The following is a 122,070-nucleotide window of genomic DNA, read 5'->3' as shown; positions in this document are numbered from 1 at the left end:
CCCCTGCACTTCATCCCGGCCCCTCCTCCCCCCTACACTGCATCCCCCTTCCCCCCGCACTTCATCCCATCCCCTTCTCCCACCCACACTGAATCCCCACTGCATCCCCCCATCCCCGCACTGCATCCCCACCCCTCCTCCCCCCTGCTGCATTTCTCGCTGCATCCCCCGCTCCTCCTCCCGCCCACACTGCATCCCTGAGCCCTCCTCCCACCACACTGCATTCCCCGCTGCATCCCCAGCCCCTCCTCCCCCCTTCTGCATCCCCACCCCTCCTCCCACCCCCACTGCATCCTCCGATGCATCCCCCCTCCTGCCCCCACTGCATCTGCCGCTGCATCTCCTGTCCCTCCTCCCGCCACTGCATCCCCACCCCTCCTCCCCCCCACACTGCAGACCCTGGCCCCTCTTCCCACCCACACTGCATCCCCGGCCCCTCCTCCCACCCCTGCTGCATCCCCTGGCCCATCTCCCATGCCCATTCCACCCCCTCTGCATCCCCTGGCCCCTCCCACCTCACTGCATCCCCTGGCCCCTCCTCCCCCTACCTCCCCTGCTGCATCCCCTGGCCCAACCTCCCACCCCCATGCACCTCCCCCATCACATCCCCTGGCCCAATCTTCCACCCCCACACATCTCCCCACCTGCTATCCCTCACACCTCTCCTGTTCAGTCCCCTGGCCCCACCTGCTACCCCCACACACCTGTCATCCCTTGACCCCACCTGCCAGCCCCTCATGCCTCCCCCGGTGCATCCCTTAACTCCAAATGCCACTCCCAAATACCTCCCCCAGTGCATTCCCTGACCCCACCTGCCATCCCCACACACCTCCCCAGCTGCACTATCTGGCCCCAGGTGCCACCCCCATGCACCTCCCCCAGTGCATTCCCTGACCCCACCTGCCACCCCCTCACACCTCCCCAGCTGCACCATCTGGCCCCAGGTGCCACCCCCATGCACCTCACCCAGTGCGTTCCCTGACAGCCTGCCAGGGTCGAGCTGGAGCTGTGCACCTGGGTGGTGAGCCGGGCCGTAGGGGTTTGAACTGGGGATGTGTGGGGCGGGGGTTGAGCCAGGGCCCAGGGAGTGGGATTTTGAGTTGCACTTAACTCGCGGTAGTGCGAGTTAGGGTTAGGGTTAGGGGGGATGCAGAGTGGATGCAGTGCAGGGGGGAACAGGGGAGGGGATGCAGTGCAGGGGGGATGCGGTAGTGCGAGTTATGCGTAAGCGGGCATCGCGCATTTCCAGGGTTTCCTGTACTTGGGCTTTATCTAACTCCACCCCCAAGAATAGCCGCACTTTTCCTCAAGTAACTTTCTGGGGCACTCTCCCCAGCTCTGGTCCAACCAAGTGAAGAACTGTCGTCGTGTGTCAAGGGGGCAGGAGCTTGCAGTGCCTCCCAGCCGCAGAGAGGTTGCGCACGAATTCGATTTTTTCTCCAGTTGTGACCGAGTTTGCAGAGGAGAAGGCGAGAGACGCATTGCTACAGGGAGGCGCTCTGCCCACGGTGAAAGTTACACTTCAACGCGCGCACTGCTGGAGTAATGACTTCATTGTTAAACGCTGCGCGTGTCCGTTTCGTATTCCCTGCTGGTTTTCGCCTGAGCCTGGGGATGAGAAGTTGGCTATGCTGGGAGTGTGGGGCTGGCTGGGGCCTCTAAGTGCCAAGGCCCAGGCCACAGTCATCCTCTGAGAGGGCCTGTTCTGCACTTCTCAGAAGTCAGAGCAGCATCTGGCCTTTCCCTGCACCGTGCTGCAGCTGGGCTAGTGGCTGCAGACTTCCCTGCTGAATGGCCTTCAGTTATGCTGCCAGTGTGTGTTCTAAAGCCAGAGGGGGCCACTGGTCACCCGCTCTTGGATTCTGCATCACACAGGCCAGAAGACCTCGGCCAGGGATTCCCCAGCTGAGCTCAGAACGTCCAGCCGGGCTAGACAGCATCTCTGGCGTGACAGTTAGCATGGGCCCTTCTGGCTGTGAGTCTGGGACTCTTGACTTAGATGTGGCAAGTGATGGACAATGTGCCATGTTCTTGAGTAAGCTGCAGCAATGGTTAAATCCCGCACCCCTCCCCCCCGGGAAAAACGTCCAGCTGATTTCTGTTCTGGAATTGTCTGGCTGGACCTTGCAGCCCAGGAATCTCATGCTGCTCTTTTTCCTGCTAGATTAAATTTTCCTTCTGTGTTTCTAGCTTCTCCAGGTCTGTCTGGATTATCTCTCTGCCCTCATTGGCTTTGCTGCAAGTCCCAAATGAGCATTATTTGTGCATTTAATTACCATGCTGATCACCCGCTGCATCCGGCAGAGCCCAGCCGGCCTGCTACAACCCATCCTGCTGCATAAATCTTGTGGAGATTGAGCTTGACTCTGTCGTACTAGTTTGGCTGCAAAAGGCTGCTTCCATTTACGTGGTAATGAAAATTTGGCGGAGGTGCTGGAGCCGGGCAGTGGGAGCTGATAAGAGTCACCTTGGGGGACACACTGGCTGCTGGCTGGGGGTTCTGCGAGGGGCCCCTCAGAACGGGCAGGGAGTGGGGGAAGTGGGGCTGTTGCTGGTCTGAGGGTCCCAGGGTCTGAGAGGGAAAGCGGGGAGGCAAGTCCTTGAGTGCTGGGGGAGGGACCAGCTGTGGTGCTGCTGTCTCAGCTCCTTGGCTCCCCAGTGTCCTGTCTTGCCCTGTCCTGCAATGGCTCCGGCCTCGTTCTCGTGTGGGAGGTGACTCCAGAGTGCACTTTCTGCGGGCGACAGAAGGTCTCCAAAATGAGGGGGTGGGGGCGGGGGAGAGAACGGTGCCCCCCAGGCCCAGGCCATGCTACTCCTTCTCGCAAGACCCCCTCCTCCCCAAGCCCTCACCCCCACTCAGCCACTCCTCCCACAGCCCTGCTCCCCTGCCCCTCTCCCCCGGCCCCCTGCGTTCCTGGACCCGGCACTCCTCTGGCCTATTGCCAGGAAGGGGAGCTGAGGCAGAACCTCTTGTCCTGCCCGGGGCATAACCAGGCATTGCAGCCCTGTACTCTAAACGCCTCAGCCCCCGGGCACGTGCAGCGTAGTCCTGGCAAGGAGCTGCGCAGGCTGACTGTTGGCATTATTGGCAGCCCTGGCGCTTGTCCCCTGCTCTGCCACCCACTGCCTGTGTCACCCCAGCAAGCCACTTTCCCCTTGGCTGCGGTTCTGTGGGGCGGGGGCTGTGGCGCTCAGTGAAATGAGGAGGGGGGCGTGCTCGGGGAGGGGAGCCCAGGTATGCTGGGGGAGGCTGGGTGTGCCGGGGGCCATGTTCCCTCCAATCTGGTACAGCTACATGCGGAATAACATTTCTGCGCATGCGGATGTGCAGCGCCAGCAGAAACACAAACCTGGCTGCGGGTGCTGGTCATCACCTGGGATCTCTCCTGGGCGGCTGCACCAGCACCCAGCTTCCAGGGAGCCCAGCTGGGGGCAGGCTGTGGGAGGGTGGCAGGGGGTTGTGACCCAGGCGTTTGGCACTGACCCATCCTGAAGGGGAGCTCATCTCCCAGCTGCTGCCACGGAGGGGCTCAGCAGCACGAAAGGTGCCTAGCAGGGCACCCGTCTCTCAGCCCTGGGCTCTCGTGGTGGCAGGGACAGGGACAGGGACAGGCGCTGCGAGGAGTTGGGGGACCGTGGTGGGATCGTCTGCGTACGCCTATCCCCCTGCCCCCCAAGTCCCGGTTTGAGCTGAACTCTCTCTGGGGCGGCCTGGAAGCTGGTCCCGTCTCACACTGGCACTAGGGCAGAGGCCCAGAGGCGCCAGGGCAGGCTGCAGCCACAGAGTTCCTCCAGCAGAGCAAAGGGGGAACGGCCACCAGGCCACGCGGCAAGGAGAGAAAACGCCCAAGCCCACGGCGCAGCACTGTGGTGCCTCCTGGACGTTGGCACCTGGTGTGCCCACCCCAGAGCTGTGTCAGCCACATCCCGCTGTACTGACCCCGCACTCCAGACCCCGGCCCGGCAGCTCCCTGACTGGCCCACGACCAAGGCCAAGGTCCCCTGGGAGGGCAACCCCAGCGCCTCCTTGCTCGTGCCTGGGGCTGGGAGGCCCCCAGAGCAACGCCGCAGCGGGCCGGACTCGGTACCTGGGAGCAGGCACGGCACGTGTGAGAGGTGGTGGTGCTGCACAGCCTCGCGGTCCCATCACACCCTCCCCCCACAGCCCGGGCTGGCGGCGCGGCAGACCTGCCAGGGGAGTGACTCCAGCTCCGATGTCCTCCCGGCCCTGGCGCAGCTCGTGGCTGCCGGCGCCTAAGCACCTGCACAACAGTGCAGCCAACAGTGTGGCTGCCCCTGCCCGTCACACGGGGACGTGGCGTCCTGGGGCCTGGCCCCCATCGACCCGCCCAGCGGGCTGCCCCCGCCCGTCACACGGGGACGTGGCATCCTGGGGCCTGGCCCCCATCGACCCGCCCAGCGGGCTGCCCCCGCCCGTCACACGGGGACGTGGCGTCCTGGGGCCTGGCCCCCATCGACCCGCCCAGCGGGCTGCCCCCGCCCGTCACACGGGGACGTGGCGTCCTGGGGCCTGGCCCCCATCGACCCGCCCAGCGGGCCGCCATTGGCTGGGTGTGGAGTGGAGATTTGCACAGCTGGCTCCAGGAGTCAGAGCAGCAGGGAAGCAGGCCAGGTCTGCTGTCCCCGGACAAGCACTTGGCCCCCAGGCTGGCTCCCCTTCTGGGCCTGTCTCCTGCTCCCCATGGGCAGCCTTCCCCATGCAGCACTCCCAGCCTGGCACTGGGCAGGGAAGGGTACCAGAAATCTCTGCCCTGTCTGCTTTGGGGAGCACTGGTGTGTTTGGCTCCTGCCCCCTGTTCCCCCCAGAGCAGAGCCCCCAGCTCCTTGCCCCTGCCTGGCAGCTCAGTGCATTTCAGCAGCGCTGATCCCGCTTTCCAGCTCACTGAGGCCGTGTCTACACGTGCACGCTACTTCGGAGTAGCGGCGCCAACTTCAAAATAGCGCCCGTCATGGCTACACGTGTTGGGCGCTATTTCGAAGTTGAAATCGACGTTAGGCGGCGAGACGTCGAAGTTGCTAACCCCATGAGGGGATGGGAATAGCGCCCTACTTCGAAGTTGAACGTCGAAGTAGGGAACGTGTAGCTGATCCGCGTCCCACAACATCGAAATAGCGGGGTCCTCCATGGCGGCCATCAGCTGAGGGGTTGAGAGACGCTGTCTCTCCAGCCCCTGTGGGGCTCTATGGTCACCGTGTGCAGCAGCCCTTAGCCCAGGGCTTCTGGCTGCTGCTGCGGCAGCTGGAGATCCATGCTGCATGCACAGGGTCTGCAACCAGTTGTCAGCTCTATGGATCTTGTGCTGTTTAGTGCAACTGTGTCTGGGAGGGGCCTTTTAAGGGAGCGGCTTGCTGTTGAGTCCGCCCTGTGACCTTGTCTGCAGCTGTGCCTGGCACCCTTATTTCGATGTGTGCTACTTTGGCGTGTAGACGTTCCCTCGCAGTGCCTATTTCGATGTGGTGCTGCTCAACATCGAAGTTGAACGTCGACAGCACCAGCCCTGGAGGACGTGTAGACGTTATTCATCAAAATAGACTATTTCGATGTAGCGTGCACGTGTAGACGTAGCCTGAGGGAGCCGGGTGGGCCTGGACCCAGCCTGGGCCCCACTCTCTGTGGCCCCCCTGCAAACGGCCCCGTTCGTCGTTACTCAGTTTGCTGCCTGACAGCACCTTTCCACCTCCCACTCCACTCTGCACTCACTTGGGTCTTGCCATTCGCACAACCCCAGGCGGGGCGCCCCGAGTCCCTTGGGTGCTGCCACCAGCTCGCCTGGCCTGGCGCTCTGCCAGCAAGTCCGGCCAGGCTTGTGCGACACCTTCACCGTGCTCTGGGACCAGGCTCCTAGTTCTTTCCTCTGGTGCTGAGCTCAGCTCCCTTTCGGGGGCGGAGCAGGGGCTCCCAGCTGGGCATGGAGCTGCCCTGGAAGTGGCTGAGCCCTGGGTAGAAGGTTTCCTACCGAACCCGATCAGCACCGGAGCAAGACACGGCTGCAGGTACTGGACTGATTTTACCAGCCTGGGGGACCAGGGGCAGCTACGTAACAGCACACGCCCACGCCACTCAGCTGCTTTGCACAGCAGGTGAAAATACCACACACAGACGGGTACTACTGGCCCCATCTGGGCTGGCGCCCCGACTCCTGCTGTGAGCATCCAGAAACACCCTCACCCAAAGGCAGTGCACCCAGCTGCCTGGGCTGGGAGACAGCTGTGGTCTGCATCGTTCCCCCAGCTTGGCAGTGACAGCTGCTGCTTGTCTGGGGGCTGACACCAAACCAGCCACCTCCCAGGGGTCAGGCGGGGGGAAGTAGCTTACATGTCTTACTGATGCTGTCTGCTGTGCCCCATGGCGGGGGGGGGGGGGAGGCTGGTACTACAGTACCTGCAGTGGGGGACTCAGGGCAGGGGCTGTGGGGGGTGTGTGTGCAGGAGTCAGGGTGGGGGTGGGGGGAGGCCCAGGGCGGGTGTGTCTAGGAGGTGCGCGGGGGGGCACAGGGCTGGGGTAGGCCCAGTCACAGCCAGGTTCCCTTCCCTGGCTGGTGGAAGGCTCTCTGCCCCACTGCTACTGTTTGCTGCCCAGGGAGCTGTGGGGTGCTGTGGGGCCCAGGGGAGAACCCCTGGCCTGTCCCCACCTTTCCTGCCCTCTTCCCAGGGCCGTGGCAGCTGCGCATGTCTTGGGGGCTGTGGCAGCCGCACGTCTGTGGCAGCCGCGTGTGTCAGGGAGCCGTGGCAGCCACGCGTGTCTCGGGGCCGTGGCAGCCACAGCCGCGTGTGTCTCGGGGGCCGTGGCAGCCGCACGTGCCTCAGGGTCATGGCAGCTGCGCGTGTTTCGGGGGCCGTGACAGCCGTGCGTCTCTGGGGCCGTGGCAGCCACACATGTCTCGGGGTCGTGGCAGCCGCGCGTGTCTCGGGGGCCGTGGCAACCACGCGTGTCTCGGGGCCATGGCAGCCGCGTGTATCTTGGGGGCTATGGCAGCTGCACATGTCTGTGGCAACCGCGTGTGTCTCGGGGTCATGGCAGCTGCGCGTGTTTCAGGGGCCGTGACAGCCTCGCGTGTCTCTGGGGCTGTGGCGGCCACGCATATCTCGGGGCTGTGGCAGCCGCACGTGTCTCGGGGGCTGTGGCAGCTGCACATGTCTGTGGCAGCCGCGCGTGTTTCGGGGACCGTGACAGCCGCGCATGTCTCCGGGGCCGTGGCAGCCGCGCTTGTCTCGGGGCCTGTGGCAGCAGCGCGTGTCTGGGGGCCTGTGGCAGCAGCGCGTGTCTCTGGGGCCATGGCAGCCGCACGTGTCTCGGGGGCCGTGGCAGCTGCGCGTCTCGGGGTCATGGCAGCTGCGCGTGTTTCGGGGGCTGTGGCAGCCGCGCGTGTCTCGGGGCCGTGGCAGCCGTGCGTGTCTCGGGGACCGTGGCAGCCGTGCGTGTCTGGGGGCCGTGGCAGCCGTGTGTGTCTCTGGGGCCGTGGCAGCCACACGTGTCTCGGGGCCGTGGTAGCCGCACGTCTCTGGGGCTGCCCATGCACTGCCCGGTGTCTCGTTCACCCGCCTGCCTCCCCGGGGCCTGCAGCTGGCGACGTGCAGGGCCGCTGACACTGGCCTGCTGCTGTGAGCACCCCGCAGCTGGCAGCCAAGTGCCCGGCCGGCTCTCCGCAGTGTGCCACAGAGACGCAGGTTGCGGCTGTGGCACTGGCACTCTGGTGCCGTGCTAATGAGCTGGGCGGTGCCCGAATTGCTCCATGAGCTCAGCTCTCAGGGAGCTCCCGTGACACCAGGCCCTGTCTGGTCTGTCCCCACAGGAGGAGGAAGCGCAGAGCGGGGGCCCAGCCTCTTCCTTCCACTCAGCCCCCCCCAGCAGCCGTTGCTGAGTGCTCCCAGGCTGGGCCATTCACCACTGCAAAGGGCAGGAGTGTGGCGGGCAGGGCACAGGGCGCAGAGCCGCTGGGCTGCACCCCAGGCAGACAGGTACTTTAAGCCTGGGATCTGGGGGTGGTGCAACCGCTGGGGCTGGCGGGCCGAGGGTGGGTGACTGGCAGCCAGCCTGGGTGGGGAGGCAGAGCCAGGGGCTGCATCTCTGGCCCTGCATCGCAGCCCCTCTTAGGGGGAAGAACAGCTAAACTCGGGGGTGAGTGACAGCAGGGGGTGGGGCAAAGGCCATTGTCCATGAGTTTATGGTGAGTCTCGCCATACTGCAGTGTTTGTAAAAGCCCCAGCTCCTGGAGTCCTGTGATCCGGGCTGCTGTGCGTACCCCCGTGCAGGGCGCACGGCGAGGCCCTGGGGCAGCGTGTGGGCAGGACACCACCTGGGTTGTGGGGGGTTGGCCTCCCCGGCCTATGATACCTGCGGCTCAGGCATGTGATCGTGTGAAGGGTGATCGGCGCTCTGGCCGGGTCCTGAAAAAATGGAGGGTGGAGCTGAGCAATGTCAGGTCTGGCAGTGGCGGGGGCCGAGGGGGCAAACGGCCAGGGCTCCAGCCGCCACCGCTGCCACAGTAGCAACAGCAGTGGAGGCTGGTGCCCGGCCCCTGTGAAACAGCACAGAAGCAGGGGGAGGGCCCAGTCCTGCTAGGGGAGGTGCTGAGGGCAGACTGCCTTCAGCCCCGCCCCTTCTGCCTGAGTCTCCGCCCCTTGGGGGCATGGAGTGAAGCTCCTGCACAGTGGCCCTTAGCCCCACTGTACCAGTGCTGCCCCCTTGCCTGGCACTGCAGTCAGGACCTGGGCTGGGGAGCTCGCCCCACTCCTTCTGGTGCTGAGAAGTGGGGCTGGGTGCAGGGCTCGCCCCGCTCCTTCCGGTGCTGAGAAGTGGGGCTGGGTGCAGGGCTCGCCCTGATCATTCCGGTGCTGAGAAGTGGGGCTGGGTGCAGGGCTCGCCCTGCTCTGCCTGCCTGGTGCTCCAGGGGGAAGTGGGGCTGAGTACAGGGGAGCGTGAGGCAGGCCCAGGGCTGGGGCAGGAGCGGAGCTGAGCCTGAGGGGTTGCTTGGCCACAGCCAGCCAGGCCCAGGGGTGGCCACACCCAGGCCTGGCAGCATTCACGGCCGCGTCTCTGGAGCTCGGGTGGGAGGCTTGAGGAGGAGGAAGGCAAAGAGGGAGCGGGAGGGGTTTGCTCTCCCCCCTCCCAGAGCACAGCCTCGCCTGCTTTCAGCCGGCACTCCACCACCTTATCTCCACGCGATGGCAACTGCAGCCCAGGCTTGGCAGGCCAGCGCTGCCAACAGGCCACATGGAGTCTGGGGGAGCCAATGGTCCCTAAGATAACAGATCCCCTCCACTGCATTGCGCAGAGCTCCGCAGGGCGAAACACGGAGCAGGGGGCCGAGGTGAGAGGTGGGGCTGGAAACTGGGAAGTGGCAAAGCAAAGACAGAGCCCTGCGGTGCAGGGAGGGCGGCTGGCTCTGTAGTCTAGCTCGGTGTCCTGGTGCAGCCCTCTCCAGGCCGGTCTGCAGGGTTAACGAGAAGTCGGCCTTTTCCAGCCGGGGGTGGCCCGGTACCAGGGTTAGGATCCGGTTTGTTTCTAGTGCACATGAAACACTTTGTCCTATGGGCCTCACCTCGGCTGGCTCCAGGTTTCTCCTCGTCCCCTCGTTTCCGAGCAATTTTCTGCAAGGCCTAAGTGTTGGGTTTACAGTCATTGCTTCCCCGTGGCCCAGCCGTTACTGCTCGGACTTTCCAGCTGCCATCACTTCCCCTCTAAGCCGGAACAGCCACGTTTGTGACCCAGATGCCTTTCTTCGCCTGTGGGACTGTGGCTATTGGGTCGCTAGCCCAGGGTTTTAACCATTCCCAATTGTCATTCACCGTTTCTGTTAAGTTCTCTCCCAGCTGATTTGGCTTGGAGTTGTTTTCACTCTTATGAATCTGGCCCAGGCTGAGTGTATGGACATCACTAGTGCTGAACCAGGCCTGCACATTCTTCTGTTTGCACATTAGAAATGTGGTCGACTCACGGTCATTGACACCTGACCTACCCTCCTGGTTGGGTCTCCGGCGAGCACCTCTCTATCTCGCAGGGCTGGGTCTGCCACAGGCTGCCCCCGCGTGGGCAGAGCACATCCTGACTCAGGAGCTTGTCATCTGCAATGTTTCCCGGGATCTGGTGGGCCTGACAGCATGAGCGGAGCTGTGCAGCATCGCCAGTAGACAGGTGTCCCCAGGATCATGCAGCGCCCCCCACAAGCGCTGGGGGGGAGGGGGTGCAGTCCCGCTGCTCTGGGTGTGGTTTGCTGGGCTGTAGCGCACACGGGGTCCCTTTCCAAAGCCTGTGGCTGGAGTCTTTGCCTGGAGCTGGCCTCACTCTGCTGCCTCTAGGCAGCTAAAATCTGACAATGGCCGTTTTCTCCCCCTGGCCTGAGACAGCCACTGGGAGTTTTGGGGCCACGGCCAGTTCCACATTGAGAAAACCCCACAAGGAGACAGATCTGGGCCAGCCCGGTCCCCAGCAGGCCGCGTGCAACCCACCTGCCTCCGGGGCGTGACGCACTCTTCTAGTGCCTCACCCGCCCACTTTGAGAGACCGCGGAGCCCACTGTGCAGCCCGAGCTGGCGTTTAGCCCGGGTGCTGGGCTCCAGCACTAAGTTCAAGGACGCAGGTTCAGTCCTGCCTGCAGGAGAGGCAGCTGAGGGGGAAGTGACTGTGCTGCTGGCTGGCCTGTGCCTTTGCTGTGGTTTTAAAAGCAGGTCCTAACCCAGAGAAAAGCGGAGCTGCTTCTCTTGGGGCGGAGACCAGGTGTGGTGGCTGCAGCCCTGCTCTCCGGGAGGCTGTCCCTGGTGGGACGGGGCGTGTCTCACAGAAGCTGTAAAAACAGCGTGGAGTCCTGTAGCACCCTGGGGACTAAGGGATGCATTCGGGCATAAACTCTAGGGAAAGGCACTTCAGCCGATGGACTGCAGGGAACTACAAAGACAGGTGTGTACGTAAGAAAATTCCCGCAAAAGAAAGCAGTTGTGCTCCATTGCACATGAGGGTGATCAGGCCGGGGGTTGGCTGTTCAGTGTAGCTGGTGGGAGATGGGAACTTCCAGCCAGGGGAAGTTGCCTCTGGAGAGCGCTCACCAGTTACGATCGTTATTGAGCCCTAATTGCTTCTCAATATGCAAATGAGCTCCAATTCAGCTGTTTCCCTTTGTGCTGGAGTTGAAGGTTTCCCGGAGCGGGACGGCTGCTTTTAGCCCTGTGCAGAACGACCAGGGAGGTGAAAGTCTTCCACCGCTGGTGTCTGGTCACGTGGGTCAGGCGCCCGGCCAGCGCCCCGTGTCAGCTCAGCGGTGTGCTGTTGTGCTTAGGCCCCGTGAGGGTGTGGCTGGTGCCGAGCTGGCGATGGGTTTGTTGCAGGGCCAGGCTCATGGGTGAGTGCTTCGTGCTGTGTTGTGAGGCTGCAGGGGAGTAGCTGGCCCAGGCGGGGGTCTGTGCGCAGGCAAGGGCTGGCCTGTTGCCCAAGGAGTGTGAGAGTGAGCCGGGTCTCAAGGAGAGGGCGTGGGTGCGCAGTGATGCACCGGAAGGGTTCCACCCGGGGGCTGACAAGTGGCGTTCTGTTATTTTCCTGGTTGGGCCTCTCCTGAAGCAGGTGTCTCCCGGGTATGCGCCTGGCTCTGCGTCTGACCAAGCGGGTCTTTGCCCATGAACGCTTCTGCTCCCACATAGCTGTTAGTCTATAAGGTGCCACGGGACTTCTGGTCGTTCTTGAAGATACAGACTGACACAGCTACACCCCCCACACTTGTCTGGCTCTGTCAGTCTCCAACAGCACCCCTAGCTCTCCCCAGGCTCTCCGCCCTCGGGGGCAGCCGTGGGGCTGTCGGGTGCTAGCTCTCCCCAGTCTCTCCACCCTTGGGGGCAGCCGTGGGGCTGTCGGGGGCTGGATCCCCTCAGGCTTACATGACCTGTAAGTAGCAATTTGTCCGAATCAGCTCAGAAGAACCGAGTGTCTGTGCAGGGCCCAAATCCCCACTTAATCTCGGCTCTGCTCAGGGAATCTGAGAAGTGTGGGGCTGGAAGGGACCTCTAGAGCGCCACACGTGCAGTCCCCTGCACTGAGACAGGTCAAGTAACCCTAGACCGGCCCCACCAGCCGTCTATTCAGCCCTTTATCACACTCCTCCAGGGGCAGAACGCCACAGTCCCCAAATCACCTGGGCTGCAGCTTAGCTGTCCTTAGTGTGAGACAGGGTTTCTTCATGTCTAATCTAAGACTTTCTGGCTACAAACCACGCTCACTGTTTCTTCTCCTGCCCTCATGGACATGGGGCTCAATGAGTCGCCTCCGTCCCTGTGGCCATTGCTTCTCTAGAGGAAGCACGCCCAGTTCGTTCCTCCTTTTCACGTGGATCCTGTTCTCCGGCCCTCGGGAGCACAGGAGTGGGGCAGGGCACGCCTCCTGTACCACTGTGGAGCTGGGGACGATTGTATGAGAGTACACCAGGAAATCCCTTTGTCCTGGAATGCCTCTGCTCCAGGGATCCCCGTGAGCTGCCAGGGTTGTGTCCTGTCTCTGCCGGGTCAGAGACAACCTGGGGGGAAGGTTTCTTCCTTCTGGGAGAAAACACCTCCTGCGGGCTGGGGCACGGGTTACTGGAAGGGCACCAATGATGGGACAAAGCAGCAGGTGAGCCCAGCAGGAGTATGTGCAGGAGGGAACTGAGGAAAGGCTGCTGATCCCTCAGGACTCTCTGGGGAGGCGTGCTAGGGAGGGACACTGTGTTTTGGGTGCTCAGGTGGCACAGGAAGTGCAAAGGGTGCGTGTGAACTGCTGGCTTCCCGGAGGCCCTGGGCAGTGAAATGGAAGCTGGGCCCTTTCTGAGCGATGCTGGAACAGGGGCCAGTGTAAGCATCAGGGAGTCTGATGGGCCAGCAGCACAGTGGGGTGGGGGCTGGACACTCAGAGCCGGGTGCCAGAAGGACGGTCTGGGCCCCGAGAGGGACCCTGCGTTTGGGGCAGTGGCTGGACTCTCATGGGGCTCCAGGAGCGTGAATAACCCTAGGGAGCCAGAGTACAGGGGCCTGGATTCTCCTCCAGTGGGCCTGGATCATGGCCAGTAAGAGGGTTTGCTGGGGTCTGGGACAGCTGGCGAAGCTGCGGGACCCCAAATGCATCGGGCGTCATTGGCAATAAGTGACCCAGAGTGGTAGAAAGAGGCTTGGCTGCGGCCCATGCCAGAGATCTGCCCCCAGGAGCATCGTGGAGCAGCGCAGGGGGACAGGGCCACGTGGCTGCTGTGGGACACTAAACGAGGCCAGCCAGGACCCAGGCTCTAGACCCCTGGAGTCCCCAAGAGCGTTGGAGGATTGTGGAGACAGCAGCAGCTTTCACCTGGGACTGCCGCAGCGGGAGGTGGAGCTAAGCTGGATTTACAGCAGCTCAGCCGGGGTTGGCCTGGCCCTGCCCTTGGGTGCTCTGGACTCAGCCTTTGCTTCTCTCTGCTCAGCTATGGGCACCCCGAGGCTCCAGCCAGCTAATTAACCCTAATGCATTTGAAGCAGCTGACCGGTGTCCCTGCCAGTGCCACAGAGGTGCCCTGCTCCCCCCGGGGCCCAGTGCCCTGGGCTCCGTCTCCACCTGTGGGGAGGAGACAGGTGGGCTGGAGCCTCAGGTTTGGAGGTGCCGAGGCTGTGTGGCATACCTGGCACAATGTGGGGCACTCCCAGAACTTCAGCACCCTCCAGGCACTGGTACATTAACACTGGGGCCTGGGCCAATTCGGGGAGCACCGGAATGGCGGCCCCGACTCCTGCTCCTCCTTTTCACCCCTGGCTAGGCCAGAAGCCTGAGTCAGGCTGTGGTAGGCTGACCATATCCCCCCTCCCCCAGAGCCCCTCTCTTCCCCCCACCCACATGCAGAACCAGCCCAAGCCCGTCTCCCAAGCCCCCTGTACAGCGGTGTCCCAGGCCCCTCTTCCCCCCCACAGGGCAGGGTCTCCCCCTTTGTGGCACAAAATGAAATGAAAGCTGAAGAAGCGCTCACTGGCAGGTTTCTGTGCATTTGAATGTGCATTGCGAGGCCCTAGTGTGCAAGACCTGAAAATCTGCATCCTAACCGCAGCAGACTGCAAAGGGAGCCATCTGGCCCCGAGTTTGTTCTCAAGTCCGACACTTGGCACTTAGGTCTCAACAGAGATGGCAGTTGCCTTACACATGACCAAGACGGCTTCCCCCCGTCGGTGTTCACATGCTCTCAGGCAAGACACTACCAGACACTCGCAGTAAGTAATTTTCTCCCCCCGCATCCCTCTGTTCTACACAGCTGAGTTGTCAGTTTTCACTTCCCGGTTTTCTATCCCTCTGTTATAAGGTTGTGGTGTCAGTTCGCTCTCATCAGCATTTCCAGACCTGAACACGTGTGTCTGCCCCACGGACACTCATCACCTGATAAATTGTTTTGTTTGCGACAGGACTGCTGGTTTGCTTGGTGAAGATACAGACTAACACGGCACCTCTCTGGGACTGGTGTTCAGTTCTCCTTCCTCCCTCCCCACACCAGAGTGCTCCCTCACCCCAGCTACCTATTAGAAATGCAACCATGGTGACACATTCAGTGCCAGATGGGTCCCTGCAGAATTCTGCACCAGGGAACGTGCACAGAATTCTCGTCCCACCCTGTAGAAGATACGTCCAGGGCAGAGTTGCTGCTGTCACACCATTCTCCCACCGGGGGCCACCCTGTGAAGGGCAAAGCTGCCACATGTCACAGCACCCGGCCTGTGGGTCAGGTGAGGAGTCATTCGCGCTTGTGGGGACAGACAGCGTGGGGCATTGGGACTGCTGAGGGGTCTTAGAGTGTGGGCCAGAAAATCTAGTGGGCCAGAGAGACTGGAGTGAGATCTGAATGGGAATGAGGGTGCAGGGGCACATGGAGTTGGGGAGGGAGCGGGTGAGTGGGGGTGCAGGGTGTGATGGGGTTCAGGGGTCGCCCTGCACTGCACCCCATCCGCTGGCAGGAGAGACTCTCACTCAGCAGGTACAACAGAAGGTTTATTAGGCAACAGGTGCCCAGTTTCTCACAGAAGCGACAGTACAGCAGCCAGAGACAGTCCTTCCAACCTGTCCTGGGGAGAAGACCCCGAGGGGTGCCCCTCTGGGGTGTACCTTCCCCCTCCTCCGGCTGGCTGCCTTCCAGCTCTCCCTTTTCCTCGCCTCTAACTGCCGCCCCCGATTCAAAAACCCAGCTCAGCTCCTCCCTCCTCTTTGTTCAGGCAGAGGTGTCACCTGCCAGTTGTAGCCCCAGGGTCATCCTTAGCCACTGGGAGCTGCTGCTTGCCTCAGACATCCAGCCTGACTCACACATGCACTCCCCCCACTCCATCACATCTCTCCCCCCTTCCAGACCGAACTGAGCGGGGTCACTTAGCCAGTGACCTGGGGAAGTTCGGGGCCCTCCCTGCGTGACAGGGCATCGGCTATGGTGGTGTTGTTCCCCTTCACATGGACCACCTCCATGTCGTAGTCCTGCAGGAGCAGACTCCACCGCAGGAGCTTGGCGTTGGCCCCTTTCATGTGATGCAGCCAGGTCAGGGGTGAGTGATCGGTGTACATGGTGAAACGCCGTCCAAACAGGTACGGCTGCAGCTTCCCCAGCGCCCACACCATGGCCAGACATTCCTTCTCTATGGCCGCATAGTTCTGCTCCCGGGGCAGCAGCTTCTTACTCAGGTACACGATGGGGTGTTTCTCCCCTTTGTCATTCACTTGCATTAGCACCGCCCCCAGCCCCACGTCTGAGGCATCGGTGAACACCAGGAAGGGCTTGTTGAAGTCTGGATTTGCCAGCACTGGGGCCCTGACCAGAGCCTCCTTCAGCGCGCAGAGGGCCTCTTGGCACTGCTCGGTCCAGACCACCTTGTCTGGCTTTCCCTTTTTACACAGCTTCGTGAGGGGGGCTGCGATGGAGCTAAAGTGGGGCACAAACCTCCGGTAGTACCCCGCCATCCCAATGAAGGCCTGGACCTGTTTCTTAGTCTGGGGTGTTGGCCAATCTCTGACAGCCTCCACTTTAGCTGGCTCTGGCTTTAAGCAGCCGCTGCCCACCTTGTGGCCCAGGTAGGTCACCTCAGCCATTCCCACCTTGCACTTCCCTGCCTTGATAGTCAGACCGGCCTTCTGGAGTCGGTCCAGCACCTGCTTGACTTGGGACACATGGTCCTCCCACATCTGGCTGAAGATGCAAACGTCATCCATGTAAGCCAGGGCAAAGCTCTCCATCCCTTTCAGTAGCTGGTCCACCAGACGCTGGAAGGTAGCGGGTGCCCTCTTGAGGCCAAAGGGCAGGACCAGGAACTCATAGAGCCCCACAGGAGTGATGAAAGCCGACTTGAGCCGGGCATCTTGGTCTAATGGCACTTGCCAGTACCCCTTGGTGAGGTCTATGGTGGTGAGGTAACGGGCTCCCCCCAGCTTGTCTAAAAGGTCATCAGGCCTGGGCATGGGGTAGGCGTCCAATACAGTGATGGCGTTAAGCTTGCGATAGTCCACACAAAACCGAACAGACCCATCTTTTTTAGGGACTAACACCACGGGAGAGGCCCAGGGGCTGGACGACGGTTGGATCACCCCCAGAGCCAGCATGTCTTCAACCTCCCGCTCTATGTCCTGAGCCGTCCTCCCTGTGGCTCTGAATGGCACACACTTGATAGGGGCGTGGGTGCCTGTCTCTATTCGGTGGACAGCCAGGTCAGTGCGTCCGGGTCTGTCCGAGAACAGCTGTTGATGCGAATGCAGCACCTTCTTGATCTCCGTCTGCTGGGCAGGGGTCAGCTGGTCTGAGAGGGGAATAGACTCCAGCAAGGAGCCGGCTCCAGTCCTTGTGAGTAAATCCACCAAGGGATCATCCCCCTGCCCCTCCCAGGCTGCGTCTACACGTGCACGCTACTTCGAAGTAGCGGCAGTAACTTCGAAATAGCGCCCGTCACGTCTACACGTGTTGGGCGCTATTTCGAAGTTGAAATCGACGTTAGGTGGCGAGACGTCGAAGTCGCTAACCCCATGAGCGGATGGGAATAGCGCCCTACTTCGACGTTCAACATCGAAGTAGGGACGTGTAGACGATCCGCGTCCCGCAACATCGAAATAGCGGGGTCCTCCATGGCGGCCATCAGCTGGGGGGTTGAGAGATACTCTCTCTCCAGCCCTTGCGGGGCTCTGTGGTCACCGTGGGCAGCAGCCCTTAGCCCAGGGCTTCTGGCTGCTGCTGCTGCAGCTGGGGGTCCGTGCTGCATATACAGGGTCTGCAACTAGTTGTTGGCTCTGTGTTTCTTGCACAGTTTAATGAAAGTGTGTCTGGGAGGGGCCCTTTAAGGGAGCGACTTGCTTTTGAGTCTGCTCCGTGACCCTGTCTGCAGCTGTGCCTGGCTCCCTTATTTCAATGTGTGCTACTTTGGCGTGTAGACGTTCCCTCGCTGTGCCTATTTCGATGTTGGGCTGAGCAACGTCGAAGTTGAACATCGACGTTGCCAGCCCTGGAGGACGTGTAGACGTTATTCATCGAAATAGCCTATTTCGATGTCGCAACATCGAAATAAGCTATTTCGAAGTTGGGTGCACGTGTAGACGTAGCCCCAGTGTCTGCACACGGCCAGCACCAAGTTCTGTCTGTCCCAGTAAGGTTTCATCATGTTCACATGATAGACCCGGTGGCTGTGGGCCCGGTTCGACAGTTCCACCACATAATTCACGTCATTTAGCTGTTTGACAACCTTGAAGGGCCCATCCCAGGCCGCTTGCAGCTTGTTCCGCCGCACAGGTACAAGGACCATCACTTGATCCCTGGTGGCATAGGCTCGGGCCCTGGCGTTACGGTCATACCAGACCTTTTGCTTCCTTTGGGCCATGGAGAGGTTCTCCCTGGCCAGGCCCATGAGCTCGGTGAGTTTTTCCCGGAAGGTCAGTACATACTGTACCACTGACTCCCCTTCAGGAGAGGCCGTCCCCTCCCACTCTTCTCTGAGCAAGTCCAAGGGTCCCTGTACCCTCCTTCCATACAGCAGCTCAAACGGGGAGAACCCCGTGGATTCCTGGGGCACCTCCCTGTATGCAAACAGCAGGTGGGGTAAGTACTTGTCCCAGTCATGGGGGTATTGATTCATGAAGGTTCTCAGCATCTGCTTCAGAGTCCCATTGAACCTCTCCACCAGCCCATTGGTCTGCGGGTGGTAGGCTGTGGCCCAGGTGTGCCGGACCCCACACTTGTCCCACAAGCTTTGCAGTAGGGCCGACATGAAGTTGGACCCCTGATCTGTGAGGACCTCCTTGGGGAACCCCACTCTGCTGAAAATGGACAGCAGTGCATCTGCCACGGTGTCAGCGTCGATAGAGGTCAAGGCCACTGCTTCTGGGTATCGCGTGGCGAAATCTGCCACTACCAAAATATATTTCTTCCCCGAACGCGTTGCCTTGCTGAAGGGGCCCACTATGTCTATAGCCACTTTCTGGAAAGGCTCCTCTATGATGGGCAGTGGCCTCAGGGCAGCTTTCCCCTTGTCCCAGCTCTTCCCCACCCTCTGGCAGGGATCGCAGGACAGGCAATACAGACGGACAGCTGCAAAGATCCCTGGCCAGAAAAAGTTCTGTAACAACCTTCTCCTGGTGCGGTGGATCCCCTGGTGTCCTGCGAGCGGGACATCATGGGCTAGGTACAGCAGCCTGCGCCGGTACTTTTGGGGAACCACCAGTTGCCTCTGGACCTTCCATGGCTCCGCTTTGCGTCTGGGAGCCCATTCCCAGTACAGGAATCCCTTTTCCCACAGGAATCTCTCCCTGAAGCCCTGCCCCAGCTGTGGAGCTGGGCTGAGACTGGCCAGTTCCCTCAGCTTCTGCAAGGAGGGGTCTCTCTGCTGCTCTGCCTGGAATTCTTCCGCTCGGGCAGGAGCGGATGCTACTCCCCCATCCCTGCCTGGCTCCAGCACCCCTGGCCTGTGAGATCTGGTTTTTTGGGGCCCCCTTTCTCTCAGGGTTGGCCCCTGTGGCTCCTGTGACTTTGGCTGGGCCTGTACCCCTGAATCTGGGGAGCGCACCCCTCGTTTTCTTTGGCTACGGGTCAGGACCAGGGCACGAGGGCGTTCACCTTGCCAGCTCTCCAGCTCAGCCCCCATCAGTACATCCGCCGGCAAATGGCTGTGCACGCCCACTTCCTTGGGGCCTTCCTTCTTCCCCCATTTCAGGTGCACCCTCACCATGGGCACCTTGAAAGGGGTCCCATCAATTCCTGTTATCGTCAGGTGGGAATCGGGTATCACGCAGCCCGGTGCCACCACCCCGGGTCGGGCCAGCGTCACGTCAGCGCCTGTGTCCCAGAACCCCGTGACCTTTTTCCCGTCTACTTCGAGGTGTTTGAGACACTTGCTCCACAGAGGCATTGCCGCCCCCACTCTGTAAACTGACCTCTGAGCATTTGGTCCCCCTGAGGAGCTGGTCTGTGGGGCGGACTCGGCCCAATCCGAGTGCCCATTGTCAGCACCACCCGCCTTGGCCGCCAGCCCTTCTGGCTTCTGGGACCCCACCCATTTGACTCCATGACCCCCCGGCCTGCTCAACCTGTCCGGGAGCCTGGGGCACTGGGCTGCTCTATGCCCCTTTCGCCCACAGCGATAACAGCCTGGGTCTTGTTGTGTCCCTCGGGCCGGCTGCTCTGTCCAGGCTCTGCTTGGCTCTCTTGGGGGTGGGTGGCTGGCCCCTCTTTCCTGGGCTTGCCCAAGAGGTGGTCCCCTCTGTCGTACAGTTAGGGACCAGTCTCTCTGAGACTCTTGGTTTCTCCAGGACTCCCTCTCCCTCCGGGACTCCCTCTCTCTCCGAGACTCCCTCACTTTGTGGGGCTCACTTTCAAACCTGGCCCGGCTGTTTGTGAAGTCATCCGCCAGTTTCCCTGCATCGTGTGAGTCCCTCGGCTTCTGGTCCACGAGCCACACCCTCAGGTCAGGTGCGCACATCTCGTAGAATCGCTCCACGACCGCCAGCTCGATCAGGTCCTCTACGGACTGGACTCCCATTCCGAACGCCCACTTCTGGTAGTATTGCCTCAGGCGGGCGGTTGTGTTTACATGGTGAGGTGGCGAGGTAGTGGGCTCCCCCAAGCCTGTCCAGGAAGTCATCAGGCCTGGGCATGGGATAGGCATCTGACATGGTGACAGTATGGAGTATGCGACAGTCCACACAAAACCGGATAGACACATCCTCTTTGGAGACCAGCACCACGGGAAAGGCCTGGGTCACCCCCAGGGCCAGCATGTCTTGGATCTCCCTTTCTATGTCCTGCGCTGTCTTCCCTGTGAATGGCACATGCTCGACAGGCGCGTGGGTGCCTGTCTCTCTGCAGTGGACAGCCAAGTCAGTGAGTCCAGGTCAGTCAGAGAACAGCCGTTGGTGTGAACACAGCACCTGCCTGATCTCTGTCTGCTGGGTGGGGGTCAGCTGGTCAGAGTGGGGAATAGGCTCCAGCAAGGAGCTGGCTCCAGCCCCTTTGAGCAGATCCACCAAGGGATCATCCCCCTGCCCCTGCCAGTGCCTGCACACGGCCAGCACCAAGTTCTCTCCATCCCAGTACAGCTTCATCATGTTGACATGATACACCCAGCGGCTGTGAGCCCGGTTCGACAGTTCCATGACATAGGTCACCTCATTTAGTTGTTTGATGACCTTGAAGGGGCCATCCCAGGCTGCTTGCAGCTTGTTCCACCACAAGAGTATGAGACCCAGCACTTGGTCCCCAGTGGTGTAGGTTCGGGCCAGGGCATGCAGTCATACCATAAGAACATAAGAACATAAGAATGGCCATACTGGGTCAGACCAAAGGTCCATCCAGCCCAGCATCCCATCTGCCGACGGTGGCCAATGCCAGGTGCCCCAGAGAAGGAGAACAGAAGACAATGATCAAGTGATTTATCTCCTGCCATCCATCTCCTGCCCTTGTTGTGAAGGCTAGGGCACCATACTTTATCCCTGGCTAATAGCCATTTATGGATCTAACCTGCAAAAATTTATCAAGCTCTTTTTTAAACCCTAATAGAGTCCTGGCCTTCACAGCCTCCTCGGGCAAGGAGTTCCACAGGTTGACTGTGCGCTGTGTGAAGAAAAATTTCCTTTTATTAGTTTTGAACCTACTACCCATCAATTTCATTTGGTGTCCCCTAGTTCTTGTATTATGGGAAAAGGTAAATAATTTTTCTATATTCACTTTCTCCACACCATTCATGATTTTATATACCCCATCCCGACCCCCTGAGTCCAAGTGGCATAGTGACAGCTAGGTTCTTTCATGTGGTTCTTTGGTCATCCTGCCAGTCTTCCCGAGCACCAACTCTGCTGTTGGAAAGAGTCCACCACCACGTGGAGGGAAGTGGAGCAGGAGGTGTGTTTAGTCCTTTTGTTGATGGTTTTTCAGCCCAGATGTGGGGAGTTTCCAGCTGTAAGATCCACCCAAAGCCCATCTGGTATGGATGGGTCTTCTCTTTCAGGTGGGCCATCACAGTTTCTGTGAAAGAGCAGCTCCTCACACTTATTAACATCTCTTGCCTGTCGGTGATCCCTGATGTCCCACCAGCTTCCAACACAACCCCTCATCACAACATGGAACGCAGATATCAGATGTGAGATTAACACAGGTGGCAGCTCCCAAGAACAATAAAATCTAAACACTTCTCATACTGGCTTTGTTACTATTACCCCGCAAGCAAGCCAGGCTGATGCCAGCTGCGTAACGGTCGGTGTGAAGCTGGGACATGGGGACCTTGGTGTGAGCTGGCCCTGTCTGTCAGTGTCACAGGTGTTATTAACAGAGTCTCATAGGCACATTGGTATGTCAGGGCTGACAGTAACTCTGAGAAGCCATCAGGTCCAGCTCCTGTGCTGAGATAGGGCTGAATAAACTTTGAGCAGCCCTGGCAGGTGATGGTGTGTTGGCTGCTTCTCTTAGCAGGGTCTGAGAACATACACTAGCAATCAGCACTTTGGGGAAACTAAAACACTGAAGACTTGCTAGTGCGCCTGCCTTTGTGTGGGGAGATGCTGGAAGCCAGGGGGTTACTGCTTGGGCCAAAGAATGCCTGGGGTAAACCGAAGTGCTGGGGGGGTGAGTGGGGTAGCTCAGTGGTTGGTGCCTTGGCCATCTAAACCCACGGTTGTGAGCTTGGTTCTTGAAGAGGCCATTTAAGGGTCTGGGGCAAATTGATTGGCAAGAAAAGCAGGTTGGGTTGTTGGAAGCTCCTGCTGTGAGTGCAGGGAACTGGCCTTGATGCCCTTTCAAGGTCTCTTTCTGCCCTGTGGGGTAGGTGTATGTCCTACCAGTGCTTCAAATATCTTGGCGCATCCGGAGGCTGTCAGAGAGCTGTGCTAACGCCGAGTGTGTCCTAGGCAATGCTCAGAACCCTTTTCTGTTTACTGAGTGATTGATTTACACAGTAATTTTTATTGAAATAGCTGAATTACCAAGTAAAAGCAACGCTAAGTGATTCACTGACATCCCACTTAATCACCAGGAGCTCCTGAAGGAACAGACAACATGATTTGCTACTTCATTAGGAAATGATAAAGACGTATAATTAGTAAAATTAACAAATTGGAGACATTATTCATGCTTGGGCCATGTCTGCACGTACAGTAGCGTGGTGGTACCATGCAGCCGTGCCATGGGGGAGAGCTCTCTTGGAAAAAAAATGCCTCCTCTGGGAGCAGCAGCATCTGGGGGAGAAGGCACATGGGGGCTTATGTAGCTGTGATTTCTGTCACTCACCAGGTGGAGGGGGAGTGTTCATAGCCCCGAGTGCCACAGGTTTGGCCAGCATAGGCAAGGCCTTAGATCTACACGGCTGGGTGCCAAAGAGCAGGTACCAGGCACTGCCATCCTCTCCTCTGAGGGCAGACGTTCTCCCACCAGCACTGCACTGTCTATGCTGGTGCCTAGGGCAGTGGAGTGGGGTGGCTCAGGGTACGGATGACTCTCTATGAGGTTGTTACTCTGAAGGGCCAAGCGTTCCTTGCTAAGCTCTCAAAAGATGCCCCTCGTCTACGTGAGCCGCTTCACATCGTTATCGGCAATTTTTCCATCATTTTCAGTCTCACTTTTATTCCAGATGTGAGGCGGTGGTGAAAGCTGCTGGCTTCTAGCAAGGCACAGCCCCTGACAGGGTAGAAGGCAGTGGGTCAGGAGTGTGGCGCAGAGGTGGTGTCTGAAGACCTGATCCCTACAGGGATTTCCAACAAACAAGGCCAGGCTGCACGTCCTCCTGCTTAATGACACCCTGCCCTGTCATTACGGAGACCAGAGGTCCCGCTTTTAAAGGGACAGCCCCTTATTTAAACCATTGGCAGGTGGCCTGACTTTTATTTCTTAAAGGCAAATTGTCCTGCAGTTTCCATCAGGTGGTGGCAGGGTGAAGATGAAGCACATGAGCCTGGCCGCTCCTCCTGCTGGTCTGTCAGCACAGCTGGCTCTCCGCTGGCAAGGCCTCAGCCACCAGCCTGTCTCCAGCTGGCGTTGCCTGAGTGCAGGAGTGTCACGAACACATGCCTATAAAGGGTTAAACCCAGAGCCAGTGGGGTCTCTGTTGGCAAGCAGCCAAGTGAGCCAATGGGAAGAGAGTTACCTGCTGAGGGGTCTTTCTTTTGTGTGGCTGGAGGAGAGAGATGTCCTAAGCCTAAGCAGGAAATATTCAGGCCACAACATGACCTGGGCATACAGACACGTAAGTGGAAAGGAGCTGTTTAGTCAGGTGCCATCAGGTTATTGTTTAGTTTGGGGTCGGTGCGGGGCTGGTGGCTGTACCCCCAGGGCACCGTAACTTCCCAAGTGAATCCAAGGAAATAATTCGCTGTGCTTTTATCTACTGCTTTTCTCCTAAGTTGCTCTGTAACCCCTGACGACCAAGGATGCTTTAGCACTTTCTTTGTATCCTTCATCTTTTGGTTTGTTAATAAATCGCTTTTTTCAAGGCAATGGTTTTTCTTGTCGTACAGGAGGGTCTGCGTCTGTGGGTGCCTACGACTGAAAAGTCAGCTATCCGCTCGCTGCTTCATTTCTGCCTCTTTGGTTTCAAGCTCTCCCATCCCCCAGGGGTCTGTCTCAGGTTTCAAGGGGGCTTTTTCACATGGGTGCTTACATCCACCTCCCGGGGTTGAGGAATCTGTGACTTTGGGAAGCTTTTAAGCAGAAGCCTATAGAGGCGAGGGGTTTTTAAGGTCTCTTGTGGGCCCCACCATCTGTGCTTGCAGTGTCAGAGGGGGGCTCAGCCTGGCCAAGGTGGTGGCTGGTTATGTGTCATCTCTGATACCCCCATCAACAATCTGCATGTTCCCCCTTTCACTGTCCTGTCCCTGCTTTGCCCCTTCACCTTGTCCCTTCATTTCTCCACAGCCCCACTGCCCTGCCAAATGCCCTCCCACCAGCAGGGCACATCCCCATCCCAGCCCTGTGCAGAGAACCAGTCCCCAGTCCAGCCACTCAGTTCTCTCATAGCCTGGCCAGCAGGCTCCTTCCTTCCCCGCTGCCTCTGGCTGGGCTGGCACCAGGGAAAGCTCAATACCCTACAGCCCAGGGCACTGGCCATGAGGAGCCAAGCCCTGCACGTGGCAAAGCCCCACGCAACACTGGCATGGGGCAGCCTCCTCACCCCATAGCTGAGCTCTGGAGTTGGGAGTGGGGGAGGGGGAAGCTGTTTCAGCCAGATGGGAACTTGGAGGGTGGGCGAGAAGAGATCAGCTCTGCAACGACGGGCCAGATCATCCCTTCACCTCCTGCACCTCCTCTGTGTCTGGAAGCAGCTCCTGTCTCTGCCCTGCCACACAGCTGCTGCTGGCCACCTTCTGGAGTGAACCACAGCAGAAATCAGGGCAGAGGGGGCACATGATCCCCCCACACTTATTGCCTCAGGGTGACACAGCACCAGGTTGCAAGAGAGGTGAGTGCATTGGGACATCCCAGCTAGGCATGCAGGGAGTGGCGTGCCAGGCAGGGAGGGGAGGGTCAGTCACCCCCTGTGTGTGAGAGTTGCATGGGAGTGTGTGTGTGTGTGTGTCACCTCAGTGTATGTGTGTCGTCCTTCCCTGTGCGAATCACACAGCCTTAAAGGAGCTAAATAAAAAGCATCCAGGGAGGCAGGATTTCTTTTTAACGGGGCTCAGAGAACTTGATGTTACTCTGAAAGTTTTCGCTGCACAGTTCTGGCTGGTGGCCACTGATCTTGCCTGAATACGAGTCATTTTACCCATGTTGCACATTCAGCATAGTGAAATCCACTCACCCTACCTGTCACCTGTGAGCGAGACGCTGACTTTGGGTTGAAGAGTCACTGCCGTGCTATGCCAGCTGGTTCCCATGGCTCTGCCAGTCACAGGCTGGTCTGTGCTGCCCGTTTTGGTTGGCTTAACAACGTGGGCCAGGGCTGCAAACCCTTGTCTGTCCAGGGCAATGTCGTTAAGTCAGTCTAAGCCCTGGTGTTGATGCATCTAGGCAGATGGGGACCTATCCGCCCCTACTTGGCGTTCCTCTGTCACTGGAAGAACCCCTTGGGGCTCTGCAGCACCTACGCTAGTCCTGCGGCTGTGTGGCTGTAGCATTTCTAGTAGAAGTGGGCCAGGTGTGCACAACGTGCGTCCTTTGGTACAACTAAGACGCTCAGGGGTGTGAACAATTCAGGTGGGTGAGTGTCAGAGCCAGTCCAAGCTTCACCCCCTGCGCAGACAGCGCCACTTCAGTGCCAGGGCTGCTCCGCCAATGTAGTGACAGATGGAGTAACTACATCACCAGGCGAGTTCTCTCCCGCCACCTTGGGGTGTCTACAGCAAAGTACTGCAGTGGCACTGCTGCTCTGGCTGCCCATGGCCTCAGGCTTGCTCTGCCTCGGCCATTTCACAGTCCGGGACTTACCAATCTCCTTCCCTGTTGGCGGGCTCGTGGCATGAGCTAGCACGGCCTGCAGAGGGCTGGGCTGGCTCATTTCTTCTTGAGTGCATTAGCTCGCCTTTCTGCAGCTTTGGTTTTAGGAGTTGGTTGGGGTTGGTCCTGCTTTGGGCAGGGGCTGGACTCGACGACCTCCTGAGGTCCCTTCCAGCCGTGGGACTCTGAGTGTATGGTTTGGCTTTGGTAGCATGTCTCCAGAGCCATGTGTGTTATTTCTCTGGCCTTGCTTGTGCTCTCAACACCTCCCAATTTAGCACAAACTATGAATTTCATTAACATGCTGTTTACCTGCTTTTCCACATCATTTATGTAGATGTTAAATAAGACTGAACAGAACACTGGTCCCTCTGGAGCCCTCCCACTACCTCTCGACACGGCCATTCATCAGAGCTCTTTGTTTGCGTGCCTTCAGATGGCTTTTCAATCCATATCCTCTTTGCAGAACCAAATTGAATTATTTTTGTGAGTAAGATTTCATGCAATACTGTTTCCCATGATTTGCTGTAATCCGAATAGATTACCTCTCCTGCCTTCCCTCCATTGATTTTTTTTTCAGCTCTGTGCAATCAAATGCATTTGACAGGTTGTGTTCTTTACTGCTGCCTGGTTGGTTCAGGCTGCCTGACACCTCTCATGAGAAGACCCTGTTTTTCACTGCTTTGAACGTCCCCAGATTGTAACCCTCAAAGCTGAAATTTTCCACGCCCAGCGTAAGCCTTTGGCAGATTATTTCTGAAAAGTTTCAGCTCAAGTAATTTAGCTGTTTCCAAACATGAGGTTGGGGACAGAGCATATTGCTCTGCCCATGAGGAAGAAAATCTTACAATTCTTTTTTGAGAAGATCTGCATCTCCATGTGCTGGAGAAAGAACTTGAAATTCAACAGGAGAGGTCTGCCAGGGCTTCCTTGATTCTGGTGTTTCCTAAACCTTGACTACTTGACTTTGCAGACATAAGGCTCTTTTCACACAGGTTTTGTGGGTGTCAGAGATCCTCATGCTGCCTCCTGCAGGGCACAGAGCAGTCCCAACGAATGGAGAGTCTGATGTTTATGGTTCCATCACCTGAAAGAGTTTTAGTGATCTGACTTTGTTGTACTCAATGTCCCACTATTTTATGAGGGATAGAAATTTATCTTGACCTATGAGGAGAGGCTGAGGGATTTGGGCTTTTTTAGTCTGCAGACAAGAAGGCTGAGGGGCGATTTAATATCAGCCTTCAACTTCCTGAAGGGGGCTCGCAAGAAGATGGTGACAGGCCTGTCTCAGTAGTACTGGATGGAAGAACAAGGAGCAGTGATCTCAGCTGCAGTGTGGGAGATCTAGGTTGGATATTAGGAAGTACTATTTCTCCAGGAGGGTGATGAAGCACTGGAATGCGTTGCCTAGAGAGGTGGTGGAATCTCCATCCCTAGCGGTTTTTAAGTCCTGGTTTGACGAAGTCCTGGCTGGGCTGATTTAGTTGGGTTTGGTTCTGCTTTAGGCAGGGGACTGAACTCGATGACCTCTGGAGGTCCCCCCAGCCTTAGGGTTCCGTGATCCCATGATCTTAAATGGTAGTGGTTAATAGCATCGCCCTGTTTTCTCTTCCTGCAGGGCATCTTTATTTCTGCTTCTTTCCAGGCTTCCAACACATCACTGATTCTGCAAGACTTCTCAGAAACCAGTCAGCAAATCCACAAATTAATTGTTTAATTCCCATAATTGGCTCCCTTCAGAGTACTGGAGCCTGTGGCTAACAACCTGGCCTAGGATTCATGTCCTGGCTGTGGGCAAAAACACTTTGCCTGTTTTCCCTCTGACTTGTGTCTGCTCAGCCTGGGAGCTCTGTGGGGCAGGGACTGAGCCTCTGCTGTGTTCATTGCAATGTGGCCTTGACCTAAGTCAAGCTCTCCAGGTGCCGCTAGCAATGCAATGTGTGCCCATTGCCTTTGGATGAGTCACACATGCGCCAGTGTTCCCTGCCCTTCGTTAGCAGCTGCGCTGATGAGGTCTCTGCCACTTCTGACCTTTCCAGACTTCCATGAGCTCCGCCCAGGCTGGGGTGCTAAATGCAGCAGGGTGGATGTTACAGGATAGTCACACGAGGCTGAGCTCAGTGGTTAGCCCGAGCCACCCCCCACCCTGTCCCACCGCGTGGAGGTAGCATGTGTCCATGGGCAGCGGGTGTAAGAGACCAAGGAATGCTGAGCTTCCCCAGACAGCCAGGCCTGGCCTGCCTGCGCTCCGACCCAAGGCCTGACGCCCACATCCTGCTCCTCCTCCCACCCTTGCGACAGGGGATTTGGGGGTTGGGCCTGCCAGCAGGCTGGGGCAGCCAGTGGTCCAGGAACTGGGGGTGCTGCAGTGAGTGGGCCAGGGCTGGGCCACCTGACACAATGGGGCTCGGCCAGTCTGGCAGGCAGGACACAGGCCAGCTGGGACCCAGGGTTGCTGGGGAATGCAGGCCGGGCCCAGTGCAGCTTGCCGTGGATGTTTCCAACTGCAGTGTGGGGCTTGGGACTCCTCTGTGGAAGGGGTGAGGGTAGGGCCGGGGGGAGGAGTGGGGCTAGGAGCCAGCCGCCCCAAAGAGGAGTTTCCATATGGCCCATCTGTGTGTCTTGCTGTCCCGGCTGGGATGGGCGCTCCCAGCTGCAGTGTAGACACACTCGGAGTCTCCAGAGCTCTGCCTCATCCGCCCCCACGTACGCCCCACACCTTCCGGAGCTGGGCGGGAGGCTGAGCACTCATCCCTCCCCCACCTACGCCTCACACCATCCAGAGCTGGGCAAGAGGCCGAGCGCTCATCCCACCCCCACCTACGCCCCACACCGTCCAGAGCTGGGCGGGAGGCCAAGCGCTCCTCCCACCCCCACCTACGCCCCACACCGTCCAGAGCTGGGCGGGCGGCCAAGCGTTCCTCCCACCCCCACCTACGCCCCACACTGTCCAGAGCTGGGCGGGAGGCCAAGCGCTCCTCCCACCCCCACCTACGCCCCACACTGTCCAGAGCTGGGCGGGAGGCCAAGCGCTCCTCCCACCCCACCTACGCCCCACACTGTCCAGAGCTGGGCGGGAGGCCAAGCGCTCCTCCCTCCCCCACCTACGCCCCACACTGTCCAGAGCTGGGCAAGAGGCCGAGTGCTCCTCCCACCCCCACCTACGCCCCACACCGTCCAGAGCTGGGCAAGAGGCCGAGTGCTCATCCCTCCCCCACCTACGCCCCACACCGTCCAGAGTTGGGCGGGAGGCCGAGCAGTGGCTATGCTGCAGCCTGGCTGCGCTGTCGCTGTCCGGCTCACGGGTGTGAGAAAACACCCCTAGGAGAGCAGCAAGTCACACCACGGCAAAGTGCCAGTGCAAACAGGCTCCCCCTCGGGGGCATTGGGAGAGCTCCGTCCTGGGGCCGCGGCTGTGCTGCAAGCTGGAGCGTGGGGACAAAGAAAGTGACCAGAAGACCCCACTGTCAGGCACCTGGGGCGGTGAGATTCCTCCACACGGGCAGTGCCTGGGCTCCCTTATGAGACATACCTGGCAGGGCGCAGGGTCACCCCAGATTTGCATTACAATAGTTTTAAGAACGTTATTTTTTAAGAAAAAGTGTGGTGTGCCTGGGTTGTGATTTCCAGCCTGGTCTGATGCTAACAAAGCCGGGAACCTGGCTGCTGGATGGGAAACTGGGGTCCCTGTGGCTGCTCAGCTCCCCGTTTCCTTTGGGGATGGCGCAAAGCCCCTGAGGTGACTATCCCCCAGGCCAGGCAGAAGGGTGAAAAGGCTCCCTGCTGATGGAGGAGGGCAGGTGTAAAAGAACAGCCAGAGCAGCAGCAGAACTGGTCCTCTTGCATGGGGAAGACGTTGACCCTTGCAGCTGAAATACCATAAGGGTCCATTTGCTAACAGATCCCCTGGGCCGTGTCTCCTTGGCTCGGAGTCATCAAGCTGTGAGGCCAACTGGCTGGTACCCCAGATCTGAAATGTGGTTCTTAGGGTGGTGGGTGCAAGGGCAGTGTCAAGGTTGTTGAGGCAACTTCAGACAACTAACAGAAGTTTCCAGATCACAGGCCCTGGTTTCTCATAGGGGACTTCAATCACCCGACCTTCTCCCGAGAGAGCAATCCAGCAGGACAACGACACGCCAGGCAGTCTTTGGATGATGGGGACAACTGCTGGGTGCAGGTGCTGGAGGAACCAACCAGGAGCCATGCTCCTCTTGAACCTGCTGCTCACACACAGGGGCCGTGTCTACACATGCACGCTACTTCGAAGTAGCGGCGCCAGCTTCGAAATAGTGCCCGTCACGGCTACACGTGTTGGGCGCTATTTCGAAGTTGAAATCGACGTTAGGCGGCGAGACGTCGAAGTCGCTAACCTCATGAGGAGATAGCAATAGCGCCCTACTTCGACGTTCAACGTCGAAGGAGGGAACGTGTAGACAATCCGCGTCCCGCAACATCGAAATAGCGGGGTCCTCCATGGCGGCCATTAGCTGGGGGGTTGAGAGACGCTCTCTCTCCAGCCCTTGCGGGGCTCTATGGTCACCGTGTGCAGCAGCCCATAGTCCAGGGCTTCTGGCTGCTGCTGCTGCTGCAGCTGGGGATCCATGCTGCACGCACAGGGTCTGCAACCAGTTGTCGGCTCTGTGTATCTTGCGCTGTTTAGTGAAAGTGGGTCTGGGAGGGGCCCTCTAAGGGAACGACTTGCTGTTGAGTCCGCCCTGTGACCCTGTCTGCAGCTGTGCCTGGCACCCTTATTTCGATGTGTGCTACTTTGGCATGTAGACGTTCACTCGCAGGGCCTATTTCGATGTGGTGCTGCGCAACGTCGATGTTGAACATCGACGTTGCCAGCCCTGGAGGACGTGTAGACGTTATTCATCGAAATAGCCTATTTCGATGTCGCCACATTGAAATAGGCTACTTCGATGTAGGGTTCACGTGTAGACGTAGCCAGGGTGGAATTGGTTGGGGAAGTAGATGTGGGCAGCAACCTGGGCAGCAATGTCCAAGAGATGGTCGAGTTCAGCATCCCGACCAAAGGAAGACAGGAGAGCAGCAGAGTACAGACCCTGGACTTTAGAAATGCAGGTTCAGACCCCCTCAGGGAACTGATGGGCGGGAACCTGTGGGAGGCTAACACGAGGGTGAAAGGAGTCCAGGAGGTCTGGCTGTATTTTAAAGAAGCCTTATTGAGGGCACTGAAACACACCAGCCCAGTATGCAGAAAGACTAGCGACCAGCTCGGCTAGACAGAGAAATCTTCGGTGAGCAGAAACACAAAAAGGAAGCTAACAGGAAGGGGGGAGCTGGACAGATGCCTAGGGAGCAGGAAGAATACCTGACTCCAGCATGCAGGAGCATAATCAGAAAGGTCAAAGTGCAATGGGAGTTGTCCTGTCAAGGGATGTGTAAGGATTCCTACAGGTGCATTAGCACCAAGAAGGCCGGGGGCGGCGATGCCCCTTCCTGAAAGGGGGACGTGACCTAGAGACGGATGAGGTGGGAAAAGCTGAAGTATTCCAGGGGTTTTTTGCCCTGTTCCTTGCAGACCTGGTCAGCTCCCAGAGTGCTGCACTGGGCAGCCCAGTGGGGGCAGGAGGGGACCAGCCCTCCATAGTGGAACTGCCCTGTTCCAATGCAGCCCAGCCCCCGGAGGGGTAGGAGAGCAGGGGAAGGTGGTGTCCTGCTCTGCCAAACAACTGGTGTGCGCCAGGGTTGGTCTGTGGGTAGGGCTCGGAAGAGTCCCGCCAGCTGCCCCGCACCTGCATGAATACAGCACTGGGCACCACCCAGCCCGATCACTGTCCCAAGGGCCGGGTCAGTGCCACTCCTGGGACACAGGTGAGCGTCTCCAAGGGTAGGGCAGGGAACCCGGCCCTGCATTTGCCCCTGGTGTTCTCGGGGTGCGCTCTGCCCTGTGCATTCCCCAGCCGACAGGGCTGGGGCGCTGCGAGTGGTGCGATCACGCTCACACTGAGGCCGTGGGTACAGGCGCTCCTGCGGGGGCGGCTGCTGTTGGAAGGGCGCAAGGGCAGAGCCCCTGAGGCAGAAGAGAGAAGGTGTTAGCATTATCTGAGGGGCAGCGCCTCTCCCTTAGCCTCCCGCCACACAGAGCAGGTACCGTCTGCGCCTGTACTGCGGTTAGCAGTGTGATCCATCAGTGCCCTGGGACATGGGGATGGGTGGGCACCCTTAGCCTCTCCCCTCCTGCTCCCTTCTGAAACCTGCCCCACTCCTCCAGGAGGGAGGGGAGCAGCTCTCCCCGTATCTCCTGTGTGCTCAGGGTGGCTTCTCTGCCTCTCTTTCGTCAGCTGGCCCCTGTGCCCAGAAGAGTGGGAGGGGACACCCTGCAGCCCCCCGAAGGGGCAGACGGGGGGGCTGGGAGCCGGCTGGCGTGGGGCAGAGTTCACTGCTGCACAGATGTGGGGTGGGGTTGCAAGGGCAGCACTGAGCGTCACCCCAGGGGGATGGGCCAGGAATTCAGGGAACAACGACTGGCACAAGACCCCACAAGTGCGTCCTACCCCAGGGCCCATCTCCTCAGTTCACTGGCTGACAGAAGGGTCTGCTCCCTCGCGCTTGGGGAGGCCCCAGCTGCCCCCCGCCCAGGGCAATAGGGCTGCCCAGCTGCACCAGCCATAGGCAGAGGTCCTGCTGCCCCACAGAGCCCAGGCTCCCTGGCCCTGGCTAGCTCAGCACCAAGCCCCTAGAAAAGCTTAGAGGTCGGGGAAGGACTCAGCCCAGGATGGTGGTGGGGGGCAGGCCCTGGATTGCACTGTCTAGTGAGTCCCCCCAGCCCTCAGCTTTCCAGCCAGCCTCCTGCACGGGGAGGAGGGAGAGGAGGGTGGAGCCTGTCATTTTACCAGCTCCAAGAGCTGTCACCAGCAGTCTGTGGGAGAGAGGGCGAGTGGCTGGAGCTGGGCAGGGCAGGGCAGGGGAGCCAAGGCCCGGGCCCAGCCGGAGCAAGGGGCAGGAGGGAGCTGGGTGAGCAGCCGGAGCCAGGGCTGGGAGGTGGGCACCAGGGCTCCACTGCAGCCGAGCACAGAGGAAGGAACAGGTAGAAGATTCCCGGGGTAATAAGGGAGCAGGTGGGGGGCAGTGGCGGGTGAAGCAGGACCCCCGGGCCGGGCAGATCTGGTACGCGGGGCGGGTGCAGGGAGCTGGAGCCGTCACTGAGGCTTGGTGCCCCGCTCACCTCGCTGGAGCCCCTAAGAGAAGGCGCCAAGGACAGCGCTGCCCGGCAGAGGCAGGGCTGTGAGCGAGGAGCTGCTCCGAGTCCCCCCTGCTCTCCACGGACTCCGCAGGCCAGGGAGAAGCAGCACCAGAGATGCAGGGGAAACGGCAGCCCCATGAGGTCCAGCAGCTGCTGCTCCTGCTGGCAGCCATCCTGCTCACACAGGTAAGTGCAGTGCCACCATCTCCCTCGGCCCACACGCAGAGGCCAGCGCCATGGCCGAGGGTTCTGCCCGCCGGGCGCACAGCAGGGCAGGGCAGATACAGACAGGAGGCCCACGCTCCAGCTGGCAGGTGGAGCCGCGTTACCTGCCCATTCTCAGCACTGTGCGGCACTGGCACAGGGCAGCCCTGGCAGTGGGCAGACGTCGTCTCTGACTTGGCTGGCGACAGATGGCATGGGGCCTGGGTGAGGCGTGGTGTCCCCCGCCCAGGCCTGGGGCTGTGCTGTCTGTATCCTGGGGGGTCCCGTGGGGATTTAAAGTGCCGGGGGCTCCAGGGCTGGAGCAGCTGCCCCCCGGCTCCCTGCATGGTGGCCCTGGTGTCGGGGGACTGCAGCGTGGGGGAGGGGCGCCACTGCCAAGCAACACAGTGCTGAGGCCAGAGCTGTGAGGTGTCCAACCCCCACATGGCAGCGACACTCCCAGGGCCAGGACCAGCCAGACTGGCGCTGGGTTGGCTCCCACTGCTGTGTCTGCCAGTGCTCAGGGCTTGACTAGTGCCAGGCAGAGCCCTGGCACCCTCTGGGCCTGGCAGCTCAGCGCCCCTGCACCTGTCTGGGCCTGGCAGCTCAGTGCCCCGGCACCCTCTGGGCCTGGCAGCTCAGTGCCCCGGCACCCTCTGGGCCTGGCAGCTCAGAGCCGTGGCAGCTCTGGACTTGCCATGTTATTTACGGGAGTAAGAAAAGTGCTTGAGCCCCTGTGCCACTTTGTATCAGAGGTCACTGTGTTAGTCTGTAGCTTGGAGAACAGCAAGAAGTCTTGTGGCGCCTTATAGACTAACAGCTATTTTGGAGCACAAGCTTTCGTGGGCAAAGACCCGCTTCCTCAGATGCATGAGTGGGGGGTGATGTCAGAGGGGTATTTAAAGAGTGGGGTCCCAGTAAGAGGGGGGCCAGAGCTGACAAGGTCTATTCAGTCAGGGTGCAAATGGCCCAGTATCAACAGTACTTATCAAAAGAGGAAAAACCAAGTCAGCTCAGACAGGGGGATGCGAGCCATTGTCAGAGTCTGGAGACTGCTAGTTCCGCTGCCCCAGGGCTTCTGCAGGCCGTTCTTCCCCAGAGCAGTGTGTAGAAGTGGCTGGGCAAGGCCAGCAGGACTTGCCCCAGGGTCCCCAGAGGGATGGGAGAGGTCTGTAGGCCTGGCTCTGATCCAGCTGCTGACCTGTGGCCTCCCTGGGCGCTTTGGAGCACGCTGCATGCGGCTGGCGGGGCTCTAATATACCGGCTCGGCAGCGGGTTGGAGCTGGATGCACAGAGACATTTGCTGTTGCGCCCTGCAGTGTGTGCAGGTTTCTCGTTGTGGGACAAAGCCTCCCCCCCGCCTGCCAGGGAGCTGAGGAGCCAGGCGTGGGGCTGCCAGGGCCAGGCACGCCCAGGGCTCAGAGCAGCACCTGCCCCTTTGTGCGAGGCTGGGGCAGTGGAGCGGAACTGGCAGGATGGGAACAAGCCTGCGCTGAGGTCTCGGCCAGGGCTGCTGGCCACATCCCAGTGAGCATGGCAGCCGCTGGCCCCAGGGCCCATGGGCGCAGGTGGCAGGAGGGAGCTGGCAGCAGCAGCAGCAGACTCGATGAGGCTCAACCATAGTCTGTGCTACCATGGCTGGTTCTGCCCTCTCTGGGGCAGACCCTCTGTGCCCACTGCCTACCCCCACCCTCCCCAGGGACTTGCGGACTCAGAGCTGAGGACCGCTGGACCCCTAGCTCCCGTTGATCCCTCTCCTGGCAGTACTGGGGCATCTTCCGCGACACTTACCCTCGCACTGCCCCACCCTGGGCCGGCAAGCCTCTCGTCCCCACTGCAGGGGCATGGGCTGAGGCCCAGGGACACCGAAGCTCCCAGCACCCTGGGACGTTTGGTACCTAAACACCTTTGGCAGTGGCCCGGAGGGAACTGGCACCAGTCAGCCCCAGCCAGCAGCAAAATCCTGACTTCTGTCCTCTCTGTCCCTGCCTGGCCCCAGGGAGAGGCCCCTGAGCCGCCACTGCCCCGATGCCCCTCCCTGCACTACAGCCCTGCCTGGCGCAGGAGGTGGGCTCACTGGAGGCAGCTGCAGAAAGGGCTTCACACCAGCCCAGTGCTGCCTACAAATCCCCTTCAGGATGGCGCAGCACTGGCCCAGCACAGCCATAAGCAGCATGAGCACAGAGTGGGAACGCCAGGAACACCGCCTCCCTCTGCCCCACTGGCACAGGCTGTACACAGGGCACTGGGTGCTACCATTCCAGAGCCCGCCAGGGCAGGGCACAGGGCACTGGGCACTACCATTCCAGAGCCCGCCAGGGCAGGGCACAGGGCACTGGGTGCTACCATTCCAGAGCCCGCCAGGGCAGGATGCAGGGCACTGGGTGCTACCATTGCAGAGCCCCCCCAGGGCAGGATGCAGGGCACTGGGTGCTACCATTCCAGAGCCCACCAGGGCAGGACGCAGGGCACTGGGCGCTACCATTCCAGAGCCCACCAGGGCAGGATGCAGGGCACTGGGTGCTACCATTCCAGAGCCTGCCAGGGCAGGGCACAGGGCACTGGGTGCTACCATTCCAGAGCCCCCCCCCAGGTCAGGACGCAGGGCACTGGGCGCTACCATTCCAGAGCCCACCAGGGCAGGACGCAGGGCACTGGGTGCTACCATTCCAGAGCCCGCCAGGGCAGGACGCAGGGCACTGGGTGCTACCATTGCAGAGCCCCCCCAGGGCAGGACGCAGGGCACTGGGTGCTCCCATTGCAGAGCCTCCCAGCGCAGTGCTCAGGGCACTGGGTGCTCCCATTCCAGAGCCACCCCATGGCAAGGCAGGGCAGGGCAGGGCAGGGGAGGGCAGGGTACTGGGTGCTACCATTCCAGAGCCCCCCCCTCCAGGGCAGGGCAGGGCACTGGGCGCTACCATTCCAGAGCCCGCCAGGGCAGGGCACAGGGCACTGGGCGCTACCATTCCAGAGCCCACCAGGGCAGGGCACAGGGCACTGGGTGCTACCATTCCAGAGCCCGCCAGGGCAGGGCACAGGGCACTGGGCGCTACCATTCCAGAGCCCACCCCAGGTCAGGATGCAGGGCACTGGGCGCTACCATTCCAGAGCCCGCCAGGGCAGGGCACAGGGCACTGGGCGCTACCATTCCAGAGCCCACCAGGGCAGGGCACAGGGCACTGGGTGCTACCATTCCAGAGCCCGCCAGGGCAGGGCACAGGGCACTGGGCGCTACCATTCCAGAGCCCACCAGGGCAGGATGCAGGGCACTGGGCGCTACCATTCCAGAGCCCACCAGGGCAGGATGCAGGGCACTGGGTGCTACCATTCCAGAGCCTGCCAGGGCAGGGCACAGGGCACTGGGTGCTACCATTCCAGAGCCCACCCCAGGTCAGGATGCAGGGCACTGGGCGCTACCATTCCAGAGCCCGCCAGGGCAGGGCACAGGGCACTGGGCGCTACCATTCCAGAGCCCACCAGGGCAGGGCACAGGGCACTGGGTGCTACCATTCCAGAGCCCGCCAGGGCAGGGCACAGGGCACTGGGCGCTACCATTCCAGAGCCCACCAGGGCAGGATGCAGGGCACTGGGCGCTACCATTCCAGAGCCCACCAGGGCAGGATGCAGGGCACTGGGTGCTACCATTCCAGAGCCTGCCAGGGCAGGGCACAGGGCACTGGGTGCTACCATTCCAGAGCCCACCCCAGGTCAGGATGCAGGGCACTGGGCGCTACCATTCCAGAGCCCACCAGGGCAGGATGCAGGGCACTGGGTGCTCCCATTGCAGAGCCTCCCAGTGTAGCGCTCAGGGCACTGGGTGCTACCATTCCAGAGCCACCCCATGGCAGGGCATGGCAGGGCAGGGGAGGGCAGGGTACTGGGTGCTACCATTGCAGACCCCCCCCCCATGGCAGGGCACAGGGCACTGGGTGCTACCATTGCAGAGCCTCCCAGCGCAGCGCTCAGGGCACTGGGTGCTACCATTCCAGAGCCAACCCATGGAAGGGCATGGCAGGGCAGGGGAGGGCAGGGTACTGGGTGCTACCATTGCAGACCCCCCCCCCATGGCAGGGCACAGGGCACTGGGTGCTACCATTGCAGAGCCTCCCAGCGCAGCGCTCAGGGCACTGGGTGCTACCATTCCAGAGCCAACCCATGGAAGGGCATGGCAGGGCAGGGGAGGGCAGGGTACTGGGTGCTACCATTGCAGACCTCCCCCCTCATGGCAGGGCACAGGGCACTGGGTGCTACCATTGCAGAGCCACCCCATGGCAGGGCACAGGGCACTGGGTGCTACCATAGCAGAGCCCTCTATGGCAGGGCGCAGGGCACTGGGTGTTACCATTCGAAAGCCCTCCAGGCCAGGGCACGCAGGCTGCAGTGAAGGGCCAGACCAGCTCTCCGCAATCAGCGTGGGTTGGGCTCCTCCAGCCTGGGATAGACTTCCTGCAGCCAGCACATGCTTCACTCTGCCCATGGTCCCTCTGCCCCCACACCTGAGTCCTGCTTGGCCTACGGCCCCATAGGGCTGCTCGGGGGTGCTGGGAAGTGCACCTTAGGGTGACAGGGCTGCTCTGCCTCTCACCCCACCTGCTCCCAGGCCCCTGCATAGGCAGCTGTCAGCAGCCAGGCGGGGGGAACAGTTCTGTGCATCCATCAGGGCCCTGGGAAGCAGCATGTCACTCACCTTGAGATGCCCTAATGGTGCTGGGGCTCACGTCAGAACCCGATGGGGCAGTATGAACCTGGCACCTTGGCCTCCTCCCAGTCGCCCTGAGAGCTGGGTCCCCTGCATGGCAGTGCCCTAGCTGCCACTTTCGGGACAGGCCTCGCCTTCTCCCTGAAAAGCTGAGCCCTCTGGAGCCCACCCAGGCAGTGCTACCGGGCAGGGCTGCTATCTCAGGGCCAGGCCTGGAGAGGGGAGCTGACCGGGCGCAGCCCTGGGAATCTGTTACAGGGGCCAACGTGAGGGGCAGGAAGGGCCCTTCCCAGCTGTGCCTGGTCGTTCCTCACACTCACCCTGACTCCCGCTGTGTCCTCAGCCTGGAGCCCCATGGGGAAGGCAGGATCATGGGCTGGGAGCACAGGCAGGTGGTGTGTTCAACCCAGTGGCCCCCGGGCAGCCAGGGACACCCCACCGAGCTCCCACAATTGCCCGGTGTTTCACCTGCAGGTTCATGGCCCCTGGGGCAGTGATGCTGCCTGTGTGGTGCTGACAGGCTCCAGGGACATAGAGGGACGGGCACTGCCTGGCAGGGGCCAGAGTGGAATGGGGAGCCTGCTGTTGCCGGTGGAGCCAGGGCTGTGGTGGGCTCCGGGTGCAGAGAAGACTCTCTTGCGTGCCCGCTGTGCCACCTCAGCGCAGGTGGGGCTGGAGGCACGTTGTGCTTCACCGCTGCTCTGCACCCAGCACCCCGCTGTGCCAGAGCAAGGCCGAAGGCGAGGCCTGGGCAGGGGAGGCTGCCGCTGGGATTCAGCGTCCCGCCCATCGCACTTTGCTCAGGGCCAGGGCTGTAGGCCCAAGCTCACTCTTCGGTGCCCAAGAGCAGCCTCTGAGCTCGGAGACGCCCCCACTGCAGTGCTGTGAGGCGACCTCAGCCTGAACCCGACGGTCTCAGACTCCACCCTCGCCCAGCTGGAGTTACTTTAACAGGACGTAAACCCCAACTTTCATAGCCACCGTGCCTCTGCCTCCAGGCCTCACGCTGCCACCAGCCCCACCCTCACCCTGCTGTCTCGGTAACAGCTGCGTGGCTGGAGGGGTGGCACGCGGCTATGAGCGGCTGGCACTGACAGCCGGGATCACCCCTCTTAGGAAGCTGGCAGATTTGCCCGCTGTGCATCGGGGGAAGAGGCTTCAGCCCCAGTGCCCCACTCTCGCTGTCGGGAAGAGGAGCCCACCATGGGCAGCATGTTTGCACCAGCCCTGAGAAGCGAGAGCACGTGTAACTGCCCTCAGACACGCTGGACCCTGCGACTTCTGGAGCTTTGTGCAGGCGCCTCTTCGGCTTGAGCTAAAGGCAGCTGGGTCTCCACTCAGGCTGCAGAGGACGCTTGTTCTTCCTCTGTGAAGTGGTCTGGGTACCACTCCATGGGACAGTGAACCACCCCTGGGTTACACATGCAGCTGCCATGTGTTCGGGCAGCCGGGCAGAATGCCCAGAGCACCAGCCCAGACCTGCCAGACAGCCCTATTGCATTGGCAAATGCCGGTTTGTCTCCAGCCCCTCAGCCCCAGAATTAGAGACAGAAAGGGGGCTGGTTAGAGACCCCAGAAGGGGCACACCCAGCAGCTGCTGCTTCCTGGAAAGGACAGCTGGGGGCAATTGATTGCAGAAGGAGAGAACTCTTCCTAAGCATAGAATCATAGAATCTGAGGGCTGGAAGGGACCTCAGGAGGTCATCGAGTCCAGCATGAACTCTGGGTGCTTGCTGCTGCCCAGGTGGAGTAACCCCAGCCGGGTCTGTGCGGGCATAGGCCAGTAAACACCAGAGACAGATGGAAGGAGACAAATCGCCTGACCATTATCTTCGGTTCACCTCCTCTGGGGCACCTGGCATTGGCCACTGTCGGCAGACAGGATACTGGGCTGGATGGACCTTTGGTCTGACCCAGTATGGCCGTTCTTATGTTCTTAAGAACCTAAATCTCCCTTGCTGCATATTGAGCCCATTATGTCTTGTCCTACATTCAGTGGACGGGGAGAACAATTGGTCACATCCTCTTTCTAACAGCCCTACTGGCTCCGAGATTGCTGCAGTTAGTTCCTGAAGTACCCTAAGATGAATGCCATCAGGTCATTCTAACTAATCTTTTACCCGTTCTGTCTCTGTCTCAGCTTGCACCCCACCCTTGGTTATCTATCTCTCCGTCTGTCCCCATATGCCTCTCTCTCTGTCTCTCTCTCTTGCTCAGATATTTCTATTATTACTATTAGCATGGTATCTGGGTGCCTCATCTCTGCACCATATTGACCCTCAGTTTGAGACCCAGAACAGCTAATCTGGTCACCCAGCTTGAGACACCTAACAACTGATTTCCTAAGCGCTGACCCTGGCCTCTCCCTCCGCTGTCAGGGGGAGCTGCGGCTGCTTCAGCGCGTCTGACACATGGAGCCTGGGATGTCTCCAGTTGGGTGTGCAGAATTCTTGGGCCCTTTCCAGACATCAGCTCACTCTCCTCACCTCAGTTCTCCAGCAGTAAACCCAGATGGGGAAAACATCGTGTTGATAAAGATGGTGTGTGATGCACACACCGAAGGGAGCTGAATGGGCATTTCCTAACTTCTGAACACCTGACTTTGCAGCCGGCCTACAGCATCTGTGTGTTGTTTTGGGAGGCTTAGGGATCTGGGAGGTTGTGTAACCGTCCACCTTCATTAAAGGTTGATAGCCTTCTGCCCTGGAAAAGCTGTGCCAGCAAGGGACTTGCCTGGAATGAGCCTGTCTTTGAGTTCTCCCCCAGTGGCCTGGCTGTCCTGTGCGTTTAGCACTTGTCCAGATGACAGAGCCTGAAACTTGACCTCCGGGGCCTGAACCACAGAGACCCCTTTGCCCTCAGTAGTCCTGGAATAAGAGAAAGTTTGGTCTTCCTATAGCCACCCATTGTCTCCTCTTCAAACTTGTTAACCTGGATGAACAGGGCCAAAACTGGGAAATCTGTTGCAGGGATTGCACCTGTCCTGGCTGACAGAGACATGCCCTGCTAGGTGTTTTCTCCTTTTGTATATTCTGCTCACATACTCTCCTGGTGTGGGGGTCTGGCAGCACAGACCCTCTGGATGGCGCCAGGGCTCTCAGAGGAGCCTTTGGAAGCACAGCACGCAGAGAGGCTTGTAAGTAGTGATGCCCTGTTCACTAACACTGAACACCAGGCAAAAATCATAATGCAAAGGAAACATGACAAAGCTGAAGCAAAGGTCTGAGGTAAAGAGGATGAAATTCAGTAAGGAAGACACAAAGTACTCTGCCTAGGGGGGGACAAACCCAATGGGAAATGGCTGCCTAGGAGGGACCACTGCTGAAAGGGTCCAGAAGTCAGAGTGAGCCACAAGCTAAATGTCATGCAACCGTGTGGCACTGTCACAAGAACAGCAAACATGACTCTGGGAGGCATTAACAGGAGTGTGGTGAGCAACGCACAGGAAGTCGTTCTTCCGCTCTGCTCAGCGCTCATTAGGCCTCAACTGGAGTGTTGGGTCCAGTTCCGGGCCCCACATCTCAGGAAAGATGTGGAGAAATTGGAGACGGTCCAGAGACAGGCAACAAAAATGATTAAAGGTCTAGAGAACATGAGCTGTGAGGGAAGATTGAAAGAACTGGGTTTGCTGAGTCTGGAAAAAGAGACGACTGAGGGGGACATGATAACAGCTTTCAGGTACCTAAAAGTTTGTTACAAGGACAGAGAAGAATTTTTCTCCTTAGCCTCTGATGATAGGACAGGAAGTGATGAGCTTTAATTGCAGCAAGGCTGAACATTAGGAAAAACTTCCTGTCAGGATGGTTAAGCCCCTGCAATAAATTGCTTGGGGAGGTTGTGGAATCTCCATCATCGGAGATTTCTAAGAGCAGGTTCGATAAACACCTGCCAGGAATGGCCTAAGTGGTGCTTGGTCCTGCCTTGAGTGCAGGAGCCTGAACCTGATGACCTCTTGAGTTTCCATCTAGTTCTAGTGTTCTGTGATTCAATGAAAGCCAAGAATAAAATGTAGCCACATCGCCACTACTGCCTGGGACTGGGACGAGTGGAAATATTGCACACAGGAATATGTTGCCCTTGAGCAAAAGGTCTAGGTGTTCAAAGGCTAGTGCATTGGCCTTCTAAGCCCAGGGCTGTGCGCTCACTCATTAAGGGGCCCTTTTGAGGGGCTGTGACTTTAAAAAAAAATCTGTCAGGGCTGGTGCTAGGTCCTGCTGTGATGGCCAGGGACGGGACTTGGTGGCCTCTCTCGGTCCCTTCTGGCTCCAGGAGGCACGTTTTGTTTGAATGAAGCCCTTTAATGCCCCATGTTCTGAGGTCTGTGCATTTCCTCTCCCAGGTGCAGGCGACGCACCCGGAGTGCTCCCTCATTCTGCATTTCCAGGAACAGCAGGACGGGTGTCTGGAAGCAATCAGGAGGGAAAACCAGAGCAGTCAGTCTGCAGAGCCTTCCCGCTGGGCAGGTGAGCGTGTTTCAGCATCACCGGTCGTTCCTGATGCCTCCCGGAGAGGGGCCTCGTCACCAGGGGAGATGGGAGGGACTTGACTCCAATTCTTAACAAACACTTTCAAGAAAGAAAGCCTCAGTTAAAGGTTCACCAACACTGGTCCATGGCTGTGGGTCAAGACGGGAGTGTTTGCAGTATAGGATGCAGACCCCAAAGAGACCTCAGGCAAAGCAGGGTGGACCAGGCTTGGCGTTTCAGATATTTTAAGGATAAAAAAACCAACAACCCCTAAGGATTTTGTAATGCTGATTTTTTAACTCTTTAAATCCCTTTTCCTCCCTATAAGGACTCAAACAGGGCCACACACCTAGTTAAAAAAAGCAAGGTACTTTGCAGGTCGCTTGTGAAGACAGAGCTGGAGGTGCAAAGGGGACAGGGCTGGAGATTCAGCTGGGTTAAAGTGGTCGTATTTTTTGAACCAATCCCTTGCCACAACTCCTGCCAGCTGACTGGGCAGTCAGGGAGCGGCTCCTTTTTCTCTCTCTAGCAAGATGCTTGGAAGATCCCTCAGAGGCTCCAGGGTGCTGCGATGTTCTCAGACCCTCGCTGTCTTGGCAGTCTTTGCCTGGAATGCCTGGCCCTGGCTCCACTGTGACCCGCAGGGCATGGGCAGACAGCCAGACACGGGCACCCCACAATGCTTCAGAAGCTGAACAGTTCCTTGATCCGGGGGTGTTCTCATTAAGTCCAGCAAAGCCTTTTGGAGGGACAGCGCTGGGAGCAAAGCCGCTCGCTGGGACCTCGCTCCTCGCCTAAAGAAGGCGCTGGTTGCCTCGTGGATGTGAGTGCAGGCATTTATGCTCCTGTTTTTAAGCAGACGTTGCAAACAAGGGAGTGGGGTATCGGAGGCAGAAGAGCATCTGTCCGTGCACTGCAGGCAGAGCAGGGTGCACAGACAGGAGCCCTTTAACCTCGGGTCCCAGCTCCCCTCCGTGCTCAGGAACAAGATCTGGTGCATTTCCAGTCCTTTCCCACCAGTCTTTCCTTGCCCTTCAGCAGAGCTGCTCCCGCTTCCTTGGCTTGGGGCACTGGTCTCTGTGGCATTGTTGCAGGGTGGCACTAACCCCATGGCTGCGGTATCTGACCACCTGCTGGGCATGCCTGGTGTGAAGTGACTAGTCTCTGCCCCGTGGGGTGTCGCCTGTCCAGGTGGGCAGCAGGGTGGGGTGGGGTGGAGTGGGCTCCTCTGGTAGGGGGGTTTGTCGATTCTGTCCAGTGTGTGTCCCGGTCAGTGAGGCGTGCCGGTGTTCAGAGCAGGAGTGGCGGAGGTTTGCGATGGTCCTTAGCTCCTCTCGGGGTTCCTTCCACAGGCGGGGGTTGGCCACAGAGAGCTCATGAGTTTCCCCCTTGGGACAGAAAGTCCCATAGGGCCAAAGAAGTGGAGCTGTCAAGCATTGGCCTCATCCCAGAGCTTTCAGTTCCCATGGATATGCTGGGCCCAGGCCTGGAGCACTCTGAAGATGGGGCCTGAGGCCTTGACTTGACTTGCCATGCTATGGGGAGCCAGTGTAGGGTGCATAGGATGGGGCTAGCCCATGGGGCTGAGGAGGCGCACTGCAGGGGGTTGTGCTTGCTCGGGGATGGCGCGGGAACCAACATGGAGAACGTATATTTGGGAGGAGGCCGGCCAAGGGGAACGTTGGACTGTGAACAAGCCGCTGTGGGCAGGAAGCTGACAGTCTGCCCTGCTACTGATACACCAACAGCTGCTGCTGAGCTCAGGGCCCGGTCGTGGCAAGTGCTGCACAGGGGAGATGCAGGCCCTGTCCCGGTGAGCTCACAGTCTGAACACAGAGCACGAGGAGAGCAGAGGCAAAGCAGCTTGCACCAGGTCCCCAGCAGCAAAGCCAGGCTGAGAAGGCAGCGTGCTGCAGTGCTGCCACAAGCAAGAGCTCACGTGGCCTCCGGCGAAGAGCATGAATTCAGCCCCAGGACTGCACAGGTTGCAGGACGCCTCAGGCACAGGTGTGGCCAGTGGGCAGAGCTGGGGTTGATCCCTGCCCTATGAAAGAGAAATTCCCAAAGCAACTTCATGGGCTTCCCCAGAGCCTTCAGGAAGCTCCTCTAGCAGCAGCTGGAGGAAAGAGCCACATTCCTCAGGGTCAGCAGCAGCTCCGGCCTTTTCCCTGCGGGTTCCCACACGGCAGAGTCGCTGTCCCCCAGACCAAGCCTCATTTGGCTGAGATTTCCCCCAGCTTCCCCTGGCATCTGTGGGGTGGCTGCGCTCCTCTGGGGACTGCCCTCAGGCAGGGACAGTCACATGGACGTCAGCCCTGTGATGGCCACACAGAAGAGGGACAGTCCACGAGTGGTTCGGCACATCAGAACACGGCCGCTGAGTCCAAACCAGCCCGGCACAGGCCCGGAGTGAGGCAAGTAAAAGGTCTAATGGAAATGCAGCCTCCCGACTCCCTCTGCAGCGGGCAAGACTCCACAAGAGGATCCACTGTTTAGGCAGGTTTGCTCCTGACCCGCCAGCCAGGTGCGGCCCGAGAAGGAGCTCAGGGAGCTGGGCCCTGCAGCACAGCTGATGGCAGGGAGGGAGCAGAGGACACTGATTTCCAGCTCAGACCACGCACCAGGCTCGGGGGCCAACCGCAGCTACGCCGCCTTGCCTCATGTGCAGCGTGGCTGGTGGCCTGGGAGCCTGTGCTGCTGCCAGAGGCCCTGGCACCTTGGTGATTTCTGACTCCTGCTCACTTGAGGGACCCTTGGGGCATGAATGGGCCCATCCTTCCTCGAGTCTGCGTCCCTGAACGACACACAGCCTTGCTTGCACGTGTGCGTGAGCATGAGCTCACCTGCTTGCACACACAGAAAGACAGGAACATGTGCGCGTGCGCGCGCGCGCACACACACACACACATCAGGTTGTCTCAGTTCGTTCTTCTCACCCTGCCATCACTCACAGGACAAGCACCAGGTTGCTTAAAGCAACAGCCCTGCCAGCTGGGGGGAAGTGGCCCACTGCCCTCCCTTTGGCTCTCCCCTCCCAGCTGTGCGGGCGCTGGTGGTGCAGGGGGTGGCACAGCTCCGTGAGGGGGTCGGGTATGCCTGTGAGGGCGGCACACACCTCTGTGGCTGGGCTGAGCAGATTCCTGGGCTGTGCTAGAGCTGCCCCTGCTCTGGGTCCTGCTCACCCCTCCCTTTTCCCAAGGGGCTCTGTTCTCTGCACACAGCACCCAGCAACGTGACCACTGCCAGCTGGGGAATCTTTGCCAAGCCGCCAGGCTGCCTCCTCTGGGCTGCTGAACACAGTGCTTTAAATGGGGACAGATCCCTGGGTTCTCTCACCCCCGCCATGGCACAGCAACCAGCCCCCGCTCCCGCCCAGGAAGGGGTTGGGGGTAGCACATTGCAGGGGCAAGCCTGGCTCTGCCAGCCGCGGCAAGCTGCAGACCTCAGTGTGCAGCCCATCAGGCACTTCTGATGTTATTTAAAATTTCCCAGGAATTTGTCAGCATTTATTGCAATTAACCACAGGAGAAGGGTGGTGCAAACAATTAACTGAGCAGTTTTCTGGATAATTAGCAGCCACGCTTCGCCTTTTAAAAAAGCTTTAAAAACCCCTGTATGTTCTGAAATATAAAGACAGGTCCGTGTTTTTGACCCAAATTAGCATGAAAATCAGTTCACTGATTTGTACTTGCTTAAGGGTGGATACCAAGCCGTGTTCTCTGCAGAGCCCAGAGGTGGCAGGCGTGGGTTGACAGCCGCATGCGTGCCAGCAGCAAGAACGCAATGCTGCTGAAGGCTGGGAGGAATGTGTCTCCCAGAGATCATTTGCATGAGAATGCAAGGGTGTGCATGTGTGATACCTTTCAGGCAAAGCCTAATGGGTAGCAAGTAAGCCATGAGATTTAGTCTATTGTAAACATGTAGTTGTAAAATTACAATTTAAGCTGACAATTAGTGCAGGGGTTGTGAGATCTCACCAATGCTCTGGGTTGTTGTGGGGGACAGGGCAGTCGCCATAGCTGTGTAAGACATTGATTACAGAGGGCTCCCCGGTTTAAAGTATTGTAAAGAAATGGAAGAGGAGTACAGATTAGTGTAGGTTGCTGAGTGTCTTGGCTGTGTTTATTCTTTGGCTGTATAGTTATAACCTTGACTACCTCTCCCAGGCTGTGTGTACACGTGCCCCAAACTTCAAAATGGCCATGCAAATGGCCATTTTGAAGTTTACTAATGAAGCACTGAAATGCATATTCAGCACTTCATTAGCATGTGGGCGGCAGCAGCGCTTTGAAATTGACGTGGCTGGCTGCTGCACGTCTTGTCCAGATGGGGCTCCTTTTTGAAAGGATGCCGCCTACTTCGAAGTCCCCTTCTTCCCATGAGCTGATGGGAATAAGGGGACTTCGAAGTAGGCAGTGTCCTTTCAAAAAGGAGACCCGTCCGGATGAGACGCGCGGCAGCCAGCCACGTCAATTTTGAAGCGCCGCTGCTGCCCGCATGCTAATGAAGCGCTGAATATGCATTTCCGCGCTTCATTAGTAAACTTCAAAATGGCCATTTGTGTGGCTATTTTGAAGTCTGGGGCACGTGTAGACATGGCCCTGAAGTCACAGGGTTCTGCCTCAAGGTGATCCCAAGCAGTGGGGTTGGGAGCGGTGGTGGACAACAGCAGCCGGTGGGCAGCGTGTAGGAGGAATGGTGGACGATGGCAGCTGGTGGCAGCAAGGGGAGGCTGCAGACAAGTGGACAGCTGGTACTGCCCTGGTGATGTACCTGTGGGCTCTGGGTTCGGGACTGCACCATGGGAGGTACACCCTGTAACTGTGTGTGGGGTAAAGGGCCAAGAGCCCCAGCAAGAGACTTGGTTCTACGGCATATGGGGATGGTATCTTGGTAAAGGGGTTTGTCTCTTCTTTGCTGAGATATACTGCATCTGTCACTGTAACCTTGGGGTAGGTTATGGTCATTAAACAAGCCATTTCTATCTCAGACTCTGGTCTTGCAAGGGGGGGAGAACAGCCTTACAGGCACTCAGCACGGGGGTGAAATTGTCCCAGGCCACTGGGTGGGGGCTCGAGCCGGTTGGTTGTATCCTTGACAGTAGTTGAACCTGGCCCTTTTGGCAGGCATCTGGCATTACTAGAAGGGTTACATAAGTGGGGGCTTGTCTGGGATTTCTTTTGCTGGGTAGTACCCCTCGTAGTAGTAGCAGGCATCCTTCAGTCTGCATAGACTATGGATCGTGCCCTTTATAGTTTCAATTGAGGACTTCATTTACAGCATCTACTGTGACTATGAAGACCCACACGAGAGTGACAGTCCTTGCTGCATCTCTTGCAGATGTAGTGGGTGTCTGGTGAGTCCTTATTGTGCTTTCTGTGCGCTCGCTTCTCCTCTGCTAGCTGTCTGATCTTCAACTCGCCCTTCTGAAGGCCCTTGTGTAACTCCTGCCTCCATCTGCTGCAGTCGTCTGCTAGTTCTTCCCAGTTGTCCAGCTCGATGTCTACCTCTCTGAGGTCTCTCTTGCAGACATCTTTGTAACGCAACTGGGGGTGTCCGGGAGGTCTTTTGCCAGAGGCTAGCTCACCATATAGGATGTCTTTTGGAATCCTTCCATCGTTCATCCTGTGGACGTGGCCAAGCCAGAGGAGTCGATGCTGCCTGAGGAGGGTGTGCATGGTTGGGATTCCAGCTTGCTCGAGGACGGCAGTGTTGGTCACTCTGTCCTTCCATGATATTCCAAGGATGCGCCTGAGGCAGCGCAAGTGGAAGACGTTCAGCCTCTTTTCCTGGCGGGCATACAGGGTCCAAGTCTCGCTGCCATAAAGGAGGGTGCTGAGGATGCAGGCTCTGTAGACTTGCATTTTGGTGTGAGTGTACAGCTTGTTGTTATTCCACACTCTCTTGCTGAGTCTGGACAGAGTTGTGGCTGCTTTTCCGAGCCTCCTATTTAGCTCAGTGTCCAACGACAGGGTGTCAGTGATGGTGGACCCGAGGTAAACGAACTCGTGGACAACCTCTAACGTATAGTTGTCAATGCTGATTGATGGGGGAGTTCCCTGCCAGAGCCTCAGTACCCCTCGCAAGCACACATATATATATACCATTGTAAGAAGCAGTTCTGTTGTTGCAGGATAAGTTAGAGTTTATACCATGGCTGGCCGTACGCTAGAAGACTGGTGTAAGGAGTTGAGTATTGATCCTAGAAACTGTCTGTTAGTTTTAGGGATACCTGAGGGTATGGAAGATGGCCCAATTGAGGCCCTTCTAACAAAAGCCATTGATTCTCTAACGGGGTGTCCCATACGGGGGCATAGACCTCAAGTAGACGACAAAGCATTTGTGGTGCTATGTGAATTGCCAGTAGCTGTGGACTCTTTGCAGATCCCTAGTGAGATAAAGATTCCCACTGGCACCTTGAAAGTTGTGATCGCCAAGGCCTTTGCAACAGGCCCCGCGTCACATGCCAGATCTGAGGAGAAGATGACAGCCTTCTTGGCACAGGAAGGAAAGACTATGGCAGACGTGTCGAGTCTACTGAGTGCTGAACCATTGGCAGCTGGCCCTTCTATGGATGTATGGGCCAAAGCTTGGGGACAAGCATTGGAGAAGGTCCTGCGACCTCATCATAAGTCTCATTCATACCGTAAGGTTACGCTTATTTTCTTCCCCAATACCAGGGGAAGAAGTGTTTGAACCCTGGTTAGAACATACCACTGAAATGCTCCAAGAGTGGGCAGTACCTGAAGCCAAGAAGAGAAGGCGACTGATAGAGAGTCTCCGGGGTCCCGCGCTGGATGTCATTCGCACGGTGAAGCTGGGTAATCTGGAGGCTAGTGCAAATGACTGCTTAGAAGCTCTCAATCATGCTTTTGGGAGGACTGAAGATTCGGAGGAAGCTTATTGCAAATTCCTGAGTACCAAACAACAGAGGGGTGAAAAGTTGTCAACAGAGGTTGGAGAAACTACTGCAGAGAGTTGTCTTGCATGGAGCCATCACAGCGGAGCAAATGGATCGAACTCGAGTGTCCCAAATTGTGAGGGGAGCACAATACCAGCACCCAATCCTATTCCACCTTCGGTTAAGGGAACGACTGGTGGCCCCACCCAGCTATTCGCGATTGATTAGAGAGATCCCAGAAGAGGAAGAAAGGCAGGCCACCAGTGACAGCGGGGGCACTCAACCAGCCAATCATGGCAGTATGGCCCCCCCTGCAACCCCCCAAAACATTGAAGGTGAACAGTGGAGAGGAGCTCACCCAGAAGGTGCAAGACCTGATGATGCAGGTGGACGAACTGAGGGGTGCTGTAGGTTCAGCCTGCGCACCAGGGAGTGGTGAACAGCTAGCAGCAGTGGTCCATAAGACTGGGCTCAGGACCGCTACTTCTGCAGGCCGTCCAAGTATAGGATCCTCCTTCTGCTACAAATGTGGTCAGGAAGGACACACTGCAGCAAGATGTCAAACTAAGGAAAATCCAACACTTGTGTACCAAAAGCTGAGGGTCACCTGGGAAAAGGCTACAGGGTTTGGGAAAGGAGCTGCCCACACCCTTGGGAATTGAAGGCTCCCCTAGAAGAGACAAACCCCTTTACCAAGATACCATCCTCATATACAGTAGAACTAAGTCTCTTGCTGGGGCTCTTGGCCCTTTACCCCACACACAGTTACAGGGTGTACCTCCCATTGTGCAGTCCCAAACCTAGAGCCCACAGGTACATCACCAGGGCAGTACTAGCTATCCACTTGTCTGCAGCCTCCCCTTGCTGCCAGCAGCCACTGTCCACCACCACTCCTACCAGCTGCTGCTCCCAACCCCACTGCTTAGAATCACCCTAGCCGTGTCTACACGTGCACGCTACTTCGAAGTAGCGGCACTAACTTCGAAATAGCGCCCGTCACGGCTACACGTGTTGGGCGCTATTTCGATGTTAACATCGACGTTAGGCAGCGAGACGTCGAAGTCGCTAATCCCATGAGGGGATGGTAAGAGCGCTCTACTTCGACGTTCAACGTCGAAGTAGGGAACGTGTAGTTGTTGCGCGTCCCGCAACATTGAAATTGCGGGGTGCTCCATGGCGGCCATCAGCTGAGGGGTTGAGAGACGCTGTCTCTCCAGCCCCTGCGGGGCTCTATGGTCACCATGTGCAGCAGCCCTTAGCCCAGGGTTTCTGGCTGCTGCTGCTGCAGCTGGGGATCCATGCTGCACGCACAGGGTCTGCAACCAGTTGTCGGCTCTGTGGATCTTGTGCTGTTTAGTGCAAGTGTGTCTGGGAGGGGCCCTTTAAGGGAGCGGCTTGCTGTTGAGTCCGCCTGTGACCCTGTCTGCAGCTGTGCCTGGCACCCTTATTTCGCTGTGTGCTACTTTGGCGTGTAGACGTACCCTCGCAGCGCCTATTTCGATGTGGTGCTGCGCAACATCGATGTTCAACATCAACGTTGCCAGCCCTGGAGGACATGTAGGCTACGTCTACACGTGCCCCAAACTTCGAAATGGCCATGCAAATGGCCATTTCGAAGTTTACTAATGAAGCGCTGGAATGCATATTCAGCGCTTCATTAGCATGCGGGCGGCAGCCGTGCTTCGAAATTGACGCTCCTTGCCGCCGCGCGGCGCGTCCAGACAGGGCTCGTTTTCGAAAGGACGCCGCCTACTTCAAAGTCCCCTTATTGCCATGAGCTCATCTGCAAGTGTCTGGGAAAGTATCTCCCAGAGGTCATCTGCATAAGAATGCAAAGGGCTGCAGGTGTAATACTGAGGCTGGGAGGAATGTGTCTCCCAGAGATTATTTGCATGAGAATGCAAAGGTGTGCATGTGTGATACCTTTCAAGCAAAGCCTAATGGGTAGCAAGTAAGCCATAAGATTTGGTCTATTGTAAACATGTAGCTGTAAAATCACAATTTAAGCTGACACTTAGTGTGGGAGTTGTGAGATCTCACCAATACTCTGGGTTGTTGTGGGGGACAGGGCAGTCACCATAGCTGGCATAAGACATTGATTACACAGGGCTTCCTGGTTTAAAGCATTGTAAAGAAACAGAAGAGTAATACTAGTTAATCAAGTTTGCTGAGTGTTTTGACCCTGTTTGTTCTTTGGCCATCTAATTCTAAAACTGGCTTGAACAAGTTTTCCTATTTGTTGACAGATAGATCGGGACACTACGGTGTTTGTGAAACTGCACACTAGACACATCAAGAGTTGAAATCACAGAGTAGCTACTGAGGTGTGATAAAGCTGAAATCACAGGGTTCTGACTCAGGGGCTATGTCTACACTTGAAGCCTACTTCAAAATAACCTATTTCCAGGTAGAGACATTGAAATAGGCTATTTCGATGAATAACGTCTACGGCTGTGTCTACAAGTGCCCCAAACTTCGAAATGGCCATGCAAATGGCCATTTCGAAGTTTACTAATGAAGTGCTGAAATGCATATTCAGTGCTTCATTAGCATGCGGGCTGCAGCCGCGCTTCGAAATTGACGTGCCTTGCCGCCGCGTGGCACGTCCAGACGGGGCTCCTTTTCGAAAGCGCCCCGCCTATTTCGAAGTCCCCTTATTCCCATCAGCTCATGGGAATAAGGGGACTTCGAAGTAGGTGGCTTCCTTTCGAAAAGGAGCCCCGTCTGGACGCGCCACGCGGCGGCAAGGCACGTCAATTCGAAGCGCGGCTGCCGCCCGCATGCTAATGAAGCACTGAATATGCATTTCAGCACTTCATTAGTAAACTTCAAAATGGCCATTTGCATGGCCATTTCGAAGTTTGGGGCACTTGTAGACATGGCCATAGAGTGTGTGAGACTCGGCCAGAGGGCTGGATCACCAAAGACCCACCAGAAATGCCTGGACTTGGATGAACATAAGAGGGGCCCCATTGACAATGGTATCTGGTATTCTAGTACAGGAAGGAGCTGGGCAGCCCTCAGTGGGGAAAGAACAGGTTAAGATTTATTTAGAGAAGCTAGACACACACAAAGCCACGGGTACAGACCGTCTTTCCTTTCTTAAACATGGGCACGACATTTGCCTTTTTCCAGTCATCCAGGACCTCTCTCAGTCTCCGTACGTTTTCAAAGATAATGGCCAAAGGCTCTGCAATGACATCTGCCAATTCCTTCAGCACCCTTGGATGCATTGAATCCGGACCCATGGATTTGTGTGTGTCTAGCTTTTCTAAATAGCCCTTAACCTGTTCTTTCCCCACTGAGGGCTGCCCATCGCCTTCCCATACTGCATTACCTAGTGCCATAGTCAGGGAGCTGACCTTGGCCATGAAGACTGAGGCAAAAAAAAGCATTCAGTATTTCAGCCATTCCCACATTATCTGTCACCAGGTTACCTCCCTCATCCGGTAACAGCCCCACCCTCCCTGATAACCTTTGTATTGTTAAAATACCTGTAGAAGCCCTTCTTGTTACCCTTCACGTTCCTTGCTAGCTGTAGTGCCAATTGTGCTTTTGCTTTCTTGATTACCCCCGCCCTGGCATTCTCCAGCTGTATATTCATACTCCTCCTTAGTCATCTGTCCAAGTTTCCACTTCTTATACACATCCTTTTTGAGTTTAAGCTCGCCAAGGATCTCCCTGGTAAGCCCAGCTGGTTGCCTTCCATATTTGCTTTTCTTACTGCACACTAGGATGGGTTGTTCCTGTGCCTTCAGTAAGACTTCTTTAAAATACTGCCAGTTCCCCTGAATGCCATTCCCCTTCATATGAGCTTCCCAGGGTATCCTGCCCATCAGTTCTCTCAGGAAGTTGAAGTCTGGTCTTCTGAAATCAAGGGTCTGTATTTTACTACTCACCTTTTTTCCTGTTGTCAGGATCCGGAAACGTAGTTATGTAACCCTTCTGTTAATGCCAGATGCCTGCCGGAAGGGCCGGGTTCAACTCTTGTGGGGTTTTCCTGTCAAGGATACAACCAGCTGGCTCGAGCCCCCACCCAGTGGCGTGGGACAATTTCACCCCCGTGCTGGGTGCCTGTAAGGTGGTTCTCCCCCCCCTTTTCAAGCCCAGAGTCTGAGATAGAAATGGCTTGTTTAATGACCATAACCTACCCCAAGGTTACAGCGACAGATGCAGTATATCTAAGCAAAGAAGAGACAAACCCCCTTCACCCAGATACCATCCCCATATGCAGTAGAACCCAGTCTCTTGCTGGGGCTCTTGGCCCTTTACCCCACACACAGTTACAGGATGTACCTTCTGCGGTGCAGTCCCAAACCCAAAGCCCGTAGATACATCAGCAGGGCAGTACTAGCTGTCCACTTGTCTGCTGCCTCCCCTTGCTACCACCAGCTGTTCACCACCACTCACTGTCATCACTCCCAACCCCACTGCTTGGGATCACCCTAAGGCAAAACCCTGTGATTTCAGCTCTGTCTGGCCTGAGCTGTCACTCTCTGATGTCCGCTCCTGGCATCTCTCATATGGGGTTTCACAAACATCCTAGTATCCAGCTCTACCTTTCAACAGGTGGGGAGAGTTAGTTAAGTCAGGCTTATAGCTACATGGCCAAGGCATAGGCAAGGCCATGGCACTCAGCGAGCTGGCTCAACCAGTGCCCCTCCCCTTTTTTCTCACAATGCTTTAAACCAGGGAGCCCTGTGCAATCAATGTCTTATGCAGCTAAGGCAACTGCCCTGTCCCCCACAACAACCCAGAGCATTGGTGAGATCTCACAACTCCCGCATTAAGTGTCAGCTTAAATTGTGATTTTACAACTACATGTTTACAATAGACCAAATCTCATGGCTTACTTGCTACCCATTAGGCTTTGCCTGAAAAGGTATCACACATGCCGCCCTTTGCATTCTTATGCAAATGATCTCTGGGAGACACACTCCCCCCAGCCTTCAGCAGCATTGCGTTCTCCTTCTGCCACATTCCCTACATCCTCCCCCCCGCTGAGAATTTGACGTCCCGGCAAAACACTGTTTCGATTATAACATCCACATGAATTCCCCTCTAATGGCCTGAGAAAGCTTACTATGGCTTCTACAAGTCTGTGTGCCAGATGTGTTACATCCTCCCCAACTACTCCAGGTGCCTCATAAGTTAGTCAGTTTATGGGCTTTATGGCTCTATTTTGCCTATTGAGGATGGGGATAACAGGGGTCTTGCTGTCAGACAATCCTTGACTAGTGAAGGCTACAAGCCTATGTTTGCTGTCCACATCTTGGTATGACACTGCCCCTAACCCTTCCAAACTGGTATCTGGATGCAAGATAAAGGGTTTGTTTGGGTCAACAAACACTAGGACTGGAGCATGAGTTAGGCAGTTAATGATCTTTTGAAAAGTTTTCTCACATCTCTCATCCCACTGCAATCCAAAAGGTTCTAGAGGACCATGGCGCTTTTGCCCTGGAAGTCTTGAGGGCTCCCTCTTAGCCTTGCTCTTGTTGAGCGGGTATCGGCGAGTGAGATCATTCAAAGGCTTGATAATGGACGCATAATGTTCCACAAATCTACAGTAATATCCACTAAATCCAAGAAAGGTTTTAAGCTCTCGGTAATTGTTAGGACGTGGCCATGTGACAAGTGCCTCTATTTTGTCTGGATCAGTACTCACACCTTCCTGGGACACAATGTGACCCACATACTTCACCGATGTTCTACAAAACTGGCATTTGTCAATAGAAAGTTTCAACCCATAGTCCTCCACCCGGTCAAGGCCCTTAAGAAGTCTTTCTTCATGTTCCTCCAATGTTCTTCCGAATACGATCAGGTCATCCAAGTAAACCAAGACTTGCAATAGGTTCATGTCTCCCACAACTTTCTCAATAAGATGCTGGAATGTGGCTGGTGCCCCGGAAATCCCTCGCGGCATGCATTCAAACTGGTAGAACCCTAATGGGCAGATGAAGGCTGTCTCCTCTTTATATTCTGCCCCCAGAGGAATCTGATAGTATCCACTTCGAAGGTCTAAAACTGAGAACCACTGGCTTCCTAGCAGGCAGTCTAAGGCATCTTGGATCCGAGGCATAGTGTACTGGTCAGTCACCGTACGGCTGTTTAGGGGGCGGTAATCAATACACATCCAGATTTTTCCATTCTTTTTACGGACCACAACAATGGGTGAAGCATATGGGCTGCGGGACTCTGTAATGATGCCATTCTCTGCCAGCTCTTGAAGATGCCATCGCACATCTTCCATCTCAGAAAGGGCGATCTTCCTAGATCTCTCCCGGAAGGGTCGAGAATCATGCAGCCTGATGTTATGTTCAACCCCTTTTGCACATCCCACATCCCACTCATGCAGTGATAATACCTTTGTTCTCTTGCAAAGCTTTTCCCTTAACCGCGTCTTCCATTCCTCAGACAGTGGTGAATCTCCAAAGTCAAATTTTTCTGGATCTATCGTTGGGGCCGGAGTACCACACTGGGGCTTTACCACTGCATCAGGCTCAAAAAGGTTTGCTGTCTTTTGGCCTCGCTTTATAACAATATCACGACTCGTCTCATTAGCGATTAGTATAGTCACCTCTTCCTGTGCTTCAGCAGGTAAGGCTATAACCCCACTGGGAACCAACACTCCTTCAGGAAGGCCTCCGTCAGCTGGTTGCTCTACCATAGCTAGAGTCCCTCCGCTGCTCTTTAGCCAGGTACTCCTAGTGAGCACCTCTTGCTCTGTCCTTGCAGGCACTACTATGGGAGTTGTGCCCGCATACCTCAGGGCACCCATTGGTAGTTCAGGCAACTCCTGTTTAGAATCCTCAATTTTCTTGTAGGCTTCAGCACAAAGTGCATGAATCATCAGGGTGCTCAGGTATTGGTCCCCGGCCCGTCGTCTGCAGTATTCTGCCAGTACTTTAAAGAGACTGGAGTTGGTCCCTGTTAGCACCGACACATCAGTGATCCCCTTGGGGTCGGGGCATATTAAGGCAACTGTGTCCACCTCTTCTCTTACCCCCGCCACTTCTTCTGGGAACTCTAGGTGCACTATGATATATCCCGCATAGGGGTATTCATTCATGCTGAGTCCACACAGGCCGAGACCCGTCAGTGGCTGGATAGGTAGGTGCCCAAGCCTTTGTTGATAGAATGACTGGAATATGATCGTCACTTGAGATCCTGTATCAAGTACGGCTCTACATTCCACCCCTTCTACCTTCACATTGACTTCTGCTCTGGGCCCTGTTAGTCCTTGTGGGAAGGCCGTGGGTCTGTCTCTTCTAAGGGAGCCTTCAATTCCAGAGGGTGTGTGTGGTTCCTTTCCCCAAACCCTGGAGCCATTTCCTGACTTTTCCCAGGTGACCCTCAGCTTTTGGTACACCAGTGTAGGATTTTCTCTATTTCGACATCTTGCTGCAGTGTGTCCTTCCTGACCACATTTGTAGCAGAAGAATGATCCTATACTTGGCTGACCTGTAGAAGTAGTGGTCCTGAGCCCAGTCGTATGGACCACTGCTGCTAGCTGTTCACCACTCTCTGGTGACCGGGCTGGACCTACAGTGCCCCTCAGTTCGTCCACCTGCACCATCAGGTCTTGCACCTTCTGGGTGAGCTCCTCTCCACTGTTCACCATCAAGGTTGTGGGGGGTTGCGAGAGGGCCGTACTGCCATGTTTGGACGGTTGTGCCCCAACTCTCACTGGTGGCCTGCCTTTCTTCCTCTTCTCGGATCTCTCTAATCAATCGCGAATAGCTGGGTGTGGCCACCAGTCGTTCCCTTAACCGAAGGTAGAATAGGATTGGGTGCTGGTATTGCGCTTCCCTCACAATGTGGGACACTCGAGTTCGATCCATTTGTTCCGCTGTGATGGCTCCATGCAAGACAACTCTCTGCAGTAGTTTCTCCAACCTCTGAACATAGGTTGACAACTTTTCACCCTTCTGTTGTCTGGTACTCAGGAACTTGCAATAAACTTCCTCCGAATCTTCAATCCTCCCAAAAGCATGAGTGAGAGCTTCTAAGCAGTCATTTGCACTAGCCTCCGGATCACCCAGCTTCACCGTGCGAATGACATCCAGCGCGGGACCCCGGAGACTCTCTATCAGTCGCCTTCTCTTCTCAGCTTCAGGTACTGCCCACTCTCGGAGCATTTCAGTGGTATGTTCTAACCAGGGTTCAAACGCTTCTTCCCCGGGTATTGGGACTGCACCACCAGAAAATAAGCATAACTTACGGTATGAACTAGACTCATGATGAGGTCGCAGGACCTTCTCTAATGTTTGTCCCAAAGCTTTGGCCCATACATCCATAGAAGGGCCAGGGGCCAATGGTTCAGCACTCAGTAGACTCGACACGTCTGCCATAGTCTTTCCTTCCTGTGCCAAGAAGGCTGTCATCTTCTCCTCAAATACTGCATGTGAGGCAGGGCCTGTTGCAAAGGCCTTGGCGATCACAACTTTCAAGGTGCCAGTGGGAATCTTTATCTCACTTGGGATCTGCAAAGAGTCCACAGCTACCGCCAATTCACATAGCATCACAAATGCTTTGTCGTCTACTTGAGGTCTACGCCCCTGTATGCGACACTTCGTTAGAGACTCAATGGCTTTTGTTAGAAGGGCCTCAATTGGGCCATCTTCCATACCCTCAGGTATCCCTAAAACTAATAGACAATTTCAAGGATCGATACTCAACTCCTCACACCAGTCTTCTAGCATACAGCCAGCCATGGTATAAACTCTAACTTATCCTGCAACAACAGAACTGCTTCTTACAATGTTATATATATATATGTGTGTGCTTGCGAGGGGTACTACCCAGCAAAAGACATCCCTGACAAGCCCCCACTTACGTAACCCTTCTGTTAATGCCAGATGCCTGCCAGAAGGGCTGGGTTCAACTCTTGTGGGATTTTCCTGTCAAGGATACAACCAACCGGCTCGAGCCCCCACCCAGTGGCCTGGGACAATTTCACCCCCATGCTGGGTGCCTGTAAGGCGGTTCTCCCCCTGCCTCGCAAGCACAGAGTCTGAGATAGAAATGGCTTGTTTAATGACCATAACTTACCCCAAGGTTACAGCGACAGATGCAGTATATCTAAGCAAAGAAGAGACAAACCCCCTTCACCCAGATACCATCCCCATATGCAGTAGAACCCGGTCTCTTGCTGGGAGCTCTTGGCCCTTTACCCCACACACAGTTACAGGATGTACCTTCTGGGCTGCGTCTACACGTGTCCCAAACTTCGAAATGGCCACGCAAATGGCCATTTCGAAGTTTACTAATGAAGCGCTGAAATGCATATTCAGCGCTTCATTAGCATGCGGGCGGCAGCGGCGCTTCGAAATTGACGTGGCTCGCCGCGCGCTGGTGCGTCCAGACGGGGCTCCTTTTCGAAAGGCCCCCGCCTACTTCGAAGTCCCCTTATTCCCATGAGCTCATGGGAATAAGGGGACTTCGAAGTAGGCGGCTTCCTTTTCTCCCCTGCCTGTCCTTCCTGAACACTTTATACCCTTCCATTACCGTGCTCCAGTTATGGGAGTCATCCCACCAAATCTCTGTTATTCCAACCACCTCATACTTCTTTGTCTGTGCCCGAGCCTCTAATTCCTCCTGTTTGTTTCCCAGGCTTCTTGTATTTGTGTACAAACACCTTAGATAAGAAGCTGATTGGCCCACTTTCTCCTTTGGAGCGAGTGGTCCTCCTTTGTTGTACCTTCTTCCTTCCCCACTTACCTCAGCGTTTGTGCCACCGTCCCCTGACTAACCTAGTTTAACGTCTTCTTCGCTTGGTTTGTAAGCCACCTCTCCCATCCTCCAGCAGGGGCCTGTCCTGGCTTCTGCCATGGTGCAGTGGCCTGGGCTGCCTGGCCCTGAGCCTGGGGTGGCCTGTCCCCCACCTTTCTGCAGCCCTGGCGCTGCCACGGTGGGGAGACATGCTCTTACCCCACTCCCACAGCCCAGGTGCCGCACAGTGTGAGAGCTGGAGAAGCCCTCTCTCCTCGCAGTAGACCTGGAGCACTTTCCTTCCCTCCCGAACCTGGCTCCACCCCATGGCCTGGAGCACCAGCCAGACCCTTAGATCCCAATTCCCTGCCCATGCCTAAGCCTCCCCCGACACTGCCAGCTCCTCGCTCCCCTGCTACATGAAGCTTGTTATGTGCACTGTTGTGCAGGCGATGGGTCACAGATCACCTCCGCATCAGCGCACATAACAAAATTACTTCTGTTCAGGGGTGGGAAAAATGAGGGGACACTGGTCAGCCTGCGCTTAGAAAGACGACATCCTGCTAACCCAGCGAGATCTCCTTCCCAGAGGGAAAGGTCACTGGGTTGGTGGCTGAGGGAATGCAGTGGACATAATCTATCTGGACTTCAGCCAGGCTTTAGATCCTGTTCCACATGACAGTCTGAGAAATCAGCTGGAGAACTACAAGTTTGGCAGAACTACCATGAAGTGGCTCCATAACTGGTTAAACAACTTCAACCCAAAAGTAGCTATTAATGGAGTGAAGTCACGCTGGAAGGAGGTCTCAAGTGGGGTTCCACAGAGATCTGTTCTGGGACCAGGCTTAAACATCTTCATTAAAGCCTTGGATGTAGGTGTAGAGAGCAGAAGGATCTAATCTGCAGACGGGGCAGAGCTGGCGGGGACGGCCAGCACCTTGGAGGACAGAGCTAAAATTCAAAGGATCTTGAAAAACTGGAGAATTGGGCTATAGACAACAAAATCAAACTCAACAAAGACACATGAAAGGTGCTACGTTTACAGAAGAAACTACCCACACAAATACAGAATGGGGGTAAGTGGCTTGGCAGCAGTCTGCTGAGAAGGGGCTGGGAGTTTGGCTGTCTCAAGCATCAACATGAGTCCACAGAGTGATGTGGTTGCCAAAAAAGGCAAGTGCAATTATTTGGCGGGGTGGGAAGGGGAGGGATTTGCATTAACAGAGGCACAGCCTGTAAGTCATGGGAGGTGACCATCCCACTCTGCTCAGCACTGGTCAGCTCTCAGCTGGAGAGCTGTGTTTAATTTGGGTCACAAATGTGCCGAAGTGATGTAGAGAAACTGGAAATATGCAACATATGGTTAGGTCGTTATACACAGGTCATTTAGACCTGTGTATAACAGGGTGTGTAATGGGGGCTATGTCGAGCGACCTAGGGGATGACGGAGCCCCCTTGCCGTCAACTGAGTCGCGTCCATTGTCATGGCGTGTGCATGTACCAATGTAAACTGTTGCGTCGTATTGGAGACTCATGAGGGGGTTGGACTCAGCTTCCTGGCTGCAAAGGCAGCTGTTTCCACTCCAGAGCCGACGTCTGCAGGAATGCATGCGGCAGTGGAAGGCGTGGGTGCCTCAGTTCTGGTAGTCCTGCCTCTGCCACTGAGTGGCGCTGTGGCATTGGGACAGTCCCTTAAGACTCTGTGTTGCCATTGGTGCAGTAGGGGACAATACTTGCCTATTGCGCTGGGTGGGCTAACTGGCTGATTACCTGATGTCTGTCAGTGGCTGCGTGACCCCAACAGTGTCAGACCTTAAGAAGAGAAACTCCTGCTCGCTTCAGCAGAGTTGACCCATTGGCCTCAGGGGTTTTGTCTGCTTACCTGCAGATTTAAGAGCTCTCCTCGGATGGGTGACCGAGGCCCTCCGCTGCACACCCCCTGCCCTGCGTGCAGCCGAATCCCATGGTGGGGCAGGCAGTGGCGCAGCTGAGGAAGGTGCCGTAGGGCTCAAACCTTTACAGAGGAGCTTGCTGCAGAGCTGCTGTTCTCCTCTCCCAGAGCATCTGCACCTCGGCGTCGAGAGATGGGCAGCGCTGCGTCTGCCGCTGCCTTGCCGGGTTTATTTCTAACGCTCGGGTCTGGGGCAAACGGTCTCCTTTCCTGACGGGCAGCGAGTCAGTCTGGGATGCGGGAGAAGGCAGTTGTGGGTGGGGGAGGGTGGCAGCTGAGGAGGAGACCCCCCTCTCTTGGGGGTGACTTGCCTGACCCCATCAAATGATGGCTGCTGCTGTCCAGAGAGCACATGGCGCCCGATGCTAATGTTGTCCTTGGTTCCTAGGCTGCCTGACGGAGTGGGACGGTGTCAGCTGCTGGCCGGCGGCGCCAATGGGCCAGTCCCGAGCTGTGCCCTGTCCAGAGATCCTTCAGATATTCAAGAAATCGGCAGGTGCGGTGCTGAGCCCCACAGCCTCTAGCAAAGGGGCTGGTCCCCCTTGCAGCCACCGTGCTGGGGGCTCTGTGCTCAGTGGGCCTTGCCGGGGGGCGGAGACGACAGCTGGGGTGACCCGTCTTCAGCAAAGAGTAAATGTGCCCGAGGCTGCCCTTTATAGGACTCTGCAGCGAATGGTGGGGGGGGGGGGGCGGGGCGGGAGGAATAATATTTGTTCGCTTTGGCTGTTCCCGTTTCAGACAGAACAAAGCCTTTTGTTCAGGCCCAGCCCAAACTGGTTCTAGCAGAGGCTGTACCTGCAGCCTGTGGGGAGAGTGGGGACTTCCCCAGGAATCACCCCCCACTCCTTCCACAGCAGAGACACAGCCTGTGCGCCCCTCCTGCATCCCTCACCCAGTCAGGTGCCACCTCCCCTCTGCGCTCAGGCTAACGCAGGGTCCGCAGAGGGCGTTGCGGACAGAGTCACCCCTTGGAGGCAATTCATGGGCTCTTGGGGGAGCTGGACACTCGCAGTGGCCGATGGACAGGCTGAAGCTGGGGCGGGCCTAGCAGTGCCAGCCCAGCTCCCTGCCCCATCCGCGCAGCTCTCTCCGGTTCCACCCCTCCTTATAGGGGCGCGGCCGAAGGAGGTCACCAGACACCGCTGTCACAGAGCGAGCTGGGGCGGGGAGCTCTGATGTACAGGTCACCAGACAGCAAAGCTCCTGGGCTTCCCCCAGCCCGCAGGGATGCCCACCCCACCTGACACATGCAGCGTGGCTCTCTGGTGTACTGGGCGTGCCCCTCAGAGCACGTACCTGGGGCAGCATTAGTGCCTAGGGTTCCATTCCTCGGGCACGGCGGCGAAGCAGAAAGGCTCATCTCAGCCTCCTCGAACAGCGCCCCGACATGGTGGTGTCCCCTCGGGGCGGGGCAGAGGGCTGGGGTGTGGGCATGGAAACAGGGACAAGGCCCTTTTCAGAGCTCCACTTTGCCCTGCAGCTTTGATACGCCGGAACTGCACAGAGTCTGGCTGGAGCAGGCACAGCCCCCCCTACCACCAGGCCTGCCAGCTGGAGGGCAGCAATACGGAGCCAGAAGCCAAGGCAAGAGAGGCGGGGGTGCTGGGGCGTGGGGCGGGGCCTGTTGGAGGGGGTGCAGGCTCCCAGCGGTGCTTACCACGGCTCTAGGAAGCAGTCATCATGCCCTGCAGCTCCTAGCTGGGTGCCTGCTTTGGCCAGGGAAGCTCCAGACATTGCCCCCTGCAGCTGGCATTGCTCTTAGTTCCCAGCCAATGGGAGCTGTGGAGCTGGCCCTCTGGGTGGAGCAACAGTGTAGACCCCCCGCCTCCCAGTCCCTGGCTGAACCATATGCCTAGGGGCTGCTGGGACTGGGTGACACCTCCAGGAGCAGTGCGGCGCCAGGAGAGGCAGGGAGCCCACCTTAGCACCCACAGGACTTTAATGGCCTGGGCAGCAGAGCCGACTCGTACCCCAGTGTCCCTTTTTGCCCAGGTGTTTGGGTGCAAAACCACAAGCCTAAGTGGGCCCAGGCCTCTGGGGCTGGGGTAGGTTGCCAGGGGCTCTTTGGGGCAGGCTGGTCGCCCGCAGCCCTGGTGGATGATGGCATGAGTGCAGCAGGGCCCCCAGTGTGTCAGCAGCACCCCCAGAGAGTCAGTGGTGCACCCAGCTGCATGCACCACTGCCTGGTGAGCTGCCAGCTCAGCTGTGCCTCTCTCCTCCAGGGGACCTACTTTGCCACTGTGAAGGCGCTCTATACCTGTGGCTACTCCGCCTCCCTGGCTGCACTGCTCCTGGCCATCGGCATCTTCTCCTGCTTCAGGTGGGTCTGTGTCCCCCAGAGCACCAGTGCTGCCGGTGGGGTGCAGGAGGCAGTTGTGCCCCCAGCCGCCTGCCAGATCCCACCCAGGTCCCGCTTGCTCATGGCCTTTGGGTTCCAGGTTTGCCGTGAAGAGAGACTGACACCGGCAAGAGCAGGGTCCTTAGCAGGTAGATTTGGGCTCCGGAGGAGAACGTGGGAGGTGCAGGAGATCTGTTTGGACAGGAGACCTCCAATGCTGTGAGCTAATGCTCAGAGGCTGTCGGAGTGCGCAAGATCAGCCCTTCCCCTCCACCCAAAATCTGAGCTCACAGGCTGCCAGGGGCCAGATCCTCCACTGACCTACACTTGGAGGTGTCACTCAGCACCACGTGAAGGTCAGGCAACCTGCAGCATTAGGATCTGGCAGAGGAGCAGCCAGTGCAACCTCACATACAAGTCACGTATGCCCTAGTTAACCCATAACCACCAGGAGCACAGCCAGGCTGGGGCAGGCTGGGCTATGGATCTGGAACTGGGAACGTCTGTTTCTATGGAGACGTGCATGGCTCCTGTTGCTGCCTCCTGGGGAGCCGGCTGAGGTTACCCTGACAGTGCCATGTGCCCATCCCTCAGATCATGTCAGAGATGAAAGACATTCCTGGTTTTCTCACTTCTAGCTGGAGAAGTGAAGCCCATCTGCAAAGTGGCCTCCAGGGGAACAGGTGTGACCCGTACTCTGCAACCTTTATGAGCAATGTTTGACTGAGCCAGCCCCCTGCCTCCCACCCCCCCCGGCCAGCAGCTGTTGTAGCTGTGGGCTAACAGGCTTGCAACCTGCTCCCTGTTGGGACCTTGCCTGGCTGTAGTTATCCTCTCGCTATACAGGCTGAGAGCTCAAGCCCCATGAGACCAAAACTGAAAATTAACACAGCAATTTTTTCCGCTCCCCACTTAGTTATGCCGTGGAATCATTCATAGAATCATAGAAGAGAAGGGCTGGAAGGGACCTCGAGAGGCCATCGAGTCCAGCCCCCTGCCCTCACGGCAGGACCAAGCACTTTCTAGTCCATCCCTGAAAGCCACCTATCGAACCTCTTCTGAAATATCTCCAGTGATGGAGATTCTACCACCTCCCTTGGCAATTCGTTCCAGTGTTTGATCACCCTGACAGTTAGGAACTTTTTCCTAATGTCCAACCTGAACCTCCCCTGTTGCAATTTAAGTCCATTGCCTCTTGTTCTATCCTCGGAGGCCAGGAAGAACAAGTTCCCTCCCTCTGCCTTATGACGCCCTTTTAGATACCTGAAAACTGCTATCATGTCCCCCCTCAGCCTTCTCTTTTCCAAACTAAACAAGCCCAATTCTCTCAGCCTTTCTTCATAGGTCATGTTCTCTAGACCTTTGATCATTCTCGTTGCTCTCCTCTGGACCCTCTCCAATTTCTCCACATCCTTCCTGAACTGCGGTGCCCAGAACTGGACACAATACTCCAGCTGAGGCCTAACCAGCGCAGAGTAGAGCGGGAGAATGACTTCTCGTGTCTTGTTCACAACACACCTGTTAATGCATCCTAGAATCATGTTTGCCTTTTTCGCAACAGCATCACACTGTTGATTCATATTTAGCTTGTGGTCCACTATAACCCCTAGATCCCTTTCTGCTGTACTCATTCCTAGGCAGTCCTTTCCCATTCTGTATGTGTGACACTGATTGTTCCTTCCTAAGTGGAGCACTTTGCATTTGTCCTTATTAAACTTCATCCTGTTTACCTCAGCCCATTTCTCCAGTTTATCCAGATCCTTTTGAATTATGACCCTATCCTCCAAAGAAGTTGCAACCCCTCCCAGCTTGGTATCATCTGCAAACTTAATAAGTGTACTTTCTATGTCAATATCTAAATCGTTAATGAAGATATTGAACAGAACTGGTCCTAAAACAGACCCCTGCGGAACCCCACTAGTTATACTTTTCCAGCAGGATTGAAAACCATTAATAACTACTCTCTGGGTCCAGATACCCAGCCAGTTGTTCACCCACCTTATAGTAGCCCCATCTAAGTTGTGTTTGCATAGTTTATTGATAAGTACATTATGTGAAACCGTGTCAAATGCTTTACTGAAGTCTAGATATACCACATCCACCGCTTCTCCCTTATCCACAAGGCTCATTGTTCTATCAAAGAAAGCTATTAGATTGGTTTGACATGATCTGTTTTTAACAAAACCATGCTGGCTGTTCCCTATCACCTTACCACCTTCCAAATGCTTGCAGATCATTTCTTTAATTACCTGCTCCATTATCTTTCCTGGCACAGAAGTTAAGCTGACTGGCCTGTAGTTTCCCGGGTTATTCTTGTTCTGCTTTTTATAAATGGGTACTATATTTGCCCTTTTCCAGTCTTCTGGAATCTGTCCCGTCTCCCATGATTTTCCAAAAATGATTGCTAAAGGCTCAGATACCTCTTCTATCAGCTCCTTGAGGATTCTAGGATGCATTTCATCAGGCCCTGGTGATTTGCAGACATCTAATTTTTCTAAGTAAATTTTAATTTGTTCTTTTCTTATTTCAACTTCTAAACCTACCCCTTTTTCACTAGCATTCTCTATGTCAGGCATTCCTTCAGACTTCTCAGTGAAGACCGAAACAAAGAAATCATTAAACATCTCTGCCACTTCCAAATTCCCTGTTACTGTTTCTCCCTCCTCACTGACCAATGGCCCTACCCTCTCCTTGGTCTTTCTCTTTCTCTTTCTCTTGGTATTTGTAAAAAGCCTTCTTGTTTCGCTTTATGCTTGTAGCTAGTTTGAGCTCATTTTGTGCCTTAGCCTTTCTAATCTTGCTCCTGCACGCTCGTGTTGTTTGCCTATATTCGTCCTTTGTAATTTGTCCTAGTTTCCATTTCTTATACGATTCCTTTTTATTTTGAGATCATGCAAGATCTCCTGGTTGAGCCAAGGCAGTCTTTTGCCATGTTTTCTATCTTTCCTGCGCAGCGGGATAGCTTGCTTTTGGGCCCTTAATAATGTCCCTTTGAAAAACTGCCAACTCTCCTCAGCAGTTTTTCCCCTCAGTTTAGCTTCCCATGGGACCTTACCTACCAGCTGTCTGAGTTTACCAAAATCTGCCTTCCTGAAATCCATTATCTCTATTGTACTCTTTTCCCTTCTACCCTTCCTGAGAATTGTGAACTCTATGATTTCATGATCACTTTCACCCAAGATGCCTTCCACTTTCAAATTCTCAATAATTTCCTCCCTATTTGTTAAAATTAAATCTAGAACAGCTCCCCCCCGGTAGCTTTTTCAACCTTTTGGAATAAAAAGTTGTCTGCAATGCAATCCAAGAATTAATTGGAAGTCTGTCCCCTGCTGTATTAGTTTTCCAACATATACCTGGATAGTTGAAGTCCCCCATCACCACCAAATTCTGGGCCCTGGATGATTTTGTTAGCTGTTTAAAGAAAGCCTCATCCACCTCTTCCACCTGGCTAGGGGGCCTGTAGTAGACTCCTAGTAGGACCTCATCCTTGTTTTTTACTCCTCTGAATCTAACCCAGATACTTTCAACCCGTCCATCTCCTACGTCCATCTCCACCTCTGTCCAAGTGTGTACATTTTTAATATACAAGGCAACACCTCCTCCCTTCTTTCCCTGTCTGTCCTTCCTAAGCAGGCTGTACCCTTCAATACCAACATTCCAATCATGAGTATTATCCCACCAAGTTTCTGTGATGCCAACGATATCATAGTTGTATTCATTTATTAGTACTTCCAATTCTGCTTGTTTATTTCCCATACTTCTTGCATTTGTATATAGGCATCTCAGACATTGATTTGGTCTTGCCTCCCAGTTTTGCCCTGGCCCTCTTTTTACTCTCCCAGTGTAGCCCATACTCTCTCCCATTTCAAGTTCATCTCCCAGGTATCCATGCTCGCCACTTACCTGCAGGCTTTGCTCCCCTGCCCCCGTCAAACCTAGTTTAAAGCCCTCCTCACTAGGTTAGCCAGCCTGTGTCCGAGTATGGTCTTCCCCCTCCTTGAAAGGTGAACGCCATCTCTGCCAAGCAGTCCTTCCCGGAAAAGGATCCCGTGGTCAAAGAAACCAAAGCCTTCCTGGCGACACCATCTACTCAACCAAGCCTTCACCTCTAGGTTGCAGCTAACACATATCGTAGATGATTAGGCTTGGAAGAAACCTCAGCAAGCCCTCTAGTTCCACCCTGATAGCTTCATGGTTTGAGCATTCGCCTGCTAAACCCGGAGCTGTGAGTGCAATCCTTGAGGGGGCATTTAGGGAGCTGGGGCAAATACGTTAAAAAACAGATAGTTATGCCGTTCGGGGATGGTGATCAGTCCTGCTGTGAGTGCGGGGGACTGGACTCGATGACCTCTGAAGGTCCCTTCCAGATCTACAGTAAAGGTGTATCTCTCTGCTCATAGCAACTAAACCATCCCCTCCAGGGCTTCTTCAAGCCTGGCTTTGAAAAGCTTCTAGGGATGGAGATTCCACACCCCCCAGGTAACACAGTCCAGTGCTTCACCACCTTCTGAGGGAAGAAATATTTCTCCTAATATCCAACCTCCACCTCCCCCCGGTAAGTTGAAACCACTGCTCTTTGTACCCTGTGCCACCACTGCAAAGAGCCTCTCCAGCCTCTTTAGAGCCCCTTCAGGCAGTTGAAGGCTGCTGTCAAATCCCCCCGACTCTTCTCTGGTCTAAATAAGCCCAGATCCCTCAGCCTCGCCTCAGAGGCCCTGTGCTTCAGCCCCCTCATCATTTTTGTTGCCCCCCCACTGGACTGTCTCCAATGTGTGCACATCTTGCAGCCCAATATGCCATTAACCTCTTGTCCACTGTAATCCCCAGGCTTTTTCTGCACAACTGTCTCTTAGCCTGTAACAGAGCCTGGGATTCTCCCATAACCAAGTGCAGGACTCTGCAGTGGTCGTCAGTGAGCCCTGGGGGGGTAAGGGTAGCCCGGTGGGTTGAGCAGTGGCCTGCTACCTGGAGGGTTGTAAGATCAGCCCTTGAGGGCACCATCTGGGGTCAATAAATAAGAATCAGCCAGGGCTGGTGATACCTCCTGGTGCGAGTGCTGGGGACTGGACTTGATGACCTCTGAATGTTCCTCCCAGCTCCATGAGTTTGGTATTTCTCCATATACTCATTTAGTTCTTTATAATCCTCCAATCTGTACAGGTCAGTCTGGGCCTCTCCCTCCCCTGCAGTGCATGAGCCTCTTCCCCTCCCCCAGCGCAGTGGAACTTGCTGACAGTGCAATCCACTGCATTGTGTAGCTCATTAATGGAGGTGTTAAATAAAATCGACCCCAGGTCTCTCCGCTTGATACCAGCTGCCATGTGGACACCCAGCCATGGACTCAATGGTAGCGATCAGTGATCTAGCCAGCCTTCCATTCACCTTGCAGTGCATTTGCCCAAGCCATGCTTCGTTAGCTGGCTTGCAAGGACACTGTGGGAGGCCGTACCGAAAGCTTTTCTAAAGTCACCACATATCAGACCCACTGCATCCCCACTAGTCACACAGCTGCTTAGCTCATCACAGAAGACAAGGACGTGCCCTGGCGCATCCTGCCCTCCATGTATCTCGGGATGCATTCCGTGAGGATCAGCTCCGTGATTTTTTGCAGGGACTGAGTCTGGCTGGTCCGTAGCTCCCTGGTCCGGCTCCTTCCCTTTTTTAGAGATGGGCACTACATTTGCCTTTCTGAATCATTCAGGACCTCCCTGGATTACCCCAATGTGATCTGAGCTGGTTGCCTCAGGTATTCCCCGGGAAAGAAGCTAAGGGAGGAGAAAGTTGAGTGATTTCCGACAAACTGCTGTGGGGCCAGGAGGGACAATTTGTAAGGTGGGTGTGGCAGGCTGAATCAGAGCAGGTGTCCATCTAGGCCAGGGTCCCGCCCAGTTTTCCCTCTCATCTCTCCCACCCATTTCTGGAATAATTTTTTCCACACATAGCAAGTCAAGTGCAGATGTGCACCCCCGGTAGAAACAAAACCTGGCAGTGGGCACTCGGCTAACCAGCTGAGGGGCTTTTGAGTCTCTCCTGAGCAGCTGCCCAAGCAAGGTGAGAACCTGCCCCTAGAGAAACTCTCTGCTCACCCCTGCAAAGGAGCAGCGGGTCTCGACTCAGGGTCTGCAGGTTTCTGAGGGAGCACCCGCCATGCCCATGTGTCCAAGGACCAATTGTTTGGGCTGGGGAGGAAACTTTGCCCTAGGCTGGATTGGCAGAGAGCCTGAGGATGTTTCACCTGCCTCTGCTGCACAGGGAGTGACAGCGTGACAGAAAGTGTTGTTTTGATGGTACCTTATGGAAGTGATGGATAAGATCTAGTTACATTAAGGGGTGTCAACATATGACAGTTAGGGAAGGCCCCTTGAGATTTAACCCAGTGTAAATGGTGGGTTCTCTGTAACTTGGTCTCTGCATGGTGCTGTGAGGGCTGCCGTAACTCAGCCCGAGGGTGGGGGGTCGGTCGCAGGAGTGGGTGGTGACGTAAGGGAGGATGCACTTGGCAGGTCAGGAACCCAAGGGACCCTCACCCTAGGCCATGCTCAGTGTGCCAGAGGGACAGGCTGTAGCGAGACGTCATTACCAGTGCAGTGTCTGGAGGTCTGTTCTGCTCCCTGCGGTGTTGATAACCTTTGGCTGCATGCGCATTTGCCCTCTCTGAATGCCAGTGCTGGGTCTGATCACTCAGCTCACACCGCAGGCTTCTGAGGGCCCCCAGTAATGACAAGTGAGGGACGAAGGAACTGGAACCAGCGCATGGGCGCCAACATCCTGATGAGTCTCCAGCCTGACTCGCCAGTTTACATTAATACATGTGTACGCGGTGACAGTGGAGGTGACTCAGCTGGCAGCATGGAGGCTGTGCCATGCTCTAGGCCCCTCGGCCTGCCTCAGCTGAGTGATGCTTTTAAACCCAGATACAAACAACTTACTTGTACGTCACGTATCACAGGGGCCTCCCCTAATTGTAATATGTTGACAACCCTTAATGTAACTAGATCCTATCCAAGGTACCATCAAAACAACCCTGTCCATCAGGCTGCCATCCTGGCCCTGCACTGAACCTGGCTGGAATGTACCTGGTACTAAGCTGTTGTCTATGGGGAGGGTCCTGGTACCATACAACATGTCCAACCCAGGGCTTGGTGTGTTCAGGATCTGCTTCTGATCAGCCCGGCCTCTGCCAAGCCCCTGTGAGCAAGGCTTGAGTTTTGCTCACCCTTTAAATTTCAGTCAGCATGTTTGCCCTGTGTTGTGCAGGCTTGAGGTGCCTTCAGCATTTACTGGTCAGGCCTTTAGCTTCGCTTCATGTTAACAAAGCACTGACTGTTGCTCAGGCCTTTAGGCCTTATTGTCAGGCCCTCTCATTACTACATAGGCCATTCCTGACTAGCCCAGGTCCGATAGTGGAGCCTGGGTGGCTCCAGGAAGTGTGTGCAATGAGCAGTTCCCCAGAAGGCTGCTGGTACAACTTTGCTTCCTTGGGCTGCTTTGGCTCTTGCTTTGGCTTTTTCCCTCCTGGCTGGGACACCTGGTTTCTAACTCAGCCTTGTCTCCTGCTTCTGGCTCCTGACCTTGGCCTGACTCTCAGCTCCTGCCTTGGCCTTGGGTTCTGAGTCTGCCTCTTGGTTCCTGACCCCAGGTTGGCCCACCACTCCGATACCCGAAATGGGGCTCTGTCTCGAGTGGCTGAGCTGACAGCCTGCCGCCCAGCTCTGACATCCCCTCAGCTAGAGGCTGCCCAGGGCTCTGGGGAAGGAAAGTTTGTGTCCCTTCCAAGCTCTGAGATGTTCTGTCCTTGGGAAAATCTGAGGGAAGTCGTGTCTTACTAATCTATTAGAGTTCTTTGAAGGGGTTAACAAACATGCAGACGGGGGGATCCAGTGGACATAATATACTTAGATTTCCAGAAAGCCTTTGACAAGGTCCCTCACCAAAGGCTGTTATGTAAATTAGGTGGTCATGGGATAGGAGGAAAGATCCTTTCATGGATCGGAAACTGGTTAAAAGACAGGAAACAAAGGGTTGGGATAAATGGTAAATTTTCACAATGGAGGGGGGTAACTAGTGGTGTTCCCCAAGGGTCAGTCCTGGGACCAATCCTGTTCAACTTATCCATCAATGATCTAGAGAAAGGGGTAGGCAGTGAGGTGGCAAAGTTTGCAGATGATACCAAGCTGTTCAGGATAGTCAAAACCAAAGTAGATTGTGAAGAACTTCAAAAAGATCTCAGCAAACTGAGTGATTGGGCAGCAAAATGGCAAATGAAATTTAATGTGGGTAAGTGTAAGGTAATGCACATTGGGAAAAATAACCCCAATTATACATACAATGTGATGGGGGCAAATTTAGGTACAACAGATCAGGAAAGGGATCTTGGAATTATAGTGGATAGTTCTCTGAAAACGTCCACGCAAGTGTGCAGCGGCAGTTAGTAAAGCAAATAGGATGTTAGGAATTATTAAAAAAGGGATAGAAAATAAGACGAAGAATATCATACTTCCCCTATATAAAACTATGGTACGCCCACATCTTGAGTACTGCGTGCAGATGTGATCTCCTCAGCTCAAAAAAGATATACTGGCTTTAGAAAAAGTTCAGAAAAGGGCAATTAAAATGATTAAGGGTTTGGAAAGGGTCCCATATGGGGAGAGGCTAGAGAGACTGGGACTTTTCAGTCTAGAAAAGAGGAGACTGAGGGGTGATATGATAGAGGTATATAAAATCATGAATGGTGTGGAGAAAGTGAATACAGAAAAGTTATTTACTTGTTCCCATAATATAAGAACTAGAGGACACCAAATGAAATTAATGGGTAGTAGGTTCAAAATTAATAACAGAAAATTTTTCCTCACACAGCGCACAGTCAACCTGTGGAACTCCTCGCCAGAGGAGGCTGTGAAGGCCAGCACTCTAACAGAGTTTAGAAAAGAGCTTGATAAATTTTTGGAGGTTAGGTCCATAAATGGCTATTAGCCAAGGGTAAAGTATGGTGCCCCTGGCCTTTAGTCAAAGGCTGGAGACAGATGGCAGGAGACAAATCGCTTGATCATTGTCTTCGGTTCACCTCCTCTGGGGCACCTGGCATTGGCCACTGTCGGCAGACAGGATACTGGGCTGGATGGACCTTTGGTCTGACCCAGTATGGCCGTTCTTATGTTCTTATGTTCTTGCTGACAGAGTGCTGAGAGTCCTCCCTGTCTCCGACTGGCCCCCACCTTTCCCAAACTCTGCATTCCACAGGCACAGGAGAACAAGGGCAGTGAGGGGAGATGGAGCTTGGCCACCAGACACACAGCCAAGAGGGAACATCAAGCCAAGCAGCCCCAGGCAGGGTGACAGTGCCAGGACCCAGGGCGTGGCACTCGAAGCTATTGAGCTGCCGTGGGCACCACTCCAGGGGACCATAGCTTGGGTCCGCTGCAGCGACGTGCCACCGTCAGCTGAGCCTGGCCTGGGAAGGGCAGGGAACAGAGCTCTGTGTGGAGCGAGGAGCTGACGGGGCCTAATGCAGCTCCGAGGTTGTTTCTGGTGCCCCAGGCTCAGCAATGAGCATGTCCTCTGCCAGCGTGGGATACCATTCCACCCCGCGGCTGGGAGCTGCCCTCCACAGTCCCCCTTTGCAGACTCTGGAGCTGCTGTCACTTGCCCAAGGTCTGTGGCTTCCCATCGAATGCACAATGGCCCAGCCACGTATGGGTTTGCTTAGGCTGGCCACAGCTGGTGACAGGACATGGGGGGGCAATGCTCGGAGCGGGTTCGGAGACGACTCTGCCTGGAGGCCTGGCTGGGTCTTGCTCAGGGGCAAACTGAGCTGCCAGATCTGAGGTCAGGAGCCGTTATCTCCGAGGGTGCTGGGGCAGAGTACAGGGACATGGGGTAAGGTGGGGAGGAGAAACCGTCTGCAGAGATTATCAGGGTATCTCTCCTCCAGTCCATTCCCAGGCCCCTGTGGGTGCTGCACAACTGCTCAGTCACGAGGACGGAAATGCTTCAGCCCAGCTAACGTCATTGGGCTCAGGACAGGTGGGGCGGGGTGAAAGGTAGCAGCTGGTGCTGTGCAGGGCATCACATGGGTGATAGGTCCCTTCTGGCCTTAAAATCTGGGCAGTAATGGCCCTCTGTGGCATATCCACCTCGATCACGTCGCTTGGCAAACTCATAGCTGGTGCAGCTGTGCTGAATTTGGCCCTGAGGTGTGAAGGCCGCGGCAAGCCTGTATGCAGCCGTGTGCGTTTGCCACTAAGAATGCAGAGCCCTCACCCCACCCCACACACCTCAGCTCCCTGGGATTTCTTCCTCTCTACAGAAAGCTTCACTGCACCCGGAATTCTATCCACATCCACTTCTTCGCCTCCTTCGTTCTGCGGGGGGTCGCCGTGTTCATCAAAGACTCCGTGCTCTTCGCGGATGAGTCCATCAATCACTGCACCATGTCAACGGTGAGATGGGGCTCAGCAGATGGGGTAGGGGCTGCTGGGGCCAAGGCCCATGTGAACCTTTCCCACTTTCCCTCACTAGGTGAATTGCAAGGCTGCCATTGCCTTCTTCCAGTACTCAGTTCTGGCCAACTTCTACTGGCTTCTTGTGGAGGGGATGTACCTGCAAACTCTCCTGCTGCTCACCTTCACCTCTGACAAGAGGTACTTCTGGTGGTACACCCTCATCGGCTGGGGTGAGTAGAGTGAACGCTAGTGAACAACCCTGAACCCAGGATGTCCATGTGGAGCATCATTAGAGAGGGACCAGACGTTCTAGATGTCCTCCCAGAGCAGCCCATGGGCTGACAAATGTCCACCAAAACAGAGTGGAACCCTTTTGGCATGAAACTTTTCTTCCGTGGCATGAAATGAAGCTCAGGCAAAGCTGCAGTGGTGACAGTTGGTCCCAGCAGGTTCTATAACAGGATGGTTTTGCAATGGGAAAATTTTTCTGTTGTAAAAACTTCAAGTCCCACTACTGACCCAGCATGACAAAGAGCCTGGGTGGCTGCTGGACATCAAGGGCTTGTGCAGGGCAGGGCCCCAGTGGGGAACAGGAGAGAGAAAATACTGGCAGATTTCTCAGCTGCCAACCATCTGTAGAACTCTGCATACTTCACCAAGGAAGATCAGACCTGCTGGATGGGCTTGTGTGGGAATGGATGGGGCAGGGAAGACATGGGACAGATGATATGTGGGGCGGTAGGAGGAGGCATAGATGCGGCGAGGGGGACCGATAGATGGCTCCCATGTTCACCAACCTGAGCAGAGGCGTATGTAGTTGCTAGCAGAAGATGTGGCTGTTGGGATCAGATCCAGGAGGTGCCTGTGGAGCAGAGCTAGATTCAAGAAGAAGTTGCTTGACAAGTCTGTGGGAAAACACTCCACCCCCAAGTTCCAGCTTCCTGCTGCAACCACTGGACCATGAGTCCTTTCACATATCACTGCCAGGCCTTGTGAACCTCTTCCACCAGCTCCCAGTGGCTGCTGCAGCTGTCAGAAGGTGGCCTGCACCTCCATGTTGTCCCACTTGTCCAAGCACCATCCTGCATCCCCCATACCCAGAGGGGTGAGCCTTGAGCATCTGCTTCCCTGGCAGCCTTGGGAGTGGCTCGCCCAGGTCTGCAGTGGGCAAAGGGGGTTGGAAGACCCTCTTGCCCGGTGGAGATGTCAGTGCTGTAGATTTACCAGGGTGGGTTTCCCTGCTGCGGGGAGGGGGTAGCATGGAGTGCCCTGCTCTGTCACAGGAGAACAACTGGCCTCTGTACTTGCAGGTGTCCCTATGCTCATTGTGAGCCTGTGGATCTTCACCCGTCTACAATACGACAACCATGGGTAAGAATAACACAGGCCCTGCCCTTTGTGCATCATTAGCTCAGGCGTCCCGAGTGAGCTCAGGGCCCATGGGGCAAGACTGGCATGGATGAGCGGCAGAGTCTGAAGGTCTAGAGCTCAGCTTTTACGTGCTCCGGGGGGAGGCGCTGCACAGCTACAAGCCGATTTCCGTTGTCCAAGGCAAAGTCCCTAGGAGCCCCAGCTGATCCAGCTGTTCAGCCTGGGCATGTCCACACGGCATCTGGGAGGGAGCCTCCTGGTCCCGGTCCTGGAGCCAGGGTCAGTCCAAGCATGCTAGAAATAGCTGTGTCGGCCTTGCTCGGATGTGGCCTGGCTGGAGCTCAGGCACCAGCACCTTCTCCCACCCCCAGCCCAGCTTCTGAGCTGTTGGCAGTGAGTCCTGCTAGTGAGAGGCTGGGGACCCTGATGGGAGACTCACTCCCAGCTGCAGTGTAGACACACCATTGGAGCCAGTGAGGTTTTATTAGCTGATTTCAGTGGGGCCAGCATTTCCCCCAGCCCTGCCTCCCAAAGCAAGCGTGGACCCTGGGGCTGCCCACAGTGAGTAGCAGAACGAGGGAGGGGAGAGGCTTTAGTGTAATCTATGTCCTATGCTGGTGGTGTCCCCAGGCTCCAGCCAGGATGAGGCCCCATCGCTCCAGGCACAGTACAAACACGCGCAGGAGGGGCAGCGTCCCAGGGGCAAAGAGACGAGAGTTTGGGGTCAGAACATGGGAACTTACTGGGTCAAATTCTTGTCACTCTCAAGCCCCTTTATGCCACACCAGCCTCGTGAGAACCAAGGGAAGTGCCGGAGCAGCATGAAGGGGCTAATGCCGGCCTGCCCCGCTGGGTGCTTGTGGCTGCCCATGCTTTGAGGGGAAGGACTAATCGGGGTCGCGCTAGAGCAAGGCTGGTCAGTTTCCCACATGGACAAGGCCTGAGCAGCACTGGGAACAGACTGGTGCAGAGGGAACCTCTGCTGGAGGGGTGAAAACCTGGCACTGTGAACTTGGCTCTGGGTGGGAAGTTTAGCTAGATGGCCACGCCCCTCCTGGCCCTGGCTGCACCCATTTCAGGCCCTTCCCTCTGCACTGCTTTGCAGCCACTCCTCTGGGTGTGCATCACCTGGCTGGACTTGTATATTGGGTCTGGAAACCATTTTGTATGCCCAGTGTGGCTATTGGCCCCAAATATCGTGCTGAGGGGTGCCAGGGGAGGTGTCAAATGAAAGTTGATGATGGCCTGAGTCTGTGTATTCCACTTTTGTGTCTGTATCATGTATGAATAGTGACAGCGAGGGAGCCGTGTTAGTCTGTATCCTATCAAAACAAACCAGCAGTCATGTAGCACTTTAAAGACTAACAAATTAATTTATTAGCTGAGGAGCTTTCGTGGGACAGACCCACTTCTCCAGACCAGAGCCAGACCAGAACAGACTCAATATATAAAGCACAGAGGTCCAAAAATTGTTATCAAGGTTGGCAAATCGGAAGAGCAGAGGGGCGGCAGGAGCGGGGTGTATGGGGGCAAGCTAAGAGTTAGATCAAACAAAGTATGTAAAAGAGTCCTTATAATGGGCCAGGTAATTGCTGTTCCAGTTCAAACCATGTGTTAATATGTGGAATTTGAGTATAAATGACAGTTTTGAGCATTCCCTTTGTAAACAGTTGTTAAAGTTCCTTTTCAGTAAAACACAGACTTTCAGGTCATTAACAGAATGGCCCACTCCATTGAAGTGCTGGCTGACAGGCTTGTGAGTCAGGAGTTTTTTGATGTTTGTTTTGTGTCCATTCATTCTTTGTCGAAGTGTTTGCAGTCTGTCCTATACATACAGGGTGTGGGTATTGCTGGCACGTGATGGCATATGTGGTGTTGTTAGAAACAATTTGGATAAACTAAATATTTCCCTTTTCCAAGGGATTAATTACCCGAGGCAGCAGGAACAGAGAGAGTTTTTACTTCAATTGCAAGAGAAGGGTGTCCGCATGGGCACACCCCCAGCATGAGCCACATACATATTTATTCCCTGACCCGACCGCAGAAGCCCTCCTCCTAGGCCCCCATTGGTTAGGGTCCTTGGAGCTTACAGCCTATCCTTTTTGCCTTTTTAACCCCGTGCCGCTCCGCCCCTAGTTACATCTCCCCTTCCCCTTATTACATCTCCCCTTCCCCTTATTTATGGTCTGCCTTTTATGGTTATAAAGCTGTCAGTTGCATTAGCGCAATCTTGAGGTTAGTTCTCCCAGACAGGGTCTTTTTCCATCATCAAGTTAAACTGATTCTGACCTTTCAAAGACTTGATTTTACAGTTTTTAGTTTCCCACTTCTCTTTCTCACTTCCTTGTTCTGAATTAAAACTTTTCATTTCCCTCAGTGTTAGTTGAGGAACAGGAGAATGTGCCCATGATTCTGTGAATAGCATGTTAGGTCCAGTGATGGTACCTCCAGAACAGATATGTGGACAAAGATACGTGGACTGACTGCAAACATTCTTCCACAAAGAATGAATGGAGACACAAAACAGACATAAAAAGCTCTTAACTCACAAGCCTGTCAGCCAGCACTTTAATGGAGTGGGCCATTCTGTTAATGACATGAAAGTCTGTGCTTTACTGAAAAGGAACTTTACCAACTGTTTACAAAGGGAATGCTCAAAACTGTCATTTATATTCAAATTCGACACATTAACACGTGGTTTGAACCAGGACAGCAATTACTTGGCCCATTATAAGGACTCTTTTACATACTTTGTTTTATCTAACTCTTAACTTCCTCGCCCACCACCCCGCTCCGGCCGCCCCTCTGCTCTTCTAATTTGCCAACCTTGATAACAATTTTTCTGATTTGTCAACCCTGATAATTTTTAGACCTCTGTGCTTTATATATTGAGTCTGTTCTGGTATGGCTATGAGCTGAAGAAGCGGGTCTGTCCCACAAAAGCTCATCACCAAATAAATTATTTTGTTAGTCCTTAAAGTGTTACATGACTGCTTTTTTGTTTTGTATCATGTATGTAGGTAAAGGTATAGATGCTTAGCTCTGCAGCTGTGAGAAATGTTTCAGTGCTGAGGTTCACAAGGGGACGTGAGGCTCCACCCCAGCCTGGACAATAGACCAGGCAAAGGCCCAGACAGCCAACACCCATTTTGTGGTGGGGTGTGTGTGAGAGAGAGTCAGGCTGGATGTGTGTGTGTGTGACAAGTGAAGCAGCTCCCAGTGGCTAAGGATGACCCCCTGGGGCTGTAACCTAGGCTGGCAGGTAACACCTCTGACCTGAGCAAAGAACAGGGAGGAGCCATGCTGGGTTTTGAATTGGAGGTGGCAGTTGGAAGCAGGGGGGAGAGAGGAAAGGCAGCCAGCCTGTGCTGAGGGGAGGCTAGACACCAGATGGGGCACCCCTCGGGCTCCTCCCCCCAGGATGGGTTGGAATGACTGTCTCTCCCGGCTGTACTGACACCTCTGTGCTGAGCTGTGCCTCTGTAGACTAATAAACTACTTGTTCTACCTGCTGGGTGAGAGTAACTCCTGCCTGTGGATGGGGTGCAGAGCTTGGGGACCTCAGAACCCCAAGACAGTGGGGTTTTCCGACCGGGACTGCAACGAATGGAACCTCAGCACAGTGACCCACCTGGTCAGGTGGTGAGCCGAGGCCTATGGAGAAGAATGGAATTTTCTCTCCACCTATAAGAAGCTATAAGATGGGCCCTGGCAGGTGTTTCCTTTGTTCTTCAGTTGTCACGAGTTAAGCCCGTCTGGACTAGGGGCCCATCCCTGAGCGGGATCATGTGGATTTAGCAGTGCTCATCTTGGATCTTTCTTCTCGTGGTTTCCACGGATCCGTGTCCCAGCATGTGGACCCCAGCAGGCCAGATCTACAATGCTCTACTGAATGAATCTGTGACCTGAAATGAACTTTCAGAGATTCTCAAGATTCAGCAAATGACATCGCTGGCTGTGTCAGTAGTTATGATCGGTGAATGTAAAGTATTGCTTTAACAATTCTTCTCTCTAACCCTGTTCTCTCTTTGGTATGAATGAACCCTTAGATATTAGATCTAAGGATCTGGCTTTTGCCTGGTTGTTTGGGTAAGAGCCAACTATATATTGCCTAGGGTCTGGGGCTGGGCCATTTGGGGTCTGGAAGAATCTGTGTGGTGTTTGGTGAAACAGGTTTAATAAGCTGTCACCTGAAGTTGGGGGTTGTTGGTCTGGGCTTGAACAGCAATGCTGATAGTTGTGCTGAAGTCCACAGGCTACTCTGCCAGCTCCAAGTCATGGTACAGAAGGTTTTAAAAATAGGAGAGAGTCCAAAGGTGCTCCCTTGTTGAAAGTTTCTTTTAAAAATTTTGTGAACGGTAACAGCCTGACACCCGTTTCACTATAGTGCAATCCAGACAATGTTAAACCAATATTATAACAGACATGCCACCCAGAGTTAAGATCATCTTTTTGGAGCTCAATGCTACATACAGGAGAACCATTCAACCTTTAGGGCATTTTACTTTACATTTTGCATCCTTTGACCATTTTTGCTGCATACCATCCTGAGGTATAAACCAATTTCAAAGTAAACCAGCTATGACAATTTACACTACAAATTGAGCTAGAATCCACTGTTGGACAAGAGAGTGGATTTTTTTCAGAGGGTTTTAATTCAATACAAACATCTGTCTGTGCTCAATTGTCAAGCTGCATGCATGAGAAACTGGCCAGCCCAAACAGTGTAATAATCATTAGCAAATGGAACTTGAGTTCTAAGTGCTAGGGGACACCAAATGAAATTGATGGGTAGTAGGTTCAAAACTAATAAAAGGAAATTTTTCTTCACACAGCGCACAGTCAACCTGTGGAACTCCTTGCCGGAGGAGGCTGTGAAGGCCAGGACTCTATTAGGGTTTAAAAAAGAGCTCGATAAATTTTTGCAGGTTAGGTCCATAAATGGCTATTAGCCAGGGGTAAAGTATGGTGCCCTAGCCTTCAGTACAAGGGCAGGAGATGGATGGCAGGAGATAAATCACTTGATCATTGTCTTCTGTTCTCCTTCTCTGGGGCGCCTGGCATTGGCCACTGTCGGCAGGCGGGATACTGGGCTGGACGGACCTTTGGTCTGACCCAGTATGGCCATTCTTATGTTCTTATGGGCTGGTGGAGCAGCTGAGAAGTTTGTGGGTTTGCTTGTGTGCCTTCTGGCTGGTCCGTGGGGCTGGCAGAGGTGCTGTAAAGTCTGGTTGGATTTGCCTTAGTAAGAAGGAAATCCCAGCCAGGGTCTGTGAGTAGCCCAGATTTTAAGCAAAGGTACCTGGACTGATTTCTCTAGCTGTGTCCAGAACCCCGTCCACAGTGGCGTAGTCGTGTTTGGGTCCACAGAACCTGGTCAATTAAGCTTGGGATCAGGACCCTACGCTGTTCTAAATCTGAGTTTTGGGTGTTGAGAGAGTTTTGGTTAACATGCAGTTGCAAGGGATTTGCAATGGTATGAGGGGCTGATAAATTTGCAACGGTACGAGGGGCTGGAAAGAGAAGCCCTGGAAGAGACGTGCTGGGAAAGAAATATCTCTTTTGGCAAAGAAGCTACAGTTGGGAGCTTGGTTCTTTGCTGCGTGTCTGCTACCAGGCAGAAGCAGTGAAGACAAAGACTGCTGAAAATAGGGCCAAGTGGAAAAGGGGCTAGTCCAAGTGAGTGCAGCCCTTACCTGGTGCTTTGAACCCTGCAGAGGTGACCACAATAGAGGGAGAACGGCTTTTGGATTATCTGCAGAAATTATCAGACCTACATATAAAGGACATGCAGGAGAGCTAAGATCGGAGGATGCAAGAGGCCAAAAGAAAAGCCCAACTGGCATGGGATGTAAGAGAGCAAAAGGTCAAAGCAGAGAGGACAATGCATGCCAGAGTTAGGAAGGAGATGGAAGCTGAGCTTTGAGCCCTGGAATCACGGTCAAAATCATCACGGGAGAAGCAAGAGCAGCAGTGCCCTGGAACTCCAGTGTGTAACTCTTCTGGTACGGACTCTAAGTGTAAGACATTGGGCATGTCTGAGAATGAGTATCTGTGTAGCTCTTCTGTGTCTGTGTTGCCTGTATGTAACAGGGCGAGTGGTAAAGGGGATGTGGGTAGCTCTGAGAAATGCTCTCTCACTAACCTGCATTGCAATAGCCAAGGGGAAAGTGTCTCTGGCTGTGGGTCTGAAGAAGTTAGCTGCTTGTCTGGGCAGCAAAGCAGTGCATCTCTCACTGCAATCCCTGAATGTGAGTCTAAATCCTTAGAAGGGAGCTTGGAATTAGGTCAGAGACAGGAGAGGTGCACGGAGCAGGAGGTTTCTGTGAAGCAGGTTGAAGTTAAGGATCAGGTTAAAATCCTACCGAAGAAGAAAGGTAAGTTTTGTGTTAGGAAAGAAGCTCAGGCTGGTGTGTTGAATCCAGCAGAGAGCGCGGATAAGCCTAACCCGCTGTCTGCTAGGAGCAAGCTATTGTCTGTGAATAGCTTCACAAGGTGTATGCTAGAGAAAGGTGATTTGTTTAAAGAAGAACAGAGTGATCAGCCATTGCCTGTGCAGAGAAGCAGTTTGTCTGCTAAGGGCGAGGACAGGCCTGGGAAAAGCTCTTCCAGGCCTGGCAGAAAAAAGGGTGCCTATGTGTCTGTGCAGGGAAGCAGCTTATCCACTGGGAGTGGCAAGTGTCTGGGAAAGAAGCTGCCTTACCTTATAGGTGTGTGTCTGAAATCAGCCAGGGGGGCGGGGACAAAGGAGGGAGTGTCTCTGCTTGTCTGTCTGTGGTGAACAGCGGCAGCATGCCTGGGGAAATGGAGCCTTTGTGTGTGTGCATTTGGAAAAGGTACTTGTGAGTGATCCAGTCCTGTGTCTGAGCAGGATGCCCCCCAGCCTGTGGTGGCTGGAGAGGGAACCACAAAAGAGCATTGCAGGTGTAATTTTGAATCCAGCCCTGGGTGCGGGAGCAGAGGGAATGGTTCTGGTTGTCTGTTTGCATTGGGCAGTGGCATCCCTGAAAAGGGAGCTTGTTCTTTGTGTGCAAAGGGTGCTTCTGCTCCTAGGGAGGTGAATCCTTTGTCTGAGCCTGGGGGAGCTTGAGAGGGTGCTAAGATCCCAGAGTTTGATCTGAGTACAGCTGAAGCCCAGGTGGGAAGTGGGCCTAGTTTTGTGTCTCCTAGGGAGGATGATGCTTTTACTTGGTCCTGTCCAGTTAGCATCACTGGGGAATCCCAGAGACCAGACACTTCTGTTGCTTGTTCTTTGCCTGATGCTGAGGTGTTACTGAGAGGGGGCGAGAGGACTCTGTCTGACCAGAGTCATCCTCTAGCCAGGACACAGGGGCTACGTCTACACGTGAACGCTACATCGAAGTAGCTTATTTCGATGTAGCGACATCGAAGTAGGCTATTTCGATGAATAACGTCTATACGTCCTCCAGGGCTGGTGCTGTCGACGTTCAACGTCGACGTTGGGCAGCACCACATCGAAGTAGGCGCAGCGAGGGAATGTCTACACGCCAAAGTAGCACACATCGAAATAAGGGTGCCAGGAACAGCTGCAGACAGGGTCACAGGGCGGACTAGCGCTTCCGGGGCAACAGCTAGCCACTCCCTTAAAGGGCCCCTCCCAGACACACGCAGCCTGCACAGCACGCGGTCTGCAGAGCCATAGGCACACACACCTCAAGCGACACAGTCATGGACCCCCAGCAGCAGCAGCAGCAGCCAGCGGTCCACCCAGCCGCCCCTGCAGAAGCAGCGCTCGCCCTGCTCCATGCCATGCAGGAGGCAGCTGATCACCTCCTTGCCACAGAGGAGGAGCTGCCCGCAGGGCAGGAGGATGCAACCCCCAACCCTGCAGCCCCCCGACCCCCCCACCGCACACGCCGCCGGCTGTGGAGCTACCCCACGAGCAGTGACTGGTGGGAGCGGCTGGTGCTCGGAGAGTGGGATGATGACCGCTGGCTCCAGAACTTTCGCATGAGCCGGCAGACATTTCTGGAGCTCTGCCAGTGGCTCACCCCCGCACTGAGGCACAGGACACCGCCATGCGGCGTGCCCTCAGTGTCGAGAAACGGGTCAGCATTGCTGTCTGGAAGCTGGCCACTCCAGACAGCTACCAATCCGTGGGCCAGCAGTTTGGCGTCAGCAAGGCCACCATCGGGGCTGTCCTCATGGAGGTAAGGGACCCACGGGGGGAGCGGGAGGCAGCCCTGGCAGGGGAGGGGAGTGGGGCCCTGGCAGGGGAGGGCCACACACACCCTGCACACCCCTCATTGGTGCTCTCCCATGTGCTTCCCCTGCAGGTCATGCGTGCCATCAACTCCCTGCTCCTCCACAGGCTCATGAGGCTTGGGGACCCAGATGCCGCCATCGCGGGGTTTGCCACCCTGGGCTTCCCCAGTTGCTTCGGGGCTCTGGATGGGACCCACATCCCCATCCATGCCCTGGAACACAGTGGAGGACGCTACATAAACAGGAAGGGCTACCACTCAGTGGTCCTCCAGGCCTTGGTGGACAGCCGGGGCCGTTTTCTGGACTTATATGTGGGCTGGCCTGGCAGCACCCATGACGCCCGGGTATTCTGGAACTCGGGCCTGTGCCACCGGCTGGAGGCGGGGACCTACATCCCCCAGCGGGAGATCCCTGTGGGGGACACCACCATGCCCCTCTGCGTCATCGCAGACGCGGCGTACCCCCTCCGGCCCTGGCTCATGCACCCGTACACGGGCCATCTCTCTGCCAGCCAGGAGCGCTTCAACCTGCACCTGAACCACGCGCGCCAGGTGGTGGAGCGCACATTTGGGCACCTCAAAGGGTGCTGGAGGTGCCTCCTCACCCACCTGGATGCAGGCCCCACCAACATCCCCCAGATTGTGGGTGCGTGCAGCGCCCTTCACAACCTCGTTGAGAGCAAGGGGGAGGCCTTGTTTCAGGGCTGGGCTGTGGAGGCAGGCAGGGCCGATGTGCAGCCACCCGCTGCCCCCAGTCGCCAGGTGGGCTCCGAAGAGACCCGGGTCCGGGAGGCCCTGCAGGCCCATTTCGATGAGGCCGCAGGGTGAACACTGGCAGGCCCCCCACTGCCCCCCCATCCTCCACAACACTCCCTGCCCCTACGCCCATACCACAGAGCACCCAAGAGCACCCCCCCCCACCATTCTTGAAAATAAAAACAGACATTTGTTTGTAAAACCAGATCTATGTTGAACTCTCCTTATTAATATCTTAACTAACTATTTACAGGCCGAATAAATATTGCATATATCTATCTATCTATCTATCTATCTTATAAGTCTGATAAGATGAAAGAAAAAAAGGGGAAGACAAGGAAGGGGAGAACTATGTACATGGGGGGCCAGGTATCAGCATCATAACAACAACATAACAACAGGGGTCTAATAGAAACTATTTACGAACGAACATAAAACTGAGGGGAATATATACAAAGGGGGAGCGGGGGCCACGTCCTGGGCCCCACACCCCCTAATGTCCAGCGCTGGGGGTGGGCAGCCGCGATCCGTGCCTCGGCCTCAGCCCTGGCCGGGGCTGGCTGGGGGCCGGGCGGACTGGGAGATAAGGCCGGTGGGTGTCAGCTGGCCCCAGGTTCCCCTTGTCGGAAAGGCCCTCGGTGGTGGGTGGTGGTGCGACGGCAGATGGAGCAGCGGATGGCGCAGCAGATGGAGCAGCGGGTGGAGCAGGCAGGGCGGGCACAGCGGCGGCCGGCGCGGCATGGGGGGGCCAGGTAGTCCGCGATATGCTCGAACGTATGCATGAAGGCCCCCCGTGCCTCCTGGCACCAGGCCAGCGCCCGCTCTTGCAGTTGAAGGCGCTGCTCCTCCACCCGCAGAGGCTGCTTGGTGACCTCCAGCTGCCGACGGTGGATGGCCAGCAGCTGGGGGTCCGTCGCTGTCCAGAGTGGGGCTGGCTCCACTGTCGTCCCCGCCCTGGGGCTGGTCGGTGCTCCGCCGAGGGGCTGGCCTGGAGTGATGGCCCCGGTGGGCTCTCCGGGACCACTGACACCTCGCCGGCGCTCTCCGGTCCTTCCGATGGTGCAGCTGCGGAACGCAGGGGGGAAGAAGAGTGGAGACAGCTGTTAGTGTGGGCCCCGAGCCGTGGCCCTTGTCCCCCCACCCCTCTGCTGCAGGTTCCCCATCCCCATCCCCGGGAGATGCTGCTGCTGCTGCTGATGGGTATCCCACCCCCTCCCCCTGGGGGAACCGAGGTTTCACTCCCCCCATCCCCAGGGATGGGGCATGGCACTGTTGTGCTGGGGGGGGGGCAGGGGCTGATGCACTCCTGTGAGGGACATGCCACTGCTGTCCTTAGGGCCATGGTCATCTGGGCATGTGGAGGGCCCTGGTCATATCTGTTACCCCCGCCCCTCAACCCCGGGGGTGCGCACCGGGGGGGTACGTACCTGATGGTCCCCTCCCACGGTTGGGGGACACCCGGTGGGCGGACGCCCTGCTGGAGCTCCTTGAGGGCAAGATAATCCTCAGCCCCCCGTCACTGGAGGAGGACTCCCCCTCCTCCTCCTCCTCCGGTGCCCCAGGGGTGGGCTTCTGGGGGAGCCCCCGGGGTGCAGGGCTTGCCTCCAGGACGGACTCCGCCTCCAGGGCCTGCTGGGGCTCCTCGGCCAATGTATCAAGTGTGGCCGGAGGGGAGGAGGTGTTCCGGGGGCCCAGGATGGCCCTGAGCTCCCTGTAAAAGGGGCAAGTGACGGGGGCGGCCCCAGGTCGGCCGGCCACATCCCGGGCCTGGGCGTAACCCTGCCACAGCTCCTTCACTTTACTGCGGACATGATCCGGCGTGCGGGCAGGGTGACCCCGGGCAGCCAGGCCCTCGGCCAGCTGAGCGAATGCATCCGCGTTCCGCCTCTTGCTCCCCATTACCTGGAGCACCTCCTCCTCGCTCCAGAGCCCCAGCAGGTCCCGAAGCTCGGCCTCCGTCCAGGAGGGGCCCCGCTGCTGCTTCCCAGCCTGGCTGCTGGTCTGGGAGCCCTGGCTCCCCTTGGGGGGGTGCCCTGTGGGCGCTTTGGGGGCTGGGGGGAGGCCATCGCAGCTGGTGGGGGTGTCTGTGGGTGCGGAGGAGCGTGCAGGCTGGCCGCGTGGCAATGCTGCTGCCTGCACGCTCTCTCAGCTTCCTGCACAGGAAGGCAGGGGGCGGGGAGCTTTAAGGGGGCCGCTGCACACGGCGACCATCGAGCTCAGGGGCTGGAGAGAGCGTCTCTCACCCCTCAGCTGATGGCCGCCATGGCGGACCCCGCTATTTCGATGTTGCGGGACGCGCAACGACTACACGTTCCCTACTTTGACGTTGAACGTCGAAGTAGGGCGCTATTCCCATCTCCTGATGGGGGTAGCGACTTCGACGTCCTGCCGCCTAACATCGATGTCAACTTCGAAATAGCGCCCGCCACGTGTAGCTGTGACGGGCGCTATTTCGAAGTTGGCTCGGCTACTTCGAAGTAGCCAGCACGTGTAGACGCGGCCAGGAAGAGCAGACTGGCAATGGAGTTACGCTGCCTGATGAAAATAAAGAAGCTGGTGGCAGAAGGGAGAAAAGTGATCCTAATTTTTTGTCTAGTGGTACTAGCTGTCTGCCTGGAAGGGGATTGTGTGGGAATCTGCCCGATGGGCTAGAAATGATCCTGGAAGTAGGTGAAATACCAGAGTTGTTCGTTGCTCAAGGGAGCAGTTCCCCTGTGGAGCCAGAGAAGGGTGAGTTGTTGTTTGAGGGAGCTCTTGAAGAAGAGAATTCCCCTGAAAGTTTTCCTGAGGAGTTTGTGGGGACTGCAGAAAATGGGAGTGAGGTGAAGAAGAGTGATCAGGAAAGGTGCTTGTCTGTAGGAGCCAGAGCAGCCCTTTGTCTGGGGAGAAGTTTGTTTCAGTTCCTGATGGCTAGGACCTGCCTGAGTGTGAAACTACTGGCTGTGCTCTGCAAGGGTCTGACATGGGCAGTGTGAAGGTTTCTCAGGAGATAGGTGGTCCAGGGAAAATGAAATCAGTGGGGGAATTTGAGCAGCCCTGTAAAGACCAAGTGACTGCGTGTGACCAGCTTCCTGGGAATGCAGTGGTGTTCCAGATTGTTGTTGTGAATGAGCAGAATGGGTCTCAGGTTCAGAGAGGAGATTATATGACTGAGAATGTGGAGCAGGACAATTGTGCAGTTAATTTCTTTAAAAGACAGGAGTGGGCAAGTAATGTCTGATCTCTGTACACGGTGGACACTTGTATTCTTGTAATGGACTCCTCTTTTGATTCCAAGTGGGAACAGAAGTGGGAGGTGGTAAAACAAAGGAGCTATGGGCCAGAAAGGGTTAGAAAGAAACTGTTTTGGGTGGATGCTTTGTCTCAGACTCACGGAGCAGCTTCAGGGAAACTGCTGGAGGTCTGTGAAAAGGCAGAATTCCAGACTGATTTGAAGAGAAAGGTCTCCCTAGCTGTAGCCATTGTTAGAGGGGCTGGCACACCCAGACAGCAAGGAAATTCAGAGTTCTACCCCACGGGGCAAGGGAGAAGATTAGAACTTGATGGTGCAAAGAAAAGCATTAGCCATTTAACCCCAAAAGGCCAGATTCTCAAGGATGTTACACAAAAGTTGTGTTTTAACAAGAGACAATGTAAATATACAAATGCCATGAATTTGTTCTTGCTACTGATGTTAGCTGTTGTAACTGGTGTATTGCTGTTACCAAAAGTTGTAAAATTGTACAATGTGTGTAATGTTTGGAAAGAATCATGCAACATGTTAACATGGATGTATATAAAGCATGAACTGTATGTAAAAGAACTTTGTAATTCTGGCATGTTGCTGTTGTTGCCTGTAACAAGACTTGTAACTTCTCGCATGAGAAGGAGCATTCCAAATTTACTGTATGGTATGGCAAGGGAAACTGAGGCACTCAGCTATTTTGCTTGTGTGGCGAAATGCCAAGGATCATACACTGTGGAAAACTTTGTATGTACGTTTATTGGATTGTGACTACGTTCCAAATATTGGCCAGAGCCTGCTTGGATGAATTTGCTCTTTGGTGCAACTCTGGGCATGAGCACATGGGATGTGGGGTGGCCTGTCTGCAGGAGCAGATCCCATCTGCTATTGTTCTAAGTGAGCGTAGTTTTGAATTTGGAGCAGGATATGATGAGCCTGTGACTCCACTGGTGAAGCTTGTGTTGGACAAGCAAGGTTTCCCAAGCCATTCAAAAACCTTTGGCACTTCTAATGTTGGGTTTGAACTGTGGTGGCCCAGAGCCAAGCATGGGAAGGCCCTGCGAAGCATTCAGTGATGTTACTGGCATCCCCTCCTGCATCAATTTTGCCTTGAGGGTGTCATGTGGCTGGACCTTTTTATTGGGTCTGGAAAACATTTTATATGCCCAGTGTGACTATTGGCCCCAAATATTGTGCTAGGGGTGCCCTGTGAAGTGTCACATGAAAGCTGATGATGCCTGACTCTATGTCTGCTACTCGTGTGTCTGTAGCTGATACGTATGTAAAGTTACAGATGTTTAGCTCTGCAGCTATGTGAGAAATGTCTCAGTGCTGAGGTTCACAAAGGGAGGTGGGGCTCCACCCCAGCCCGGCCAATAGACTGAGCGAAGGCCCAGGTGGCTAATACCCATTTTGTGATGGTGGGCTTTCCTACTGGGACTGCAACAAATGGAACCTCAGCACAGTGACCCACCTGGTCAGGTGGTAAACCAAGACGAATGGGAAGAATGGAATTTTCCCTCTGCATATGAAAAGGTATAAGAGGGGCCCTGGCAGGTACTTTCTTTGTTCTACAATCCTCAGAGTTAAGCCTGTCTGGACTAGGGGCCCATCCCTGAGCAGGATCATGTGGATTTAGCAGTGTTCATCTTGGATCTTTCTTCTCGTGGTTTCCAAGTGTCCATGTCCCAGCATGGGGACCCCAGCAGCCGGATCTACAATGTTCTAACGAATGAATCTATGTCACCTGAAATGAACTTTCAGAGATTCTCAAGATTCAGCAAATGACATTGCTGGTTGCGTCAGAGGTTATGACTGAAGCGTGTAAAGTGTCGCTTTAACAATTATTCTTTCTAACCCTGTTCTTCCTTTTGTATTAATGAACCCTTAGGTATTAGATCTAAGGATCTGGCTTTTGTGTGGTTTGGTGGTAAGATCCAAGTATATATTGACCGGGGCTGGGGCTGGGCCCTTTGGGGTCTGGAAGAATCTGTGTGGTGTTTGGTGAAACAGATGTAATAACCTCTCACCTAAAGTTTGGGTTTGCTGGTCTGGGCTGGTAGAGCAGCTGGGAAGTCTGTGGGTTTGCTTGTGTGGCTTCTGGCTGGCCTGTGGGGCTGGCAGAGGTGCTGTAGAGGCTGGTAGATTTGCCTTAGTAAGTGGCCTGGATTTTACTCAACAGTACCTGGATTGATTTCTTGAGATGTGCCCAGAACCCCGTCCTGTCACAGTGTATTCCCCCAAACATTCCCAGCTCTCCTAGGCCAGGCTGGGGGGACCTCCCCAAGTCTCGGCAGTGCCAGGAGGAGTGGAGCCTCCCCCCCCCGAATCAGAAGTGTGGCTAAAAGTGGTGAGGGGGGTTAAAAAGATGCTAGTGTGTGCGCTGCTCTGAGTTTGAGCTCCCTCCCCCTCCCTCTGCTGCCCCACCCTGCGACCCACAGGGAGCGTGTGCCAGGCTGCTGTGGCTGCCACTGCGGGAGCTCTCGCTGTAGGACCCAATGCAGATCCCAGTGTCCAGACGCTATGTGTACAGGTGCGCACGCACACACACACGCATGCGCACGCACACACATGTGCACGCGCATGCACACACACGCGCACATGTGCGCGCACACAGTAAGATATCACTTGTGTCACAGAGTGGCCACTATGAGTCTGTAAACTCTTCAGAGCAGAGCCTTAGGCTGAGAGTCATCCGACTCCTCCAGGGGCTACCAAGCAGCCATGAGTGGCCTCAGCGGCTACCTGTGGCTGAGATAGGCTGGATTCGGGCTGGTGACTGACAAGTGAAAGGCGACCTGCCAACCTTAAACAAATCCTCCCCAGCCACTATAGACCACACCACAGTAACTCTGAGCCTGGAACCAATCCCAGCAACAAATCCCACTGCCAACTCTGCTCACGTATCTACACCAGCGATATCATCACAGGACCTAACACCAACCACACCATCAGGTGTTGACATCTCCCCATCACCTGACTCCCCACTCAGTCAGGTGTTGACTGAGAATGGGCCATATCTCCCCCCCATCTGACCTGATTTTTCCTCTCTTCGTACATACTACTGATAAAGGGCCCTTTCCACCTTGTGAGCTCTGGCCCTCCCTCTGCTGGGACCCTCCTCTTTAAATACCCCTCTGAACACCGCCCCCCCCGACTCATGCAGCTGGTGAAACAGGTCTTTGCCCACGAAAGTTTATGCTCCAAAATATCTGTTAGTCTGTCAGGTGCCGCAGGACTTCTTGTTGTAAGTGAAAGGCAGTAGCTCGCTAGCCACACCCCCAGCTTGCAGGTCTGCACCAGTGTCAGTGTTATGGAGCTGCTCCACAAAGGCCCAAGGAGTCAGTAATGCCTCTGCATGTCCCCTGCTCTCTCCTAGGTGCTGGGATGACTATGCCAGTCTGTACTGGTGGGTGATCAAGGCTCCCATCCTCTTTGCCATCTTTGTGAGTATGCCGCGGGGTGTTCTCCTTTGTGAACATGCAGGACACAGGGCCAGTGGCATGAGAGGGGACAGCAGTATTCCTGGGAGGGTGTCCAAGCCACCTGTGGGGAGACAGAGAGGCACCTGGCTTGCAGTTCAGGAATACCATTGGGGGGCAGGTTCCAGTCCCAGGCTGAGACAAACCCTCTCTTCTCTTCACTAGATGAACTTCCTCATATTCCTGAACGTGATCCGAATGCTAGTGCAGAAGATCCGATCCCCCGACGTCGGCAAAAACTACAAGCAGCAGTACATGTAAGTAAAGCATTAGCACTCCTGGCCCCTGTCGGCTGCTTCCCCCGGCTGGGAAAATCCACTTGGCTCAGTGACCTGGGCACAGGAAACATTATCCCTTCCCTGCATAGCACTTTGGCCTGGCTTGGCTGGCTGTTCCCCAGGCTTAAGGTTTCACTAGGCCAGTGGCTGTTATAGGGTGTGTTAGATATGGAATTTGGGTGCCGTACAGCACTTTCCAAGAGCCAAAGCCAGACACTCAGCATGTATCAGTAGTGACTGCAATGGGGCTACAGCAATTTCTGTCTCGGTCCTCAGTCATTTTCGAACCCAAACAGAAAACACCACGTGGTGTTGGTGATGCCTGAAGAGGGAGGCTTTGTGATGGGGTCTGTGCTCATCCACTCATAAATCAGGCACTTTACCAGGGCCCCTGACAGACCCTCACATGCACCTGTCAGAACAGAGACCTGGAGCCATAAGGTTTAAAAATAAAACCTGCCCTGATGCCACATGAAAGTTGGACAGTTACATCATCACACACCATAGGCTCGCCGTACTGGAAGAGAATTTGAGAAGTCAGATAGTCCAGTCCCTTGCACTCACGGCGGGACCAAGAACCATCTAAACCGTCCCTGACAGGTAAGTTTGTCTAAAGCAGTCTTAAAAATCTCCAGTGGCAGAGATCCTACAGCCTCCTCAGGCAATTTATTTCAGTCCTTAATCACCCTGACAGTTAGGAAGGTTTTCCTAATGTCCAACCTAAGCCTCCCTTGCTGCAATTTAAGCCCATTGTTTCTTGTCCTATCATCAGAAGGTAAGAAGAATAATCATTTTTCTCCCTCCTTGTCACAACTTTTTAGGTATTTGAAAGCTATCACATCCCCTCTCAGTCGTCTCTTTTTCCAGACTAAACAAACCCAGGTCTTTCAGTCTTCCCTCGTAGCTCTTGTTCTCTAGACCTTTAATACTTTTTGTTGGTCTTCTCTGGGCCTTTTCCAGTTTGTCCACATCTTTCCTCAAATGAGGTGCTCAGAACTGGACACAATACACCAGCTGGGGCATTACGGCACTTCTCATGTCTTGTGTTGTACATGGGGTTGTCACAGTGGTAGGTCTTACCAGGTTATGCCTGCCCCCAGGATACGTTTCCAGCTGAGCTGTCTTACCTTAGCACTACCGGTGAGGTACGTAGTCAAAAGCACTGCCAGTTCTCGATTCTCTAACCGCCTGCACCAAACACAAACCTCTCCCTGTGCGGGCTGGCTCGACAGCCTCACCTGTTGGTGCTTCAAGTCCTGAGCCCACGGTCAGGTCCACACCAATATCACCAGATGCCCACTGTAATCCACCCAGAGCATGAAGGCCTCCTCGATGGCTGGATGTTTAGTTAAGGCCAGTCCTCAGTTATGGGGCAAAATAATCCCCGGGGGTTAGCCAGGAACTGGAGGGATCTACCCTCATTCCCTACTTTAATGTTTGTTCTATTAAGGGGACCTTCTTATTAAAGAGGGAGGAATATGTTGTGTATTGGATTGTCCTAGGGATAGATCTGATTGTTGTCATAGTGACTGAGCAGATCACTGCGGGGTAGCCCAGCTGGTTTTTGTTGGTTCTGGCTTCTTGCGTGGGATGGAGTAAACAGAAAAGCAGCTCTCTGTCTTCAAACAACCTCTTCCTAAACTCAATGACTCCAAACAATATCACATCTTGCTAACATCAGTCTGGCTAACACATCCCAGAATGATGTTTGGTTTTTTTGCAGCAGCGTTCCACTTCACTCATATTTAGCATGTGGTCCACTCTGACCCCTAGGTCCCTTGCAGTATTTCTTCCTAACCAGTCATTTCCCATTTTGTCAGTATGCACCTGACTGTTCCTTCCCCAGTGGAGTATTTTACATTTGTCCTTGTTGAATTCAATCCTATCTTCTTCAGACCATTTCTCCAGTTTGTCCAGATCATTTTGAATTTTAATCCTATCCTTCAAAGCACTAGTAACTCCTCCCAGCTTGATGTCATCCACAAACTTTATAGGTGCTCTCTCTATGCCATTATCTCAGTCACTGATGAAGAACCAGACCCAGAACTGATGCCTGTGGGACTCCATTTGATAATGCGCTCCCATATTGACTGTGAACCACTAATAACTACTTTATGGAAAAATTTTCCAACCAGTTACACAGCCACCTGATGGCTGCTCCATCTCGGTTGTATTGTCCTAGTTAGCTTTCCTCACATAGCCTCTTGAGAAGCAATCAAAATATCTTACTAGAGTCCAGATATACCACATCTACTGCCCCTCCTCAAGGCCTGTAACCCTGTTAAAGAAAGTGATTGGGTTGGTTTGACATGACTTGCTGACTATTACTTACCACCTCATTATTTTCCAGATGTTTGCAAATTGATTGGTCTGTTATTTGCCCCATTATTTTTCCAGATACAGAACTTAAGCTGACTGGTCTGTAATTTCCTGACTTGTCCTTATTTTTCTTTTTATATATTGACCCAATTTTTTCCCCTTTCTAGTCTTCTGGAGTCTCTTCTGTTTCATCTCTAATGGCTCTGATATCTCCCCTGTCAGCTCCCTGAGTATTCCAGGGTGCATTTAATCAGGTCCTGGTGACTTAGAATCATAGAATCACAGAGCTGGAAGGGACCTCAAGAGGTCATCAAATCCAGCCCCCTGCCCCAAGCAGGATCAACCCCTGGTGAAGTAGTTTTTCCTAATATCCAGCCTACTCCTCTCCTTCTGTAACTTCAGACCATTGCTCTTTATTCTGCCATCATTGAGAACAGTTTCTCTGCATTCATTTTAGAGCTCCCCTTCAGGAAATTGAAGGCTGCTTTTAAATCACCCCTCAGTCTTCCCTTCTGCAAACTTGTGTGGCTGAGTCAGTTTCGTTCCTGGGCCCAGCCGCTTGTTCTGTAGGTAATCTGGGTACTGCGGTGTGGGCCCCATGTGCCCTGGCCACAGCGTGGATTCTGTCCCTCAGCTGAAGGGGCTGGGGTAGGCTGGCCTGCTTGGGCTGGGTAAGCCGTTCTCCCCAGCCCCTGGCTGACCTCGGTGGTCACTTGTTGGGGAGGGGAGACCAGCCACTCCCTGTGGGGACTCTTCACTTCCCCACTATCTCTGGCAATACTGGTGCTCTCCTCTTGCTCTCTCACTCCCACTGTCTCTGCTGTTGTCTCCTGACCCCGCTCCAATGCTCTCTTGGGCTCCGGCTCCAGCAGGGGAGGCTTTTTGAACAGTCATGGGGCAGCCTCCAGTGAGCTCAGCTGCCCCTTCTTGGGGATGCTGCAGCTCAGCTGCTCCTCCTGCCCGGAAGGGTCCTTCTGCTAGTTTGCCAGGCTATCTCCTCCCGTTCAGTGTGGCCTCTCTCCCCTCTGGCCTGACCCTGTCACACTCGTCTCAGTAACTTCTCAGTAACTTTTACCTTGTTCTTTGGCTACGGTAGCGTCTGCCCCACCTCACTTTCACTGGCACTAACCGTGTTAGACACCCTGTCACTGCTCACTTCTGTAGCGAAAAGGGAAACTTCTGCATTCCCCCGTCTTTGGTCATTGTTGTTCCCCGTTGCTGAGTAAGGGGCCTCCTCAGCCCTTCGGCTTGCTCTTGCCTTGAAGAGCACAGCTATGCTGCCACTGTTTGTTGAGAAAACAAAGGTCGATGCCCAAAAGTTGACAAAACAGAAATGGCCAGAGGGTGTTCACACTTACTCCTGTTGACAGACCGTGTCTACACTGGGGGCGCCAGTCAGCGTGTGAGCAATGCATTGTGGGTACGTATCCCACAGTCCAGTGTGGTGGGAAGGTGGAGCAGATCCCTGTACATCTTGGGATTCCCTTTGAGCTCTCCCACAGCTGGGGGGAGCGGCACCATGAGTAGCTCTGGGAGCTCTGTGCTGAGGGATGTCAAAGCAGCACAGCAGCCTGTCGCCCTCCCCCTGCAGCACCTGCTGCCTGCCCCAGTGTGCCCAGTGCGGGGCAGGACAGGAACAGTCCCACGATTTGCTCTTTGCGTGTTCCTGAAAGAGGTCAGCTCACTCAGCTGCCCGTGCGCCCCAGAGCTCTGCACGGGGAGGAGCGTGCCCCTGCAGGGCAGCAGGGATCACAACACCGTAGAATCGTAGTCCATCCATAGTCCATAGACATCGAGTCCAGCCCCCTGCCTAAAGCAGGATCAACCCCAACTAAATCATCCCAGCCAGCACTTTGTCAAGCCGGGAGAATCCACCGCCTCTCTAGGCAACGCATCCCAGTGCTTCACCACCCTCCTGGGGCAAGAGTTTTTCCTAATACCCAACCTCCCCCTCCCCCTCTGTAGCTTCAGACCATTGCTCCTTGTTCTGCCGTCTGTCACCACTGAGAGCAGCCTCTCTCCATGCTCTGTAGAGCTCCCCTTCAGGAACTTGAAGGCTGCTATCGAATCACCTCTCAGTCTTCTCTTCTGCAAACTAAATAAGCCCAAATCCCTCAGCCTCTCCTCATGGTTCCTCCCCCTAATCATTTTCGTTGCCCTCCACTGAACCCGCTCCAGTGCGTCCACATCCTTTCTATACTGGGGGGCTCCGAACTGGCCAAATAAAGGCATCAGGGCAGGCGTGGTGGGCAGCCGGCTCTGTCACCAACAGACAGTGAAGTCTACCCTGGCTTTTAGTGGACAACAACGGGAGGGGACAAGAAAACCTCCTGAGAGGCGGTGGGGATGGAAACTTTTTGTCCTCAAGCCTGGGCGATGTTCCAGGCACAAGCTGCCCTGGAGCACGGGCGCTCTCGTGGCTGTGTCGCCGAACGGCAGGGTTTGGAGACAGAACGTGGTCATGCAGACACACCCTAAGGTCTGTAAGCAGGGCGGAGGGCAAGGAGTTTGAATGCACACCCACCAACGGGCCACCCCACTCTTTCTCTGCTCCACCCCCAACCTGCCTGGCTGGGGACTGCTGGGGTGGGGGGTGGCAGCTGCAGGGGGATAGCCTCCCTCCCTCCCCTGCCCCCCCACTGAGCGGGGGGTGGGGACTTAGAGCCAGGCAGGCTTCGAACGACCTGCTTCCCAGCATCGAACGCACATCCCCGCCCTCAGCGCATGGCGTAGTGCCGCGTGCCCTAGGCCGCCGAGCCCCACTGGGCAGCTGGAGGCCTCTCAGCCACCCGCAGAGATGTAGGGCTCAGCAGGCTGGGAGGTGGAGGTGGAGCTCCCTGTGGTGAGTGTGGGGGTGGGGGACACGGGGGAGCAATCCCCTGCCACGGCTGCCACTGGCTGTCACCTGGCCCCAGCCCCAGGTACTCCTCCTCCTCCCAGGCTGAGGGGGTGGGACCTTCAGGCTGAGCTGTGCTGGGTTGGGAGGATCTTCAGGCCTAGTGGAGGGGTGCCAGGGGTGGGGCCAGCTGGAGAGGAAGGGTGGGGGGAGAAGGCAGGGCCCCTGTGGGGGCGGTGTGGTCCATATTTACAAAAAAAGCAGCCCCCACCTGCTCCGAAATTCCTGCCTTCAGGCCTGCATCTGAAGAATGTTTCCTTGCTACCTTTGATGTCTCTAGCTAGTTTGATCTCAGCTGTGTGCATCAGGACATGCAAACAGGATGCTACAATAATGACATTCACTGGGTCCCACTGCACAGCCTGCATCGTTTGAGATGCCTTTTAACGCAAAGAGTAAGAGCAAATAGTACAAAACTCTGCCATGCAACTGGGCTTCAGTCACTGCCGGAATGTTGCACTTTGCAATTCCTGACTTAGATGATTCTTTTCACCAGTGCTGCTGCATTTGTAAGACATATAAAAGCCTGTGATTTGTCGGCCTGGCAAATATGAGCACACAGAAAAGAGCCTGCGCTGCTTGGCTGGTGTTGCTTTCAGGCACTGAAGCCGTGGAAACTAGGAAGTTCCTTGAGCTGACCAACATGTGCTGGGGGGAGGGGAAGGATAGCTCAGTGGTTTGAGCAGTGGCTTGCTAATCTCAGGCCTCTGAGCTCAGCCCTTGAGGGGGCCATTTAGGGGTCTAGGGCAAATAGAAGGGGCGGGGGGGGACTTGGTCCTGCCAAGAAGGCAGTGGACTGGACTCAATGACTTCCCGAGGTGCCTTCCAGCTCTATGAGATGTGTGGCTCCATGTAGTACTTAGAGGTGGGTTTGCCTGTCAGGGAAGGGCTGGGAGGGCCTGATCTGGAGTCTTTATGTGTACAAGTAAAACATGAAGCGAGATGACAGACATGAGCAATGGTTGAAGGCCCATGTGGCACCTGGAGCCACAACATTCTCTACATTCAGTCCCATACTTAGCAGTTGGAAGCTGTCCTCTTGCTAAATCAAACGCAGCTGCCAGATTGCCAGACAAGGAAGGCTCCTGCCCAGTACTGCAAGTGGCTTATGGCCAGGCCAGAAGTCATGCTCCAGATCTCTGCCAAACTATAGACTATTGGGGTGGTCCATTTCCCCCTCGCTGTCTGCCCCACAGGCCCCCCCCCGGACCCTCTGCATCCCTGACAAACCCTGTCAAACCCATTTACAAACTGCAGAACCCCCAGGCACTCAGCAAAGCTCATGCACAGCCCGAGGGCAGATCCTACTCTCCTTCCTTCGGCCCTGACCCTGCTGTCTGTCTGGGTCTGTCTACACAGCCTCCTGGAGAGAGCGACTTGGCCCGGGCAACATGCTTGGTAGTAGGATTCATACTAGACTCTGACAATAGCTGTGGGGACAACACTTTGAGGCTGTGGCGTGGGCTGGGGCTTGGGCACTGGTGCTTAGGGAGAGGGACAGGTAAGTGGTTCCAGTGTTTAATTACCATCTGTTACAAAAACTACATTGTCCTCCAAGCCTGAAACTGTCTATCGTCAGCTTCCAGCCCCTGGAGTTGTCTCCAGCTTTGTGTCCTAGATTAAAGAACGTTCAACTTTCCAAAACTTTCACTTATTGGTCATCATCGAGGCTACGTCTACACGTGCCCCAAACTTCGAAATGGCCACACAAATGGCCATTTCGAAGTTTACTAATGAAGCGCTGAAATGCATATTCAGCGCTTCATCAGCTTGCGGGCTGCTGCGGCACTTCGAAATTGACGCGCCTCGCCGCTGCGCGGCGCGTCCAGATGGGGCTCCTTTTCGAAAGGATCCCACCTACTTCGAAGTCGCCTTATTCCCATGAGCTGATGGGAATAAGGGGACTTCGAAGTAGGCGGGGTCCTTTCGAAAAGGAGCCCTGTCTGGACGCGCCATGCGGTGGCGAGGAGTGTCAATTTCGAAGTGCCGCAGCCACCCGCATGCTGATGAAGCGCTGAATATGCATTTCAGCGCTTCATTAGTAAACTTCGAAATGGCCATTTGTGTGGCCATTTCGAAGTTTGGGGCACGTGTAGACACAGCCCAAGTCACCCCTGCACCTCTCCTGGAGAAACAAACCCACCTGAGCTGCTTCAGCCTTTTCCAGACCTGGGGTCATCCCCACAGCTGTAGGGTGAACCCAAGGGGCCAACTCCTTCTCAGGCCTGGGCCCAAAAGCCAAGCCGACCTGTGAGAGAACTGTGGGCTTTCCATACAGAGTGTGAAGTCTGCCATAACCTTAGCGCATGACCTACTAAAGTCCTTCAGACAGTGAGTGAGCACCCACTGATGCCATGTCAGCAGTGGTTGCTGTTTGAAATGCCAAATTCTTTTTCTCTCTGCTGCTATTATTCTGATATTGATCATTTGCAGACTCCATCCCCCTGTGGTCCCAGGTCAAGCCCAGGCCTCAGAAGCCAGCATCCAGACCTGACCCGAGCAGGTTCTGCTAGGCTCGCAGGCACTGACTGCAGAACTGGAGCAGGTCTGGGCGGGGAGGGATCCCATGGCTCCACCCTTCTGAGCCAAGAGCTGCTGGTGAGCTGCCTCAGCAGGATTTGTGAGTGGTCCCTTGAAGTTTGTGTTAACCACTTATGCTACCCAGTCTTGTGGTCCCCAGAGCCGAAGAGCTCTGCGTCAGCCTGAAAGCCCATCACTCTCACCAGCAGGTCCAATACAAGCTGTCACCGCCTGGTCCTTGTCTGGCTCATGACCTGGGCCCAACAAGGCCCCAATAATGCGTCACTTCTCCCAGCTGCCGTCCCTGCACTTCTGCAACAAACCCAGTGCTGCTCCCGTTGGTGTGTGTGGCCTGGCCAATGGCACAATTCTGTTTTGATGCTTTCCCACTAGCTCTAGTCACCAGGGCAGGGGAGCATCTTTCAGTCACGACCAGCGCAAGCCCAGCTCTCCTTGTGTGCCCAGAACCTGCCTGTTGCTTGCTTCCTTCCAGGAGACTGGCGAAATCCACGCTGCTTCTCATCCCTCTCTTCGGGGCTCACTACGTGGTGTTTGCCCTGTTCCCTGAACACATTGGCGTCGAAGCAAGACTTTATTTTGAACTGGTTCTCGGCTCCTACCAGGTAGGAGAGTGAGGGAGCAGCTGGGGAGGGAGGGGCGACAACAGAAGCCATAGCAGTGAACCTGGGCCCAGAATCCCTCCCCCTGTGCCAGCTGCATGCAGCCCCTTGCACCCCTTGCCCGGCTCCACCTGAAAGCAGGGCAGGGAGGGGCCTGTTGGGGCTGCCAGAGCCGGAAAGTGGGCTATTCTTTCTTTATCCTTAATAAACTATAACGTAGCGGGGTGGGGTGGGAGGAATAAAGCTGAAGGCGACGTCTGACTGGCCATGAATGCTGATGGAACATCACCCTTCGCTGTATCCCCTTTGATAGGGGTGACTGTAATTAGTCAGCATTATCCCAGCACAGAATGAAACCTGCCCTCCTGCAGGTGCAGTTACCCACAATCCCCAGACCCAGTCCCCTGTTTTACCAAGGAACAGAATCTCTCGTTGCTGAGATGGCAGCAAACCAGCCAGGAAAACTCCGCATGGCTCCTATGACGAGCTGGGTCCAACCAGCAGCAATGGCTTTCTTTGCCTAAACAGCCATACAGCGTGTGTATCGGCCTCAATCAAACATCTGGGCTGTGCTGCCAGGAGGCAAAGAGGTGAGATTTGCCTCCTACTTCTTCCAGCTCCTTTCTCCCAAGCACCAGGGGCCACTATCCGCCTGAAGGATGCCAGGCAGATGAGACGCCGCTTCAGCTGATCATTGCATTCATATCAGAAGTGGCTCAGAGGACATTTGAGCACCTACCGAGCTTTGAGGATCTGACCCTTAGTCAATGAGCCCCAGCACTGTTCCCAGCACTGTTCTGGTGAGCACAGGAGGCCTTGATCTGCAAATCCCTCTATGGATCAGGACCCAGCTCCGGCAGAAACCTGCTCTGCAACTGTAATGCTGACGGGTGGACTCAAACCTAGGACCTCTAGGGCTTAGATCACGAGCCTCAGCTCAGGCTGTAGAGGAGACGCATCCTTTCTCTCTGTCAGTGGTCTGAGTGCACTCCATGGGACAGTGATTCACCCCCAGTAGGTGTGTGGGTTAACACCCAGGCTCATTTCTCACGGTGAACACAGCTAGCCAGGCTTATCGCACTGACAATCCATGGGGTCTGTCTGGAGAATGAGCTGCCAGTCAGCCACACTCCTGTTCATTGGAAAGATGCCGCAAGAACCCCCTGCAGGCTGATGCTTCCCTGCCATGGCTGAAAGCGCAGGGAGACCTCCTGCACCCGTCCAGTGCTTAGAGGTGATGGGATGTGATGGGCACGTGGGAGAACCAGAAAGCACAGAAGAACGAACTGCAGGCCCTGCTGGATGTGAACCCTGAATTCGCCTGGGTCTTGTCTTGCTGTGGCTCCTGGTGCGCATCGCTTCTGAAGTGTTGCAAGTTTTAGCTCCCTCACCTTCTGGGGCCCCAGCTCACAACTGTGCTCCTGTTCTGCGCCTCAGACATTTTGACTCTTCAGCTTCTCTTCCAGCAGCTTGGGAACCCCACAGGGCGCTTGGGTTTGGCTTGGCAGAGGAGGAGTCTTTTCTAGAGCACTGTCCCCAGACTGGCATCGAGCACAGGGAGTGTGTCGTTTATAATTCAGGGAGACCAAAGCAGAAAGACAGCCACCTGTGCTAAGCAGCAGGCGTGCCCTGTGCTATGGTCCGCAGCCCAAAGGCCACCAGCCCCTCTGACTTGGCAGCCTTTTGTTCTGGGATAAAAGGGGAAGACCTTCCTCATGGTCTGGCCTTTTGGAGTCCCTCCAGGATGCCGCCCCCAGAGGTTCTTGTCTGTGAGCCCAAGAGCCCCCTCACACACTCAGGCCGTGACCATGTTCTGAGCAGATCCCTTCAGGAAAACAACAAAGCGAGACGCAGAGTCCCAAAGCCAACCCATGGGCCCATCCCAAGGAATGGGCATAGCTGATAGGCCCCAAGACGCAGGTCCTGGGCTCAGCTGCCCTCCAGATTCAGAGCTGGGCTTGGGGGGCCACAGATTGTGCACCTGGGCTGGGGGTTGAGGGGGAGAGTCTGACCCCAGGACTTTCCAGGGGCGGGGGGAATGTGGCAACATGATTGTTTTGTGACACTTCTGCCCTGCCTGTGATGTTTCAGGGGTTCCTGGTGGCTCTGCTGTACTGCTTCCTGAATGGGGAGGTGAGTGACACACCCCTGCAAACACACCCACGGACACTTGCAAGTGTACACACAAATGCACGGGTGTGCACATACATACTGCATTGTCTAAGGGTTCCTCTCTGCAAAGCACCAAAGCAGGAATCTTTTCTACCTAACCTGCCCAGGGCGGTGGCTGGCACAGGACCTGTATCCTTATAACCAGCCCCTCCTGCCTATCACCAACCAGCTAGTGCCAGCTGCAGCTGTTCAACTGGGCTCCCTGGCTGTTGGGAGGTGGGAGGGTCTGACACGGGGATGAGGAATCAGTGGACTGCTGTAAAAAGCTATCTTTCATTGGCCTGTAGCCAAAAGGCCCCTCAGCCCTGTGAGCTTGTCGGGGTGAGGCTCTCAAAGCCCTTTGCTGGACCTCAGTGAAACCTAGCACCCTGGGGCAGAGCTGTCCAGTCCTTAGGATGGTTCAGGGTGGCTGCCTCAGGCTCAGTGCTGTGGGAGGGCCCTCGTCCTACGGACAGGTCACAGGAGTCTGGGGAATTACCTAGCGGAGGAATCTGGGGCAGAGTGTCAGCAGGGATCCTCCTGCCCCCACCAGCACACTCATTGCGGTGATGGGAGCTGGAGGCGTCAAGCATCCTGCTCCCCTCCAGTACCCTCTCCTAGTCCACTGCGTACAGCTTCACCTTGGGAGCAGAAAGCAGAGCGCTCCGACCCAGCCCCAGGGCACTCCACGTCCCACTGCCACTGAGCTCTCCGACCCAGCCCCAGGGCACTCCACGTCCCACTGCCACTGGGCGCTCCGACCCAGCCCCAGGGCACTCCACGTCCCACTGCCACTGAGCTCTCCGACCCAGCCCCAGGGCACTCCACGTCCCACTGCCACTGAGCGCTCCGACCCAGCCCCAGGGCACTCCACGTCCCACTGCCACTGAGCGCTCCGACCCAGCCCCAGGGCACTCCACGTCCCACTGCCACTGAGCGCTCTCACCCAGCCCCAGGGCACTCCACGTCCCACTGCCACTGAGCTCTCCGACCCAGCCCCAGGGCACTCCAAGTCCCACTGCCACTGAGCTCTCCGACCCAGCCCCAGGGCACTCCACGTCCCACTGCCACTGAGCGCTCTGACCCAGCCCCAGGGCACTCCACGTCCCACTGCCACTGAGCTCTCCGACCCAGCCCCAGGGCACTCCAAGTCCCACTGCCACTGAGCTCTCCGACCCAGCCCCAGGGCACTCCACGTCCCACTGCCACTGAGCGCTCTGACCCAGCCCCAGGGCACTCCACGTCCCACTGCCACTGAGCTCTCCGACCCAGCCCCAGGGCACTCCACGTCCCACTGCCACTGAGCGCTCTGACCCAGCCCCAGGGCACTCCACGTTCCACTGCCACTGAGCTCTCCGACCCAGCCCCAGGGCACTCCACGTCCCACTGCCACTGAGCGCTCTCACCCAGCCCCAGGGCACTCCACGTTCCACTGCCACTGAGCTCTCTGACCCAGCCCCAGGGCACTCCACGTCCCACTGCCACTGAGCTCTCCGACCCAGCCCCAGGGCACTCCACGTCCCACTGCCACTGAGCGCTCCGACCCAGCCCCAGGGCACTCCACGTCCCACTGCCACTGAGTGCTCTGACCCAGCCCCAGGGCACTCCACGTTCCACTGCCACTGAGCGCTCTGACCCAGCCCCAGGGCACTCCAAGTCCCACTGCCACTGAGCTCTCTGACCCAGCCCCAGGGCACTCCACGTCCCACTGCCACTGAGCGCTCTGACCCAGCCCCAGGGCACTCCACATTCCACTGCCACTGAGCTCTCTGACCCAGCCCCAGGGCACTCCACGTCCCACTGCCACTGAGCTCTCCGACCCAGCCCCAGGGCACTCCACGTCCCACTGCCACTGAGCTCTCCGACCCAGCCCCAGGGCACTCCACGTCCCACTGCCACTGAGTGCTCTGACCCAGCCCCAGGGCACTCCAAGTCCCACTGCCACTGAGCGCTCCGACCCAGCCCCAGGGCACTCCACGTTCCACTGCCACTGGGCGCTCCGACCCAGGCCCAGGGCACTCCACGTCCCACTGCCACTGAGCGCTCTGACCCAGCCCCACGGCACTCCACGTCCCACTGCCACTGAGCTCTCCGACCCAGCCCCAGGGCACTCCACGTCCCACTGCCACTGAGCGCTCCGACCCAGCCCCACGGCACTCCACGTCCCACTGCCACTGAGCGCTCTGACCCAGCCCCAGGGCACTCCACGTCCCACTGCCACTGAGCGCTCTGACCCAGCCCCACGGCACTCCACGTCCCACTGCCACTGAGCTCTCCGACCCAGCCCCAGGGCACTCCACGTCCCACTGCCACTGAGCTCTCCGACCCAGCCCCAGGGCACTCCACGTCCCACTGCCACTGAGTGCTCTGACCCAGCCCCAGGGCACTCCACGTTCCACTGCCACTGAGCTCTCTGACCCAGCCCCAGGGCACTCCAAGTCCCACTGCCACTGAGCTCTCTGACCCAGCCCCAGGGCACTCCACGTCCCACTGCCACTGAGCGCTCTGACCCAGCCCCAGGGCACTCCACATTCCACTGCCACTGAGCTCTCTGACCCAGCCCCAGGGCACTCCACGTCCCACTGCCACTGAGCTCTCTGACCCAGCCCCAGGGCACTCCAAGTCCCACTGCCACTGAGAGCTCTGACCCAGCCCCAGGGCACTCCACGTCCCACTGCCACTGAGCGCTCTGACCCAGCCCCAGGGCACTCCAAGTCCCACTGCCACTGAGCGCTCCGACCCAGCCCCAGGGCACTCCACGTCCCACTGACACTGAGCTCTCCGACCCAGCCCCAGGGCACTCCACGTCCCACTGCCACTGAGCTCTCCGACCCAGACCCAGGGCACTCCACGTCCCACTGCCACTGAGCTCTCCGACCCAGCCCCAGGGCACTCCACGTCCCACTGCCACTGAGCGCTCCGACCCAGCCCCAGGGCACTCCACGTCCCACTGCCACTGAGCGCTCCGACCCAGCCCCAGGGCACTCCACGTCCCACTGCCACTGAGCGCTCCGACCCAGCCCCAGGGCACTCCACGTTCCACTGCCACTGAGCGCTCCGACCCAGGCCCAGGGCACTCCACGTCCCACTGCCACTGAGCTCTCCGACCCAGCCCCAGGGCACTCCACGTCCCACTGCCACTGAGCTCTCCGACCCAGCCCCAGGGCACTCCACGTCCCACTGCCACTGAGCTCTCCGACCCAGCCCCAGGGCACTCCACGTCCCACTGCCACTGAGCGCTCCGACCCAGCCCCAGGGCACTCCACGTTCCACTGCCACTGGGCGCTCCGACCCAGGCCCAGGGCACTCCACGTCCCACTGCCACTGAGCGCTCTGACCCAGCCCCACGGCACTCCACGTCCCACTGCCACTGAGCTCTCCGACCCAGCCCCAGGGCACTCCACTTCCCACTGCCACTGAGCGCTCCGACCCAGCCCCACGGCACTCCACGTCCCACTGCCACTGAGCGCTCTGACCCAGCCCCAGGGCACTCCACGTCCCACTGCCACTGAGCGCTCTGACCCAGCCCCACGGCACTCCACGTCCCACTGCCACTGAGCTCTCCGACCCAGCCCCAGGGCACTCCACGTCCCACTGCCACTGAGCGCTCCGACCCAGCCCCAGGGCACTCCACGTCCCACTGCCACTGAGCGCTCTGACCCAGCCCCAGGGCACTCCACGTCCCACTGCCACTGAGCGCTCTGACCCAGCCCCAGGGCACTCCACATTCCACTGCCACTGAGCTCTCTGACCCAGCCCCAGGGCACTCCACGTCCCACTGCCACTGAGCGCTCTGACCCAGCCCCAGGGCACTCCACATTCCACTGCCACTGAGCTCTCTGACCCAGCCCCAGGGCACTCCACGTCCCACTGCCACTGAGCTCTCTGACCCAGCCCAAGGGCACTCCACGTCCCACTGCCACTGAGTGCTCTGACCCAGCCCCAGGGCATTCCACGCCCCACTGCCACTGAGTGCTCCGACCCAGCCCCAGGGCACTCCACGTCCCACTGCCACTGAGCACTCCGACCCAGCCCCAGGGCACTCCACGTCCCACTGCCACTGAGCTCTCCGACCCAGCCCCAGGGCACTCCACTTCCCACTGCCACTGAGCGCTCTGACCCAGCCCCAGGGCACTCCACGTCCCACTGCCACTGAGCTCTCCGACACAGCCCCAGGGCACTCCACTTCCCACTGCCACTGAGCGCTCTGACCCAGCCCCAGGGCACTCCACGTCCCACTGCCACTGAGCTCTCCGACACAGCCCCAGGGCACTCCACGTCCCACTGCCACTGAGCGCTCCGACCCAGCCCCAGGGCACTCCACGTCCCACTGCCACTGAGCGCTCCGACCCAGCCCCAGGGCACTCCACGTCCCACTGCCACTGAGCGCTCCGACCCAGCCCCAGGGCACTCCACGTCCCACTGCCACTGAGCGCTCCGACCCAGCCCCAGGGCACTCCACGTCCCACTGCCACTGAGCGCTCTCACCCAGCCCCAGGGCACTCCACGTCCCACTGCCACTGAGCTCTCCGACCCAGCCCCAGGGCACTCCAAGTCCCACTGCCACTGAGCTCTCCGACCCAGCCCCAGGGCACTCCACGTCCCACTGCCACTGAGCGCTCTGACCCAGCCCCAGGGCACTCCACGTCCCACTGCCACTGAGCTCTCCGACCCAGCCCCAGGGCACTCCAAGTCCCACTGCCACTGAGCTCTCCGACCCAGCCCCAGGGCACTCCACGTCCCACTGCCACTGAGCGCTCTGACCCAGCCCCAGGGCACTCCACGTCCCACTGCCACTGAGCTCTCCGACCCAGCCCCAGGGCACTCCACGTCCCACTGCCACTGAGCGCTCTGACCCAGCCCCAGGGCACTCCACGTTCCACTGCCACTGAGCTCTCCGACCCAGCCCCAGGGCACTCCACGTCCCACTGCCACTGAGCGCTCTCACCCAGCCCCAGGGCACTCCACGTTCCACTGCCACTGAGCTCTCTGACCCAGCCCCAGGGCACTCCACGTCCCACTGCCACTGAGCTCTCCGACCCAGCCCCAGGGCACTCCACGTCCCACTGCCACTGAGCGCTCCGACCCAGCCCCAGGGCACTCCACGTCCCACTGCCACTGAGTGCTCTGACCCAGCCCCAGGGCACTCCACGTTCCACTGCCACTGAGCGCTCTGACCCAGCCCCAGGGCACTCCAAGTCCCACTGCCACTGAGCTCTCTGACCCAGCCCCAGGGCACTCCACGTCCCACTGCCACTGAGCGCTCTGACCCAGCCCCAGGGCACTCCACATTCCACTGCCACTGAGCTCTCTGACCCAGCCCCAGGGCACTCCACGTCCCACTGCCACTGAGCTCTCCGACCCAGCCCCAGGGCACTCCACGTCCCACTGCCACTGAGCTCTCCGACCCAGCCCCAGGGCACTCCACGTCCCACTGCCACTGAGTGCTCTGACCCAGCCCCAGGGCACTCCAAGTCCCACTGCCACTGAGCGCTCCGACCCAGCCCCAGGGCACTCCACGTTCCACTGCCACTGGGCGCTCCGACCCAGGCCCAGGGCACTCCACGTCCCACTGCCACTGAGCGCTCTGACCCAGCCCCACGGCACTCCACGTCCCACTGCCACTGAGCTCTCCGACCCAGCCCCAGGGCACTCCACGTCCCACTGCCACTGAGCGCTCCGACCCAGCCCCACGGCACTCCACGTCCCACTGCCACTGAGCGCTCTGACCCAGCCCCAGGGCACTCCACGTCCCACTGCCACTGAGCGCTCTGACCCAGCCCCACGGCACTCCACGTCCCACTGCCACTGAGCTCTCCGACCCAGCCCCAGGGCACTCCACGTCCCACTGCCACTGAGCTCTCCGACCCAGCCCCAGGGCACTCCACGTCCCACTGCCACTGAGTGCTCTGACCCAGCCCCAGGGCACTCCACGTTCCACTGCCACTGAGCTCTCTGACCCAGCCCCAGGGCACTCCAAGTCCCACTGCCACTGAGCTCTCTGACCCAGCCCCAGGGCACTCCACGTCCCACTGCCACTGAGCGCTCTGACCCAGCCCCAGGGCACTCCACATTCCACTGCCACTGAGCTCTCTGACCCAGCCCCAGGGCACTCCACGTCCCACTGCCACTGAGCTCTCTGACCCAGCCCCAGGGCACTCCAAGTCCCACTGCCACTGAGAGCTCTGACCCAGCCCCAGGGCACTCCACGTCCCACTGCCACTGAGCGCTCTGACCCAGCCCCAGGGCACTCCAAGTCCCACTGCCACTGAGCGCTCCGACCCAGCCCCAGGGCACTCCACGTCCCACTGACACTGAGCTCTCCGACCCAGCCCCAGGGCACTCCACGTCCCACTGCCACTGAGCTCTCCGACCCAGACCCAGGGCACTCCACGTCCCACTGCCACTGAGCTCTCCGACCCAGCCCCAGGGCACTCCACGTCCCACTGCCACTGAGCGCTCCGACCCAGCCCCAGGGCACTCCACGTCCCACTGCCACTGAGCGCTCCGACCCAGCCCCAGGGCACTCCACGTCCCACTGCCACTGAGCGCTCCGACCCAGCCCCAGGGCACTCCACGTTCCACTGCCACTGAGCGCTCCGACCCAGGCCCAGGGCACTCCACGTCCCACTGCCACTGAGCTCTCCGACCCAGCCCCAGGGCACTCCACGTCCCACTGCCACTGAGCTCTCCGACCCAGCCCCAGGGCACTCCACGTCCCACTGCCACTGAGCTCTCCGACCCAGCCCCAGGGCACTCCACGTCCCACTGCCACTGAGCTCCGACCCAGCCCCAGGGCACTCCACGTTCCACTGCCACTGGGCGCTCCGACCCAGGCCCCAGGGCACTCCACGTCCCACTGCCACTGAGCGCTCTGACCCAGCCCCCACGGCACTCCACGTCCCACTGCCACTGAGCTCTCCGACCCAGCCCCAGGGCACTCCATTCCCACTGCCACTGAGCGCTCCGACCCAGCCCCACGGCACTCCACGTCCCACTGCCACTGAGCGCTCTGACCCAGCCCCAGGGCACTCCACGTCCCACTGCCACTGAGCGCTCTGACCCAGCCCCACGGCACTCCACGTCCCACTGCCACTGAGCTCTCCGACCCAGCCCCAGGGCACTCCACGTCCCACTGCCACTGAGCGCTCCGACCCAGCCCCAGGGCACTCCACGTCCCACTGCCACTGAGCGCTCTGACCCAGCCCCAGGGCACTCCACGTCCCACTGCCACTGAGCGCTCTGACCCAGCCCCAGGGCACTCCACATTCCACTGCCACTGAGCTCTCTGACCCAGCCCCAGGGCACTCCACGTCCCACTGCCACTGAGCGCTCTGACCCAGCCCCAGGGCACTCCACATTCCACTGCCACTGAGCTCTCTGACCCAGCCCCAGGGCACTCCACGTCCCACTGCCACTGAGCTCTCTGACCCAGCCCAAGGGCACTCCACGTCCCACTGCCACTGAGTGCTCTGACCCAGCCCCAGGGCATTCCACGCCCCACTGCCACTGAGTGCTCCGACCCAGCCCCAGGGCACTCCACGTCCCACTGCCACTGAGCACTCCGACCCAGCCCCAGGGCACTCCACGTCCCACTGCCACTGAGCTCTCCGACCCAGCCCCAGGGCACTCCACTTCCCACTGCCACTGAGCGCTCTGACCCAGCCCCAGGGCACTCCACGTCCCACTGCCACTGAGCTCTCCGACACAGCCCCAGGGCACTCCACTTCCCACTGCCACTGAGCGCTCTGACCCAGCCCCAGGGCACTCCACGTCCCACTGCCACTGAGCTCTCCGACACAGCCCCAGGGCACTCCACTTCCCACTGACACTGAGCGCTCCGACCCAGCCCCAGGGCACTCCACGTCCCACTGCCACTGAGCTCTCTGACCCAGCCCCAGGGCACTCCATGTCCCACTGCCACTGAGCGCTCCGACCCAGCCCCAGGGCACTCCACGTCCCACTGCCACTGAGTGCTCTGACCCAGCCCCAGGGCACTCCACGTCCCACTGCCACTGCGCGCTCTGACCCAGGCCCAGGGCACTCCACGTTCCACTGCCACTGGGCGCTCCGACCCAGGCCCAGGGCACTCCACGTCCCACTGCCACTGAGCGCTCTGACCCAGCCCCACGGCACTCCACGTCCCACTGCCACTGAGCTGTCCGACCCAGCCCCAGGGCACTCCACGTCCCACTGCCACTGAGCGCTCCGACCCAGCCCCACGGCACTCCACGTCCCACTGCCACTGAGCGCTCTGACCCAGCCCCAGGGCACTCCACGTCCCACTGCCACTGAGCGCTCTGACCCAGCCCCACGGCACTCCACGTCCCACTGCCACTGAGCTCTCCGACCCAGCCCCAGGGCACTCCACGTCCCACTGCCACTGAGCGCTCCGACCCAGCCCCAGGGCACTCCACGTCCCACTGCCACTGAGCGCTCTGACCCAGCCCCAGGGCACTCCACGTCCCACTGCCACTGAGCGCTCTGACCCAGCCCCAGGGCACTCCACATTCCACTGCCACTGAGCTCTCTGACACAGCCCCAGGGCACTGCACGTCCCACTGCCACTGAGCGCTCTGACCCAGCCCCAGGGCACTCCACATTCCACTGCCACTGAGCTCTCTGACCCAGCCCCAGAGCACTCCACGTCCCACTGCCACTGAGCTCTCTGACCCAGCCCCAGGGCACTCCACGTCCCACTGCCACTGAGCGCTCTGACCCAGCCCCAGGGCACTCCACGTTCCACTGCCACTGAGCTCTCCGACCCAGCCCCAGGGCACTCCACGTCCCACTGCCACTGAGCGCTCTCACCCAGCCCCAGGGCACTCCACGTTCCACTGCCACTGAGCTCTCTGACCCAGCCCCAGGGCACTCCACGTCCCACTGCCACTGAGCTCTCCGACCCAGCCCCAGGGCACTCCACGTCCCACTGCCACTGAGCGCTCCGTCCCAGCCCCAGGGCACTCCACGTCCCACTGCCACTGAGTGCTCTGACCCAGCCCCAGGGCACTCCACGTTCCACTGCCACTGAGCGCTCTGACCCAGCCCCAGGGCACTCCAAGTCCCACTGCCACTGAGCTCTCTGACCCAGCCCCAGGGCACTCCACGTCCCACTGCCACTGAGCGCTCTGACCCAGCCCCAGGGCACTCTACATTCCACTGCCACTGAGCTCTCTGACCCAGCCCTAGGGCACTCCACGTCCCACTGCCACTGAGCTCTCCGACCCAGCCCCAGGGCACTCCACGTCCCACTGCCACTGAGCTGTCCGACCCAGCCCCAGGGCACTCCACGTCCCACTGCCACTGAGTGCTCTGACCCAGCCCCAGGGCACTCCAAGTCCCACTGCCACTGAGCGCTCCGACCCAGCCCCAGGGCACTCCACGTCCCACTGCCACTGAGCTCTCCGACCCAGCCCCAGGGCACTCCACGTCCCACTGCCACTGAGCGCTCCGACCCAGCCCCAGGGCACTCCACGTTCCACTGCCACTGAGCGCTCCGACCCAGGCCCAGGGCACTCCACGTCCCACTGCCACTGAGCGCTCTGACCCAGCCCCAGGGCACTCCACGTCCCACTGCCACTGAGCGCTCCGACCCAGCCCCAGGGCACTCCACGTTCCACTGCCACTGAGCGCTCCGACCCAGGCCCAGGGCACTCCACGTCCCACTGCCACTGAGCTCTCCGACCCAGCCCCAGGGCACTCCACGTCCCACTGCCACTGAGCTCTCCGACCCAGCCCCAGGGCACTCCACGTCCCACTGCCACTGAGCGCTCCGACCCAGCCCCAGGGCACTCCACGTCCCACTGCCACTGAGCTCTCCGACCCAGCCCCAGGGCACTCCACGTCCCACTGCCACTGAGCGCTCCGACCCAGCCCCAGGGCACTCCACGTTCCACTGCCACTGGGCGCTCCGACCCAGGCCCAGGGCACTCCACGTCCCACTGCCACTGAGCGCTCTGACCCAGCCCCACGGCACTCCACGTCCCACTGCCACTGAGCTCTCCGACCCAGCCCCAGGGCACTCCACGTCCCACTGCCACTGAGCGCTCCGACCCAGCCCCACGGCACTCCACGTCCCACTGCCACTGAGCGCTCTGACCCAGCCCCAGGGCACTCCACGTCCCACTGCCACTGAGCGCTCTGACCCAGCCCCACGGCACTCCACGTCCCACTGCCACTGAGCTCTCCGACCCAGCCCCAGGGCACTCCACGTCCCACTGCCACTGAGCTCTCCGACCCAGCCCCAGGGCACTCCACGTCCCACTGCCACTGAGTGCTCTGACCCAGCCCCAGGGCACTCCACGTTCCACTGCCACTGAGCTCTCTGACCCAGCCCCAGGGCACTCCAAGTCCCACTGCCACTGAGCTCTCTGACCCAGCCCCAGGGCACTCCACGTCCCACTGCCACTGAGCGCTCTGACCCAGCCCCAGGGCACTCCACATTCCACTGCCACTGAGCTCTCTGACCCAGCCCCAGGGCACTCCACGTCCCACTGCCACTGAACTCTCTGACCCAGCCCCAGGGCACTCCAAGTCCCACTGCCACTGAGAGCTCTGACCCAGCCCTAGGGCACTCCACGTCCCACTGCCACTGAGCGCTCTGACCCAGCCCCAGGGCACTCCAAGTCCCACTGCCACTGAGCGCTCCGACCCAGCCCCAGGGCACTCCACGTCCCACTGCCACTGAGCTGTCCGACCCAGCCCCAGGGCACTCCACGTCCCACTGCCACTGAGCTCTCCGACCCAGCCCCAGGGCACTCCACGTCCCACTGCCACTGAGCTCTCCGACCCAGCCCCAGGGCACTCCACGTCCCACTGCCACTGAGCGCTCCGACCCAGCCCCAGGGCACTCCACGTTCCACTGCCACTGAGCGCTCCGACCCAGGCCCAGGGCACTCCACGTCCCACTGCCACTGAGCGCTCTGACCCAGCCCCACGGCACTCCACGTCCCACTGCCACTGAGCTCTCCGACCCAGCCCCAGGGCACTCCACGTCCCACTGCCACTGAGCTCTCCGACCCAGCCCCAGGGCACTCCACGTCCCACTGCCACTGAGCTCTCCGACCCAGCCCCAGGGCACTCCACGTCCCACTGCCACTGAGCTCTCCGACCCAGCCCCAGGGCACTCCACGTCCCACTGCCACTGAGCGCTCCGACCCAGCCCCAGGGCACTCCACGTTCCACTGCCACTGGGCGCTCCGACCCAGGCCCAGGGCACTCCACGTCCCACTGCCACTGAGCGCTCTGACCCAGCCCCACGGCACTCCACGTCCCACTGCCACTGAGCTCTCCGACCCAGCCCCAGGGCACTCCACGTCCCACTGCCACTGAGCGCTCCGACCCAGCCCCACGGCACTCCACGTCCCACTGCCACTGAGCGCTCTGACCCAGCCCCAGGGCACTCCACGTCCCACTGCCACTGAGCGCTCTGACCCAGCCCCACGGCACTCCACGTCCCACTGCCACTGAGCTCTCCGACCCAGCCCCAGGGCACTCCACGTTCCACTGCCACTGAGCGCTCTGACCCAGCCCCAGGGCACTCCGGCTACGTCTACACGTGCACCCAACTTCGAAATAGCTTATTTCGATGTTGCAACATCGAAATAGGCTATTTCGATGAATAACGTCTACACGTCCTCCAGGGCTGGCAACGTCGATGTTCAACTTCGACGTTGCTCAGCCCAACATCGAAATAGGCGCAGCGAGGGAACGTCTACACGCCAAAGTAGCACACATCGAAATAAGGGAGCCAGGCACAGCTGCAGACAGGGTCACGGGGCGGACTCAACAGCAAGTCGCTCCCTTAAAGGGCCCCTCCCAGACACACTTTCATTAAACAGTGCAAGATACACAGAGCCAACAACTAGTTGCAGACCCTGTATATGCAGCACGGACCCCCAGCTGCAGCAGCAGCAGCCAGAAGCCCTGGGCTAAGGGCTGCTGCCCACGGTGACCACAGAGCCCCGCAAGGGCTGGAGAGAGAGTATCTCTCAACCCCCCAGCTGATGGCCGCCATGGAGGACCCCGCTATTTCGATGTTGCGGGACGCGGATCGTCTACACGTCCCTACTTCGATGTTGAACGTCGAAGTAGGGCGCTATTCCCATCCCCTCATGGGGTTAGCGACTTCGACGTCTCGCCGCCTAACGTCGATTTCAACTTCGAAATAGCGCCCAACACGTGTAGACGTGACGGGCGCTATTTCGAAGTTACTGCCGCTACTTCGAAGTAGCGTGCACGTGTAGACGCAGCTTCCAAGTCCCACTGCCACTGAGCTCTCTGACCCAGCCCCAGGGCACTCCACGTCCCACTGCCACTGAGCGCTCTGACCCAGCCCCAGGGCACTCCACATTCCACTGCCACTGAGCTCTCTGACCCAGCCCCAGGGCACTCCACGTCCCACTGCCACTGAGCTCTCCGACCCAGCCCCAGGGCACTCCACGTCCCACTGCCACTGAGCTCTCCGACCCAGCCCCAGGGCACTCCACGTCCCACTGCCACTGAGTGCTCTGACCCAGCCCCAGGGCACTCCAAGTCCCACTGCCACTGAGCGCTCCGACCCAGCCCCAGGGCACTCCACGTCCCACTGCCACTGAGCTCTCCGACCCAGCCCCAGGGCACTCCACGTCCCACTGCCACTGAGCGCTCCGACCCAGCCCCAGGGCACTCCACGTTCCACTGCCACTGAGCGCTCCGACCCAGGCCCAGGGCACTCCACGTCCCACTGCCACTGAGCGCTCTGACCCAGCCCCAGGGCACTCCACGTCCCACTGCCACTGAGCGCTCCGACCCAGCCCCAGGGCACTCCACGTTCCACTGCCACTGAGCGCTCCGACCCAGGCCCAGGGCACTCCACGTCCCACTGCCACTGAGCTCTCCGACCCAGCCCCAGGGCACTCCACGTCCCACTGCCACTGAGCTCTCCGACCCAGCCCCAGGGCACTCCACGTCCCACTGCCACTGAGCTCTCCGACCCAGCCCCAGGGCACTCCACGTCCCACTGCCACTGAGCTCTCCGACCCAGCCCCAGGGCACTCCACGTCCCACTGCCACTGAGCGCTCCGACCCAGCCCCAGGGCACTCCACGTTCCACTGCCACTGGGCGCTCCGACCCAGGCCCAGGGCACTCCACGTCCCACTGCCACTGAGCGCTCTGACCCAGCCCCACAGCACTCCACGTCCCACTGCCACTGAGCTCTCCGACCCAGCCCCAGGGCACTCCACGTCCCACTGCCACTGAGCGCTCCGACCCAGCCTCACGGCACTCCACGTCCCACTGCCACTGAGCGCTCTGACCCAGCCCCAGGGCACTCCACGTCCCACTGCCACTGAGCGCTCTGACCCAGCCCCATGGCACTCCACGTCCCACTGCCACTGAGCTCTCCGACCCAGCCCCAGGGCACTCCACGTCCCACTGCCACTGAGCTCTCCGACCCAGCCCCAGGGCACTCCACGTCCCACTGCCACTGAGTGCTCTGACCCAGCCCCAGGGCACTCCACGTTCCACTGCCACTGAGCTCTCTGACCCAGCCCCAGGGCACTCCAAGTCCCACTGCCACTGAGCTCTCTGACCCAGCCCCAGGGCACTCCACGTCCCACTGCCACTGAGCGCTCTGACCCAGCCCCAGGGCACTCCACATTCCACTGCCACTGAGCTCTCTGACCCAGCCCCAGGGCACTCCACGTCCCACTGCCACTGAGCTCTCTGACCCAGCCCCAGGGCACTCCAAGTCCCACTGCCACTGAGAGCTCTGACCCAGCCCCAGGGCACTCCACGTCCCACTGCCACTGAGCGCTCTGACCCAGCCCCAGGGCACTCCACGTCCCACTGCCACTGAGCGCTCTGACCCAGCCCCACGGCACTCCACGTCCCACTGCCACTGAGCTCTCCGACCCAGCCCCAGGGCACTCCACGTCCCACTGCCACTGAGCTCTCCGACCCAGCCCCAGGGCACTCCACGTCCCACTGCCACTGAGTGCTCTGACCCAGCCCCAGGGCACTCCACGTTCCACTGCCACTGAGCTCTCTGACCCAGCCCCAGGGCACTCCAAGTCCCACTGCCACTGAGCTCTCTGACCCAGCCCCAGGGCACTCCACGTCCCACTGCCACTGAGCGCTCTGACCCAGCCCCAGGGCACTCCACATTCCACTGCCACTGAGCTCTCTGACCCAGCCCCAGGGCACTCCACGTCCCACTGCCACTGAGCTCTCTGACCCAGCCCCAGGGCACTCCAAGTCCCACTGCCACTGAGAGCTCTGACCCAGCCCCAGGGCACTCCACGTCCCACTGCCACTGAGCGCTCTGACCCAGCCCCAGGGCACTCCAAGTCCCACTGCCACTGAGCGCTCCGACCCAGCCCCAGGGCACTCCACGTTCCACTGCCACTGAGCGCTCCGACCCAGGCCCAGGGCACTCCACGTCCCACTGCCACTGAGCGCTCTGACCCAGCCCCACGGCACTCCACGTCCCACTGCCACTGAGCTCTCCGACCCAGCCCCAGGGCACTCCACGTCCCACTGCCACTGAGCTCTCCGACCCAGCCCCAGGGCACTCCACGTCCCACTGCCACTGAGCTCTCCGACCCAGCCCCAGGGCACTCCACGTCCCACTGCCACTGAGCTCTCCGACCCAGCCCCAGGGCACTCCACGTCCCACTGCCACTGAGCGCTCCGACCCAGCCCCAGGGCACTCCACGTTCCACTGCCACTGGGCGCTCCGACCCAGGCCCAGGGCACTCCACGTCCCACTGCCACTGAGCGCTCTGACCCAGCCCCACGGCACTCCACGTCCCACTGCCACTGAGCTCTCCGACCCAGCCCCAGGGCACTCCACGTCCCACTGCCACTGAGCGCTCCGACCCAGCCCCACGGCACTCCACGTCCCACTGCCACTGAGCGCTCTGACCCAGCCCCAGGGCACTCCACGTCCCACTGCCACTGAGCGCTCTGACCCAGCCCCACGGCACTCCACGTCCCACTGCCACTGAGCTCTCCGACCCAGCCCCAGGGCACTCCACGTCCCACTGCCACTGAGCGCTCCGACCCAGCCCCAGGGCACTCCACGTCCCACTGCCACTGAGCGCTCTGACCCAGCCCCAGGGCACTCCACGTCCCACTGCCACTGAGCGCTCTGACCCAGCCCCAGGGCACTCCACGTCCCACTGCCACTGAGCGCTCTGACCCAGCCCCAGGGCACTCCACATTCCACTGCCACTGAGCTCTCTGACCCAGCCCCAGGGCACTCCACGTCCCACTGCCACTGAGCGCTCTGACCCAGCCCCAGGGCACTCCACATTCCACTGCCACTGAGCTCTCTGACCCAGCCCCAGGGCACTCCACGTCCCACTGCCACTGAGCTCTCTGACCCAGCCCCAGGGCACTCCACGTCCCACTGCCACTGAGTGCTCTGACCCAGCCCCAGGGCATTCCACGCCCCACTGCCACTGAGTGCTCCGACCCAGCCCCAGGGCACTCCACGTCCCACTGCCACTGAGCACTCCGACCCAGCCCCAGGGCACTCCACGTCCCACTGCCACTGAGCTCTCCGACCCAGCCCCAGGGCACTCCACTTCCCACTGCCACTGAGCGCTCTGACCCAGCCCCAGGGCACTCCACGTCCCACTGCCACTGAGCTCTCCGACACAGCCCCAGGGCACTCCACTTCCCACTGCCACTGAGCGCTCTGACCCAGCCCCAGGGCACTCCACGTCCCACTGCCACTGAGCTCTCCGACACAGCCCCAGGGCACTCCACTTCCCACTGACACTGAGCGCTCCGACCCAGCCCCAGGGCACTCCACGTCCCACTGCCACTGAGCTCTCTGACCCAGCCCCAGGGCACTCCATGTCCCACTGCCACTGAGCGCTCCGACCCAGCCCCAGGGCACTCCACGTCCCACTGCCACTGAGTGCTCTGACCCAGCCCCAGGGCACTCCACGTCCCACTGCCACTGCGCGCTCTGACCCAGGCCCAGGGCACTCCACGTTCCACTGCCACTGGGCGCTCCGACCCAGGCCCAGGGCACTCCACGTCCCACTGCCACTGAGCGCTCTGACCCAGCCCCACGGCACTCCACGTCCCACTGCCACTGAGCTGTCCGACCCAGCCCCAGGGCACTCCACGTCCCACTGCCACTGAGCGCTCCGACCCAGCCCCACGGCACTCCACGTCCCACTGCCACTGAGCGCTCTGACCCAGCCCCAGGGCACTCCACGTCCCACTGCCACTGAGCGCTCTGACCCAGCCCCACGGCACTCCACGTCCCACTGCCACTGAGCTCTCCGACCCAGCCCCAGGGCACTCCACGTCCCACTGCCACTGAGCGCTCCGACCCAGCCCCAGGGCACTCCACGTCCCACTGCCACTGAGCGCTCTGACCCAGCCCCAGGGCACTCCACGTCCCACTGCCACTGAGCGCTCTGACCCAGCCCCAGGGCACTCCACATTCCACTGCCACTGAGCTCTCTGACCCAGCCCCAGGGCACTCCACGTCCCACTGCCACTGAGCGCTCTGACCCAGCCCCAGGGCACTCCACATTCCACTGCCACTGAGCTCTCTGACCCAGCCCCAGGGCACTCCACGTCCCACTGCCACTGAGCTCTCTGACCCAGCCCCAGGGCACTCCACGTCCCACTGCCACTGAGCACTCTGACCCAGCCCCAGGGCACTCCACATTCCACTGCCACTGAGCTCTCTGACCCAGCCCCAGGGCACTCCACGTCCCACTGCCACTGAGCGCTCCGACCCAGCCCCAGGGCACTCCACGTCCCACTGCCACTGAGCGCTCCGACCCAGCCCCAGGGCACTCCACGTCCCACTGCCACTGAGCGCTCCGACCCAGCCCCAGGGCACTCCACGTCCCACTGCCACTGAGCGCTCCGACCCAGCCCCAGGGCACTCCACGTCCCACTGCCACTGAGCGCTCCGACCCAGCCCCAGGGCACTCCACGTCCCACTGCCACTGAGCGCTCTGACCCAGCCCCAGGGCACTCCACGTCCCACTGCCACTGAGTGCTCTGACCCAGCCCCAGGGCACTCCAAGTCCCACTGCCACTGAGCTCTCTGACCCAGCCCCAGGGCACTCCACGTCCCACTGCCACTGAGTGCTCTGACCCAGCCCCAGGGCATTCCACGCCCCACTGCCACTGAGTGCTCCGACCCAGCCCCAGGGCACTCCACGTCCCACTGCCACTGAGCACTCCGACCCAGCCCCAGGGCACTCCACGTCCCACTGCCACTGAGCTCTCCGACCCAGCCCCAGGGCACTCCACTTCCCACTGCCACTGAGCGCTCTGACCCAGCCCCAGGGCACTCCACGTCCCACTGCCACTGAGCTCTCCGACACAGCCCCAGGGCACTCCACTTCCCACTGCCACTGAGCGCTCTGACCCAGCCCCAGGGCACTCCACGTCCCACTGCCACTGAGCTCTCCGACACAGCCCCAGGGCACTCCACTTCCCACTGCCACTGAGCGCTCCGACCCAGCCCCAGGGCACTGCACGTCCCAGTGCCACTGAGCTCTCTGACCCAGCCCCAGGGCACTCCATGTCCCACTGCCACTGAGCGCTCCGACCCAGCCCCAGGGCACTCCACGTCCCACTGCCACTGAGTGCTCTGACCCAGCCCCAGGGCACTCCACGTCCCACTGCCACTGCGCGCTCTGACCCAGGCCCAGGGCACTCCACGTTCCACTGCCACTGGGCGCTCCGACCCAGGCCCAGGGCACTCCACGTCCCACTGCCACTGAGCGCTCTGACCCAGCCCCACGGCACTCCACGTCCCACTGCCACTGAGCTCTCCGACCCAGCCCCAGGGCACTCCACGTCCCACTGCCACTGAGCGCTCTGACCCAGCCCCAGGGCACTCCACGTCCCACTGCCACTGAGCTCTCCGACCCAGCCCCAGGGCACTCCACGTCCCACTGCCACTGAGCTCTCCGACCCAGCCTCAGGGCACTCCACGTCCCACTGCCACTGAGCTCTCCGACCCAGCCCCAGGGCACTCCACGTCCCACTGCCACTGAGCGCTCTGACCCAGCCCCAGGGCACTCCACGTCCCACTGCCCCAGACCGCTCTGACCAAGGTCCAGGCCCTCCAAGTCCCGGTGCCTCAGAGTGCAAGAGATGGCCAACACCTGCTGCCAGCCTGCACCAGCCCCTTTATCCCCTTTCTTACAGTGCTGGGGAGAAGGGGCAGTGCGTGGGGGAAGGGAGTTGCCCTGGTCCCCTGTAATATCATGGGGGTTCTGGGCACAACTCAGAAAACCAATCTAGGGTAAAAGTGCTTAAATCCAGGACACTTCTAGCCCCTGTTGGGATTTCCTTCTCACTAAGGCCAATCGAACCAGCCACAAAAGTACCTCTGCTAGCCCCGCAGGCCGGCCGGCCAGCTTGCCCACAGAATCTCTCCCTGCTTTACGTGCCCAGACCAACAGCCCCTTTCCTCAGGTGAGAGGGTATTAAAACCCCTGTCGCCAAATCCACACAGTTTCTCACATTCCCATGTCAATTTTGACTTGGATCCTACCCAAAACCGCACGCTGGGCCCGTCCTTTAGAATCTAACATCGAAAGGTTTGTTAACAAAGAAAGCACGAATGAGCAGGATGGGAGAGAGGAATTGCTAGAGTGGTACATTGCATACAGCCATTGCAGGCCAGCGATGTTACTTGCTGATTTCTTGAAAGACTCTAAGAGCACATCCTTGGGGGGGGATGGGCCCCTGCCTCCAGAGAAGCTGAACTCATGAGGACTCAAAGTACCAAGATGGTCCCTGCCAAGACCCAGCTTATAGTTTACTGTGTGGAGGGAAAATTTCTGTCTTCCCCCATAGGTCCTGGGTTGTCACCTGACTCAGTGGGCTGCTGTGGTATGTTGCCATTGGTCGCTGATTCCGTGAGCACGTCCCAGTCCCTTTGCACAGTATGTGGAGTGGCCATCTGGGCCTTTGTTGTCTTGTCCATCACCTAGTTGTGAATCTCAGCACTGAAACGCACCTCATGCAGCTATGCAGCCAATATCTATAACTTCGCACACAGACAGGGCACAGACACAGACTAAGGGTATCACCAGCTTTCATCAGACACCTCACTTGGCCCACCTGGCACAAGATTTGGTGCCTGTTACATACCATGGTAACATACTTGGCTCCCGTAGTCAGTGTAAAGTCCAGGAATGTCACAGCCTGCACGAGGGCCAGTGAGGGGGAGGTTGCCCCAGGCCCCACGCCACCATAGGGATGGCTGTGCCTGGGAGGTGAGGAGCAGGGCTTGTGGCCTCCATTCCCTGTGGGTTGAAGGGCTCAGCATTGGGATGGCCCAGTTCTCTCCAGCACCGTTCCAGGGCGATTCTCTGCTGGGCTGTTCTAGGTGCAAGCCGAGCTCCAGAGGAACTGGGGCAAGTGGCAGTCATCCATGGAAAGCAACGTCTTCAACCTGGTGACTCAAGACTTCACGGCCTGAGAAGGAGAGAGGCTCGGCTGTGAACAGCTGCCCACCGCCTGGCTGCTGCCCACAAGCCACAGCAGCCCCCAGTGGAGAAAAGGGCAGCCCCATGCGTCCCGCTTTGCCACCCCATTCGTGTCGGCTTTCCAGGCCCAATCTACAGAGCCAGGCACTCAAGGACAGACCGTGGCAATCCCCTCCAGCTCATCCCCAGAGACTGCTGCAGCATCCTGCTCTGCACCCGGCTCCAGGGCTTTGTCCAGCATTGGGTTCAGCCCTCCCTCCCCTTGCCCTGGGACACGGCCCCATAGCCAAAGATTTTGCCTTTAGAAAAAGTTTCCATACACTCAGGTTGTATTCTCTGTCCACTGTCTTCCGCCAGGCACTGCTCCGACTCCGCTCTCTGCCCTCTCTCCATGGCCCCCACCCCACTCTTGTGTCTGCCGTATGCCTCCAGACCCCCAGTCTCCTTAGTGCTGGACTGTCCTTGTAAACACCAAGGGTTCCTCCATTGCTCTGGTTGGCACAGGCTGCCTAGGGCCAGATGCCACCACCACTTTGCAGGGCTGGGCCATATGGAGAAAGGCCATTGTATTCCTGTCCCGTGATGTGCTACTGGCTCACACTGCCCCTCCTAGAATCCAAGGGCTGGAAGGGAGCAAGGAGGTCATCGAGTCCAGCCCCCTGCTCACAGCAGGATTTGGTCAAGTCAGGACATAAAATCCTCTAGGGATGGAGATTCCACCTCCCCCTCTCGTGCTGTCATAGCGTGCTGGTTCTCTGCACTCGCTCCTGGGGCATTTTGTCCTGGCTACCCAGCACACTCCCACCCCCAGCCCCGATGTGTTTTGTCCGGTGGCTTCGTATGGTCCCAAACAGAATCTTTTGGGCTGACTGTCCAGGCTCCCTGTTCGCCTCCCTGGGGCTCACAGCACCAGGCCATTTCCAGAGTTCATCAGTGTGCGGTTTGCTCCCTTCTCCCAGCTTAGTTACCAAGTGGTGG

At 57.5% G+C, this 122,070-nt stretch overlaps 1 protein-coding gene across 1 annotated transcript; it reads left to right on the top strand.

Moving 5' to 3' along the window:
• Positions 1 to 33,186: 33,186 nt before the first annotated feature.
• Positions 33,187 to 121,085, top strand: LOC142002539 (vasoactive intestinal polypeptide receptor 1-like). The gene is made up of 13 exons (XM_074978717.1): positions 33,187 to 33,258; positions 42,315 to 42,438; positions 61,393 to 61,500; positions 62,485 to 62,588; positions 63,227 to 63,324; positions 73,649 to 73,781; positions 73,861 to 74,014; positions 75,095 to 75,155; positions 90,739 to 90,805; positions 91,007 to 91,098; positions 99,348 to 99,477; positions 101,566 to 101,607; positions 120,993 to 121,085. The coding sequence occupies exons 1-13, from the start codon at positions 33,187 to 33,189 to the stop codon at positions 121,083 to 121,085; spliced, it is 1,278 nt and encodes a 425-aa protein (XP_074834818.1).
• Positions 121,086 to 122,070: the final 985 nt, after the last annotated feature.

Source organism: Carettochelys insculpta, chromosome 28, assembly GCF_033958435.1.
Source record: "Carettochelys insculpta isolate YL-2023 chromosome 28, ASM3395843v1, whole genome shotgun sequence".
Taxonomy (NCBI): Eukaryota; Metazoa; Chordata; order Testudines; family Carettochelyidae; genus Carettochelys; species Carettochelys insculpta.
Note: the sequence above shows the minus strand (reverse complement) of the source record. Positions and strands in the feature narration are given on the sequence as shown.

Coding starts and splice junctions, on each gene's coding strand:
- LOC142002539 (XM_074978717.1), top strand. CDS start 33,187: ATGCAGGGGAAACGGCAGCCCCATGAGGTCCAGCAGCTGCTGCTCCTG. Junction 73,782..73,860: donor ATCACTGCACCATGTCAACG/GTGAGATGGGGC, acceptor TTCCCTCACTAG/GTGAATTGCAAGGCTGCCAT. Junction 90,806..91,006: donor CCATCCTCTTTGCCATCTTT/GTGAGTATGCCG, acceptor TCTCTTCACTAG/ATGAACTTCCTCATATTCCT.